Below are 122,749 nucleotides of genomic sequence, written 5' to 3'. Positions count from 1 at the left end.
AAGCCACTCACTTTTTGGAGTCATTTGTTTTGGCAGTTAACTTATCCTAAGACCGAAACAATAGTCATGCCACTTTAACAACAAGTATAGGGAGTTGGGATGGGTTTAGAGGAGAAACTAAAAAGTTCAGTGTTTCAGCTACAGTTGTTTTGTTTTGAAGTAATACAAAACTGGACCTAAACTAACTTAAGGGGGGAGAAAGGAGTTATGGACAATGCTTCTCGCTTTAGCATGGCTTTGCAGGAAGTCTTTTCCACAGAGTTATGAGATAGGCTCTGATTGGCCCAACTTAGGTCATGTGCCCATCTGGGAACCAATCAGAAAACCAGGGACTGTGACGCACCTCGTTGTCCTTGGGCCAAGTGACAGTGCATTACTTCAATACTGGGAGAAGAGCCAGCTCCACCCGGAGTGAGGGTGAGGGTGATTCTCCAGAGGGAAATCAGGGTACGGACACTATAGAAGGAGAAATGAATGCTGAATATTGAAAAGCAGTAAACGTGCTTTACTTTCTGCATTGGACATACCCTCGTTATTTGGAATGTCCAGATGGAGAACACTTCGTAAGTGGTTTGAAATATGAAATTGAAGCCTGTGTACAATAGAACTAGACATGCAGTTTAATCCAGGCTGTGCCAATAAGAGAGCTCCTTCCTTTTTCTGACTCCTCAAATTGGAGAAGATTGAAGGTAAAAAAGAGAATTACTTTTGTGAGCCCCATTTTATAATGTGGCTGCACTGTGTCCCTTCCCTGTCCTTCCTAGTGGGTCTTTGAGAAGTTTGGAAAGTAAGGAACGTATTTTAGGGACACAGCTGAGGAACATAAAAGAGACTATGTAATTTTGAAGACTGTACTGTAAACTTCACACTCCACAACCTTTTGTAAAATGCTCGTTCTCAGACTCAGTCAACGTGGGCTGCCGAGGTGGGCTGCACATCTCCGGGGACCAGCTTTCACTGGAATTCAGAGAAACTGAAAATCGTGCCCCTAGAGTTGTACTAGATACCAGCCCTGGATTCAGAAATAATTCTTCACATAAGAAAAGGTGTGGCCAGGCACAGTGGCTGAAGCCTGTAATCCCAGCACTTTGGGAGGCTGAGGCGAGCAGATCACTTGAGGTCAGGAGTTCACGACCAGCCTGGCCAACATGGTGAAACCCCGTCTCTACTGAAAATACAAAAATTAGCGGGGCATGGTGGCAAGCGCCTGTAATCCCAGCTACTCACATAGCTGAAGCAGGAGAAACATTTGAACCTGGGAGACGGAGGTTGCAGTGAACTGAGATCATGCTACTACACTTCAGCCTGGATGACAGAGCAAGACTCTGTCTCAAAAAAGAAAAGAAAAAAAGTCTTTACCTAGGCATAGAGAACCTGGCTATGGTCTGAACTCCACTTCCACAGCCTGGAACATTCAAAAGCCTTCCCATGCTTTTATAAACTGCCTCATCTTACTTCAGGCACTTACTTACTGTGGTATTTATACTTCTGGATCTTATTATGTCCTCTTGATACTCCCTGCCCCTCAATCGCCCTTCCTTCATCTGAGTCTACCATCTTGGTTCTGCCTTCCTTGGATTTCTATGGAAATTTTACTTAACCTAAGCATCCTCTGACCTTAAGAACTTTACTGAAGATTTAGGTTGCCACCAGAGGAAGAATTACATCACATACCAGAGACAGCAAGCAAATTAGTAAAAATCCCCATTATGCCTTTCTGTTCTCCCCACAAATCCCCAGCCCAAAGCTGCTATTTTGATTCTCTCCCATAGAACTTCTGAATCTTTTCCTCCTCCAGTTCTCCTCCAATACCTTCTGTCTAGACTCTCTCTGTACCAGAACCATACCATTTTTATTATCATAGCTTTCTGTCTTCAGATTCAGTCCTGTAAATCTCCCAACTTTGTTCTTTTCTATCTTGACTATTTTAGATCCTTTGGTTTTTCAGGTAAACTTTAGAATCAGTTTGTCAGTTTCACCACACACACACACACACCAAAAAAATCTGAGGAGAAATGACATCTTAAGAAGATCAAGGGGCCGGGCGCGGTGGCTCAAGCCTGTAATCCCAGCACTTTGGGAGGCCGAGGCGGGTGGATCATGAGGTCAGGAGATCGAGACCATCCTGGCTAACATGGTGAAACCCCGTCTCTACTAAAAATACAAAAAACTAGCCGGGCGTGGTGGCGGGCGCCTGTAGTCCCAGCTACTCGGAGGCTGAGGCAGGAGAATGGCGTGAACCTGGGAGGCGGAGCTTGCAGTGAGCCGAGATCGCGCCACTGCACTCCAGCCTGGGTGACACAGCGCGAGACTCCGTCTCAAAAAAAAAAAAAAGAAGATCAAGGCAAGGTGCAGTGGCTTATGCCTGTAATCTCAGCACTTTGGGAGGCTGAGGTGGGTGGATCATTTGAGCCCAGGAATTCAAGACCAGCCTGGGCAACATAGTGAAATTCCATCTTTACCAAAAATAAAAATAATTAACTGGGTATGGTGGCACATGCCCATGGTCCCAGCTACTCGGGAAGCTGAGGTGGGAGGAGTGCTTGATCCCGGGAGGTTGAGGCTGCAGTGAGCCATGATAGTGCCACTGTACTCCAGCCTAGGAGACAGAGTGAGACCCTGCCATGGAAAAAAGAAGATTTAGAGCCATGTGTGGTGGCTCACACCTGTAATCCTAACTACTCAGGAGCCTGAAGTGGGAAAAATTGCTGGAGTCCAGGAGTTTGAGACCAGCCTGGGCAACATAGCAAGAACCCTCTCTCAATGAGTAAAAAAACAAAAAGAAGATCAACTTTCCAATTTGTGAACACAGTATATTTCTCTCCATTTATTTAGGTCTTTTAAATTTTTTCTCAGTAGTATTTTGTCATTTTCAGTGTTCAGAGCATATACATATTTTGCTAAATTTCACCCTATTGCATATTTTTATGCTTCTGTAAGTGGTGCTTTTAAAAAGTCAATTTCTGAAATAGACAGTTCATAGCTATCATATAGAAATAGAATTGATTTTTGTATGTTGACCTTGTATCCTGCAGCCTTGCCAAACAGGATGCAAAATGTCAGTCATTTTGGAAACAGTTTGGCAGTTTCTTATGAAGTTAAACATATATTTACCATATGACCCAGCAATTCCACTTTTAGGAAATGGAAACGTATCCTCAGAAAGCTGGTATATAAATGTTCATAACAACTTTATTCATAATAACCAAAACTGGAAACAACCCCAATGTCTATCAACAGGTGAGTACATAAACAAACTGTGATATAGCCATACAAAAGAATATTACTCAGCAATAAAAAGGAACTCCTGATACATGCAACAACATGGATGAATCTCAAAAACACTATGCTGAGGGAAAGAAGCCAGATAAAAGAATAAATATTATATAATTTCATTTATTTAAAACTCTAGAAACTAAAATTTAATATATAATGACAGAAAATAGGGCAGTCTTGCCTGGAACAACAGTTAGGGAGAGGAATTGTCAGAGGTATTTGAACCAGAGCAACTCCATCTTGAATAGAGGCTGCGTAAAATGAGGCTGAGACCTGCTGGGCTGCATTCCCAGATGGTTAAGGCATTCTAGGTCACAGAATGAGATAGGATGTCAGCACAAGATACAGGTCATAAAGATCTTGCTAATAAAACAGATTGCAATAAAGCAGCTGGCTAAAACCCACCAAAACTGAGATGACTAGGAGAGTGACCTCTGGGAGTCCACACTGCTACACTCCTACCTGTGCCATAAGTTTACAAATGCCATGGCAATGTCAGGAAGTTACCCTATATGGTCTACAAAGGGGAGGCCTGAATAATCCACCCCTTGTTTAGAATATAATCAAGAAATAACCATAAAAATGGGCAACCAGCAGCCCTCAGGCTGCCCTGTCTATGGAGTAGCCATTCTTTTATTCTTTTACTTTCTTAATAAACTTGCTTTCACTTTACGGACCCACCCTGAATTCTTTCTGGTGCGAGATCCAAGAACCCTCTCTTGGGGTCTGGATCAGGACCCCTTTCCGGTAACAGAACGAGTGGGAAAGGACACAGGGAATATTTTGCTAAAATATAAATCCCTGTGTCTTGATGATGGTGGTGTTTACACAATTGTTCACATTAGTCAAAACTCATTGACTTGTGCATGAGAATGGATGCATTCATTGCATGTACATTTGCCCTCAATTAAGCTGGAAACTACTCAGGCTGTCTTTTAGAAAGTAAGAGGTACACATGCACCGAGGAACACAGGAACTGCAAGGACGTAGCAAACAGGACAGAAAAGAAGTGAGACTGTCTTTAATCTTCACTAGATTGTTAGCCTGTAGACACAGTGCTGTTTGGTAGAAGTTTCTGCCCTGCTCAATACAGTAGCCACTGGGCACATATGGCTTCTGAGCCCTTTAAATGTGGCTAGTCGTACTGAGAAACTTAATTTTAAATTTTACTGAATTTTCATTACATTTAAATTGCCATGTGTGGCTAGTGCTACTATGTTGAACAGCACAGCAAGGGTAGGGAATATATGTCTCATGTCTCTATGGGCCTATTACCTAATCTGGTAGTAGCTACTGAATAAAGGCCGAAAAAGAAAAAAAATAAAATCCAAATAACCTGATGTGCAGTTGTACCAAGTACTGTAGTGAATGGAACATCAGGCATGGGGTCAGTAGACCCCAGATTCAAGTTCCAACTTAGTCCCTTGGTTCCTTTTCTGTTAAAATAGGGCTTTTACTCACTACACATTTCACACTGTCTTTATAAAGCTCAAATGAGAGAAGTAAGCAAAACTACTTAACCTTAAATCACAAAGCTTTGCACAAATGGAAGGTACTGGACTTATCAGCAATGTGGTGGCCACATCTGGCACCAGCGTTTCATTTTAAACTGAAGGCTCAAGAGGGTCGTGCCAAGCTTTCCCGGGGCTCCAGAAAGAGCCTCTGTGCCTGTATACCTTGGTTCCATTTTGTCTTTGACATGCTAATACCACAATCTCCGCGGAGCACGACCACCTGCGCCTCATAAACCTTTCAATTTACAGATACACGTGCGACCTTTCCTATCTTGGAGCCACTTTGCCAGTATTGATCGCTGATTGCAAGGGAGCACGCTTTGCAACTGCATAGGAAATATTGTTTGCTGCCGCGAAGGTGGTGGCCTGCTAGGATAAAAGAGGTCGCGCTCCCTGCCAGCAAAGGAAGGAGACCCCTGCGGTGAGGGACCATCAAGGCAGATCCGGGATGCGACTTGGAGTCCTCGTTTGCACTCTCCCGCGTTGCAAAGTGGTCCTGTTATCTCCAGGCGCTGCTGACTCCTCCCTCCGCGGCTGCCTTTTGTCTTTGAAGCCGGGGACCGACAATGGATTATTATCTGCGCATGCAGGTGTTGTTAAAGAGAACAATTTGTGAACAATGGCCCTTCCCACGTTGTCCAAACATAACGATTGCTCCGCAGCTGTTATTTGCAGAACTCGGCACCGTTCTCGATGCTGCCGTTGAGCCGCCAGCTGTCCCCGAGCGCGGCTCCCCTGGCGCCGCCCACCGCTGAGAGCGCGACTGCCCCCACTGCCCCTAAATGTCCCCCACTGTCCCCCGATGCCCGCCGCTGCTTCCCCCAGCGTCCCTCGTGCCCACCGCTGCTCCAAGACACGTGCTTCTTTTGGCCGCCCTGGCGCTCTCCGCCGCCCCCAGGTGACAAGACCCCCGGGCAGCCAGGCTGTGCCAGGTCTTCCTCCCGTGCGTTGTCCCAGAGTCAAAGCACGCTCCCTGGGAACCTCCTGTCCCATTCAGTATTCTTCGGGGAAAACAGAATGGACCCACGGGGTTTCTTGTGGACCTTGTTTCAAACACGTGACACACATGTCAGGTGTGGATCTCTTTGCCCTGTAAGATCTGGGTGAAATTGTCTTGAATCCACCAATTCTGCAGTCTAGGAATGTCCGAAACTCCTCCTCGCTCCCCTACCCCTGAATCGTGCCAATTCCCAGGCCCTGCATCTGCCTGTGATTCTTTCTTTAGTTTCCCCACTGACCCTAATGCAAAATGCAGCCCTTTCACTGGTTCTCAAAATCTGCTGCCATGAAGCAGTTCCTGAGAGATGTCACTGAAAACAAGGAGAGGGTTTCCACCCAGAGAGGACACCTCTTGACCGACACTTTCAGCTACTCTCCCCACTCCTCTCTCCTCCCTACATCCCTTGTTTCACCCAGAAGAAATTCCTCTCCCCGTTACACATAGTGCTACTCACTAGTCTCCAGGCCCTTCCCCCAAGCTTCACTACCCAATTCCTACCAAGGGTTTTCCAAGTGCCAGGGCTCCCTCTTCATCAAGGAAGAAGCACTGTTTTATTCCCGCTACAAAGACCTTCAGTTCCCACTGGTGTCCTGCTGGCGCCAGAATGTCTGCTGGGCTGCCAGCTTCTCAAAAAGTTCACTGGCCTGCTGCACTCTGTTTTCTCACTTAGGGACAATTCACATACAGTGGATGGTGAGCTACCAAGGAGCAGAATTTCATGACAGCGTTCAGTCCTGGATGTCCAACAACAACCTAAAAACGTCAGCTGCAAAATCTTGCAGGATGCAGTAGCCATGCTTGTGGCAGCAACACATAGATTGACATACTTATAACACCGAATTAAAGCCGCCATAACCTTTTCCCAAATCCCTGAAAGGTGACTTCAGTCTTCCTTAAGCCTGTCCATGAATCTGTGTACCCAACTGAGGATTAGACATGAGCATATTGTATTTCTTAGGTTAAATACTATCAATACCTTATGGTAAAGAACATTTTGACTCTGAGATGAAAATATTTCTTAAATTTATTCAGATATCAATTTCTAAGACCTCTACTGTGCTCCAGTAGGGAGCCACAAAATAAATTGAACAGTCCCAGACCTCTTCCTCACCCCATTTTATGCTAATAACATACTCTAAAATAACCAGTCATATCTTTTATGGGATAACCTTGGGTCTACTTTCCTAATTTTTAGTTAAATAAAATGCATATAGTATAAATATGAAACACCCTGCAATTCCTTGTCCCCTCACTTTAAACCAAGAAAGGAGACAAAGACCAATCAAAAAAATTGTTTAAACTATGTCTTTGGTAACATTTCCTGGTTTGTTTTGGATTAAGGGTCTGAAAGGAAAACAAATGAAGAGAAAGTGTAAATCAGCTTCCCAAAGAGAACAATGAGAATTCCAGAGATTTGCATTTCTCAGGACACTTGAGAATTATTTCCACTGCCCCCGCATTCCATAACACCAGGGCAGCCATGCAGATTCACACAGGACTTGGCTTCATGAACGCAAGGTAAACCATCAGATTCAAGCTGGTCCACTCCACCAACTACCGCGTGTGGTTGCTTGGAACAGCAACAAGCCAACGCCTGCACTAGCCTTTAGGCTGGTCAAGTGGCTGCCCGCCCAGGCACTGTCTGAGGTAGGGTTAGAATGTCACAGTCCGCCCTGGGAAGACAGGGGTCCTGTGCATGTTGACAAGCTCAGTGAAAGGAGGCAAACCACTTGCCTCAGCACCACATTAGGCTGGGGGAAGTATAAACTGGAAACCATGCAAATATTTATCTTCAGGGACCTCCAAGAGACCTCTGGGAGAAGGAAAATAAATCTCTACATGTGTTTACTCATAATGATTCCAACAGGCCCATCTAAAAACGAGTCCAGCATTTCATTAAACAGACTTCTTCAATGGTCACCGAGCTGTGTAAATACAATATAAACAAAGGCACAGATCCTCTTTTCTGGCTGGCTGGAGGTGTCCAGTTTGGATACACAATCCCCTTCTCCCAAACCGATCCCTTCTCTGAGGGCCCAGAAAGCAAGGAGTATACTGAAGGATGTTGTTTTCCTTTCCAGTAGGGTTATTTGTGGAGACCCTTTCATTTTGAAGGCATCTATGCTCATTTTTACAGTTTTGGAGAAACAGAAATTTGAAAAAAGGGCAAAAGTCCTGTGTGAAGAATTTAGTACACTTCATGATCACCTTTGATCTGTCACGAAAGGTGCTCGGATTAGTAAGCCTAAGAACATGGTGAAAAATGACTTCCAAATGGTCTCCTTCCTCATCTGCTGGAACAACAAAGCTAATGTTGGACTCAAGCCTGACAACAAGAAGGAAAAGAGCATGACCTCAGAACATCCTCCTGTGGCAAGGGCCCCAGGTGATGCTGAGAAAGCACTTGCTTTTGGAAAAGGCCCCAGCACGTACACACACACACATACATATACACACACACACACACTCTCTCTCTCTCCTTCCACACAATGACTCGGTGTAAAGAAAGCAGGAAAATCGCTCTCCAGGCTAAAGATTCCCCCCCTGCTTGTTATTAGTCACCTTTCCCTCCTCCCAACTCTTACTGGCAGCTAGGCCAGGCAATGACTCAGGAGGGCAGGCAACAGGAGAAGCTGCTTCAGCACCACGGCTTAAAAAACACCAAGGCCCGGCCGGGCGCGGTGGCTCAAGCCTGTAATCCCAGCACTTTGGGAGGCCGAGACGGGCGGATCACGAGGTCAGGAGATCGAGACCATCCTGGCTAACTCGGTGAAACCCCGTCTCTACTAAAAAATACAAAAATAGCAGTGATGGTGAGCACCTGTGATCCAACTACTCCAGGAGAGGCTGAGACAGAGAATAAGCGTGAACCAAGGAGGCGGAGCTTACAGTGAGCTGAGATCCAGCCTGCACTCCAGCCTGGGCGGCAGGCGAGACTCCGTCTCAAAAAACACGCCAGGCCCTTTCAAGTGTATTTAACTCACAGATTTACTAATCTAGTCACCTAGGGAGAGAAGAAGGGAGCCAAGGAGAGGTGCAGGTGTGTGTTTGGGACAAGGTGGGAAAGGAGGGCATTTGGGCCATGGTTAGTGGGAAAACGATAGCCCCTGCTTTCCTAAAGATGGCTCATGGAAACCAGGAAGGAATCATTCAGATAACCTCTGCAGGTTTCGCCATGAGCCATTCTGCTATGGGCGACTCTTTTGCCTCCAATACAGCTCTGATATCACTGGTAAAATGAAGGCCCTCTAGCATCACACATTACCTACTGGAGGAGGATGTCAGCAGGTCATGGAGTATAACAGGTTCTCCAGGTGAAAGGGACAGATGGGAGCAACATGAAATTCAGACCTAGGCCAACCGTTAGAGCTGAGTGCCAGGACGCACCAAAGTCAGGCAGAGGGAAAAGGGAAGACAATGACAAACCTCTATGCCCCAGGACTCCGTGTTCAAGATTTCTCCCTGAACATGGTGGGCCATTTCTTTGAGTATGATGTCTAATTTGGCCATCTTGACAGATGGTGTAAGTCCAAGGGAAACCTCACCTAGCACCGTCTGATGGAGTTTGAGGGTGGCACTTGTAACTGTCCTGCTCTTCTTCGTCTTTGTGCATTCAGCAAACTGCCTCTCCCATCTGGGTTCACTACTCAGAGACCAGGCCAAAAACAGCTTGTTCCCTGCTAACCCTCCACTAATCACATCACAGACCTCCAAGTGCTCCCCACCCTGAACCTTGCCTGTCCTTTCCTGTCAGAGCAGGCTGCTCACACCCAGCCACAATGATGTGATTGCAGCACAGCAGCTCCTTAAGTGGAACACTGGGGAGGATAACACCCTGCCTGAGATTCTCAACACTCAATCACACACTCCCCAGCCCTGATGTTCTATACAGCACTTCCATTAGCATGATTTGCGACTGACTTATTAACCAAACCCCACTGCTTCTGGCTGGTATTCAGGCCCAAATACAAAGGAATGAGTAAAAGCTGTTTTCTCCCCAGCAGTATCTCGCCTCCTTGGCAGGTGGCAGAGGGTGATGTATGGAATAGCTGGCATCTCCTCCTCCTCCTTGGAAAGGAATTCAGCACACAACACTGCTGTCAGCCAACCCACCAGCCAGCTGACTCTCTGGGGGCAGCAGTAGGCTGAGCAGCAAGGCTGGATGCAGCTGCCAGGTAAAGGAATAGGCCGATGAGGCCGAGGGACCTGCACTGGCACTGCCTCTCCCAGGGTCTGAATTCCTGGGCAGCCTCAGCCTCTACGGCCCACAGCCTATGCACCAGCCCCCTAAACAAGCCTCCCCCATCCTCATGTGTAATCAATTATGTGAAAATCTCACTGGAACTTTCTTTTAACGTCCTTTCTAAAAGCCTATCCATTCCATTAAATCTGCCCTTTAATCTACCCATGCTTCCTTTATTGCAATACATACATCAACACATTCCATGAGGCACAGAGCTCTCTATTGAATATTAACAGTACCTTTTTGTAAATGCTGACACGTCCAGAATGGCTTCTGTATTTATGTGTGTTCTTACACAGTCTGTGCTTCAAAGACTTCGGGGGCTCCTGCCAGGAGAGGCTGCTCACGCTTGGTCTCTCAAGTACTTCTCATCTGGCCCAGTGGTGGCTCCCAAGATCTTTACTCAGGGACCTGGGGCTGCAGTCTGACTGGGGGCTTAGGGGCTTGTCTGAAGCTGGCTTTGCAGAGCAAGCACGCTGCGTGTACTGAGATTTAATGTTGATATGTAGAGGTTTAGAGTAGAAGCTCACAAAATAAAGAGGAGCCCAAAACCCTACCCCCATCTTGGAGCTGCAGCCAATAAGGTCCAGTGTAGCCAGGAAACCCCAGAGTCCTTCTAGAAGGAGCCTCAGAGGCCAGCCAGCTCTCCGTCAAAAAGGAGGCATGTAAGATATCCTATTTCAATGGGCAAGTGGCAAGATTTAAAAGACAAAATGAGCATGTAGGCGACATGGAGTGGCTAGAACTCATACGTTGATGAGGCAGTAAGCACTGTCATTAATTCAGCTTGTACCAAATAACACACACTATATAAAAGCCTTGACTATACTAGCTCATTTAGCCCTCAGCACAACCTTGTGAGGTAAGCATCACTAGCAACCCCATTTCAGAGACCAGAAAACTCAGCTCTTGTTCCAAGATCCAACAAGTGCTGGTCCCAGGCTTTGAAACCAGGTCTGTCTGGCTGTAAAGTTTCCCTTATCATTACATCCTTCAGATCTCCCCGTTACACTAAACTTCACACAGGATTTCTGATTTCACTCCCTGCTATCAGCCCTCAAAACAACATTTTGGTGCCCCCACCCCCTTAGCTGGAAGCATGACAGCAGACATTATAGGAAAGTGGCTAGCACAGATGACAGCATGCCAGGCCACCAGACAACTGGTCAAAGCGACTGGAGCTGGTCCTCCGAGAAGGAAAGGTTGATGGTAAAGGCTGGATCCTCCCAGGCAATTTCCCATTGCCTGATGAGGAAGAAATGCGAGGGTGCTCTTAATCAGGTTATTGGCTCCTTTCTGATTCCAAACAGCTTTCTGTAATTTAGCAGACTTCTCAGGAAGGCAGCTCCTTGGTGCCACTTTCTTATCACAAGCCATCGTCAGAAACTGCCAGGAAATGAACCCTACTATCATCCTGGCATTTGCTACCCCACCCCAGCTCAGGTCACCTGGCCCCACGAAACTAGTGTTGCCAGATTCAGCCAAAACAAAACAGAACAGGACCCAAGTTAAATTCAAATTTCAGATAAACAATGGATTTTTTTTTGTAGTACAAGTATGTCACATGCAATCTTGTGAATGCTTATTCTAAAATATTACCTGTTGATTACCTGAAATTCAGATTTAACCAGGGTCCTGTATTGTACCCGGTAACCCCTATAAGGACCCCCAATATAGCACTTCTCTCTTCAAAAAACAAGTGTTCTAGTGAAGGTCAGAAACTATTACACAGAAGGTATTTACGATTTAACAAGCCACCTAGGCCCCTAATTAAGACCCAGGGAAAGAAAGTATGCACTTCTAAAGCCCTTGCTTGGGGCTTGGTGAGAGCATCCTCCCACCAGGAGGAGCCGGGGCTAAACCCTAATTACCCCCAAGAAATTCAAATGTGTCCACATCACGTTGATCTCTGTGGTTGCAAATTCACAGTTCCTTTCTTCATTCCTGTTCACAGGTAAGTCTCCACGTAACACACTTCTCAGATGGAGACAGGGAAAACCCTTCCCTCTCCCACCAGCAGCATATTTTGAACCAAGCAACTAAAATCTCCTCCAGCTGGAACTCCTCTTTCACAAAGATTTGCTTGAGGGAGCAGATGGGAAGAATGGCAGTTACGTAGCCAAAAATATTACACTAAATGCCAGAGCAAGTTCACACTTGTAAACACCAACTCTGGCCAATGTTTTCATTTTTCAAGTGTGAGCATGTTGCTGAAATCTAGATGCCATTTAAAAACAAAGTTCTGAAAGCAGTAAGCGTGTTTCCCTGGCACCAAATTCTTTCCCTTCCTCCCTGCTCTACAGAGAAACAAACCTCACAATGTTCCCAGCTTGCCTTCTTTTTTTTCTGAGACAAGGTCTCACTCTGTCACCCAGGCTGGAGTGCAATGGCAAGATCCTGGGTCACTGCAGTCTTAACCTCCTAGTCTCAAGCAGTCTCCCTGCCTTGGCCTCCCGACTAGCCGGGACTACAGGTACATACCATCACACCCAGGTAACTTTTTAGTTTTTGTAGAGATGGGGGTCCCACTTTGTTGTTGCCCAGGCTGGTCTCAAAGTCCCATCCTCAAGCAATCCTCCCATCTCAGCTTCCCAAAGTGTCGGGATTACAGGTGTAAGCCATGACACTCAGCCTCCAGCTCACCCTCTGTGGGAAGACTGTCTCACTCTCCTGAGAAGAGCAGCCTCCCCTAGTTCTTACGGAGTTCTGAAACCGGATTTCTGCATGGCCTCTCCTACTTGGCTCTTATCTCTAAGAACATCCACACCACATACCCACAAAAGGCAACACTTGATTTTGCAAGAACTTAGGGCCAACAGCCTGAACCTGGTTTCCTCTGGACAAGCCAAAACTCCCCAGGCTACCTACATCTGTAAAAGACAGCCCCCTCTAGTTTCCTAACAGATTGGTTTCGTTAGTTTGAGTTCCAGTGTTGGGGGAAAGTTCTGGTGACCTGAAAACTTGGATGACTCTGGAGGCAGTTACAGTTACTCTTATCCGGGCCCAGGACCAGTGATTCTCAAGCAAGGGAACCTGCCTCTCCTGCCAAGAGGAGCTGGTATGAGATTATCCAAAATGATGTTTCATTTGAAAAAGTGTAATTAATATGCCATTTTATATTTGGAAAACCAAACACCTATTGCTTTTGTAGTACCAACTATGGAAGCAAAAGCTCAGTTCTTGGAATTTACAAGAATCAATTTTTCACATTTTATAAGAGCAATAATAGCTAATATTTGAGAGCTACCTTATGCCAGGCACTATGCTGAACTCTCTACATTGCATGACCTCGCTAACTCTCCTCAGCCATCCCCGGAGGTAATCTATTATTCCATTGCTCAAGTTAGGGAAGCAAAGGCATGTCCCAGTATGGGGTAGAGCAGCAACTGGAATCGAAGCACTCTAACTCCAGGATCAAACCCTAAATCACTAAATACCATGTCCAAGGATGAGGACCTCTGGTGTGGCCAAATTCACGGTCAGTCATCGCCTCAGATACCACTGGCTTTCTGTCCCACCGCAGGGCCCTGAGTCTATAGTGGGAATTAGAAAAAACAATGATAGAGTTATTGGGCCGGGCGCGGTGGCTCAAGCCTGTAATCCCAGCACTTTGGGATGCCAAGGCAGGCAGATTACCTGAGGTCAGGAATTCGAGACCAGCCTGACCAATATGGCAAAACCCCATCTCTACTAAAAATACAAAAATAGCCAGGTGTGGTGGCGGGTGCCTATAATCCCAGCCACTAGAGAGGCTGAGGCAGGAGAATTTCTTGAACCCAGGAGGTGGAGGTTGCAGTGAGCTGAGATCACACCATTGCACTCCAGCCTAGGAAACAGAGACTCTGTCTCAAAAAAAAAAAAAAAAACTATTACTTTGCCATTTCCAACAGTCTGGTAGACTGTACACATGCTGCAGGGTGTTGATAGGACAACACAAATAAAATTATATGCCGATATGGCTCTTGTTAAATCCTTGCCAAAGAAAGAAACTTTTCAGGGAAGTCCAGGAAAATTCAATTTTAATGAAAAACCTGCAGCCACTGAAAGAAATCAGGATGAGACACATTAAATTAGTGACTTGAATGAAGTAGATACTAAACAAATGTTGTTCAGCTGAACTGGGATAACTTTAAAGAATGTTTATTACTCCCCACCCCCTCCACCCAGGTGAACCTTAAAATGTCATTCATTCACTAGACAAGCATTAGCTGAGTTCTGCCACTAGCCATCACCCGGGGCATGGTGGTAGACACCATGATGAAGCAAGGGCCAATCTGACAACTGAGAACATTACAATGTATTGAAGAAATCTGTATACTTTTAAAAGACAAACACAGGGGTGTTGGTTTTCTATTGCTGTGCAACAAGTTACCACAAACTTCTCATCTCACAGTTCTGTAGGCCAGAAGTCCAGGCACAGAACAGGGTTCTCTGCTCACCTGGTATCTGGGGCTCGGAGTCCTTGCCTAAGCTCACTGGTTATTGGCAGAATTTACTTTCTTGTAAGACTGGGGTCCAGCTCTCAGCTCCCAGAGAGCCATCCACATTCATTGCCATGTGGCCTCTACCTTCAAATCAACAATTCCATGTCAAATCCTTCTTTTGTTTCAAATCTCTGACTTTGTTTTTTGGAATGAGCCAGAGAAAACTCTCTGCTTTTAGAGGGCTTGACTGATGAGGTCAAGTCCACCAGGATACTCTTCCTTCTACCATCTCATAGAATACAATCATGATATCATCATACTCACAGGTGCTTCCCACACTCAGGGAGAGGAGACTACATACTGGGGTGGGTCATTGGGGGTCATCTGAGAATTCTGCCTGCCACAGCATGTAAACATTTATGGGAAAATAGTGTCTTCTCAACCATTGTTGTCGGCAGCGCCTAAGGGGCTACTGAGACACGAGGAAAACAAGGATACCTGACATCCTATAGTGGTCAAGAAAGAACTGTCCTGGACAAATTATAGGCTCATAGGACTCTCACTGAGAAACAGCCACAAAATGAAACAGAAAGAATCTTAATATTTAATAGAATGCCCAGAGCCCTTCTTTGAGTAGCAAAAGATCCATTAAAGACCGGTATAGCTCCTCTTTTATACTGGGAGATCCTTCCCCTACCCACCACAGCCAGACCCAAGATAGAAACCAAATGCTAAGCCACATGACACAGGAAGCCCAGTAACTCCCTGAAACTGGACTAGACTCCTTGCTAAAGGTGGAACTGTTTCTTTTCTTAATGTAATTTCAGATTTAATTATTCACCAACCTCATCCCCAACTAGCATCTGTCCTTGGAAGATGCCTAAATTGAACAAGTCAACTAATGCAGGGATCAGACAGATTACTGTTCCCACTGGTGGCTCTGCTAAGGGAAAACTGGATCTTGGGTTTTTCCTCTTGGATTTAGCATACTGTCATAAGGACTGGGGGACAGGGGAGGCTGTCTTGAGGATGAGTTTTTCCTGTGGAGGAAGAGAGATTTTTGGTAGAGAGGGAGCAAAGAGCAGCAGCACAAGGTCCTTCCCACCTGGAGGCTTTTGAGCAATTGAGCAGGGTCTGGAAGGATGGGATGTTCCAGATAACACAGGGAGAAGATTGGCAATGAAGGGAAGGGGAGTAGCTTGAAAGGGCAGCAACAGCGGAGCAGGTGACTTCCTTAAAATGTGAAAGCTGGTCAGATGCAGTGGCTCACACCTGTAATAGCAGCACTTTGGGAGGCTGAGGCAGGAGGATCACTTGAGCCCAGGAGTCTGAGACCAGTCCGGGCAGAAAGTAAAAATAAATTACCCAGGCATGGTAGCACAGGCCTGTGGTCCTAGCTACTCTGGAGGCTGAGATGAGAGAATTGCTTGAGATGAGAGAATTGCTTGAGATGAGAGAATTGCTTGAGGTGAGAGAATTGCTTGAGCCTACGGTGACCTGTGATCATGCCACTGCACTCCAGCCTGGGTGACAAAGACAGACCTTGCCTCAAAAAAATATTTAAAAATATAAAACTTGGGAGCTGGAACTTGTTTGTAGGCTGAGGACTCAGTGGAGAAGGAAAGAATGAAAACACGAGACTAAAGAGACAGAGAAAAGGGACTCTGCAAGGTCCAAAAGAGGTGTGGTGGGAGGTGACAGAAGATACAGAGGAAAATACTAACTACGTAAAGAAGACGGACACTTCTGCTCCTCAGATATGAGGAGGGGAGAGGAAATGGGTAAAAACAGAGATTTTCAGGTGGGTAGAAAGAAAGCCATCAGGTCAGGTGGCCTCACTCTCGGTAACTGGAAGACAAGGTCCGCTGACAGGGAAGGTTTAAAGATGTGAAGTAGATCTTACTCATTTAGAAAGTTTTAGACAGACAGACAGACAGACAGACAGACAGATAGATAGATAGATGGAGGGAGAGAGGGAGAGAGGGAGAGAGGGAGAGAGGGAGAGAGGGAGAGAGAGGGAGAGAGAGGGAGAGAGGGAGACAGAGTCTTTCTCTGTCACCCAGGCTAGAGTGCAATGGCACGGTCTCAGCTCACTGCAACCTCCACCTCCCAGCTTCAAGCAATTCTCCTGCCACAGCCTCCCAAGTAGCTGGGACTACAGGCACCTGCCACCATGCCTGGCTAATTTTTTTGTATTTTTAGTAGAGACAGGATTTCACTATGCTGGCCAGGCTAGTCTCGAACTGCTGACCTCATGATCCGCCCGCCTGGGCCTTCCAAAGTGCTGGGATTACAGGCATGAGCCACCATGCCCAGCCCCAACATTTTTTCTAAATAAAGTTATTCCTGCTGTGGTGGGGGCTGAGATGGGGAAAAGCTTTAGGAAATAAGATTAGAAATTAAAAGGAGCAAAAGCATCCATAAGTAAGGAAAAGAACTAAACTTCGTTAAATCATTAGCATTAAAACCAAGGCATTTATCCAAAAGGAAATGGAAACGGAATAGAAACGTTTCTTAAGGGCGCAGGAAAGAGGTGCAAGGTAGCCAGTGGTTCCAAGGTCCAGGATAGTCAATCCTCTACCCCCCAGAACTTTCTGGGAGGAAACTGTGTCTTCTCGGTTGAAGTGGTGAGGGTGGCCCCCACCAGAACTTGACGGAAAGCGAGTTGTGTTTATTCCATTTTTCTTCCTGTGTGTCTGTCACCAGCCAGGTGTTTCTAGAAAGAGATCACAGTCTTCGGCCCGTATTACCAATACACTAGCTCAGCCAATTGCAGGGAGGGCTGGTTGTCTTGTATTCACCTTTTGAAGGAAATGTTACAAGTTTTAAAGAAAAAACAGCCATTTAGTCTCTGGTAAATGCAAACATTTCCTAACATACCAAGGCTATCTGCAGAAAGTACAGAGCCTGGGGAAATTCTGCCTAATGAAATCAGTTTTTCCCAAGTGAGTAGCTATAGCAAAAGGAGGGCAAATGTTTAGCCCCGTTCTGGTCAATTATGATGTCCAGTGTCTTTTTTTTTTTCTTTTCTTTTTTTTTTTTTTTTTTTCAGAGACAGGGTCTCGCTCTGTCACCCAGGCTGGAGTTCAGTGGCATGATCATAACTCACTGCAACCTCAAACTCCCAAGTAGCTAAGACTACATGTGCACACCACCATGTCTGGCTAATTATTAAATTTTTTACAGAGACAGGGTCTCGCTATGTTGCCTAAGCTAGTCTCAAACTCCTGGCCTCAAGTGATCCTCTCCCCTTGGCCTCCCAAAGTGCTGGGATTACAGGTGTGAGCCACGGTGCCCTGGCTAATTTCCGCTTTTGTCAAGAGAACATACAATCCTATCATCCCTCACACAATCCTTGGCCTTGAATCTTTAGTTCTGTCTGAAAAACTAGATCTTACTGTAACTTGGGAATAGACCTTTGGTTACGCTTTTTTTGTAACAGCTCAAAGACACTTCTGTTTAACTGATTTGGGTCAGCTGTGTATCATTATTTAGTGGGAATTGATGGGTAAAGATGGCATTTTTACAAATGAATGGATAAACTTTTTATGCACTAGGCCGGGCGCGGTGGCTCAAGCCTGTAATCCCAGCACTTTGGGAGGCCGAGACGGGCGGATCACGAGGTCAGGAGATCGAGACCATCCTGGCTAACACGGTGAAACCCCGTCTCTATTAAGAAATACAAAAAACTAGCCGGGCGAGGTGGCGGGCGCCTGTAGTCCCAGCTACTCGGGAGGCTGAGGCCGGAGAATGGCGTGAACCCGGGAGGCGGAGCTTGCAGTGAGCTGAGATCCGGCCACTGCAGTCCAGCCTGGGTGACAGAGCGAGACTCCGTCTCAAAAAAAAAAAAAAAAAAACTTTTTATGCACTAAATTTATTTTTTATTTTTCCACAGGTTATTGGGGGTACAGGGGGCATTTGGTTACTTGAGTAAGTTCTTTTTCTCTTTTTTTTTTTTTTTTGAGACAGAGTCTCGCTGTGTTGCCCAGGCTGGAGTACAGTGGCACGATCTTGGCTCACTGCAATCTCTGCCTCCCAGGTTCAAGCAATTCACCTGCCTCAGCCTCCCAAGTAGCTGGGACCACAGGCACGTGCCACCCAGCCAATTTTTGTATTTCTAGTAGAGACAGGGTTTTGCCATGTTGGCCAGGCTGGTCTCGAACTCCTGACTTCAAGTGATCCACCCGCCTTGGCCTCCCAAAGTCCTGGGATTACAGGCATGAGCCACTGCACATGGCCTGGTTACATGAGTAAGTTCTTTAGTGGTGATTTGTGAGATTTTGGTGCACCCATCACCCAAGCAGTATACACTATACCCTATTGGTAGTCTTCAATCCCTCGCCCCCCTCCCATGCTTCCCAAGTCCACAAAGTCCACTGTATCATTCTTATGCCTTTGCATCCTCATAGCTTAGCTCCCACATATCAGTGAGAATATATGATGTTTGGTTTTCCATTCCTGAGTTACTTCTCTTAGAGTAATAGTCTCCAATCTCATCCAGGTCACTGCAAATGCTGTTAATTCATTCCTTTTTATGTTGATGCACTAAATTTTAAAAATGAGTTACATATGTGCAATGGTGTTATGTATAACCAATAATGTTTGATATATTGTATGTATTATATAACCAATATTATGTATAACCAATAATGTTTGATATATTGTATGTATTTCAAATGAAAGTTGGTTATATCCATCAAACCATGTAAAAAGGGTGATGTGCAACTTGAAGCAAGTACCAAGATTTAGCAGACAATGACAAGATCAAACAGCAATTTAGAAAGAGAGAGATAGGAAGAAATATATTTTTGATGGATTCCATTTCTAAAGCCGTCTAAGCAAAATCTAGGTCAACTTTTCACAAAACCTCACGGAAGGTAAGTCACATTGAGAGGCTGGCTGGCAGGCCTCTAGCATATAGACATATATTATGGTTCAGGAATATTAAAGAAATGTACTACTCAGCAAGAATACCCATAACTCTCCTATAGAATAGAACACTGAACATATTTAAGGCCATTTGGACAGCTCAGGGCAAAATAAGAGAAATCCTGGTACCATTGGGCTTAGAGCTATCTTCCTTCTTCTAAACAAAAGGCATGGAAAAAAGAAAAATATTTCTCCTTTGTACTTTATCCCCAGAGAAGACACTGATGTGGTTTGCTTCCCCCTTCCCTCCCCACACTGGGTTAGGTGGTTATGAAAAGCAGAGCTCACCTGGAAAGATTGGCACTGCGTTGGCTCAGAGACAGCCTGAGTGGAGCGCATGAGATGAGAGTGCCCACCAGAGCAGGAACAGGTGACCAGCCATTCCATTTGCTCAGGACTGCGGAGTTTCCTGGGACATGGAACTCAGTACTAAAACCAAGAGATGAGTTTAACTTCTTTGAGCCTTGGGTTTCTCATGTGTTAAATGGGATAATAGTGGTGCCTACATTTTAAATGATACAATACATATAAAGCACTAACTAGGAGCTTATTAATTGCTTATTAATTCTATGGCTTAGGCTGGAGGGCAGTGGCGTGACATCTCAGCTCACTGCAACCTCCGCTTCTCAGGTTCGAGCAATGCCACAGCCTCCCAAGTAGCTGGGATTACAGCCGTGTGCCACCACACCCGGCTAATTTTTGTATTTTTAGTAGAGACAGGGTTTCACCATGTTGGCCAGGCTGGTCTCAAACTCCTGACCTCAAGTGATCCGCCCGCCTCAGCCTCCCAAAGTGCTGGGATTACAAGCGTGAGCCACCGTGCCTGGCCACTAGGAGGTTAAAAAGCATTAGCTACTATATTGCTATTAATCTTTAATCTTTGCCCACATTCCAAATTATTTAAGATAAATACCCAGTAGTTCAATTTTGAGTCTAACGGCATCCACATTTTTGAGACTTATAATTACCAAACTATCCCATATACACAAAAGTGTAAATTGAGAGTATCATACAAAGCGTCTACTCTAAAAGATGCCTCTATCCATTTTCTCAAACCCTTAGTCATGTCGTATTTTTGCATCTTAAATTATTGTATTTTTGATACACATAGCAGAACGAGCTGTAAAATTTGAAAATTAAGCATATTTCTCCAAGTAGTATATTTGTAAAATGTAATCAAATTTGTAATTTATTTATGATTTATACACTAACTGAAAATAAATGAGGTAGTGCAGAATAAAAGCATGACAGACACTTACATGTATAAGGAAAAAAAAATCTTAATATTTGAGAAGAGAGTGTTAGCTATACTGGGAAGACATAAGGTGGTCATTAATTTCAGCTCTGAGCTTCCTAGCAACAAAAGTAAAAATAGAAGCATATTTCCCATTCTAAAATAAAAGGGAAGCACATAAGTTTATCTAGAAATAAATATCTTCCTGTTGCTAACTTCTAAGAAGAATTGCCATGCATTTCCTTATGTAACAGGCACCAAGTAACATAACAAAGAGTATACTTTGGGCCAAACTTTCTGAAGATATAAAACTTTCCATATGACCATTTCTTCTAAAGGCCCTTGAGAAAAGGCAAAGACATTAGATCTAGTATTTCAGTGAAGACAAATCTTTTGATTCTAACATAAACCAGATATATTGTTTTTAGGTGATTCCAATTTTGATGTTTCCAAAACATGAGCTAAATCATGGCAGTCATTAGTGCTGTTTACCGAATACTTCTAGTTTCCTCATTTCCAGAAACATGTCAAGATTTGTGCTTCTCTGCCCTCTTAGGTGAAACCATGTGGCATTCTGTGGCCAACAAAAGGCGATCATCAGCAATATGTGGAGTTACCAGTTGGAAGCTTTAAAGCCAGGGTACATTTTGCCATAACATTTATCAAAGATGCTTAACAAGTTTCTTAGCTATGACACCTAAAACATAAGCAACCAAATTAAAAATAAATTGAACTTTGTAAAAATTAAAAACTTCTGTGCATCAGAGGACACTATCAACAAAGTGAAAAGACAGCCTACAGAAAGAATTTTCAAATCATGTCTGATAAGGATCTACCATCCAGAACATACGTATATTTTTTTAAATCTCACAACTTAACCCAATTAAAAAATAAACAAGAGGATCTGAATGGTGATTTCTCCCAAGAAAATATATAAATGGTCAATAAGCACATGAAAAGTTGTTTAACATCATTAGTCATTAGGAAAATGCAAATCAAAACCACACTTACTAAGATGGCTATAAACAAAAAGGACAACAACAGCTATGGGAGAGGATATAGGGAAATTAGAGCCTTTATGCATTGCTGATGTAAAACAGTGCAGCCAATGTAGAAAACAGTTTGGCAGTTCCTCAAAAGTTGAATTATCTTATGACTCAGCAGTTTCACCCCAGGTATGTACCCAAGAGAATTAAGAACATAAGTTTGCACAAAATGTACACATAAATGTTCATAGCAGCATTATTCACAATAGCCAAAAGGTAGAAACAAACCAAATGTCCATCAATTGATAAATAAGGATAAACAAAATGTGGTGCATCAATAAGATGAAATATTATTTAGCAATATAAAAGGAATGAAGTCCTCATCCAAGGTATAACATAGATGAGCCTCGGGCTGGGTGCAGTGGCTCACGCCTGTAATCCCAGCACTCTGGGAGGCCAAGGCAGGTGGATCACCTGAGGTCAGTTCGAGACCAGCCTGGCCAACGTGGTGAAACCTACTGAAAATACGAAAATTAGCTGGGCGTGGTGGTGCATGCCTGTAATCCCAGCTACTGGGGAGGCTGAGGCAGGAGAATTGCTTGAACCCGGGAGGCAAAGGTTGCTGTGAGTTGAGATCACTCCACTGCACTCCAGGTTGGGCAACAGAGCAAGACTCCGTCTCAAAAAACAAAACAACACATAGATGAGCCTTGAAACCATTGTTCTAGGTGGAAAAAGCCAGACATAAGAGGCCAGGTGTTGTATGCTTTCATTTATGTGAAATATCCAAAATAGGTAAATCCACAGAGACAGAAAGCAAATTAGTGGTTGCTAGGGGTTAGGGAGTAGGGAAAATAAAGAGTAACTGCTAGTAGCCACAGGGCTTCCTTTCAGGATGACAAAAATGTTCTCGAATTAGACGGTGGTGAGAGATTAGATTGTACACCTATGTGAATATACTAAGCAACACTGAATTATACACTTCATAGTGGTATATTGTGATTATGTGTGGATTATATTTCAATGCAATATTTTTTAAAAGAATATTCAAGTCAAAATGAAGCCTCAGTCAGCCTGGGTCGCTGAGTGACCTCAATTAGCAAAATTCCCTCAACTGCTATTGAGTAAAGTAACTGAAATTTGTTTGTATATTGCTATATAAGTTATCCTATCCTTACTAATACCAAAACAGATTCCTTTTTAAAAAAAAAAACAAAAACAAATTTTATAGACCCCAAAGTTAATTTAAATTATTTTCATTATATATTACTCAAATATATGCAAATAGAAATTTCAGTGTAAGGTCTTTAGGCTTAGATATACAAGTAGTAATAAAGTCAAAATAACCTTACAGGCCAGGCGCGGTGGCTCACACCTGTAATCTCAGCACTTTGGGAGGCCAAGGCAGGTGGATCATGAGGTCAGGAGATCGAGACCATCCTGGCTAACACGGTGAAACCCTGTCTCCACTAAAAATACAAAAACTTAGCCAGGAGTGGTGGCGGGCGCCTGTAGTGGTGGTGGACGCCTGTAGTCCCAGCTACTCGGGAGGCTGAGGCAGGAGAATGGCGTGAACCTGGGAGGTGGAGCTTGCAGTGAACCGAGATCACGCCACTGCAGTTCAGCCTGGGCGACAGAGCGAGACTCCATCTCAAATAAATAAATTAATTAATTAATTAAAAATAAAAATAAAAATAAAAAATAATCTTACAAATTAAACATATTCAAAACTGCAAAATCAATAAAATCAAGCTACAAACATTAAATTGGTATGGGAAATGATGCTATTTGCTGAAACCAAATCACACTTGCAAAAACATTGATATCTATGGCACAGGTCACTCATGTTTGACATGCATATAACATCAAACTAGGTGATGCCTCAGTTTTCCATCACTTTCCTAGGTTCAAACACCTGCAACAACATTATTCACCCAGTCTTCACTTAGCACAAATGAGGCTCATTAACCTATGGCAAAGTAATTCTACTCTATACCAGCACAAAAAGAAATACACACACAAACTATGGACGAAGAAATACTATGGCAGTCGTTGTTTATTCATTGATCATTTAGGTTACCTAGAATATATTTATATTCACTTTTGGAGATTTTTGCCAAAAATAAAACATTTCATTTTCAGCCAGGTGTGGTGGCACATGCCTGCAGTCCCAGCTACTTGGGAGGTTGAGGTGGGAGGATCACCTGAGTCCAGAAATTCAAGTCCAACCTGGGTACTATAGCAAGATACTATCTTGAAAAAACAAACAAAAAAAATTTAACATTTCATTTTTCATTGTTAGCAAAATTTTATTTCCCCAAAACTGCATTTGCTGACCCATGGATTCTGGTTTGAGAAACACTGCCATAGCCTGGACCACTGGGTTTTTAATTTGAACATGCATCAGAATCAATTGGGAGGGCTTGTTAAGACACAGAGTGGTGGGCCCCACTTACAGGATTTCTGATTCAGTAGGTCTGGGGTGGGTCCCAAGAATGTGCATTTCTAACAATTCTGAAACTGATGCTGCTGCTCTGGGGACTGCTCCTTGAGAACCACTGCCTTCTATCTTTCAAATATCAAGTGACTCTCTGATACCCATCAATTCAAGACAGAGCTCCAAGGAAGGAGCCAGGCAGCAATTAACTCAAGCATATGCTCTCCTCTGATGCCTGAAGACCAGAGTTCTGTAGGGTTGATTGCAGAGAGATTCATCAGCTTTTGTTACAAAACTACTTGGCTGAAAAGTTAGTCTTCTGTAATGAAAACTGTGATGATTAATGTATCAACTTGCCAGGGCCTTGGGGTGCCCACACATTTGGTCAAGTCTTATTCTGGTTCTATCTGTGAAGGTGTTTCCAGATGAGATTAACATTGAAATGGGTAGACTGAGTAAAGTGGGTTGCCTTTCCAAACATGGGTGGGCCTCATCCTACAATTGAAACAGAGCAAACAGGCTGACCCAACAGAGAATAAAAAGGAACTCCTCCTTCCTAAATGCCTTGAGCTGGGACATAAGTTCTTTCCTGCCTTTAGACGCAAACTGAAACATCAGCTCTTTCTGGGTCTCAAGCCTGCCGGCATTCTGTCTGGAACTACACCATCAGCTCTCCTGGGTCTCCAGCTTGCCAATTGCACATCTTATGACTTGTCAGCCTTGATAATCACATGAGCCAATTCCTTTAAATATACACACACGCACGTGCACGCGCACACACACACACAATTGGTTCTGCCTCTCTGGAGGACCCTAATACAAAAACTAATGAGCCTTTCTGGGAATCTCACACAGACTGAGCCCAGAGGTAAAGTGGGGAAATTCTCATTAACAAACCTTCGTGATCCCTCACCTCCAGTCAAAGGTTTCTATAGCAACCTGAGTTCCAAAGCAAGGTTCAGGCCACATTTTCACAAACTGCAACTAGATGAGTGGAAATAAGTAACCCCTTGTGATCCACTGAGAAAATGAGGAATAATAAAAGACTAGCACCAATGCCAGAGCTGAATTAATTCCTCAAGATTTAGGACCCTGGAACACCAGAGACAAACACGTACACCCAACTTAGCACAGAGATTACCTAATTTCTTGAGGTCAAAGCAACGTTTTCACACCACTGTTTTTATTACCACTGTTTTATACATAAAGATATTTCTTGTCTTCCTTTTTCTGAATTCCCTCAAACTCATTGTGAGAGGCCACAGAGTACTGTGTTGAGAGTATGAGCTCTGCAGTCTTATATTTTGATACTGAGTCCATCATTTGCTAGTTGGGATGACCTTGGACAGTTACTTAACCTATATAATCCTGTTTCCTGATAAATTCACTGAAAATAATAATTCTAACCTGTATCAGTCAGGATCTAACCAATAAAACAGTAACTATTTTAAGTATTTACAATAGAAAGAGCTTAATGCCGGGAATTATTTCTACAGATGAAGAGGGAACTGAGCTCAGGAAAAAGCTGCTACCGGCCGGGCACGGTGGCTCAAGCCTGTAATCCCAGCACTTTGGGAGGCCGAGACGGGCGGATCACGAGGTCACAAGATCAAGACCATCCTAGCTAACATGGTGAAACCCCGACTCTACTAAAAAAAATACAAAAAACTAGCCGGGCGAGATGGCGGGCGCCTGTAGTCCCAGCTACTCCGGAGGCTGAGGCAGGAGAATGGCGTGAACCCGGGAGGCGGAGCTTGCAGTAAGCTGAGATCCGGCCACTGCACTCCAGCCTGGGCGACAGAGCAAGACTCCGTCTCAACAAAAAAAAAAAAAAAAAGCTGCTACCAACCATGGGGTGGAAGACAAGGAGAGGAGCTGGAATTGTGGAAGTCCAGGGCCACCTGAGGAGGCTAAGTCTCTGAGGACTTGTCCAGCACCTGCTAGAGCAGCCACCTGGGGAAGGGAAGTGGGATTCCCTGGCCCCTCCTTTTCCCCAACCTTTCAATCCCACCACTGGATGGGCCATGCAGAAGCAGCCTGGAAAATGCACCCTGCGGGTTGACTCTCTGTGGCACAGAGCAGGAGCTACACCTGAGGGCCAGCAGGCCCAGAGCCAGTAAAGATTGTTAGGAGTTGGTCCACTGCCGGGGGCAGGGTCTTTTAAGTTGTGTATTTTAAGTTGGGGCTCACTTGCCTTTTCCTCACCCTCTTCAACACATTTTCCACTCCTCAGGCTTTCTCTGTCCTCCTACTCTCTCATCACCCAGTGCTTTCCTCCCACTTCCTCACCCACACTCAACAGCAGACAGCAAGTTGGCTGGCCTCCCGATGAGACTACACTCAGAGAAGCCCGAGGGATGGTGTTTCACATTTTAGCTGCCAGATGCAATGATGTTCTCTTCTCAAAACCTGAATGCCCTGCCTCCCCACACCAGGTTGCACAGGCATGACGACATGTCAAATGTGGTGCCAGCACGAGCAGGGCAGCAGGACGGGCTGGCCCTTTATACCACTGTTCTCCCTCTGCCCAGACCCATCACCAGTGGACCATGTTAGAACCGTGCAGTTTGCCACAAATACGCCTCCTTCAAACACTGCGGGCTAGGTCCACCTATCTGTAGAAGGAGCAGATTGAAAGAGCCTCTAGTCTTCTTCCACTCCCATCATGCTATGATACTACAGTGTGCGTTGTGGAAGGCCGAATCCTGGGCATATTCTCTGCCTGCCTTTGTTATAATTTAGCCAGCGATACAAATCTCCAAATTCCTGAGACCTGGTGCAGAGTGGTTTTCTGTTCACTGAAGAGGCATTTTAGGAACAAAAAACCCCGAGGCTTATCCTAGGAACAGCACAGAGTATAATACATTCTCAAATCTAACCCTCCTTATAAATAAATTATTTGTAGATTCAAATAATTCAAAGTTATAAAGGGAAAGTTAGAAGAAGGAAACGATTCTATAGCACAGGGCTTATATGAAATTATCGTGCCGATTTATAGCTTTATCATTCTCAAAGCCCCCATATATACATATATGTACATATTTATAAATATATATTTATGAATTTTATAAAAATATAGAAATACATACAAAAGATATTTTTCCTTACATCTCGTTCCCAGGGTGTGTAAAAGAATCTTTTCTCTGACATTGTTTTTAGCAATTGGAACTCAGATGTGAACTGAATCTATCAGCTTGACCAAGTCTTCTTAAGTCCAACTAGCAAACAGTCAGCCAAAAACTCCACTTTTTACTTTATAGCAGATTTCAGGGCACAAGTCAGGGCAGGGTTTCAGATGTTTTAACAAGCCCTGCCCTGCCAATGTTTCTCAGATGTTTCCCAAGTCAGTAACAGCAGCCTCACCTGAGAGCTTGTTAGAAAAGCAAATTCCCAGGCCCTACCTCAGCCCTACTGAAACAGTGGCAGGTGGGTCTCAGTAACCTGTGGGTTAGCAAGCCCTCCAGGTGTTTCTGATGCACATCAAAGTTTGAGAACTACTGATCTGTGAAGTAGACACTAACATTTTCCTTCCATTTGTGTTTTTTTAATAAGACCCCCAAGTGATTCTGGTGTACGTAAGGTTTGAGAACCACCGTGCTAAAAAAGAAAAAAACTGAGACTGATCCACGTGAAACATATTATTGGTCTTTTCTCTAATGACCTAAATTTTAATTTAAATCCCCGACCTCCCCGCAATCTGAAATCTACAGTCCTTCTAATGCCAATGATGTCATTACTCATGACATCGGGCAGGCTTTTCTTATTAAGGGAGGGTAATTTAAATCAAGAATACAATGGAAATTAGAACACTGCGGCTATTGTCCTGTTAAAATGAACAAATTCCCCCTACCAAACTGTCCATTTTATGTTTGGCGGGAAAGGAAGGCTGTATGCGTCTTCCAAGCATGCCACACTTCTGCTGGTAAATGCTCCTTTCCTATAATTGACTGAATGCACAGAAGTGCCCTTCCGCACCCACCAAGAAATAGCAGGTCCTGACATGGGAATGGAACCATATTTCCTTGCTCTTTTTTTCAACATTATAAAAGCTCTTCATCCTTTCCAAGTAGAGGGGAGTTTTGGCAAAGAGGAGAGTTTTTTCTCCAGGGTGACAAAAAGCACTTTCTCTCTACTCTTTTGTTGCGCCGTTAGATTCGAAACCCTTTTGCCCCGAGAACAATACACTGCAGTGTTACTTTATGTTGCCGCTTTCCGCTGTGCTTTCCCCGACCCTTGGAATAATAGGCCGCCATTTTAACGGCGGAGAACATGTAGCTACAGTGAATCTAAGTTGAATGCAAGTCAGGCCCGTAAGTACTGCTACTCCAACTCTTAGCTGGACTGCTCTAAGAGGTTTAATTTAAAGAAAGCAATGTGGAACTCCAGTTGGAAGGCCCAGCAAGCAGGAAATGGACTCCCCACATCAATAGAATGCTAACCACCCCGGTGGGCACACAACCCATAAGGTAATTTGGGAAATGTAAGAAGTCAGAGAAGATGAATAAATAAGAGAGGAAGCAACCAATTTCCTTTTTCTTTTTTATGAAGACTGTGATTGTAGGCTGTAATCTTCCTCCCGTCACTAATGAAATGAGGGGAAGGGAAAGTTTAGAATATATGGTGGTGTTAAATAATCCATAACTAAATGCACGAGCAACATCAAGAACATACATTCTGAGATGGAAATAAAATGAGGGCCTAGAAATTTGCTGTAGTATTCGCTCTAAATTGAACTTGCTAAGGAAAACTCCATTAAAAAAAAAAAAAAAAAAAAAAACTCTTTTAGCACTAAACCACAAATATACTATATGCTTCTAAACATTGATCTCAGTGATACAAAACCAACTTTAACTCTCTGTAGCCTCAAATGAAATGAAAAGTTGCTGCTTTGCTTGATAATTAGATCATTCTAGACAGCCAATCTGGGCAAATCAGGTCCCAAAGCTAATGTTCCCCCTTGTAATTATCTGGTGTCTGTCTGCAACCACCAAATTAACCAAATAATTTCCGAGTTGCCAACCTAATGTGCAGACAAGCTGCAGAGCAGCTACTGGGGGCTTCTCCTCCTTTCACTCCTCCTTTCTCCATACGTTATTTACTCCTTTGTCCTTTTCCCCTCAAAACTTACTCGGGCTAGTAAGAGGAGACAGGCCATCTGGGCCTATGATTTATAAAAAGGATTTACTTGCAATGATCCAAAGCTGGCTTTTGTTTTAATGGGTGTCCACTTTTAATGGTTTCAAGCATTCATCAAAAATGTTCCTCTTTGAAAAACTGAAGAGAACACAAAGTGGCTGAGATGCAGACCTAGTGCTTCCCAGTTTTCAAAATGCCTCATTTGTTTCATCCCACAGCCCTGGGGAGTTAGAGATTATTTAACACGTATGAAAACAATATCTTCAAGTGACTTTCCCAAGTTCAAGGGGCTAAAAAGTCGGATTCCCTAGAACTCAAGTCCCCTGCTCCTAAATGCTCTGAGATTGAACTAGAATGTATTTACAGGAGGGAAGCTTTCAAGGAGGTGCAGTTCCGATTCCCTTAACATGAAGGTGGAATACAGAAGAAGCCCTGTGGCAGGATGGAGATGGACAGATGTGTCAGGGCTTGGCATATGAATCTGTGAGGTTTCTGTCTCTAAACGAGAGCTTCCTAACCATGGCACTGACCCCCGCCCCTTCCTTCACAGTGCAGGGAGAATGAGAGAATGAGAGTTTCTACTGCTCCAGGTATGACTACAAAGGATGGCAATTGCAGAACGTCTCAGAGGCCCAAGACAATATTTTTTCTAGGCTAGTAACTGTTTTGGACATGAAATTTGTTATATTTCATAAGACCCACACATCTTTTGATTTACTATGTTGCAGAATTGAGAAAATTCCCAGATACCTCCTAATATAGTTTGGATATCTGTCCTCTCCAAATCTCATGTTGAAATGTGATCCCTTATGTTGGAGGTGGGCCTAGTGGAAAGTGTTTGGGGCATGAGGTTGGACCCATGATGAATGTCTTAGTGCTGTCTTTGTGGTAATGAGTGAGTTCTTGCTCTATTAGTTCACGTGAGAGCTGGTTGTTTAAAAGAGCGTGCCACCTTTCTTGCTCCCTCTCTCACCATGTGACAGCCTGCTGCTCCTTCACCTTCTGCCATGATTGTAAGTTTCCTGGGGCCTCACCAGAAGCAGATGCTCATGCCATGCTTGTTGTACAGCCTGTGGAATCTTGAGCCAAATAAACCTCTTTTCTTTATAAATTACCCAGTCTCAGGCATTCCTTTATAGCAATGCAAAACAAACTGATACACCTCCTCTAAAATCCCTGGAGATGGGGAGTCCAGTAAGCTCAGGAGAGAGCTCAGCATCTGTGTGTCACTGGATGCCTATCTTGGTAAGTTATCCCAGGGCTGCAAGTTCACAGCCTTAAAAGTCAGCTTAACCACAAGTAATTAGACCCAAGGGATCTTCATCCAAACTTATTATAACCAAATTCTGTCAACATTGATTTTTAAGATCTAATTTATTGGCTTAAATTGGGTAAAAACTTTCCTATGACTAGATACTTGTATTTTCAAACCAGGGCATCCTTCCTCTTTATGGAGGGTTTTGTTTGTTTGCTTGTTTTTTAGTGAGAGTGGCCTTATTGAGAAAAAAATAGACATTTGAGAATAAGTATTATATGTAAAATGAAGGGTGAGATGATTTTAGTGCATAAAGCAAATAAAAAGGAAGTGGTTCTAAAAGGTTGTGTTGATAGTTGACAGTTCAAGGAGAGAAACTTCTTGAACCTTGCACAGAACAAGGTTTCAGAGGGATAAGTACTTTTATCTGGAGCAAAATAAATGGAATATTTTAGGGCAACTGAAAATCAGCCACATAAAACATCCCTTAAAGATAGAGCAATAAGGAAACCAGCAGAGACATTTCCTCATCACACAGTTAAGAGGTGAGAACTGAAACTTGGGTTTATAACCAGTACTACTTTGTATCATTTCAAATGCATGTAGTTGCAAGAAACAGAAAAATAAACTCAAACTGGCTGGAAACAATAAAACTGATCCACTGGCTCCTATAACTGGAAGTCGGGGTCAAATTTTGTTTAGTGACTTGAGTATATCATCAAGGATCCAGTTTCTGTCCTTCACTCTGCTCTGGGATGGCAGAGGAGCTCAGATGAAGCTGTCAACGGGAGCATAAACACATGTCCTCTCCATATGTCTTGGGCTTCTCCCAGAGTGGCTGGGTTCCAAGAGGGGAGCATCCACAGATTGAGCGTTCAGAGGGACCTGGGAGGAAGCTGCAAGGCTTCTTATGACCTAGTCTTAGAAGTCCTAAAATATAGGCCAGGTGTGGTGGCTCATGCCTGTAATCCCAACACTTTGGGAGGCTGAGGTAGGCAGATCACTTGAGGCCAGGAGTTTGAGACCAGCCTGGTCAACATGGCAAAATGCCGTCCCTACTAAAATTACAAAAATTAGCCCGGCATGGTGGCACAAGCCTGTAATCCCAGCTACTTGGGAGGCTAAGCAACGAAAATCGCTTGAGCCCACGAGGCAGAGGTTGCAGTGAACCAAGATCATGCCGCTGCACTCTAGCCTGGGTGACAGAGCAAAACTCCATCTCAAAAAATAAAAAAATAAAAAAAAATCCTAGAATTTCATTTCTGCAACAGTAAAAAAAAGTCACAAAGGCCAACCCAGATTTAAGGAGAAGAGAAATAGACTCCACCTCTTGAGGAAAAGACAACCCGGGTATCTAGGGAAGGAAGGAACTTCAGAGACTATCTACCGCAACACAAATGTCTGAGCGTCGTGGAGGCAATCCCCTATTCAGAAACCTCTCATTAGCTTTCCCTACCTGTGTGCTAAAGAGCAAACTTTTGGCCTTTGCCTGGTCCCATTTACTATTCCAGCCTCATCCTCCACTGTTCTTGGCCATTCATTACTGCCTAAGTCAACCCTTTGCTTTCCTACCTCTGTGCTTTCACTTAAGACATCCCCGTTTCTTCAAAGGCCTCCCTTGTTCACTTCCTCTAGGCCAAAGGCACCCTATGAAGGCCCAGCTCAAATCCCCCCTACCCAGACCTGACTACCCCAGGCTCAGATGATTTCAAACCTCCCCAAGCTCTTTTCACGCCACTGACGAGGTGGCCTTTCCCACAGAGCAGTTCATCTCAATGTGTAATATACCATCTGACGGCATGGTGCAGACACAGAATGACCAGGAAGCACATGGGCTTCTGCTCATTGTTCTGGGTTTTTCACAACATTTCATTTTAGAATATAAAAACAAATTTAAAACTTTGAAGCAAGAACTAATAAAAATTCATCAGAGAGATTGATAAGGGCTAGAATAATCTCAAAGTTTCATAAAGAAAAATACTCAAGCAGTACAGAAAAATCCTCTCATTTGGCTCTGGCTCTATCCACTGCTCAGCAGTGCTTGCCTCCCTGTAGCCTACGATTTTCATATTCCTGTGCTTTCTCTGGGACTGTTAAGCAAGAGTGAGGAATGGAATTTAGTGGGTCAGGAACCTTTGAAAGCTGCACCAAGCATGTCCTGCAACCTGTACAAAATATTTGACAATTGCATCATCAAGGGAAAGGGCATCCTTTGCCCTGACCCTGGGCTCATCATCCTTTATGAGCATGGAAAGACGGTTTAGATATGAATCAAACTGAGGCCACTTCCTTCTTCAGGTTATTGCACAATTTACAGCCTTGAAAACTGCCATTCCAGAGGAGAAAATCTGCTCTTGCCCTGATTCTGTTTTTCACAACATAAGTGCCATAAATACATTCTTCTGCTACCTCAGCCTTTGCTGAATGTTGGCTCCCTTAAGTCAAAAACAAAAACAAAAAGAGCCACGGGGGAACGGTGTCCCCAAAGAGGTCCTTCAAGCCCCTTCCAGCTCTCAGATGGGAGTACACATTCCTATCTAATAATAAGCTATTTTATTTGTGAAGGTCTAGAGAAAAAGAAGCCCACAGCCTCCTCAGGACTAACAACTCTGACTGATAATGCAACCCTCCTTTTAACCAAAATCCCTCCTGGTGGATCTAGAATTCATCTGCCAGCCCCGCCATGAGCTCCACTGAAGGACAGCACTGGGATCACCCACATTGCTTCTCCCGTGTACCTGGTGAAGAAAACAGATGGCAGAGGGGCTCATCCTCACTGCTGTGACGTGGAGTGGGAAATAACTAACTGGAGATGCCATTGACAGTGTCAATGAGGGAGGTGGGTATTGCCCCTGGAAAGAAAAATTACATAAAGATGTGTAGCTCTGTCTTAAGGAGGCCATTGCTACAGTGAATATACTGTGAAAGATATATGCTTCTCCCTCGTGTACTAATTTGTCTTCATACAAGATGTCACCTGTGACACTAACCTACCAAAATAAACCCCCAGGAAACTCCCAGTTAGGGAACAGGAGAGGGACAGGAGTGGAGAAGGATATCTGGCCCTAAGTCAGAGTTCCCACCTGTCTTCAGCAATCAGAGTCCTTCCTGCTACTGTGGAACTGGAGAGCTACAGAACTTTCAAGGGTAGCAATACATTGCTGTAAAAATGGATCAAAGCTCACTTTCAGGGCACAAGGCCACACACCCCTCAGCCATTAACCCCCATGCTCCAACTTACTCACACACTGTCTACCAAGGCAGGAAGCTCACGGAGGGGGCTGTAACGATGACCCAAGCAGCTGCCAGCTGAGTACACAACTGTTACATGTTTGTCTCAACTTTCACCCCTTGAGTTATGATGAAATGGATGGAACTCACAGAATTCCCCCACCACCAAATCCCTCTCAGAGAACTCTATTTGTAAAAATACTCTATATACCAAAAAAGGTGTATTAATGGGGACTAGCAGAGCCAAGTGATTTACAAGCTACTGCATAACCAAGTCACTATAGCTCCGGACTTTCTAATAACGCCATTTAACCCAGGCCTCATTGAAAACATGACTTTTGAGCCAAAGCTTGAAAGAAGTTGGGGAATGACGCCGGGCAGGGTGGCTCACGCCTGTAATCCCAGCACTTTGGGAGGCCAAGGCAGGTGGATCACTTGAGGCTAGGAGTTCGAGACCAGCCTGGCCAATTGTTTCTACTAAAAATACAAAAATTAGCCAGGTGTGGTGGCACACACCTGTAATCCCAGCTACTCGGGAGGCTGAGACAGAAGAATTGCTTGAACCTGGGAGGCGAAGGTTGCAGTGAGCCGAGATCATGTCACTGCATTCCATCCTGGGCGACAGAGCAAGACTCTGTCTCAAAAAATATATAAATAAATAATAATAAGAAGAAGCTGGGGAATGAGCTACAGAGATATTTGAGTGAGGAGCTTTCCAGACAGAGGGGCTAGGCAAGCTAAGAGATCACCAGTGGATTTCACTCTCCCACATTCTAGAACCTCACTTTCCCCCATTCCCCCAAGCACGATCTTAGTTAGGCAGTGTCAGGAGCCAGGATGATGCAGAGTCAGGGAGGCCAGAGCAAGCCAACATTTGTGAAGGAAGCCAGGTTACCCTGTTATGCCTTAGGAATGATGGACAGGAAGAGACTCGATAGTCCCAGAGGCTTTCTCCATCAGTGAGCCCACCTACTCCTCCACTCCAGACTCCCCCTTTGAGGAAGGACCCTACTCCCCCAAGGAAGTGGGGTCCCCCTCAAAGACCCCACTTCCTGCTGGATATCTCAAGATGGATGTTGCTATGGTCTGAATGTTTGTATCCCCCCAAAAAATTCATATGTTAAAATTCTAACCCCTAACATGATGTTATTAAAAGATGGGGTCTTTGGGAAGTGAATAGGATTCATGCTATTATAAAAGGGACCCCAGGCTGGGCACAGTGGCACACGCCTATAATCCCAGCATTTTGGGAGGCCAAAGCCAGTGGATCACCTGAGGTCAGGAGTTCTCAGCCAGCCTCACTAACCTGGTGAAACCCCGTCTCTACTACATACAAAAAAAAATTAGCCAGGCATGGTGGCGCATGCCTGTAATCTGAGCTACTTGGGAGGCTGAGACAAAAGAATCACTTGTACCTGGGAGGCGGAGGTTGCAGTGAGCCGAGATCGTGCCATTGCACTCCAGCCTGGGCAACAAAAGCAAAACTCTGTCTCAAAAAAAAAAAAAAAGGAACCCCAGAGAGCTAACTCACCCTCTTACCAGGTACAGACACAGCTAGAAGGTGCCATCTGTGAACTAGAATGTGGGCCCTCAGCAGACCCCAAATCTGCCTTGATTTTGAACTTCCCAGCCTTCAAAACTGTGAGAAATCAATTTCTGTTGGTGACGAGAAATCAATTTCTGTTGGTGACAAGAAATCCTGCTTGTGGCCTTTTGTTAGAGCAGCCCAAACAGACTAAGACAGATGCCCCATTACTTCTTGTTGTTGGTTTTGTTTGTTTTGTTTTTGACATAGTCTCCCTCTGTCACCCAGGCTAGAGTGCAGTGGAGTGATCTAGGCTCACTCCAACTTCCGCCTCCTGGGTTCAAGTGATTCTCCTGCCTCAGGCTCCCGAGTAGCTGGGATTACAGGCACATGCCACCATGCCCCAGCTAATTTTTGTATTTTTAGTAGGGATGGGGTTTCACCATGTTGGACAGGCTGGTCTTGAACTCCTGACCTCAGGTAATCCACCTGCCTCAGCCTCCCAAAGTGTTGAGATTACAGGCGTGAGCCAATGTTCCTGGCACCCATTGCATTTTGAAGTCCACATGTCACAAACTGACCTCAGCATCTTTCCGTGAAGCCCTTTCCTTCTCCTCCTAATTCAGAAATCTATTCTGTTACCCAAGCCAGAAACCTGGGGGTCATACCTGACTCTTCTTTCCCCCATGGCCTATATTGGACAGACAGGGTACACTGTCCTATCAATTCTACCTGCATAATATCTCTGGAATCCCTCCACTTCTCTGTTTCCCCTGCTATTATCTTAATTCAGACATTGATCACATCCTAACCAAACCTAGCTTGTCCAAAATGATCTTTCTAAAATCAAATCTGGCCGTGTCCCTCCCTTGCCTACAATTCTGCAGTGGCTTTCCACAGTACCAGGTCCTGGCTCCTTAGAAAGACACACAAGGCCCCCCAGGACATGGCCTGCCCCCCTCTCAGCCTCAGGTCTGACCACCCTCTCCTTCCACCCTGCACCAGCCATCTGCCTGGGCTGCTCGTGGTTCCATCCCCTTGCTGGCATCTCCTGCCTTTGTGTATGACGCTCGCTTTATCTGAAATGCCTTTCCCATCCTTCTTTGTCTGGCTTGTTCTCATTTGTGCTCCAAGACCCTGCTGAGACATCACATCCCTGGGAGACCCTGCTGGCCCCCCCAGGGTCTGTTAGTGCCAGCCCTTGCTGTGTCCCATCACACACTGCAATCAATCTTCCTCGTGCTACAGGGCACTCATGTCCCTGAATTATAATGGTTGCTTTCTCCCTCACTAATTGGAACTTATTTAAGGCAATTAGCTGTTTATCTCTGCTTGTCAAACAAGTGGGAACCATCCCAAAGCCTCATAAAAAAAAGAATAGTGTCCTAGGACTCCCCAATTCAAGCCCTGCCCAAGCACAGCGCAAGCTCCAGGTGACAGATGAGGGCAGATCACATGAGCTGGAGGGACAGTTCTGTGGAGTCTCCTAAACCGGGGCACAGGCCATGAATATCAAGCCACTTCAAGCCATGGTTTCTCTAGGGTGAGCATCACTCGGGAGGCACATGAGATAATTTGAAGAACTTCTTTTGTCTGTGCACCCACCAAAGCTGCAAAACTGCCAAGTAAGCAGTTTCCCCTTCATGTCCTTGGATTTCCATGTCTTCATATTTCCCCTTCAGTGGCATGCCCTTCATTCATTCATTCACTTTGCTGGTCAGTACTGACTGAGTGCTTACTAGGTGGCAGGCACCATTCCTGGAGCTTGGACTGCATCAGTGACTGCAAGAGACAAGGGCTCATGTCCTTGGGGGGCTTACTGTGTATGAGAGAGAGCAGGCAGTAAACAATGAGCACAGAAATTCAGCAATTATATCATGGTTTAGGGGGGCACAAGTGCTGTGGAAGGCAGAGCAGGGTGAGGGAGACTGGAAGTGCTTGAGGGAAAGTGGCTGCAATTTAAAATAGGCCTCACGGAAAGCCTGACCCCTGAGCAGAAGCTTGAAGGAAGTGAGGGAGTTAGCTACAGGGATATTGGGGCATCCAGATAGAAACATTGGATAAGGGGCCGAGCATGGTGGCTCACGCCTGTAATCCCAGCACTTCGGGAGGCCGAGGTGGGTGGATCACTTGAGGTTAGACCAGCCTGGCCAACATGGTGAAACCCCAACTCTATTAAAAATACAAAAAAATTAGCTGGGCATAGTGGTGCCGTCTTTAATCCCAGCTACTCGGGAGGCTGAGACAGAAGAATTGCTTGAATCCAGGAGGCAGAGGTTGCAGTGAACCGAGATTGCACCACTGTACTCCAGCTTGGCTGACAGAGTGAGACTATTCTCAGAAAAAAAAAAAAATGAAAAAAGAAATGTTGAATAGGGCAGTTGGGTAGAGGAGCTTGGAGCTGGTGAGAGAGTCCTGTGTTCGAAATATGAATTTGATATGAATTTGAAAGTCATCAGGAGATAGTATTTAATGCCAAGAGACTTTAAATACAATGAAGGAGGGAATACTCTCTTGCTTTTAAAACAGCTCTCTTCACTCGAAACAAATAAATACAGGAAATAATCTGATATCATTACATGTAATTGGAAATAATCACAAGAATGTATTCTATCTCTCCAGGTAATGGTATTTTTCCAATGCTGATAGCTATTATTATTCTATCATTATGAAACACTTGAGCATAACTCTGTGCTGAGTACACCAGAGACAAATGCAGATAGCTGTCACATGTAGCCCTGCGAGATAGGTACAATTACTATCCCCCTGCCTAATTTTTTTTGGAGACAGAGTCTCATTCTGTCACCCAGGCTAGAGTGCAGTGGCACGACATAACTCACTGCAGCCTCAAACTCCTGGGCTCAAGCAATCCTCCTACCTCAGCCTGCTGAATAGGTAGGACTACAGATGTGCGCCATCATGCCCAGCTAACTTTTAAATTTTTTGTAGAGACAGAGTCTCACTATGTTGCCCAGGCTGGTCTCAAACTCCTGACATCAAGCAATCCGCCTGCCTCAGCCTCCCAAAGCACTGGGATTACAGGCATGAGCCACTGCACCTGGTGACTATCTCCATTTTTACAGAGAAGAAAACTGAGGAAGGAGAAGTTGAAAACCTTGCCCAGGGTTACAGAGCTGCGGTACAAACCCAGACAACCTGGCATTCTCTCAACCATCACACCATACTGCCTCTCAAGGACAAATGAAAAGAATGAACACCTTTCTTAAAGGAAGGATTGTTGACCCACAGGAGAAACCAGGATTTTGCTTGGTATGGGGGCCAGAAACCACTGCTCAACTCCTCAAGTTTGAAAAGTTATACTAGAAATGCAGGGGGAAATCACAAGGAATACCAATTCCGGGAGTGGGAATTGGGCTGGAGAGCAGAGAGCTTCAGCTTAGAGTGTGACACTTGGGGCTTCTGCATGAAGGTATGTGAGAATGAGTGTGAAACACTTTTCATTAAAAAGTATAGAGCGTCGGCTGGGCGTGGTGGCTTATGCCTGTAATCCCAGCACTTTGGGAGGCCAGGGAGCGGGGTGGATCACCTGAGGTCAGGAGTTCGAGACCAGCCTGGCCAACATGGTGAAACCCCGTCTCTATTAAAAATACAAAAAATTAGCCGGGCATGGTGGCGAGCACTGTAATCCCAGCTACTTGGGAGGATGAAGCACGAGAATTGCTTGAACCTGGAAGGCGGAGGCTGCAGTGAGCCGAGACTGCGCTATTTGCACTCCAGCCTGGGCGACAGAGTGAGACTCTGTCTCAAAAAAAAAAAAAAAAAAAAATGTATAGAGCGTCAGAGAAAAGATGAGCAGTAGGGATATTACAAATCCTGGATGGAGTGGGAAAACAGCATCTAAACTGTTGGTTTAGCTATTAAAAATGTCTTCATTTACAAGAAGTGCCCACATTTATAAACTGTCTCCAGTGGAGCACAAAATCATTTCTATTATTGACCATGTACCAGATTCATTGGGTTGTAAATTTTATTAATTACAACAGCATGGCCATGTGTGGTGGCTCATGCTTGTAATCCCAGCACTTTGGGAGGCCAAGGCCAGTGGATCATTTGAGCTCAGGAGTTTGAGACCAGACTGGGCAAGACAGTGAAACCCTGTCTCTACAGAAAATACAAAAATTAGCCGGGCATGGTGTTATGTGCCTGTAATCCCGGCTATTTGGGGAGCGGGAAGATGGCTTGAGCCTGGGAGGTTGAGGCTGCAGTGAGCTGTGTTCATGCAAAGCAAGACTCTACGTCAAAAAATAATAATAATAACAGTAACAAACTATATATGCAGGGTGGATCATTGTTTATTAGGCATGCTGCAAAGTGTTTTACTCGAAACTTTCAGAGTCAGAGGTAAGATTTAACACTCAAGAAGAACAGAGAGCTGACCCCTTGATTACACAGGGGCAGGGCCATGAAAATCTTCACAAAATGCAGGCGGCATTTTGTTTTAAATCAACCACAGCTGAAAAGTCTCCCTTTCCCTCTGTGACCCAGGCCACTTCCAATCCCATCTCTCAGGTACTGCTTCTAAGTCAAACCAAACCAAACTGTGACCTGAATCTATAAGCAAAGCAGTGAAACAGATAGAAATATTATAAAACTTACAGTTGCATTTCTATTGCAAAAGAGAGAAAATTTCTTTAATTTGTATGAGCTTATGGGATACAAGGGGAATTTTATTGCACTGATATATTGCCTAGTGGTGAAGTCTGGGCTTTTAGTGTATCTATCACCTAAATAATGTACATTATACCCATTAAGTGATTTCTTATCACCCTCCTCCTTCCCAACTTCCCACCCTTCTAAGTCTCCACTGTCTATTATTCCAGTCTATATCCCTGTGTACACATTCTTTAACTCTCACTTATAAATGAGAGCAGGCAGTGCTTGACTTTCTGTTTCTGAGTTGTTTCACTTAAGATAATGGCCTCCAGGTCCATCTATGTTGCCACAAAAACATGATTTCATTCTTTTTTATGGCTGAATAGTATTCCATTATGTATATATACCACACTTTCTTTATATCCAATCATCTGTTGATGGACACTGAAGTTGATTTTTTTTGTTTAAGAAAAAGTCTCACTCTGTTGCCCAGGCTGGAGTGCAGTGCCCTGAATATAGCTCACTGTAACCTTGAACTCCCAAGCTCAAGCAATCCTCCTGCTTCAGCTTCCCAAGTAGCTAGGACTATAGGTATGGGCCACCACACTCAGCTAATCTTTTATTTTTTATAGAGATGAAGTCTTGCTCAGTTGCCCAGACTGGACTTGAACTCCTGGCTTCAAAGGATCCTTCCACTTCGGTCTCCCAAAGTGCTGAGATCACAGGCATGAGCCACTATACCCAGCCTGATTCCATAGTTTTGCTATTGTGAATAGTGCTGCAATGAACACACAAGTGCACGTATCTTTTTTACATAATGGTTTATTTTCCTTTGGTAGATACTCATTAGCAGGATTGCTGGATCCAATGGTAGTTCTATTTTCAGTTCTTTGAGAAATCGCCATACTGTTTTCAATAAAGGTTGGACCTTTATATTCCTACCAACAGAGTATAAGCATTCCCTTTTGTTCGCATCCTCACCAACATTTGTTGCTTTTTGACCTTTTAGTAATAGCCATAATGACTGGTGTGAGATGATATCTCATTATGGTTTTAATTTGCATTTCTCTAATGATTAGTAATGTTGAGCATTTTTTCATATATCAAAAGAAAAAACTTTAAGACAACACTTTCCTTTTGCAGCAAGGCAAATCTACTTCCATATGCTAATAGATTTTAATCAAGATTTCTTAGGGGGCTCTTTTATTACAGGAATAGATGTAAGCATTCATTGTAGGGAATAAAAATGTAATCTTAATCTAATTAATAAATATTCTAGTTAGCCCTTCCAGCTTAGCTATTGGTTAGCTATTGTTTGATCTTCTGTCTTCAAAATAAACAGTATCTTCCACACTGATGCCCACATAGATGGGAACCTGATGAAAATGGGGACACCACATGTTCTTTGACAGTGATCTGTGGGATGCAGCTTTCCTCACTTTTTCTAGTACTGAGGATGGATTTGTCATAAGCCATTGCACTCTACTGCTGCTGTTCTTGGGATCAGATGGGCTTTGAGGTTCAATTTTGTGACCTTGAAACAGAAGCTTTTTCTGTGTGTATAACTAACCAGATGATGTGGGAATTAAATCCATAAGTTTCAATTCATGTGTACTAGAAAATCAATCCTATATTTAAGAGCATGCTGTGGATTACACCAGCCTAGATAGTACAAGTATTGTTTAATTAATTAACCCACAACTGTTCATTACTGAGCAGTTACCATGTTCCAGACACTGCACTAGGTTCTTCACTTAATAGTGATGTCTACAATATCAAACCTATAAGACCAATTAAAATGTATGTTGATTTTTATGTACATGTCAGATATTTTGAAGAATCCCTTCAAAATTCAGTTTAGGTTTCTATCCTCCCAAAGATCATCTCTGACCCTCCCAGGCTGGGGGAGGCATCCTTCTTCTGAATTGTCCTAATACCATGTGCATATTTCTATCCTTGAGTTGACTCCACTATTTTGTAGTTCTCTTTGTGTGTCTGTCCCTAAACTCAAACATGAAATCCACAAAGGCAAGAGACTCTGCTGACAAATCCTCACAGCTGTACTCAGCATAGTGCTGCTGTCTGGTAAGTAATCAGTGTATTTTGGTTGAAGATATGAAAAAAATAGCAAATGAATAAATGAATGGAAAGAAATCACACCCATAAACTGGGACCTGAGTCAAAGCTCAAGGTTAAGGACTTTTCAGATTGGCAATGATTCTCACATGGGACCAGGTGGTACTGCACCTACAACCTGCGATGCTCATTCCTTCCTTCCCCCATTTATTTAAGAGCTATCTGTGTACCTACTATGTATTGAGAACTACGCAGAGTATGCACTGATAAATAGAAGATGGAATACCTGCCTTTGGAGAACTTACGTTTTAACAGTGCTCTTCAAATAACACCAACCCATGCCTGGCCTTTGGAAATGCCATGTTTCATTGATCTAATTCCATCATGTTCCAAGAAAATACTTCTAGCAGAAAATAATATTTTATATAGAAGCAATATAATGTTATAATTCTGAAAGCACATCATGAAGAAAATGAGCTGTACTGTGTTTTTCCATTGTTTAATTTACTAGATGCTCTTCTTTATTGTCAGATAAATAGCAATAGGTACCAAAGAATTAATATAAATTTATGGACAGCAAGCTTTCACTTAAGAGAACTGAATCCACTTTCTATAACCTAAGAATTGACCATCTGAATCCATTTTCTGTAACCTAAGAATTGACCATCACAGTTTGATTTCAGTGGAAAAAAATAGCCAATTACTTTTGAGGAGTTAAGAGGTTAAGGTACATGCTCATGTCAAAGAGTGGCACCTACTGGCAGAATCTCATACTGCAGCATAGTTCTATTAGGCATTAACTATTAATAATACACTAACAGAATCACTACAGAAACAATAGGATTAGTCTGGGGGATTTCTGTTCCCCAACAACCACACCATCTTCCTATTTGGGTAGAATCCCTCACTGTAAGACACCCCAACCTCTACTACAGAATTTAACATGGATAGAACTGCCTCTCTCTAACCTTGGACTCAGCAAGTTGGGATTACCGGTGATTTTTGAATCTTAAGTAAGGGACCCCATGAAGAAGGGATGGGTAAATTAGGGTTGCAGCAATGGCAGAATCCAGCAGTGGTATGTGGGTCCAGCAGCAGCAGCTGAATGCCCTTATCAGTTTATTTCTGCTGTCTGGCCTCTCTCAGTACTTGCCTATTTTCAGCACCCGCTTTTCCAAACTTCCTGTCACTTCTGTGAACTAACATCCATCCAATAATCTCCTTTTCCACTTAAGGAAACCAGAGTAAGTTTCTGTTGCTTACAACCAAGAATCCTGGCTGATACACTACCTAACATTTATTGTCTTCTATCTGTCCAGCATTGTTCTTCGCCCCACATACACATTATCTCATTTAGTCCTCCCCCAACAAAACCCTATGAGGTAAGATCAGAGCCTGAAATAGCGGTAAAAAGACTAAATAATTTTCCCAACTCACACAAGTAGTTTGGCAGAGCCAGGAGACAAAATCAGCCAGTTTGACGCTATAATTAATTATCTTAAGTATTTCACTATCTCACAAAAGAAAAAATACTAGGGCTTTTGGAATTATGAAATTGAAAGACAAGACTCAAGACATAGTCCTAAGATCTCTGGGCAGATGGAGCTGTGAATTGCAGAAAGAAATCCTGCAATGCTATAAGGAAAATAAAATATTAAGGTGAGATTGAAGACAATTTTACCATAAGGGTAATGTAATTTAAGTGCCCTTCGTTTGCAAGGGGCCCCTTCCAAAGCCCTAAATTTAATTTTGTATTTATGAATTTGTATTCTTTTTCTTAAGGAAAGCTTCCAAAATGATATAGGCTTCACATCCCAGAAAACCTGAATCCATCCCCAGATGAGATCATAAATTTATGAACTAGAGACTTACTTTCTAGCTCCGGATTTGGATACCAAGAAGGGATTCTTTATACAGAGACAGAGGCCTACAGAACACAGGTAGAAGCACAGACAACCTTGGAGACCACGCCCACTTTCCTGTGCCCTGGGGAGAGTAAGGAATTGTTTCTTCCTACCCAGACTGGGCTCAGTGCACATTTGTGGTATTTCAGGAACCCACGGATCCCCAGAAAGCTGGCTTCTTTATCTTTCAACAAGAAGAAAGCCAGGACATCTGTGCACCCACAGGCACAACAGCAGCAGCAAGGACTGGGGGTGAGTGTTCCTGTCTCAGGCCCAGACAGACATCAGGCCCTTCTTACAGAACAAGCTAAATGTGGCCCAGACTCTGAGGAGAAGGGGATGGATACCACACCTTCTTGGGGAGACTAGGAGGATCCTGCCTTTATTTAATATGTTGATATTTTGTTAATCATCAATATTTATTTTACCAATTTTGATTGTACACCCTTGTAAGTGTAATGATTTTTTATTAAGATATATAGTTGTATAACCAGCAGTACAATCTAGAATGTATAGAACCTTCTCTTCTCTCCAACAAGTCTCCTAGTGCCAATGTGTAGTCAGGCCCCATCCTCACCCCAGCCCCAGGCAGCACTGGTCTGCTCACAGTCTTTAAAGATTGCAAGCACCAGTATTTTTCAAAAAGCTTTCCAAGTGATTCTAGTGTGCAGACATGGTTAAGAACTACCATTCTAGGCCTGGTCCCGTAGCTCACACCTATAATCCTAGCACTTTGGGAGGCCGAGGTTGGCAGATCACTTGAGGTCAGGAGTTCAAGACCAGCCTGACCAACATGGTGAAACCCCGTCTCTATTAAAAATACAAAATTGGGCATGGTGGTGGGTGCCAGTAATCCCAGCTACTTGGGAGACTGAGGCAGGAGAATCACTTGAATCTGGGAGGCAAAAGTTGCAGTGAGCCAAGATCGTGCTACTGCACTCCAGCCTGGGCAACAAGAGCGATACTCCATCTCAAAAAAATAAATAAATAAATAAAAAATGACCCTTCTAGACACCATAGAGCTAAACTCTCTCTTTAGTCCTGCCTCACAAAATCTGGACATTTTCTGTTAGAAGTTTTTCTTCTGGAAAAATATATCTTTAATTTCATATAAAAAAGTCTTGCAGGAAATAGAAGTTTGTATGACAAATAGCCTGTAGTCAACTTTGCCAAAATATCATTAAGTGAAAAATGCCTATACACATATCCACACGCCTATAAGTATGATATGCCTCATTTCTACATAGGCTTAGGATACAGAGTTCTTCTGTAAAATTAAAAGCTCAGGGTGCTAACATCAAAGTCATAGCCATTTCCTTAAAAATTAACAAAGAAACATTTATCTCAGACTGGAAAATTACAAGGATTACAAAACTATGGTCTTTAGATGTTCAAAAGTTCCTCAGGGGAAAGTTACAGAGAAGTACAACGTATCTTTATGATTTTTATGATTACGTTGCACAAACATGGAGATGATAATGCAGTAGTGCCGGAAAAGCCTAGAACAAACAATCGCTGACAAGTTATCAGGTGGAGCTGAGGTCCTTCTGCCATTTTAGGCATGTGGGGCAAGCAAGCACTTGCACAGAGATGAGCCCGAGGAACAGGAATGAACTTGAAATAATTCACAAAAATGCCAGCCCCAGAGGTCTAGAAACACATGTGAGCCAACCACAGCCACAGGCTGCAGGGTGAGTCAGGGCTTTCTCAACACAAGCAATGCTTCTTCTTCATGGGCCCAAACGGAGAACTGCAGACACCAACAGCCATCAACGTAGCCAGTGCGTGGGAAATGTTTCGGGATGCAGTTACAACATGACTCCACCCAGGCCTCTCCCTAAAATTGCAAAGCTTTAAAACAGTGGCCCTTAGCCAAGGAGGTGCCGCCTTAGATTAGGCCACTGAAGTTCTCCAGCAACAAGGTAGTCGGCAGTCAAGAGAGAAGCTTCTGAGGGAAAGTAGCCCTTAATGATGGATAAGGAAAGTTTGCATTTTAGTGAAGTGGATGGCCCAAAGCCATGCTTTCTCTGCCTTCAGGTTTGAAATTCTCAACATTTACAAAGATATTGGCGGCAAAAGTTATCTCCTCCTCTGATTATCAGTGAGTAGTTTATCTGAATTCATAGTCCACAGGCAAACCTCAAATGACTTTGACAAAATCACCTGAGAAGGGTGAATAAAGAAGGGTGACTGAAGATACGCCACAGCCTACACTCCCCCACATCAAGTCACTAGAAATGACAGAAAATAATTTTAAATAAGTGAATTGGAAACGGTGAAGGTAAATAAAGAAAGGCAGCATCTAGCCAGAAATAACGAGCCATTCCTGAAAGACACAAGACAGATCAAATCAGAGTAATGAATATAAAACACATCCAGGAGAGGCATTTGCATGGAGTGGGGATGACTCCTTAAATTAGATGAAGAGGATATTGGGAGCTTCTGCAGACCAGGGTGATTCTGGGTCACCATCAGAGCTGGTGGGACATCACAGTAGGACCGTCAGGCAGGTGCTCCCATGTACATGCACACAAACACACATGCACACAAACGCACACACATGCACATGCATGCCAAACAGTAGGCACAGCAAGCCCCAGAGGCATCCACACCCAGTGTTTGCACAGAGAAGGAGGGCAGTGCTTCTGGGGGTTGGCCTCACCCAGAAGGAGGGGAAGCATCTTGGCCAGAAGACTCCACTGACTCACCTGCCCGGCCCCACGTCCTGCCCTACCGCCAGAGGCAGCACATTCTCAGACACACCTTCTGGGCCTCTCAAATCAGAAAGGAATACACAATCATAAACCACCAAAGATTTGAAGAAAACTCTTACTGTGACAGAGAGGACAAATTACAACTAAGAAAAGAACTAACCTTCAAAAATGAAAGTCATCAAAGCCCAGCAGGTGGGCTGAACAGCAGATTGACACAGCATAGGATAGACTTAGCAAAGAGGTAGAGGAGAGAAACTCCTCCAGAAAAAAATAACAGGAAAAAGAGATTAAATGTATGACAAAGACATGGAGGGTACATCCAGAAGAAAGAGAATCTAAGAAAGGAACTCATTAAAGAAATGGTAGAAGAAAATTTCCTATAGCTGAGGAAATGCACATGTGCTTGAATGAAAGGACCAACCTGGACATATTATGGTAAAAGTTCATAATGCCTAAAAACAAAGTACCTAAAATTAACAAGAGTCAAATTACCATCTGACTTCCTGTCAACAAACAAATTTCAAGAAGCAATGGAGGCGGTAACATCAGCAGAAATGACAGAGCAAGGACCTCTGGAAATCTTCCCCTCTATATAAAAACCATAAGAACACTGCAAAAATTGTCAAAACCAACTTTTTCAGACCTGGTAATTAACCAAAGGCTTGCAATAATATAGGGAGTGTTTATTTAAGAAAATGGTTAAGGCCAGGTGTGGTGGCTCATGCCTGTAATCCCAGCATTTTGGGAAGCTGAGGCAGGGGAATCATGAGATCAGGAGTTCAAGACCAGCCTGGCCAATATGGTGAAACCCCATCTCTACTAAAAATACAAAAATTAGCCAGGCATGGTGGCATGCACCTGTAGTCCCAGCTACTTGGGAGGCTGAGGGAGAAGAATCACATGAACCCAGGAGGCAGAGGTTGCAGCGAGCCGAGATCACACCACTGCACTCCAGCCTGAGCAACAGAGCAAGACCCTATCTCAAAAAAAGAAAAAAAATAAAGGAAAAGAAAAGGAAGAAACTGGTTAAACCTCAGTAACAACAGCAAGCTTTGTGGCATTTTGACTTGCCTTAGTCTCATTCCTCTATCCCTAGATCCATGGTTGCTCTGAAAGCCAATAGCCACACAATTATTGTGAAAAACAGTAGCCTAGCAGCCTCTAAAGGGCACAGAAAAAGGTTGGAGCTTCTCCAAATCTTAATTCACATAGAACTGTCATCATTTCATCTACCTAGAAGTTATCTGGAAAAACCCACTCACAGTTTTTATCTTTGACCAGTCTCAGATCTCAGTGCAAACAGCCTTTTCCCTGAAACACATTCATCAAAAATAGTGGCAGTTGTTTAAGATCACAGCTGTCTGAGGCTGTGATAACCGTTGGGGCAAACAAACAAACAATAAGTGTACCAAAAAAATTAAAAGGAAAAGCTGGCAAATGAGGTATCCATTGGTGGTTTGAAAAGCTCCACATATTCTTGGGAATCTAGAAGATCACACAAATGCATAGGATGTGCACATACCCAGTACTGCGTAAATGCCCAGGAAAGACCCCAAAAGACCTTAAATTCTTACCTCTGGCTGACCTTAGAAGGAAGCTGATACATTAGACTTACTATTAATAGATAAAGACATTACATCAAGTATTTTAAATATATGCAAAGAACTACAGGAAACCATGTCTAAAGAAAAGTATAAGAATGATCAATAAAGAGCTAGAAATCGGGCAGGAAAATTGCTTGAACCCGAAAGGTGGAGGTTGCAGTGAGCCAAGATCGCACCACTGTACTCCAGCCTGGGTGACAGAGTGACATTCCGTCAAAAAAAAAAAAAAAAAAAAAAAAACGAAAAACAAATAGAAATTCTAGCGTTGAAAAGTACAATAACTGAAATAAAAATTTCATTAGAGGGACTTAACATCAGATTTGGTCAGGCAGAAGAAAGAACAGTAAACTTGAAGGTAAGTCAAATAAGATTATACAATTTGAGGAACAGAAAGAATAACAAAAATGAACAGAACTTCAGGGATATGTGGAGCACCATCAGGTATATCAAGATGCACCCACTGGAAGTCTCAGAAGAAGAGGGAAGAAAGAGATAGAAAGAATATTTGATGAAATAATAGCTAAAATGTCTAAATTTGATGAAAAACATTAAGCTACACATTCAAGAAGCTTCACAAAATTCAAGAAGAATAAATTCAAAGATACCTGCACCTAGACACATTATCACCAAAATTTCAAAAGACAAAGAGAATTCTGAAAGCAGGAAAAGTCAGACATCATCTACAATGGATCTGCAATAAGATTAACAGCTGATTTCTCATCAGAAATCATGGAGGCCAGAAGGTAGTGGGATGACATATATAAAGTGACAAAAGAAAAAGACCATCAACCAAGAATTCTACATCTACAAAACTATCCTTCAAAAATGAAGGAGGAAGAAAACTCCTAAAATTCATATGAAATATCAACAAATCCTAAATAGCCAAAACAATGTTGAAAAAGAAGAACAAAGTTAAAGGACCCATACTTCCTGATTTCAAAACATACTACAAAGCTACAGTAATGAAAACAGTATGATTTTGACATAAGGACAGACATAAATATCAATGGAAAATAATTGATATCCCAGAAATAATCCCTTTAATAAACAATCAATTAATTTTTGACAAGGGTGTCAAGACTATTTAATGGGGAAACAACAGTCTTTTCAACAAATGGTGCTGGGGAAACTAAATATCCACATGCAAAAGAATGAAGTTGGATCCTTACCTTATACCATATACAAAAATTAACCCAAAAATGGATCAAACACCTAACCATAAGAATTTAAACTATAAAACTCTGAGGTGAAAAATCTTCATGACATTAGATTTGGCAATGACTTCTTGGGTATGACACGAAACGCACAGACAACACAAGAAAAAACAGATAAATTGGACTTCATCAAAATTAAATCTTTTGTTTATAATAAACAAAAGGACACTATCAACAGAGTGAAAAAGTGACCTGCAATGTGGAGAAAATATTTGCAAATCATATACCTGATAAGAAGATAATATCCAGAATATATAAGGAATTACAATTTAACACTAGCAACAACGACAACAACAAACTCAATTCAAAAATGGGCAAATAAGTAAAAAGAATAAAGTCAGAGGTATCAAATTACACAATTTCAAACTATACTACAAGGCTACAGTAACCAAAACAGCATGGTACTGGCACAAAACCAGACACATATACCAATGGAACAGGACAGACAACCTAGAAATAAAGCCACACACCTGTAACCATCTGATCTTCACAAAATCAACAAAAATAAGCAATACAGAAAGAACTTCTTATTCAATAAATGGTGCTGGGCTAACTGGCTGGCCATATACAAAAGAATGAAACTGGACACCTACCTTTTGCCATACACAAAAATCAACTTAAGATGGATTAAAGACTTAACTGTAAGACCTAAAAATATAAAAATCTTAGAAGAAAACCTAGGAAGTACCATTCTGGACATAGGCCTTGGCAAAGATTTTATGATAAAGTTTTGAAAAGCAATTGCAACAAAACCAAGAATAGACAAGTGGGACCTAATTAAACTCAAGAGCTTCTTCATGGTAAAACAAAACAAAACAAAACAAACAAAAAACTATTAACAGAGTAAACAGACAACCTACAGAATGAGAGAAAATATTCACAAACTATGCACCAGACAAAGGTCTGATATCTAGAATCTATAAAAAACTTAATTCAAAAAGCAAAAAACAAATAACCTCATTGAAAAGTGGGCAAAGGACATGAACAGACACTTCTCAAAAGAAGACATACAAGCAGCCAAAAAACAGGGAAAAATGCTCCACATCATTAATCATTAGAGAAATGCAAATCAAACCACAATGAGACACCATCTCACACCAATCAGAATGACTATTACTAAAAAGTCAAAAAATAACAGATGCTGGTGAGGTTGCAGAGAAAAGAAAATGCTGGTATGCTGTTGGTGGGAATGTAAATTAGTACAACCTCTATGGAAAGCAGTTTGGAGATTTCTCAAAGAACTGAAAACAGAACTACCATTTGACCCAGCAATCCCATTACTGGGTGTATACCCAAAAGAAAATAAATCATTCAACCAAAAGACACATGTACTTGTATGTTCCTCAGAGCCCTATTCATAATAGCAAAGATGTGGAATCAATCTAGATGCCCAACAAAGGTGGACTGGATAAAGAAAACATGGCATATATACACCATGGAATATTATGCAGCCATAAAAAAGAATGAAATCATGTCCTTTGTAGCAACATGGAAGCAGATGGAGGCCATTATCCTAAGTGAATTAAGACAGGAACAGAAAACCAAATACTGCATGTTCTCACTTATAAGTGGGAACTAAACATTGAGTACACATATGGGAACAATGGACACTGGCAACTACTACAGAGGGAGGGAGGGGAGAGAGACTTGAAAAACTACCTATTGGGTACTATGCTCACTATCTGGGTAGCAGGATCATTTCTACCCCAAACCTCAGCATTATACAACATATCCATGTAACGAACCTGCATGTGTACCCCCAAACCTAAAATAAAATGGAAATTTAAAAAAAAGAAGTAATTAGATGAATTAAAGTCTTTTCACTCCAATAACAAGACTTCCTCTTAAGTACTTCCATGACTTTGTAAAATATTCTTAGCTTTAATTTTCATATTAATCCAATAGTTATTTAAGTTGATCTTAAATAAAATTTGCATGTGGCTAGATATTACTTGTTGATTTCACTTTCACTGACATTTCTACTGTCATTTCACAGAGTTTAGAAAATATGGTCTGTCAGATTTCTACTTTCATAAAGTTAGTGACATTTTTAGGCCTAAAACGTTTCTTTTTTTTTTTTTTTTTTAGACAGACTCTCACTCTGTCACCCAGGCTGGAGTGTAGTGGCGTGATCACGGCTCACTGTAAACTCTGCCTCCTGGGTTCATGCCATTCTCCTGCCTCAGCCTCCCAAGTAGCAGGGACTACAGGCGCCCGCCACCAAGCCCAGCTAATTTTTTGTATTTTCAGTAGAGACAGGGTTTCACCGTGTTAGCCAGGATGGTCTCAATCTGCTGACCTCGTGATCCACCTGCCTCGGCCTCCCAAAGTGCTGGGATTATAGGCATGAGCCACCACGCCCGGCCAACTTTTTCTTTTAAATGCTTTTGTCTGGTATTTAAAAATAACATGTACACTATGTTTACCTGTCATAAATTCTGTTTGTTTGCCTGATTAACTCATCAAACTTTCTAATAAAGATATTTAACACTCTATATTCATTATTTGTTGTATACCAAAAGTTTGATGTTATGATAGTTTAATGCTATCTAATATGCTTTTTAATATGTCCATTTCTCATTTGCATGAATGTGTTATATGTTTTAATCTCTTAAATATTAAATTTATACATGTAAATGTCTTGGTGAAAAAATGGGCAAAAAACAGGCCAGGCTCAGCGGCTCCCACCTATAATCTCAGCACTTTGGGAGGCCAAGGCAAGGGAATCACTCAAGCCCGGGAGTTCAAGACCAGCCTGGGCAATACAGCAAGACACAGTCTCTACACAAAATAAAAAACTTAGCCAGGTGTGGTGGTGCATGCCTGTATCCCAGCTACTTGGGAGGCTGAGATGGAAAGATCACTTGGACCCAGGAGGTCAAGGCTGCAGTGAAACATGATGGCGCTACTGTACTTTAGCCTGGGTGGCAGAGCAAGACCAGGTCTCAAAAAATATATATATTGAATAAACATTTCTCCAAAGAAGATACACAGATGTCAATAAGCACATGAAAAGATGCTCAATATCATTAATTATTAGGGAAATGCTAATCAAAACCACAATGAGATATCACTTCACATCTATTAGAATGGCTATTATAACCAAAAAAATATAAAACACACACAAAATAACAAGTATTGGCAAGCATGTGGAGCAACTGGAACCCTCATACATTGCTAGGGAGAATGGGAAATGGTGCAGCCACTGTGGAAAACCGTGTGGCGGTTCATGGATAAATTAAATATAGAATTACCATCTGATCCAACAACTCTATTTCTGGGTATATACTTCTTACTTAAGAGGAAGTATTGTGACTTTTGGGTGTATGAATTGAAAGTAAGGGCCTGGATATTCGTACACTAATGTTCATAGCAGCATTATTCACAATAGCCAACAGGTGAAAACAATCCAAATGTCCATTCATGGTATATACATGCAATGGAATATTATTCATCCTAAAAAGGAGTGAAATTCTGATACATTCTACAACATGGATGAATCTTGAAGACATTATGCGAAGTGAAATAAGCCAGTTACGAAAGCACAAATATTGTGTGATTCCACTTATGTGAAGTAGTCAAATTCATGGAGACAAAAAGTAGAATGGTGCTTGTCAGGGGCTGGGGAAAGAAGGAAATGGGGAGTTACTGTTTAATTGGTATAGTGTTTCAGTTTGAGAAGATGAAAAAGTTATGGGGATAGATGATGGTAATGACTGTTGAATAATGTGAATATACTTAATGCCACTGACCAGTACATTTAAAAATGGCTAAAATAGTAAGTTTTATGTTATGTATATTTTATCGCAATATAAAAAGACTGCTATTCTCTCTTACCTAGTAATTCCAATTTTGAGACTGTATCCTAAGGACATAGAAAAAGCAAAGATTTAGTTGCAAGCATGAAAACTATCTAAATGTCTAGCAAAAGGGGAAAGTTTAAAGTAAACCATGCAACTTCTCATGTGAACACTCTACAACATCTAAAGTGTTAATAAAGTATCTTACTGAAGTGGAAAACACTCAACCAGGCATAGTGGCTCACACCTACCACTTTGAGGCCGAGGCTAGTGGATTGCTTGAGCCCAGGAGTTGAAGACCAGCCTGGGCAACATGGTGAGACCCCCGTCTCTACAAAAAATACAAAAATTAGCCAGGTGTGATGGCACACGCCTGTAGTCTCAGCTACTTGGGAGGCTGAGGTGAGAGGATCGTGTGAGCCCAGGACGTCAAGGCTGCAGTGACCTCCACCGCCTGACTGCACCACTGCACTCCAGCCTAGGCAACAGAGTGAGACCCGGGTCTCAAAAAAAAACAAAAAGAAGAATAAAAGAAAATGCTCTCAAATGTCAAATTGAGTAGAGAAGAAAGCAAGATACAAACCAGTGTGAAAATAATAATTAAGTAATAATATTTAAAAAAAATACCCCAAAATATTTTTAAAGTGTTTTAAAATTATGACTAGTTTTATTTTCATTAAACTTCTTTGTTTTCCCTAATTTTCTTTAATGAGCATGTACATTTTTCTAGAGGGGAAAAAAGTTTAGTTACATATAAGGTCTTAAAAGAATAAATAAAGGGAAAAAGCCCTAAACCACATGATGGGTTTCATAAAGAAAGTGAAGATGTGAAGGTCAATGAGAACTTCCCTAAGGGGAGAGCTATCATAAACAGAAATTGGTCACCAAATAGAAGTCATAGAAATTTTGCAAGAGGTCGGTGGAAATAAGAGAAATCATGATCCTTTCCACTTATAAGAATAGAAAACAGATTTTCCTGTCGCTTTCTAGATTTACCATTCTAACCATATATCAGAGCCAGAGTTGGGTTGGTTGGGGAGGTCTCAAAAACCCACAAAAAGGAGCTGGAGTGTTTTCAGAAGACAATCAAAAGCCAAAGACAGCTTTTGTGGCATGTTTCAGGCATCATCCAGGGAGCAGAAGGAGGCAATGTCACAGACAGAGAACCCCGGGAGTAAATGTCTGCTTTAACAAAGGCCTCAAGGGCTGCCATTTTCATCTGTGTCAAGAAAGAAAACAAACAGAACCTTTTTTATGGCGCACATTCTAGCAAACAACCCCCACCCACGTGCATTGCTCTGCCTGGCCCTCAGCCTCCCTGAAACCTCTGTGCTCAGCCTAGGGAGATAAAGTAGTGCCATTGTAGTCATAACTGCAGCTTCTTCCTTATGCTGGAGAGACACTCAGGAGGGCTTCCAGGACCCAAAAATATATCACAGTAAGATGGGGATTGGCCCAACCCCTCACAGGGCAAGATGCTATTTCCTGGGGTCTTTTCAGTTTTTTTTTTTTTCTTTTTCCTCTGACTTTAGAATTTACAAAGCATTTTAGACTTACATACAACCTGTTCCTGCAGTTACATCCCCTAAGATCTGATGGTTTTAAGATCTACTAGGGGATTAGGGGCAAGGTGTTGTGTTGTGTTATGTTATGTTATGTTATGTTATGTTATGTTATGTTATGTTATGTTTTTTAGAGAAGGGGGTCTCACTATTTTGGACTCAAATTCCTGGGCTCAAGCAATCCTCCAGCCTCAGCCTCCCCAGTAGCTGGGACTACAGGCACAACTGCCATGCCTGGCTCTATTTGAAAAGACAATTTTTTTTTAATGTGAAAGCATCCCCAGAAGTCAAACAGCAACACAGGAAATACATGAATGGCTTTTTAAAAAAGTTAGCAATTTAATTGTGAAACTAAGTCCAAGTCTCCACAGCAGATCTTGAACCAGACAGGTTCACTGTTTCAACAAACATATTGAGTATCTGCTATGGGACAAGAAAACAGCGCCTGCTGAGCCTCGCTTGGGGGAGGTAGAATGGTCCGGTATAGAAGAGACAACGCTTATCTATCCAAGCACCTCCAAGAACGTCCAGGGCTCCAGTGAGGGAACAATGGGCAGTGATACATGCAGCAAAGATGAAGGACCTCCTTTTCACTTAGATGACCAGAGACACCATCATGGGGGCATCAGAGCTGTGTTTAGAAGGACAAGAATTTTGGCCAGACATTGTGGCTCACACCTGTAATTACAGCACTTTGGGAGGGCAAGGCGGGCGGATCACCTGACATCAGGAGTTCAAGACCAGCCTGGCCAACATTGTGAAACCCCATCTCTACAAAAATACCAAAAAAAAAAAAAAAAATTAGCTGAGCATGATAGTGGGTGCCTATAATCCCAGCTACTGGGGAGGCTGGAGCAGGAGAATCACTTGAACCTGGGAGGTGGAGGTTGCAGTGAGCTGAGATCACACCACTGCACTCCAGCCTGGGCAACAGAGTGAGACTCTGTCTCAAAAAAAAAAAAAAAAAAAGGACAAGAATTTCAATAAGCAAAGCCATGAGGAGAAAGTAATGCAGAGAGAGGAATCTGAGGAAAACCAAGAGAAATGAGACAGTTTCTGGTCTTTTTACCTAGGTCATCTCAACTCCAGCTGGCATCTGGCCAGGAGACTCCAGGAGCAGGGGCATCTTTCCTTTGGCCTGAAAGCTGAAGGGAGTGAAGCAAGGACAGGCATGGGAAGGACTATTCGGAGGCAGAGGTCAGAGAGAAGGAAGAATTGCAGATGCCTTCTTGACTCATTGGCCTTAGGGCTGCCCTGTCAGCCCATCCCACTGTCTCTCTATACTGCTGGCTTTTTCAGACAGTCTTGGGGATTAGGTGACAAGAAACAGACACTTGGGAGAATTACATCGGATGTGAGCATTTTCAAACAAAATGTCAATTAGTTCCCCTGTCATCACCATAGTCCAGAAATCTGTGCTGATATTTGCAAACAGATAAAGGACACCAGGGGCCAGGCACAGTGGCCCACACCTGTAATCCCAGCACTTTGGAAGGCCAAGGCATGAGGATAACTTGAGGCCAGGAGTTCAAGACCAGCCTGGCCAACATGGTGAAACTATTTCTCTAAATAGTCCTTCCTACTCCCTTCCCTGCTTCACTCCCTTCAGCTTTCAGGCCAAAGGAAAGATGCCCCTGCTCCTGGAGTCTCCTGGCCGGACGTCAGCTGGAGTTGAGATGACCTAGGTAAAAAACCAGAAGCTGTCTCATTTCTCTTGGTTTCCCTCAGATTCTTCTCTCTGCATTGCTCTCACCTTATGGCTTTGCTTATTGAAATAAAGACTCGAAATAAGACTGTCTGGAAAGATAGTCTCTAAAAAATGACAAAAAGCTGGGCATGGTGGTGCATGCCTGTAATCCCAGCTACTCAAGAGGCTGAGGCACAGGAATCACTTGAACCCAGGAGGCAGAAGTTGCACATTCAGCGGAGATCATACCACTGCACCACTGCGCTCCAGCCTGGGCAACAGAGTAAGACTCTGTCTCAAATAAATAAATAAAATAAAATAAATAAAACGTAACACCAGGGAGCCAACTCACAGAACTGGAGAATAGAAACTGCCGCTGTCATCTTGTGAAATTAGTATAGGTACCCTAGCATGTGGCCACAAGCTAGAGAGGAGGTCATTACACCTTGCAATTTTCTCAGACACTTGCCAAACCACCCAACAATGAGCCACCTTCCTGGTTAACCACAGGGAGGGCTGTGGGTGGGGCGGTCACAGGATCAGACTCTGGCTCTAACTCAACCTGGGGGAAATGTTGCTCCTTCTGGGAAATCCCTCATGGCTGCATCTGCTGCATCTACCATCAATTAGCAATGCCTGGCCCAACTCAGAGCCGCCGGTTCTCTGGTCATGCCAGGTTTGCTGCAGAGAGTAGAGAAGAAAAAAGGAGGAATGCATTGTAAAGTGCCTTGAAGTTCTCTGATGAGAAATGATGTACATAAATCTGGTCACATCCACACTATAGAACATTGTGTGTTAAATAGAAAGTGCTCTACTGTGCTGACAAGGGAGGTCACCTCCATAATATGGTACTAGGTGAGAAAAGCAAAGTGCAGAGCAGACATAAGAGAATGAGCCCATAGGTTCACGTACAGTATATATATATTCTTGTAAATACATAGGACATTTCTGGAATGCTATATTAAACGGAAGTAACTGTCTTGTTTCTGGGGATGGGAGGGCTAGGGGGAGTTTCACTTTTACTTTTTGCCCTTCTGTACTACTTGCATAATTTTTAAAAATAGTCAAGACCTTTTCTAAATTATATGATGAATGAGGCCAAGAAAAACTATTATAAATATGTCTCTATGCTAACAGAAGCTAAAAATAAAAATCATCTTCTTACTTTTATCTCTCTAGCCTAATACACGTTTCTATATTAATACCACATCTTGGCAGGCATATCAGGTGCTGCTTCTACACAATGGGGATTAAGCTTTATAGTGAAAAAAAAATTAAAGGTGAGCAGATGTACAAGTTTGATTTATGGAGGCAGACAAAAACGTGTATAAACATTGAATAAATAGAAGGCTGATACACTCATATTTCACCCAAAAGCCTTTATAGTGGACCTGTATTGGTCTGGCCTGGCCAAAATCCCTTCCCTCTTTGTCTAGAAACAACAGAAGTACCCTCATCTGACTCCATAGGATCCTGGAGGGGTGGTCTATCATGCTGCCCCAAATCTCCCTCTGTCAAAGAGATGGGCCCACACACTGGCTAGCCCACTGGAGCACCCCGTTCTCCAAGCCCCGGTTATTAGTTGAGGAATAGGCAAGTGTCCTAAGCTAGACCAATCTGAATCTTCCCTAAGATCTGACACATGGGCACTAAAAGGGAAATGTTGTCTCTCTTCCTCTAGGATCTTGAGCTATATAGATCATGAAGGCTTGAATAAAGCCAGGCAGAGGTAAACAGAGTTGAAAATGGAGGGTGAGGGATAGAGCTGATAACATCACCTGAATTCCTGACTCAGCCACGTTTGAAGCCATAATCACCCACTTGGATTTCTCATTTGTATGAGTCAATAAATTCCCCTTTGTAGCTTAAGCTGGATTTTGCTGGTTTTCTTTCCCTTGCAACCTAAAGGGTCCTAGCTAATTAATATCACAATTTTCTCACTGGATAATTAATATCACAATTTTCTCACTTTAAAAACCCATTCCATGATTGTGAATACCAGCCACATTTAAGACCCAAAATTAAAGTTTATATTTTAATATTCCAAATATTAGTTTCAAGTAGGATATCCTATTTGTTCTTCAGGAAAAGGAGGCATAAGGAATTTGTTATATAGAATTTCCCCCAAGGTCATACAATTCATCTGAAGCCAAGTCCAGAATAAAAATAATTTCCTAGACCTTTTCTTCTAAAAAATAAATGCTTTATTCTATGTCAAAGTAAAGTCAAAAGTTATCTGCAAAATCTGCTAGGGGAAGGAAAAGAGAGATGAACCTGTGCTGATGATGTCTTAGTCCAAGAGAGAGCAAGGATCAAAACAAATCAACTTCAAATTCCTCAAATTTCCAACCAGCTGAGCTTTATCAAACTAACTTTGATGAGTTCTTGTCCAGAAAGAACAGAAAAATTAGCCAGCCCCAGCTACTTGGGAGGCTGAGGGAAGAGGATCATTAGAGCCCAGGAGGTCGAGGCTGCAGTGAGCCATGACTATGCCACTGCACTCCAACCTGGCTGACAGAATGAGACCCTATAGAAAAAAGAAAGATTCTCAGCAACTGTGTGCCTACTCTACATAACATGTCTAGAATCCAAGTGTTTTTAACTATACTTATCTTCTAGACAATTAGATAAATGACTCTAAAGCTCTCATAATGTTTGTCTAAAGCATTATTTTATACTGTAAGTGAAAGCCCTCATAAAGAGAATTCACAGACTTACAACTCAATAGTAGAAAAACAAATAACCTAATTTAAAAATGGGCAAAGGACCTGAACAGGCATTTCTCCAAAGAAGACATAAAAATGGCCAACAGATACACGGGAGGATGCTCAACATCACCAGTCATCAGGGAAATGCAAGTTAAAATCACTATGAGATATTGTCTCACTCCTGTTAGAATGGCTATTATGAAAAATTCAAGGCCGAGTGAGGTGGCTAACAACTATAATCCCAGCACTTTGGGAGGCTGAGGCAGGCGGATCACTTGAGGCCAGGAGTTCAAGGCCAGCCTGTCCTATATGGCGAAACCTCATCTTTACCAAAAATAGAAAAATTAGCCAGGCGTGGTGGCACATGCCTGTAATCCCAGCTACTCAGAAGGCCGAGGCAGAAGAATTGCTTGAACCTGTGAGGCGGAGGTTGGAGTGAGCCGAGATTGTGCCACTGCACTCCAGCCTGGGTGACAGAGTAAGGTCCTGTCTCAAAAAAAAAAAAAAAAAGTCAAGAGATAAAAAATTCTGGCAAAGGTGTGGAGAAAAGGGAACCTTAGTACACTGATGGTAGAGATGTAGATCAGTACAGCCATTATGGAAAACAGTATGGAAGTTCCCAAAAAATCAGAAATAGAACTATCATCAGACCCTGCAATCCCTCTTTTGGATATATACCCAAAGGAGATGAAATCACCACCACATAAAGATATCTGCACTCCTACATTCATTGCAGCATCATTCACAATAGCCAAAATGTGGAAACAACCTTAGCATCCACTGACTGATGAATGGATAAAGAAAATGTGGTATGTATATATAATATTATTCAGCCTTAAAAAAGGAGGTCCTGCCATTTGTCACAACATGGACAGACCTGGAGGACCTTATGCTAAGTAAAATAAGCCAGACACAGAAAGAAAAATATTGCATGCTCTCACTTACATGTAGAATCTGGGGGGGGGAAAAAAAAAAAAGGTCAACTATACAGAGATAGAGAATAAAACAGTGGCTACCATGCATGTTGGGTGGGATGGGGGCAAATGGGGAGATATAGGTCAAATGATACAAGTAGCAGATATACTCACAGCCTATAATCTCAGCATTTTGGGAGGCCAAGGTGGGAGGACCACTTAAGCCCAGTAGTTCTCTACAAAAAATACAAAAATTAGCCATGTTTGGCAGCGCACATCTGTAGTCTCAGCTACTCAGGAGGCTAAGGTGGGAAGATCACTTGAGCACAGAAGTCAAGGCTACAGTGAGCTGTATTCACACTACTGCACTCCACCCTGAGCTACAGAGCAAGACCCTTTCTCAAAAAAAAAAAAAAAAAGAGTAGCAGATTTAGTGAATGAACAAGTCTAGAAATCTAAAGTACAACATGAGGATTATAGGTATTAAAATCGTATTGTATTAGAAATTTTTGTCAAATAAGTAAATTTTAGCTATTGTCACCAAAAAAGTAACTATGTGAAATAATAGATATATTAATCTGCTTCATTATAGTAACTGTTTTACTGTCTACAGGTATCCCATAACATCATGTTGTAAACCTCAAATATATACAATCATGTTTACTGAAAAAATAAAAATAAAATTTTAAAGAGTTAAAAAGAAAAACATTGAGTTAACAAAAAGTTCTGGTTTTTCAATGACAAATAGAATAAAAGTCTGATGAGTACCTAAGGCAAAAACTCAGTGTAAAATTAAACTCCTTGTAACAGAATGGTAGACAAGAAAGGAAATTCTTAAAGGAATCTTTTCAGTGCAAATGGTAGAACTAGAAAGGGAAGATAAGAGCTCTATATGTGGAGTTGAGATTTCCTCTGCAGCTGGGCATTTGGCACAGCCAGTTTTCTAAGAAGCGTGTCACTATTCAGAAATTCTATAATCACAGCTAGCAATGGCCAATTCACCTTAAAAGTTGGCAATAAAGAAAAAATGTGCAATCAGATAATGGGTAACAAAAAAAGTCCAGTATGGTCCAAGTGTGGTGGCTCACACCTGTAATCCCAGCACTTTGGGAGGCAAAGGCAGGAGGATTGCTGGAGCCCAGGAGTTTGAGACCAGCTTGGGCAACATGGTGAGAGCCCGTCTCTACAAAAAAATTTAAAAATTAGCCAGGCATGGTGGCACATGCCTGTGGTCCCAGCTACTCTGAAGCAGGAAGATTGCTTGAGCCCAGAAGGTCGAGGCTGCAGTGGGTTGTGTTCAGGCCACTGCACTCCAGCCTGGGCATCAGAGCAAAACTGTCTCACACAAACAAAAAAATAAAATGTGAATCCTGTGCCACCTCATGTAGCTGAGCCATGACCCTGGGTGGGGCACCTAAGATCTCTGAGCCTCAGTTTCCTCACTTGTAAATGAAGAGATTGGTAGATGGTCTCTGAGGTCCTTTATAAATGCACAAGCAATGCAGCTTGTAGTTTCTCACCTGGAGCCTGAAGAGAGTTTTTGAGACAGAGTTCAGCCTGTCGCCTCAGGTAGTGGGGTGGAGCCACTGCAACTCACCAGGTTCGGTGATTCTCCTGCTCAGACTCTTGAGTAGCTGGGAGCACCTGTCACATGTTCGCTACTTTTGTATTTTAGCTGGTGACAGGGTTTCACATAAAGTTAGCTGTTGGAGCCCAAACTCCTGATCTGAGGTGATCCACTGCCTCGGCTTCAAAGTAAGCGGGATTATAGTGTGAACCACCGCCTGTCGAGATTTACATTACTGTGTGTTGTGAAGCAGAGAAGCGGAGCACAATGGCTCACGCTTGTAATCCCAACACTTTGGGAAGCTGAGATGGGTAAGATCACTTGAGGTCAGGAGTTGAAGACCAGCATGGCAACCATGGCAAAACCCCGTCTCTACTAAAAATACAAAAATTAGCTGGGCTCGGTGGCACATACCTGTAGTCCCAGCAACTCAGGAGGTTGAGACAGGAGAACCGCTTGAACCTGGGAGGCAGAGGTTGCAGTGAGCCGAGATCACGCCACTGCACTCCAGCCTGGGCAACAGAGTGAGACTCCATCTAAAAAAAAAAAAAAAAAAAAAAAGTAGGGCAGAGGCCAGCATTAGAAGATGAAAACTGTAAGGAACTAAGGAACTAGATTTTTGACTTGCTTCTTTTAAGTGCAAAAAGTACGAATTCTTTCAGAAAGATATTAAAGGAAGGCACAGAATCTATGGGGTCCTGGCATATTACAACCAGAGATTAATTGGTCATGTGCAAGAAGGATAAAAATCATTTGCAATCCATAAGAAAAAGACCACTAAGCCAATAGAAATAGGAAAAGGATGTGAACCATCTGCTCATAGAATTCAAGTAGCTCTTTTTTCATGTGGAAAAGAATAAATTGTACTCAAATTTTAAAAGATGAAAATTACAATGAAATTCTACATTTAAAGCCTATTTGCTCACCTTGGCAAATATTTTAAAAGTGCAGTAAACCTAGTGTGAACAAGGGGGGAAATGGGGAGCGGTCATTGATGAGAGTATCAATAGGTACCACCTTTGGTGGTCAATTGGCAAAATCTGTAAAATTTTAAATGCAAGTATTTTTCAAGGAGACAATTCCACTTCTAGGAATTTATTCTATAGACATGGTTGCACACGTACTCAAAGACATAGACACAGATGTTCACTGCAGAATTGTCTGGAACAGCAAAAGGCTGGAAACAACTGCCATATCCTTCCATCGTGGCCGATAGAATAATTACGGGGTGCTGGTATAACATACAGAACACCAGGCAGCCATCTAAAAGAATGCCGTGCATCCACACACGCTGATGTGAAGTCATCTCCAAGATACATGATAAAGGGGGAGCTGAGGCGGGAGGGCAGATGACTCAATCTGGGGATGGGGACGCATTTGAAAGGAGATAGATATATACTTGTGTTCTAGAAGGAATCAAAAGAAAATATTAGCAGTGGCTGCCTGATCTGAAAGCGGAAGAGGCTTCCGTACTGTTTGAATTTTCTTCCATGTGCACTTACTAATTTTTCCATTTTTAAAACTACTTAATTAAAACACACACACACACACACACACACACACACGAAAAATAGCCATTCAAGCAAGGTGGAGGGGAGAGGGATTCATGGTACTCTGAGCTCTGCTGTCACAAGGAAAGAGAGTCCACATCCCACCCAAGCACTGAGCAACAATGGAAAGTCAAACGCTGGAGGAGGAAGCAAGGCAAAAAAATATTTTTTAAATAAAATAAAAAACTTTATGCAGATTTAAAGAAAATGAAAGCAGCGCAACGAAGAAGGCATTGGAGTAGCACTTTCCACCAGCATATTGCTAGTCAGAATGAGTGCAGCCTGGCGCGAGCACCACCCGCTTCCGTGACCACGACTGGACCCCTCCCCAGCCCACTCCCCCCGGGGTGCGCTCGTTCGTGCCTTCCGAGCCGTCCGTGGGGGCGACCCAGGCCCGGGCGCCTAACTCCCGGCAGCTGGGCGGCGGTCCGCGCTTCCCTAAGGATGGTGCTGGTCAGCCCCGTAGGCGGGCAAGGTCCTAGCCCCGGGACGTGCTGTCGTGTATGCAAACTTCGCTGCGGTCTGGAAGAGTTCTCGGTGGGTCGCAGCCCCAGAGGCCCCAGGCACGGCTGCAGTTGTGCCCGGGGCTGAACGCGGCGGTGGCTGTCGCGCACTCCCAAGCCGCCCCGCCCCGCCCCGGCCCGCATTCCTAAGGCCACAGTGCGACCCAGCGGGCCGCGGGGAAACTGCGCCGGACCGCGGCCCGCCACCGCCCGAGCCCTCCTCACCGGCAGTCTTCCAGGAAATGTGGCCGCGGGAGCAGCCTCCTTCCTCCTTCCTAAATGGAGAGGGCTAATCTGTTTGCCAAGACAATGTTGCTAAACCTGACCCTTCCCTCACGCTGTAGAAGAAAATGGACGTGCTAGGAAGTTCTGGTGGAGGGACTTGGAGGGATAAAATTCAGAATTCCAGACATCTGATAATTTATGAAGTCAAGGAAGGTTCGTTTCTACCTGAAGAATGACTCTAATGATTTAATAAAATCTATAGACACTAGGATTATAAGCAGGCTCGACCAAAATGCCACCTCCTTTGTGACGTTGGCCTCTGGCTAACTGGAAATGTCTCCTGGCTCACTGGCATGTCATTCCCTTTAACAGACCCTACAAGCTCCCTGAAGCAGAGATCTCCCTGAAGCAGGAAGCGCTTCTGTGTTAGGAATAGGCACCAAGACAGAAACCCTGCAGAAGTTAAGAAAAGGAAAGAAAAAAAGAAGCAAAGTCACAACCGCAACACTTATTTGCCAATTTTATTTATCATTTAAGAAGTTTATTGGGCTGGGCGCGGTGGCTCACGCCTGTAATCCCAGCACTTTGGGAGGCCGAGGTTGGTGGATCATCTGAGACCAGCCTGGCCAACATGGCGAAACCCCATCTCTACTAAAAATACAAAAATTAGCCGGGTGTGGTGGTAGGTGCCTGTAACTCTAGCTACTCAGGAGGCTGAGGCACAAGAATAATTTGAACCCAGGAGGCAGAGGGAGGTTGCAGTGAGCCGAGATGGCACCACTGCACTCCAGCCTGGGTGACGGAGTAAGACTGTCTCAAAAAAAAAAAAAAAAAAAAAAGGTTTATTGAACACCAAATAGCCATATATTATGGTGAACTTTGATCCAGTAGACCAGCATTTTTCAATGGATGCCCTCTGCACGTCAGTTTCAGGCCATATTAATACCATATAACTTGAACATCAGAGCACCCTGAATATACGGTGATCCCACGTGTTGCCAGAGAAAAGTTCCTCAAAAACAAAAGTTGGGGTTTGGGGAATTTTTTTAGCCAACTTGAAAACATAAATGTTTAGGATATAGATAAGAGTTAAATGTCAGTGTATAGGATTGGATTTATTCATTTAGTTACACATAAAAACTTAAATCACATATGTGAAATAATACATTGATTTTGAAATAATGCTTTTTTTCCACTCTGACATGTTATGAAGCAATTTTATTTAAACTCTTACCTGAGTTTTTCAATATCTTAGTCAGAAGAAGAGACACATCTTAGGGCATATAACACAGTCATTTATATTTACAGACAGTATTTTTTGAACCCATGTGTGAGCTGTCACTGGACATTTAATAATAAGCCATAATTTGATAAATTCAGAGTTTTAAAAAATGTATCCTATAGGTATAGATTTGTGATCTCTTCAACATATTCACTAACTATATTGCTTTTTTGTCATTGCTGATTTACACCAGCACCCAGTCAGTAGTCACATGGGGAGGTCAGGCCCTGCATCAATCAGTAAGGGTATAGCTACAGAGAATAAGGGTCTAGCTCCTGGCTAGTTTAAGCAAGAGATTTGTAATAGGGTGTCATATAACTTCCAGAATCACTGAACTGGAGATAGTAGGGGAGGGTTTGGCAAGAAACGGACTGTAGACTGAGCTTCTAGTAATAATTCCAAAGTCGCTTCAGAGAATTGGCCAGAGAACAAAAAGGCCCAAGCCAAATCTGGCTCTGCCGCTATGGCGGCCCCATGTGAAATGATGCCACCTCTGCTACAATCAAGAAGCCGCGGGCCAAGCTTGCTGCTGCTGCATATCACCTCTGCTACCAATCACAAACAAAAACGAATGCCTCCTTCCAAAGGCAAGATTTATATAAGCAAGTGCTTCTGAGTGTCAGAACCTAAAGTACATCCAAAATTCTCACTGCAAGAGGGTCTAGAAAAGATTGTTTTTAGCTTTCTAGATTCTTCAATATAAGAAGACAGATTATTTTTTATATATATAAAAAGTAGAGACTGGGTCTCACTGTGTTGTCCAGGATGGTCTCAAACTCCTGGCCTCAAGCAATTCCTCCCAAAGTGCTGGGATAACAGGCATGAGCCACAGCGCCTGGCCTAAGATAATTGAAGAAAAGTTAGACTACATGGTGAGTAAGGTAGTCCACAGCAACTGCCTCATACTCCCAAGAATAGTTACTAATTTTGAGCTAAATGTATTTTCCCCCTCTTTTTTTTTTTTAAACCAATTCCATCAGATAACCTTTATCATCAACTAAAACTAGTATTGATTGAAGTGGTTTCAGTATTGTGCTTTTCCCATACAATACCTTAGTCGTTTAAAAGTAAGTAATCCAGAAAATGCCCTGAAATATGAGACCTTGGAAGCCCTTGAATATTAGGATACTCCATCTTTTCTGAGAGATAATTTGGAAGGAAAAAACCGTTGCCTCATATTTGAGTATACACAGTAATTAATTCATGAAAATTTTTTTTTTTTTAATATCTTTATGGGCAAGTGTATCCGTTTTATAGGACTGCCTAACAAATTGTCGTAAAATGGATGGTTTAAAACAATATAAATTTATTCCCTCAAAGTTCTGGAGGCCAGAATTCTGAAATCAAGGTATCAGTAGGGCTCATTTCCTTCTAGGGGCCTGGCCTTCCAGCTTCTGGTGGCTAATATTTTATGGCTTCCTTGGCTTGTGGCCACACCACTCCAACCTCAGCCTCTGCCTTACTATCTCTCTCTTCTGTGTCTGTCTTCTCTTCTGTCTCAAATTTCCCCTGCCTTTCTCTTGTACGAACACTTTTCATTGGACTTAAAGCCCACTTGAATAATACAGGATGATCTCAAGATCCTTAACTTAATTACATATGCAAAGATTCTTTTACCAAATAAGGTAACAGTCACAGGTTCCAGGGATTTGACATGGGTGTTCTGAAGGGAGCACCATTCAACCCACTACAGCAAGGACGTTTAGGAAATGCTGGGCTAAACAAATTAAATTGGTTTCTTTGCTGCAGGATTTTGCAAAACCTTTAACGTACTAAATGTGCATTGTGAATCTCCAAGAGTGAGATACAGTATACAGTGATTTTCAAATTTATTCAACCATGAAATCCTATTTGCAGAAGCAATATTCCACAGAACACACTCTGGCATAGACATAATTTACCTGCTGGGCAAGTCCTCAGAAAGAATGTCAATAAGTATCAGAGAAGCCAAAAATAAGTGACTAAACAGTCAAAGGTTCTCAAGGATTTGGCAAGAGTAACTATTCTAAGCCATAACCATGCAACTCTGCTAAAGGTCATCACAGCCGTAAGGTCATAACATGAAATAAAATATTTATGTCCAGTTACTAAACTGCTTCCTGTATTTGTCCATTTTCAAGCTGCTGATAAAGACATACCCAAGACTGGAAAGAAAAAGAGGTTTGATAGGACTTAGAGTTCCACATGGCTGGGGAGGCCTCAGAATCATGGCGGGAGGTGAAAGGCACTTCTTACATGGCAGTGGCAAGAGAAAAATGAGGAAGAAGCAAAAGCGGAAACCCCTGATATACCCATCAGATTTCATGAGACTTATTCACTATCATGAGAATAGCATGGGGAAGACTGGCCCCCATGATTAAATTACCTCCCCCTGGGTCCCTCTCACAACACACGGGAATTCTGGGAGATACAATTCAAGTTGAGATTTGGGTGGGGACACAGCCAAACCATATCATTCCACCACTGCCCCCTCCAAATCTCATATTCTCACATTTTAAAACCAATCATGCCTTCCCAACAGTCCCCCAAAGTCTTAATTCATTTCAGCATTAACCCAAAAGTCCACAGTCCAAAGTCTCATCTGAGACAAGGCAAGTCCCTTCCACCTATGAGCCTGTAAAATCAAAAGCAAGCTAGTTACTTCCTAGATACAATGGGGGTACAGGTATTGGGTAAATACAGCTGTTCCAAATAGGAGAAATTGGCCAAAACAAAGGGGTTACAGGGCCTATGCAAGTCTGAAATCCACTGGGGTAGTCAAATTTTAAAGCTCCAAAATGATCTCCTTTAACTCCAGGTCTCACATCCAGGTCACGCTGATGCAAGAGGTGGGTTCCCATGGTCTTGGGAAGCTCCACCCCTGTCGGCTTTGCAGGATACAGCCTCCCTCCCAACTGCTTTCATGGGCTGGCATTGAGTGTCTGCAGCTTTTTCAGGTGCACGGTGCAAGTTGTCTGCGGATCTACTATTCTGGGTTCTAGAGGATGGTGGCCCTCTTCTCACAGCTCCACTAGGCAGTGCCCCAGTAGGGACCCTGTGTGGGGGCTCCAACCCGCATATTTCCCTCCCACACTGCCCTAGCAGAGTTTCTCCATGAGGGCCTAACCCCTGCAGCAAACTTTTGCCTGGACATCCAGGCATTTCCATACATCTTCTGAAATCTAGGTGGAGGTTCCCAAAACTCAATTCTTGACTTCCGTGCACCCATAAACTCAACACCACATGGAAGCTACCAAGGCTTGGGGCTTCCACTCTCTGAAGTCACAGCCCGAGCTCTGCATTGGCCCCTTTCAGCCACAGCTAGAGCAGCTGGGAAACAGGGCACCAAGTCCCTAGGCTGCACACAGCACTAGGACCCTGGGCCCGGCCTATGAAACCATTTTTTTTTCCTCCTGGGCCTCCAGACCTGTGATGAGAGGGGCTGCCATGAAGGTCTAGGACATGGCCTGGAGATATTTTCCCCATGGTCTTGGGGATTAACATTAGGCTCCTTGCTACTTGTGCAAATTTCTGCAGCTGGCTTGAATTTCTCCCCAGAAAATGAGTATTTCTTTTCTATCATATAGTCAGGCTGCAAATTTTCCAAACTTTTATGCTCTGCTTCCCTTATAAAACTGAATGTCTTTAATAGTACCCAACTCACCTCTTGAATGCTTTGCTGCTTAGAAATTTCTTCAGATACCCTAAATCATCTTTCTCAAGTTCAAAGTTCCACAAATCTCCAGGGCAGGGGCAAAATGCTGCCAGCCTCTTTGCTAAAACGTAACAAAAGTCACCTTTACTCCAGTTCCCAACAAGTTCCTCATCTCCATCTGAGAACACCTCAGCCTGGACCTTATTGTCCATATTGCTATCAGCATTTTGGGCAAAGACATTCAACAAGTCTCTAGGAAGTTCCAAACTTTCCAACATTTTCCTTTTTCTGAGCCCTCCAAACACTTCCAACCTTTGCCTGTTACCCAGTTCCAAAGTCACTTCCACATTTTCAGGTATCTTTTCAGCAATGCCCCACTCTACTGGTACTAATTTACTGTATTATTCTACTTTCACATTCCTGATAAAGATATCTGGGACTGGGAAGAAAAAGAGGTTTAATTGGACTTATAGTTCCGCGTGACTGGGGAAGCCTCAGAATCATGGCGGGAGGTGAAAGGCACTTGTTACATGGTGGTGGCAAGAGAAGCAAAAACAGAAACCCCTGATATGCCCATCAGATCTCGTGAGACTTATTCACTATCATGAGAATAGCATGGGAAAGATCTAGCTTCATGATTAAATTACCTCCCCTTGGGTCCCTCCCACAACACATGGGAATTCTGGGAGACACAATTCAAGTGGAGATTGGGGTGGGGACACAACCAAACCATATTACCTCACATCAGGTTCTATTCTGGTTCAGGATAAAGTACAAATTCCCACTCCTTTACAATCCTTTACCTCAATCTTCTCACCCATTCCTATCCTACATTTATCCTTGCTCCAGCCAAACTCACATACACATTGAATTTCCTACTGCCATTCCATGAAATATGCCTTCTCCCTACAACTCCCCTATTAATAGCAGAGGTTCATTTCAGTGGATACCTCCTAAATAAAACCTGCTTTGTCACCCCAGCCAGAATTTGCATTTGGCAGAGGATGCTTGTGAAGTATCTTGTTTTAGAGTTCTTTGCATGTAGATATTATTTTTATCACTGGTCAGCAAGCACCAGCAAATAAGGATCATGACTTAGATCTCTTTATATCCTCCAAGTGATCTAGGACACTGATTTTCATAGAATAAATGCTCAAAAGAAATGTGTTAATTGACTAAAAATGAAAATTAATCTTGGAGACCAAGTGCAGTGGCTCATGGCTGTAATCCCAGCACTTTGGGAGACTGAGGTGGGCAGATCACCTGAGGCCAGGAGTTTCAGACAAGCCTGGACAACATGGCAAAACCCTGTCTCTACTAAAAATACAAAAATTAGCCTGGCATGGTGATGTGCACCTGTAATCCCAGCTACCCAGGAGGTTGAGGAAGGAGAATCACTTGAACCCAGGGGGAGGAGGCTGCAGTGAGCCAAGATTGCACCATTGCACTCCAGCCTGGGCAACAAGGGCAAAACTCTGTCTCAAAAAAGAAAAGAAAATCTTGGGAACTATGTATGCAGATGTAAAAGTGCCATCTAAGACTCCTCCCCTCCCCATTTCCCAGATGAGAGTAGACTGGGCTATTCAAGGTTGGAGATGTATCCAATTAGTAGTGATGAATGGCAAACTCAGAATGGTGATGGCATTGAGGACCTGGGGTAGGCAGAGTCAGTCATGTGTTCTCTATCTTAATGATTTAAAACATCCCCAAAAGAATTGAAAACAGGTTGAATCAGCTTTCTATATCTATGTATACAGAACCCTTGGATACAGAGGGCCAACCACACTACGCCATTTTATTTAAAAGACTTGAACATATGTAGATTTTGGTATCTGCAGGGAGTGTGGAATTTGGTATCTGTGGGGGTTCTAGAACCATCTCCCACAGATATGATATCAAGTGTTCAAATACACATATACACATGTACATGCATGTTCATAGCAGCGCAGCACTATTCACCATAGCCAAAAAATGAAAACAACCCAAATGCCCATCAACAGATGAATGGATAAACAAATTGTGGTATATACATAAAATAGAATATTATGCAGCCATAAAAATGAATGAGGTACCAATCATGCTACGAAGTGGATGAACTTCAAAAATACTACACCAAATGAAAGAAGCCAGACACAAAAAGTCACATATTTTATGATTTCATTTATATGAAATATCTAGAATAAATAAATCCAGAACACAGATTGGTGGTTGCTGCTGATGGCAGTGGCGGGCCATCTGGAGTGGCCCCTGCCATCATGCTGGCTGTGGCAGAGGGGTTGGGCTCAGGTGGTAGTAGCGGGAGCAGCAGTGGCAGTGGTGGGACCTCTGTGCCCTGCGTCCCCTGTGTCCCACGTCCCTGAAGCAGCCAACTGCACCACCTCCACTCTCACATGGCCAGGCCAGACATGCTCCCAGGCCAGACCCTCAGCTGCTCCAGAACCCGGCCCCGCATCACTGCTGCAGGGAGGATGTGGGGAGGAGGCAGACAGTACCCAGAACCCACCCCTGGGGCCCCCCAGGAGCCCGCCACCCTGGGAGCCACTGCGATGGGGCCAGGCTGAGTTGCCCACCAGCAGGGGAGCAGCACAGTCTGGCACACAGGGGTGGGCAGAGAGGGGCCCCAAGGCAGAACTGGACCCAGGGCGGTGCTGCACCCCATGGAGCGGGCAAGAGCAGGCAGAAGTCCCACCCTCCCACACACGGCTGTGGCCACCCAGGTTGCGGCTGTGGACCCAGACATCTGTGCACTTTTAGGGGGCCCAGAAAGGTCTCCCTTTCCCCCACAGTCTCAGAGGTGTCCAGTCCCACTGCCTGGCCTCTCCCCACTGTGGGCACCCACCCGGATCACAGAGTGGAGTAGAGGCCAAGCTAGGCACTATTGCAGCCTGGCCAGGTGTTCATATGTGCAGGGCAGTGCTGACACACCAGCCCCCTGCCACCTCAGCCCCCTCCGGACTTTGGGCACTGACAAGCGCAGGAGGGAGGCCAAGGGGGAGCTGAGGACAGCCCAGCACCAGACTGCAGGTGCCTCTTGGCATAAACAGCCTGTGCTCCATGAATAGTGACAGGAGGCAAGCAGGCTCCTGGGAGGAAAGGGGCTGGTCCCCAGTAAAGCCCCACCTTCAAATCAGGGAGGACCTGAAGCCTGGGGGCTGTCAGCCAGTCCCATGGACCTGAGGGGGAACTTGTGACGTTTTTCCCTGAGCCTGCCCATGGCTGCTCATGGACCAATCAGCATGCACTTCCTCCCCTCTGAGGCCCATAAAAACCCCCAGACTCAGACAGACTCAAGCAGAAGATGGAGAGAGGAGGGAGAGAGGATGGAGAGATGACAGGGAGACAACAGAAAGTAATGGAACAACCAGCTGTAGAGAGCAACTACCCTTTCTGCTGAGACTGAAGAGAGGATGGGACACCCTGGCTATGGAGAGGAGCTGCCCAGGAGAGGAGCTTCCTACTACGAGTCTCCTCTGAGCTGTTCTATTGCTCAATAAAGCTTCTCTTCGCCTTGCTCACCCTCCACTTGTCTGCGTACCTCATTCTTCCTGGACACAGGACAAAAACCCAGGATCCACTGAATGGTGAGGCTAAAAGAGCTGTAATACAAATAGGGCTGAAACACCTGCATTGCTCACCACATTGTGGGGAATAAAGAGGAGAGAGGAGAGAAGGAGAGAAGCGCTGCAGCCCTCAGCTGGGGGGCCAGACCTGGGAGCTCCCCAAGCCAGGGCTGTGACTCCCCTTTTTGGGCCCTGCAGTTCTGGAGTCTCCAAGCCTCAGGGCACCACTGTGTTCCCCATTGCCAGCTATGAAAGTTGCTTGTGGTGCACTTGGTCCAGCTGCAGCCTCACAATGAGCTGGCACCTGTGCCGGCACCTGTCCCACTGCAGCAGCCAGCCTGCCTGACTGTGCACAGTGGCCAAACCCCATGCTTGCTCACTCACACACCTCTCACTACTCTGCTCCAGTCTCTTTGGAGGAATGGGATCCAGGCCAGTAATGCAAGCTGAGCACAGCCTGCTGAGCACAGCCTGCCAGGACGAGTGAGCTTATTAGGCCCAAGCAAAACTCGGGCAAAGGTGCCACTGGCCACAGAGGCTTCCAGCCAGAAAAGCAACACCTCCCATCCCACACACACCAAGGATCCCACAACTCTGGGAGGAGGGGGACATGTGAAGCAACTGCTTAATGAGTATGAGGTTTCCTTTTGGAGTGATGAAAATATTTTGGAATTAGATAGAGTTGGTGGTTGCATGTTTTGCTAAATGTCACTGAATTGTTCACTTTAAAGTTGTTAATTTTGTTGTGTGAAGTTCACTTCATTCGTTAAAAAACAGTACAGCAATATGAGCAAGCCTGGTATTAAAGTGTAATAAGCGATGCCCGGAAAACTTGTTACAGAATAATTTTTAAAATATATCACTCATTGTATAGCCTGAGAAAGAAGGCTATACAATCCTGAGAAAGAAGAACAAAGCTGAAGGCACCATGCTTCCTGATTTCAAAATATATTATGAAGCTACAGTAATCAAAACAGTATGGTAATGGCATAAAGACAGACATATACTCAATGGCACAAAAAAGAGAGCCCAGAAATAAATCTACATACATCAGTCACTTGATCTTCAATAAGGGTGCCAAGAATACACAATGGGGAAAGGATAGTCTCTTCAACAAATGGTGTGGGGAAAATTGGATATCCACAGACAAAAAAATGAAATTGGACCCTTATATCATACACAAAAATCAACTCAAAATGGCTTAAAGACTTAAATTTCAGACCTGAAACTATAAAACTATAAAACTCCCAGAAGAAAACATGGGGAAAACTTCATGACATTGGTGTTAGCAAAGATTTTATGAATATATATATAAAAATATAAATATATATATTCATAAAATCATAAAATATTTATATTCATCATATTATAATATAATATGAATATAAATATTTTATGAATATACCCCAAAAGCAGAGGTAACAAAACCAAAAATAAACAAGTGGGATTACATTGCCTAAAAAGCTCCTGCACTGCAAAGAAAAAAAAAAATCAGTGGAGTGAAAAGACAACCTATGCAATGGTAAATAACATTTGCAAGCAATATTACTGATAAGGGGTTAATCTTTAAAATATATAAGGAACCCCTACGACTCAATAACACAAAAATTAATAACCCAATTTAAAAATAGGCTAAGAACTTGAATAGACATTTCTCCAAAGAAGATCTACAAATGACCAACAGGCATATGAAAAAATGCTCATTTTCACTGAGGACTGGGGTGCATGAGTAAGACCATGAGTAGAGTAATGGGGACCAGATTTGAGCTGGGGTGAGGCCAGTGTCTAGGTCACCAAATAATCAAGGAAATGCAAATCAAAACCACAATGAGATATCACATCACACCTATCAGAATGGCCATTATAACAAAACAAAACAAAACATAACAAAACACCAAAAAAACAAAAAGACAACTGTTGGCAAGGGTGTGGAGAAATTGGAATCCTTGAACACTGCTTGTGAAAATGAAAAATGATGTAGCCACTGCTGAGGTGGGAGGATCACTTGAGCCCAGGAGCTCAAGGCTAGCCTGGACAATATAGCAAGAATCCATCTCTAAATAAATAAATAAAATGGTGCAGCCACTATGGAAAACAGTATGGAGGTTTCTCAAAAATCTAGAAATAGAACTACCAGATGATCCAGCAATCCATTTCTGGGTATACATCTGAAAAAAATAAGATCAGAATCTCAAAGACATATTAGCACTCTTATGTTCATTACAGAGCTAGTCACAATAACCAACAACCAAACCACCTTAATGTTCATCAACAGATGAATGGATAAAGAAAATGTGGTATATATGAGCAATATGATACTACTCAGCTTCAAAAAAGAGAAGAATTCTGCAATGTGTGACAACTGGATGAACTTTGTCATTATGCTAAGTGAAATAAGCCAGACACAGAAAGAAAGATATTGCATGATTCCAGTTAGATGAGATAACCTAAAATAGTCAAATTCATAAGATAAAAAACTAGAATGGTGGTTACCAGGGGCTGTAGGGAAGGGAAAATGGGGACGTGTCAATCAATAGGCAAAAAGTTCAGTTAAGTAAGATGAACAAGCTCTGGAGATCTACTGTACTACATTGTACCTATAACCAACAATAATGTGTTGCACATTTCTTAAACATGTGTTAAGAGGAGAGACCTCATGTTAAAAGTTCTTACAACAAGAAAATTTTATATATATATATATGTTATTATAATAACTATTATTTTATCTATGATAAAGATCATAAAAGCTAAGAACGATATCTGAGACTAGTCTGCAGCTATTATTTTAAGCATTATCTATTAAAAACTTTCACCTGAAAAACTTTTACAAAAGCAACACAAAACTAAATGCGCTCTTGTAAACTGACCTCAATATGACAGTGTGGGCCTCCACTTCAGGCTTCAAAAGCAAAGTGCACTAGGATGTCAGCTCCATGACAGCACAACCCTTGTCTGTCTTGTTCCCCGTATATCTTCAGTGCCCTCAGACAGTGCCTGGTGCACAGCAATAACTGTTTATTGAGCTTCCCTGAGAGATCTGGATGCTGTAACCCAGGAGACAAACAGTTACCACAGTCAGAGTAAGGCCCTTGGGTTCAGGCACACAGGCTGAGGTGAAAGAGACAGGGGAGGCAGTGGCCTGCATGAGCTGAGACTTTCACACTACCACCTCTGAAAGGCACCACTCCATCAGCTTCCATCAAATAGATGCTGCAGGGCTTGGCAGAAGAGAGGTCCCAAAGGAAGACACACGGTTGAGCCTTCCCTGTGTCTGTCTGTCCTGGGCATACCCCTTTCCTGACCACAGGGAGCTACACACCTGTCCATCCTCTTGCCATACTCTTATTTATGGGCTATTTAGCCATCTCTAGCTACAAGCTCTGCTTCCCTCCACAATCACCAAATTTGGCAACGGCCTTTGGACTGGTTCCTCAAGCCACACCCAGCTCTGGTTTCAGGAGAACCCCTTTGACTTAGTGACCTAGACAGTGGCCTCACCCAGCTCAAATCTGGCCCCATTACTCCATTCCTGTCTTTCTCATGGCCCCTCAGCCCTCAGATACCCCTTACCTGGAGTAACCACACCAAAAGGTATGCACATCACTCAGTCCCTATCCACTTGTGCCACAGAGCAAAACAAAATAATATTCAGCCTCATTATCAAACAGGCACAAGTCAAAAATGTAATATTAGGTAAAGAGCCAGAATGGAGCATGAGGTCACACAGTTTGAATCTAGCTGAATGGGTGACAGATAATGATCTTTCTGTTCTGCAGACAGGCATCCTGCTCCCTGTTTTCTTCTTCTAAATTCCCCTCTAGTCCTTCTCTCAGTCATCCCTAAATCTCTTATCTCCTGCTCTCCTTTCAATATGTCTCCCAGTGTCTTCCACACCTCTTTCTTCTATTTCTCTTTTATCCTTATCTAATGAGTATAGAAAACTGATTATAATAAGTAGTGTAAATATTTCTTATGTATGACACTTTTTTCATCCAATTTGAAATTATAAGGAGAGCATTTGTCAGAATTGAAAGGACGGAGTTTCTACAAAATTCATATTTCCATACTCCAGTTAAACACTCCTCGAATGTTTAACTCCTGAATCATGGTGTCTGTTATGGGTTGGATTTTATCCCCTCAAGAAATATGTTGAAATCCTGACCCCAGTACCTGTGAAAGTGACATTACTTGGAAATAGGGTCTGTGCAGGTGTAATCATGCTTGTCAATGAGTTCATAATGGAATAGGCTGAGTCCTTAATATAATATGACCAGTAAGAGAGGAGAAACACAGGGACACAGACACACAGGAAGAAGATAGCCATGTGACAATGGCAGCAGAGATTGGAGTGATGCATTTCCAAGCCAGAGAATGCCAAGCATTGCCAGCCAACACCAGAAACTAGAAGAGGCAAGGAAGGATTCTCCACTGCAGGTTTTAGAGGGTGCCAACACCTTGATTTTGGACTCTAGCCTCCAGAACTGTGAGATAATAAAATTCTATTATTTTAAGCCACCCAATTTGTGGCATTTTGTCACAGCAGCCCTAAGAAAGTGTCCCTCAGACACTTCTTTTATTTTTTTTTTCTTTTCTTTTCTTTTTTTTTTTTCTTTTTTTGAGATGGAGTCTTGCTCTTGTCACCCAGGCTGGAGTGCAATGGCATAATCTTGGCTCACTGCAACCTCTGCCTCCTGGGTTCAAGCGATTCTCCTGCCTCAGCCTGAGTAGCTGGGATTACAGGCACCCACCACCATGCCCAGCTAATTTTTGTATTTTTAGTAGAGATGGGGTTTCACCATGTTGGCCAGGCTGGTCTCGAACTCCTGACTTTGTGATCTGCCCACCTCAGCATCCCAGAGTGCTGGGATTACAGGTGTAAGCCACCACGCCTAGCCCCTCAGACACTTAAAAAAAAAAAAAAATTCTTGGGGCTTCTTTGAGAATTCTTATTACTGACTTTGGTTATTCATTCCTGATTTACCTAATTCTGAGATCAGAGAAGTTGACTATTTATATATCTCAGAAAAAAAAAAATGTAACTAAAATTTGTCGTTAAGTTGATTTTATTTTAACGTGAATGTGCCCCAGTAGCAATGTACTAGCCCCTGAGCCATGGTTTATAAATGTCAGTCCCCCTAAGAATCCTTTGATGAAATCCTCATTCCAGGTCTGAAATGGAAAAAAAGTGAGCCTGGGACATTTTGTTGGACCAAAAAGCAACGAAGTGCTCAAAGACCAACCAAGACATGTCAAAAGATTACAGGAAACAGCTTGAAAGAGCTCCTGCTACCCAAACTTGGAGGAACTGGAGCAGCAAATAGAATAAAAGAATAATGATAGTAATGGATGATAACACAATGAATTGCCTAAAAAAAATCCACAGTCCATGGTGATACTCAAAAGAAAGAGGAAGAAAGAGAGATCTTACAGAAATGTCAACTAATAAATGTGAAAGGAATGATAGTATTAGAAAATGATCATTTTGAGATCACATTTCACATCACATCAAAGCTGTAGAATTTCCTCTCTTCTAGGGGGAGCCTTGTGAAGATAAAGATAATTTAAGCTGGTGGAAGCCATGGATGTGGAACCCATGGATATGGAGTGCCAACTGTATAAATAACTATTTTACCAAGTTTCCTATGAAGATGAACAAGGGAACTGACTTGTCAAAGCACACACCAATGAGTAGAGGCAGAACCGGAATCAGAATCCAAGACCTCTCTTGCACCACCCAGCACATGAGGGCTCTCTCCATGGGCATACTCCTCCCTACCTCCTACTGACCTGCCCTGTGCTGTGGATCATAGATGAATTGCAGTGGTCCTCAACTTTTTTGGCACCAGGGACCAGTTTCATGGAAGACAATTTTTTCACAGATCAAGGGAGAACAGAGAGTGGCGGGGATGGTTTCAGGATGACTTAAGTACATTACATTTATCATTAGGTTCTCATAAGGACTGTGCCACCTGAGCATGATGATTGGGTGATCACGTGCATGTGTGAGATCTGCCACCCTTGAACCTTGTTATGACGTTAGCACATTACCCATCTGACTTGAAAAAAAAGAGGAGTGCGCAACCTAGATCCCTCGCATGCGCAGTTCACAATAGGGTTTGTGCTCTATGAGAATCTAATGCCGCGCTGATCTAACAGGAGGCAGAGCTCAGGCGGTAATGCTTGCTTGCCCACCACTCAAGCAGCCTGCTTGAGTGCAGCCCAGTTCCTAACAGGCTACAGACCAGTACCATGGGGACCTCAGGTCTAGTGGACTCCAAGAAGGACATTGGAAGAAGGAAATGGAGAAACGAGCAGACTTCAGAATAGTATCAACAAGCCATGGAGTTAGATAATGTGAAAGTCTACTGGTGAGTCTAAGGGATCTCCCTAGATGTATTTAGGAGTAACCAAATGATTATAAGGAAAGCTGTAAACTGGCAAATTGGACTGAGAAAAATCTGCCAAAATGCAGAAAGAGGATAGTATAAATCCAAGTGCAAACAGAAGGGCACAGATCATTCTGGAATGTAGGTTCCTGGTTTCAAGTATTCCATCAAGCTTTGTTTCCTGATTTGGAGTTTGGAAACAGAGTCCCTCTAAACTTAGATGGAGTTGAACGCAGCATGAGGACTGGACGGTGAGTTTCCAAAAGGGAGAGAGCACAAAAAAAGAGGCACAAACAAGCTGATCCCATGAGGGAGCCAAACACCAGATTTTGCCTCGACCTCCAGGAAACTTGTGAAATCACTGCCTTCTCTTTCCTCTAATTCCATTGATTTCACAACATCCTCTGAGCTTTTGTGTGAAACACTGTGCTTGGTGTTACAGGGATTGAGGGTAACAGGGCGTTGGGGGTGGTAATGAGGTGTTGGGGTGATATACAGAATAAATAAACTGAACGAGGGCCTGCCCTCAAATTTTAGTCTTACAGTAAGAAGCGATTCACACATTGGACTGTGATTTCATCCCCACTGCTCAGTCTCCTGATTGCTCATTCTGCTTCTCAGCTTAGTCCTGGACAGATAGGGTGTGTAATGTGGGGCAGTCTGTGTCCATAGTCACTCAAAGATAACTCCTGACCGTGGATTCAAAAATGTGCATTATAAACTTTTTTTTTTATGACCATTTTGGAACCTATGATATTATCAATTCAGGCAGTGGATGCTAAAACTGTAAAGGAACCATATATTCACATGGACTCAAAGTATCGCTGCACAAAGGACTTGATAATTGTAAAGGGAGGAGTGGCAAGATATGGCAAACACCTCAACTGAGCGATCACACTCAGTAACATGCTGTGTGCCTTCTGGTGTAACGGAAAAAGAGATACACACAATCTCATAAGTAGTGTTGGCACCAAAAATGTTTCCCCAAAGGTAATCATGAGAAAACAATCAGACAAATACAGAATATGGTACATTCCACAAGACAACTAGTTCGATCTCCTCAAACAAGCCAATGTCATAAAAGAAAAAAAAAGGTAGGGCAACTATTCTATATTAAATGAGACCAAAGCCATAACAACCAAATATAATGCATGAATTTGATCGGATCTCAGATTGAGGGGAAAAAAGTTATAAAAAAGGCATTTGAAAGGAAATTTAATACATATTATACATCAGAATCATTGCTAATTTTCTTAGGTGTGATCATGCTGTCATGGTTAGGGGAATGACGTTACTCTCAAGGGATGCATGCTAAAGTGAAACGTCACAATGTTTGCAATTTTCAAATGTCAACAATTGGTAAATAGAGATGAAGGATGTACAGGTGCTAATTGTATTATCCTTTCAATTTCCCTGCAGGTTTGAAATTTTTCAGATAAAACAGAGAGTGGAGACTTGAATGTGGCCTCAACGTTGCTTTCTTTTTCCCTTCATGATGCTGGGTGTTAAAGCATTTTCCATGTCTTCTTAGACTATCTTTTCTTTCAAATAAAAGAAACAACACACACCTGGTCTAAGCCAAAGTACTGTTTCCACTGCCTGCAAGTGTGCAGGGATTTCCTCGTAGCAGCTGTCTCGCTGGGAGCATTTTCTGTTTCGGCACCTCACATGTTTGACATTATCTCATGGATGTAGGGAGCTTTAGGAATATGTCACTGTCTCTTTGAAACTTAAAGATGAATCATTCTCTCAATCTCTAGGGAAAAAGATAATGCCACGGATTCCCTCACTGCTGTATAAGAAGGGGCCATGCCCAGCAGATTCCAGTAATGGCTTCTGAAGTTTATAACAGATGCCAAAGTGTGTTGGGAATACCACTGGGCTAAAAATTGGGAATCTCCTGGGGAAAGTTATTTCACCTTTCAAGGCTTCAGTTACTTCATCTGTGAAAGGGAATGATTGCAATGAATGCTTTTAAAGTTCCCTTCCAGCACTAACGGTTTATCACTGGAGTTTCTGCTTCCCCAGACATAGCATCATGGCCCAAAAGAGAAAGTGAAGAGTCAGTTCTTCTCCTTGAGCACAGTCCTCAAATTCCTGGATGCTCCAACAGGGAAGCAGCACCCTCAGCCCTTCCTCTCGGGGCAAAATAAAAACATTTTTTAAGCCTAATCCACCACTGCACCTGGCCTACACCTACCTTTTTTCTAGAAACAAATGTGTCAGTTGGCAATTAGTGAAGCCTCAGAGGCAAAATTAATTCCACATGTACTTAGCACACTATATAAAGAGAGGATCAAAGGAGGACCATCTGTGCAGAATGTGGTTATCTGCTTCCTGTATTCTCTCCAGCTGAGCATTGTCTGTTGGCTATGGGACCCCTTGGAAAACTCTGATAGGGCAAAAGGAAAGGAGTTGACAGAAGATTTGGGCAGACATTGCAGAGGAAATGGGCAAACTTTCATTCGGGGTGTAGCCAGAATGGAAAAAGATGAAAAGTTTAAGATGCCGGTAACAAATGGAGAAGAAAAAACAGATTTTTCTTTCTGGAGGCAGATTTGTTTCCACTTTAAGTTCAACGCCCTTATGCTATAATGGTATTTTCTATCTCTAGAAAAGTCATTTCTATGACTTTTATAATAAATAATGATGCAAAAATATTTAAACTACATTCTTCCCTGGCTAACCATTCAAGTCAAGCAGAGGTCCACAAACTGTGATAGTCTCCAGCATCAAGAAGAACTAACTGCATTCTTTTTTTTATATATTTTACTTTAAGTTCTGGGATACATGTGCAGAACATGCAGATTTGTTACATAGGTATACATGTGCCATGGTGGTTTGCTGCACCCATCAACCCATCATCTAGGTTTTAAGCCCCAGATGCATTAGGTATTCGTTCTAATGCTCTCCCTCCCCTTGCCCCCCACCACCCCCCTACAGGCCCTGGTGTGTGACGTTCCGCTCCCGGTGCCCATGTGTTCTCATTGAAGAAATAATTACATTCGTGTGTGTGTGTGTGTGTGTGTGTGTGACGGAGTCTTGCTTTGTCACCCAGGCTGTGCAGTGGTGCGATCTCGGCTCACTGCAATCTCTGCCTCCCAGGTTCAAGTGATTCTCCTACCTCAGCCTCCCAAGTAGCTGGGACTACAGGCGCGTGCCACCACATCCAGCTAATTTTTTGTATTTTTAGTAGAGACAGGGTTTCACTGTGTTAGCCAGGATGGTTTCAATCTCCTGACCTCATGATCCACCTGCCTTGGCTTCCCAAAGTGCTGAGATTATAGGCATGAGTCACCGTGCCCGGCCTAACTAACTGCATTCTTATGATTTGCTAGTCAAGTTTAGATTTGGCCAGCATGATGACATTCAGAAGTAGACCTGGTCTACTTCTGAGGACACAGGCCAAATCAAACCCTCCTGTCTTTCCCATGACTTATGCAAGAACACATTTAAACAAAAGAAAAAGAAGAAACATTTCCACTTAAAGAACCCATTAGAATCAATATTGTGAAAATGAACATACTGCCAAAGCAATCTACAAACTCAATGCAATTCCCATCAAAATACCACCATTCTTCACAGAACTAGAAAAAACAACCCTAAAATTCATATGGAACCAGAAAAGAGCTCACTTAGCCAAAGCAAGACTAAGCAAAAAAAAAACAAATCTGTGGACATCACATTACCTGACTTTAGACTATATTAAAAGGCCATAGTCACCAAAACAGCATGGTACTGGCCTAAAAATAGGCACACAGACCAATGAAACAGAATAGAGAACCCAGAAATAAAGCCAAATACTTACAGCCAACTGATCTTCAACAAAGCAAACAAAAACATAAAGTGGGGAAAGTATACCCTATTCAACAAATGGTGCTGGGATAATTGGCAAGCCACATGCAGAAAAATGAAACTGGATCCTCATGTCTCACCTTATACAAAAACCAACTGAAGATGGATCAAGGACTTAAATCTAAGACCTGAAACCATAAAAACTCTAGAAGATTACATTGGAAAAACCCTTCTAGACATTGGCTTAGGCAAAGACTTCATGACCAAGAACCCAAAAGCAAATGCAACAAAAATAAAGATAAATAGATATGACTTAATTAAACTAAAAAGCTTCTGCACAGCAAAAGAAACAATCATCGGAGTAAACAGACAACCCACAGAGTGGGAGAAAACCTTCACAATCTAAACATCCAACAAAGGACTAATATCCAGAATCTACAAGGAACTCAACAAATCAGCAAGAAAAGAACAAACAATCCCATCAAAAAGTGGGCTAAGAACATGAATAGACAATTCTCAAAAGAAGATATAGAAATGGCCAACAAGCATATGAAAAAATGCTCAACATCACTAATGATCAGGGAAATGCAAATCAAAACGACAATGCAATACCACATTACTCCTACAAGAATAGTCATAATGAAAAAATCAAAAAATAATAGACGTTGGCGTGGATGTGATGAAAAGAGAATACTTTTACACTGCTGGTGGGAATGTAAACTAGTACAACCACTATGGAAAACAGTGTGGAGATTCCTTAAAGAACTAAAAGTAGAACTACCTTTTGATCCAGCAATCCCACTACTGCGTATCTACCCAGAGGAAAAAAAGTCATTACAAAAAAGACACTTGTACATGCATGTTTAGAGCAACACAATTCTCAATTGCAAAAACATGGAACCGCCCAAATGCCCATCACAACAAGTGGATAAAGAAATTGTGGTGTATACATATACCATGGAATACTATTCAGCCATAAAAAGGAACAAAATAATGGCATTCACAGCAATCTGGATGGAATTGGAGACCATTATTCTAAGTGAAGTAACTCAGGAATGGAAAACCAAACATTGTATGTTCTCACTCATAAGTGGGAGCTAAGCAATGAGGACACAAAGGCATGAGAATGATACAATGGACTTTGGGGACTCAAGGGAAAGGGTGGGAGGGGGCTGAGGGATACAAGACTACACACTGGATACAGTATACACTACACTGCTCAGGTAACTGGTACACCACAATCTCAGAAATCACCACTAAATAACTTATTCATGGAACCAGATACTACCTGTTCCTCAAAAACCTATTGAAATAAAAATAAATACATGAATAATAAAGAAAAGAACCTAGTACTCAGGGAGTTCTGACCTTTGCAAGTGAGAGCTGAGGTGATTTGCGGTGCCCCTGTTTGCATATTTTCTTACCAGTTAAATTAGATTGATCATGCACTACTCACCCCACAAATTTACTATTGTCAGTGTATTTGTGGTTTAAAAAAAAAAAAAAAACTTTGGGCACTTTATATAGCTAAATAATAGGGGCAATCAGAGATCTATCACAAGAGAAGTCAAAGGGAAAGGCTATTTCCCTTGGATACTTATTGTTAGCCATATTGATTTAAATAATTTGTTTTGTTTATTCTTTGATTGCCCATCTCTTCCATTCAAATGTAAATTCCATAAAGATGGGAACTGTATCTGTGTTTTTCACCATTGAATCCCCACCCCCTAGCACATAGCACAAATGCAATAAGTAGTAATGAAGGAGGACATGAAATTTTTAGACATACACAATCAGAAAAAATAAAAGTATGGTATGGTTCTTCATTCTTATGTTTCTTTATTCACATCTTTCTTTATAATGCTGAGCAACTTTTTTTTTGTTTGTTTTCTTTACATAGATTATTCCTGAGTATTTTATGAGTTTAAAGAATGTAATCTCTCTATCCCTCTTTCTCCTCTCTCTCTCTCTCTCATATTTTAAAGTTTATCAATGCTGGCATATGGAAAACATTTTGATTTGACTATATCCTGCTTACAGCCAACACACTCAATTCTCATTAAATGCAATCGTTGGGGCCAGGCACGGTGGCTCACACCTGTAATCCCAGAAATTTGAGAGGCAGAGGAGGAAGGATCTCTTGAGCCCGGGAGGCTGAAGTAAGCTATGGTCATGCCACTGCACTCAAGCCTAGGCAACAGAGTAAGATCCTGTTTCTTTTTAAAAATCCAATAGTTGGAATTTCATTTTGCTTTATTTATTTATTTATTTATTTATTTATTTATTTATTTATTTTTTGAGATGGAGTCTCGCTCTGTCACCCAGGCTGGAGTGCAGTGGCACGATCTTGGCTCACTGCAACCTTCACTTCCCAGGTTCAAGCGATTCTCCTGCCTCAGCCTCCTGAGTAGCTGGGACTACAGGCTCCCGCTACCACACCCAGCTAATTTTTTGTATTTTTAGTAGAGACGGGGTTTCACCGTATTGGCCGGGCTGGTCTCGAACTCCTGATCTTGTGATCTGCCTGCCTCAGCCTCCCAAAGTGCTGGGATTACAGGTGTGAGCCACCGCGCCCGGCCCTGAATTTTTTTAGTAGGCTAGATATAAAATCATATCATCTGCAAATAATAAAATTTTGTCTTCTCCTTTCCAAAGTTCTAAATCTTATTTCTGTTTCGTCTTTAATTGCACTCACTGGCCGCAAACTGGGACAGACATCAAATGATGGAAATGGTGGGTGTTCCATAATCCATTCACGCTTCTAAGAAAAAGGACTCTGGTGTTTCTCATTCTCATTTTCACAACTAGAGCCCAGAAAGCTTCTCATCTTCTCATTTCCTTTCACTTTACCTTATTACAGACCACTTAAAATAATCCTAATGTAATAATGTAAGTTTTAACAACACCAGGATGGTTAGCCCTCAAAGAAGTTTCCTTTCCGTCCCTAAACCACAATGCAAGAGCATTCCTTTGCCTCTATTAAATGCACACACACACAGCCGATGCAGCCTGTCCAACCCCTGCTTTCTTCTGATTCGTGGGCTCTGGGGGGCGTGAAGCAATGCTGATGCCTTAAGGGCTCCGGCACATCCGCAGTACTCTGGCTAGGGCAGTGCCCGCAGCTCTGAGAACATCAAGAGCACCCCTGGCATAAATATGTGCATTCCCATGGCAGTGCTGGCAGTCCTGGCAGTGCTACACAAATAGATAGATAGCAACTGTGGGCTTGCCCTAATCAGCATAAGAAGTGAACAGGATATTGAAATGAAATAAAAATAATTACTTCTACTCCTGCCCCTGAGACCAAGTCTGGTGAATTCTGGCTCTTTCATTTGGTCCACCCACCCATCCATGCTACAGGAAATTACTTTGTCTGTTCCCGCTATTTGATTCAAAGCAGGCTGAGACGGCCTTTCTAGAGTCTCAAACCTTCTCGACCTGCTACACACTTCTCCTGCTCTACAGAACCAAGCTCTCCACTAGCTGCCTGCAGGTTATGAAAACCATGATCACAAACACTGGGGACCACTCACCAGGCACAATGGTACCAGGACCTGATGCACCACCTGGGCAGGGGTCCTCCCTAGACAGCCATGTCCTCCCCAGCCCACTGTCCAAGCTTTGGAGCTGTCGGAGCCGTCAGAGCTGCCTGGAGGAAGATTGGTATTGAAGGAAATAAAAATCTTGGACCCCAAAATAGACTTCTTTGGCATACTTTGAGGTGGCTGTTCAGAGGGCCACCTCATAAGTAGCCCTGCAAAGCTGTCTTTTGACGGGGTGAGATTTGCATCTGCAGAGAACCTGCACTGATGCAGCCAGGCTTTCTCGGAGGCCTTCCTTTGTCCAGATCTAGGAGAGATGAACTGAGAGTCTGACACCTTTAAAGATCTGAAAGAACATTCACCATCTCTCCACTCTGAAGGCTGCTACCTGTGAGGTTTCATCTGCATAACATGACCACCTTTGCTAGCCAGGCCTTCTCTTCTCCCCCTCACATAACCTGTTTTGCCAGGATACAAGCCCCCATTCTTTCTATACTTTTAAGAGGGTATATAAGCTTCTGAACCCCATTGGGGTTTGGGGTAATCACTCTGTGGTTCTTCCCCATGTGAATGTTAATAAATTTGTGTCATTTCTCCTATTAATCTCCTTCTGTGAGTTGATTTTTCAGCAAAACTTCAGAGGGTAAAGGTGAAGTTTTCCCTTGGCCTCTACAGTGTCATCTTCACTGTCCTGAGGATCCAAGACTACTCTCAAGATTTTTCTTGGGTTTTCCCAACTATGGGGATGAGAGAGCCGTTAGGGGTAGGAGACCTGGGAGGCAGATGACAACAGCAGTGATTCTTACCTGTCAGCCAGCCTCTGGCACTGTCTCTACAGCCACCACCAATCCCAACCCATGTGAGAAGAGCTCAGAGCCCTCCCTCCCGCTTCTTAGCCCTCTCCATGACTACAGACACCCTGGTCTGGCTGGCAAGAGCAGGGAGTGGAGGGGAGGGACAAGAGTCTGCACATGTGTCCATATTGGTACTCAAGGTTTCGGGGCAAACCAGAAGCTGCCTTTGCTTCCACCGGGTTCCCTCCCCGCTCCTCTAACCCCTCAATGAAAGTTTGGGCCAAGCTGTACTCCAGCACCAACCCTAACCTCAACCATCCTAATGCTTGTCCCCAAATCTGTTTAATTCCCTGGTTAACTTCATTCTGGGCCCCAGACCTGCCTGAACAGTGCCTGCCCCTAATACCCAACTCAGCAATGCATGCCCTGGCCATATGCTAATCATTGCTAACTGTAGCTAACATTTATAAATGTACTTTTTCACTTATTTATTTAATCTTTATAGCAATCCTCTGAGGTAGATACTATTATTATTCCCATTTTACAGATGAGAAAACTGAGACTCCAGGAGATTAAGTGACTTGCCCAAGGTCACATAGCTTGTAAACAACAGAATAGATTCGAGCCCAGGGTCTGCACTCCTAACCTCTAGCCTGTACCAACACTAAAAGTTTTAGTCCCTGCCCTCAAGCCAGTGTCAACCCAACCCCCAGCTCTGATGGGAGCCTGAGCTCCTTAATAATCCAACTGAGCCCCACCGCTCTGCCACCCAAAGTCAGAAGGCAGAGTCTGCCCACCTTGCCCCATCAGGGCTCTCTCAATATGCTTTTTTGCCTCCACCAATGACAGAACCTGAGTCGATGAGAGGTCAATACTATGCAGGCTGAGGTGGTCAGCTCGTGGAAGCCTGAGGGAGCCCAGGCAGAAAGCATCCCAGCCACGGACAAAAATGAGCTCCAGACACCCAGGCCTGGGCCATGGCACCCAGGCCCACCTTCCAGGGCTGCAGAGAAGGCCACCCATCAAAAGCATTTCCATGTCTGGAAACACCTGTGAAATCCAAGGCGTGGGTAGTAGAAGAGGGCAGTTGTGAGCAGCAAAGAAGACCTGAGGGTGAGACTCCGTGGGAAAGAGGCCTGGCAGAGGCTTTCCTTCCCTCTGCAGGAAGCAGCGCTAAACCATTCATTGCCATTCTGGCGGAACTCCTGACATTGACTTCTCTGAGCTGTGGGCCAGCAATTTCAGGCTACTGTTCCTCAGTTTTCTGGGCCAAATTATTTCTTCCACTTTATGTGGCTTTCCCAGGAGACAGGCCTAATTTTATTTTCAAATGGACTCAATATCCCTCAAGTCTATCCTGTCTCCCTCCCACCCTCCACCCCCATGCTTGCAGATCCCTCTCGAAGCACTTCCGAAGGCATTCATCAATGTAAATTATTATCAATAATCAAATGTACAATTTGTTAAGAACTTATAGGAACCAAGCTAACTCATTTAGTTCTTACATTCATAAATTAATTTAGTTCTTTGAGGTAGGTAGTGTGCCCCCTTTATGGATGAGCAAGTGAAATCCTAAACTCTATTGCCTTGGGGCAAGCGATTGGCATAAATGTTTTTAGAGGATCAGCATAAGACAATAGTTGACCTCTTTTATTGAGATTATGGTAACTTTGCTTTTGGATAGGCTGGGCAGGCAAAACAAAACTTACCCTCTGGCTTCTCCAGCCTTTGAGCCACCAATTTAAGATCACTAAGTTTAGAAACTCAGCTCAGCCTGGCTATGGGGTCCATTCGGTTAACTCCTAGGCTATCCCACTTCACTATCAGTCCCTTTGTTCCTAGTCAGTCCACCAGATGTAAATTGAGTTGTGTGGGAAAGAGGTAAAAAGCCAATACTGAAGAACTCTCGGTGTAAACTCAAAGGAGAATTCCCACCAAATAACTCAAAAGACAGAACCTTGTAATTTTAAGGTTATGGGATTGGTAGAGGATAGGGGAGCTGGAAGGTAGGAGAAAAAACACTACCTAATTCTTTAAATCCCAAGGACAAGCAAAGCTTGCTTTAAAAATTAAAAAAAAAAAAAAAAAAAAAAGCCAAGACATCAGAGTCATTCATGTCTATTTGATTGTCTCATTAAGACAATGCTTTCCAACCAGTCAGTGGACAAGTAGGTAGAAGAAAAAACACAAAGAACAGGCCAGGCGCGGTGGCTCACGCCTGTAATCCCAACACTTTGGGAGGCCAAGGAGGGCGGATCACGAGGTCAGGAGATGGAGACCATCCTGGTTAACACGGTGAAACCCCATCTCTACTAAAAAAATATACAAAAAAACTAGCAGGGCATGGTGGTGGGAGCCTGTAGTCCCAGCTGCTTGGAGGCTGAGGCAACAGAACGGCGTGAACCCAGGAGGCGGAGCTTGCAGTGAGCCCAGATCAAGCCACTGCACTCCAGCCTGAGTGACAGAGCAAGACTCTGTCTCAAAAAAAAAAACAACCCACAAAGAACAAACATGAAATATGCTCTAGGGAAATGAGTTCTAACCTGGGGCCATGGAATCTTCAGTGGGTTTCAGGAGGTCCATGCATATCTTGGAAACATTCTAATTTTATATGCACATGCATTTTTCTGGAAAGACTTTTCCATAGCTGTCATCAAAAGGCCCACCACCTGAGAAAATAAAAAATAAAACACTAAAACCACTATATAAATAAATAAATATCTCCTAATAAATATTATTAGAAGAAATAAATATCTCCTAAATCCAACAGGATTTTCTTAAACCTAACTGCTCCTCCTTCCTGAAAATAGTGGCCTGTCCCCCACTGGCTCGTGGAGGAGCTGAGGGAGCAATACCAGGCTTGGCAGATCACCTGGAAGTTCCTACCCTACCTGTGCCTGCTGGGTGATGCTGGGCCTCTCTGAAGGTATGAAGGCCAAGTTGGATCCTGCAGCGCCCTAATTAAGTCAAACGGAATATTCAAAAAGCTGAAAGGACTAGCACATAAAATTTCAGTATTTGATCCCCAAGAGAACGCAGCTGAAATAGCCTGAGAAATAGCTCAGGGAAGGCTGGAATCGCTCAGGGAAGCAGATGGAGTTTCTAAAGTTTAGGGAGGAAGAGCATATTACATGGATTGGGCTTGCAGGTGTGACCAGCACAGATCAGAGGCACAACTGATTAAAGCTACAGAGATCCTGGAAAGGAACAGAGGGACTGGTCCAAAGCCAGGGAGGAAATGAAAGGCAAGACGAAGTCCTATCATCAACCAACATTGAGAGATGAGGCTTGGACATTTGTACAGAAGATGCCAGAGGGCTGGACAGATGCCAGTGGAGAAAGAGACCACATGACTAGACTCTTAAAGAGAAGACTGAGAAGTGGGGTTTACATGAATAGAAAATAGAAGAAAGATGTGATTACTGAGAAGAGACATTGGCTGGCACATGAAGTGTCAGGTATTAATACTGAAGGCACATGGTAGATAAATGAGCCAGTCAGAGCATGATTTGTGATCTCCCTTGCCATTGGCTTAAGTGTACTGGGGACGACATTCAGAGAGCCATTTGGAGTTGATAAGAGCGGATAGTTTTTAGTCTGACCTCTTTTACGGGGTGGGGACTGAAATCTCATAGTAAGAGATTAGTCAGATGTTTCATTTTATTTGCCTGTTCATGCAACTAAGTGTAGAATGTGAATTAGATGCTCAATCAACGTTTTAATTGTCTAAAGTGAAAATGCAGTAAACCCCATTATCTAGCAATCTGTTAATCAGGACTTCATTAATGGGCACACTTGTGCACATACAGTACATGATAATCCTAAAAAATTATACAACTCGGCCGGGTGCGGTGGCTCAAGCCTGTAATCCCAGCACTTTGGGAGGCCGAGACGGGCGGATCACGAGGTCAGGAGATCGAGACCATCCTGGCTAAAGCGGTGAAACCCCGTCTCTACTAAAAAAATACAAAAAAAACTAGCCGGGCGAGGTGGCGGGCGCCTGTAGTCCCAGCTACTCGGGAAGCTGAGGCAGGAGAATGGCATAAACCCGGGAGGCGGATCTTGCAGTGAGCCAAGATCCCACCACTGCACTCCAGCCTGGGCGACAGAGCGAGACTCCGTCTCAAAAAAAAAAAAAAAAAAAAATTATACAACTCTAAAGTACCTTCTGAATAAAAAAGATTGAATTCTGTTTATTGTCTATTCATTTATTCATAATATACAGAGTATCTCCCATGTGTTAGGTATGTGTATATGTATGTATGTGGGTGTACTCAGATGTTTGTATGTTTATACATACATACAAATCTGTGTGCTTCTGTTCCACTCAGAGGAGACAGAAAATAAAAATCATAGAATCTCAGAGCATAATATATCATTAAATATCATTAAATAACTTTAGGTGCATGACTGGAATATCGGTGATCTATACGTGGCATATATAGTACTAATCTGCTTGCAAAATATTTGATAACCAGAATGCCTATTCCTTGATATGTCAGATAATATTTACTACGTACAAACTGCTAAGAATGAAAATAAATCAGGGAAGGGGACAGGAAATGTGTGGTACGTAGCCACCACCCTGTCTGGGAGACCTCTCTGAGGTGTATTTGAGTAAAGAACTGAGGAGTGAAGGAGTGGGGAGGCCGCTCTCTGGAGGAAGAGCATGGCAATAATGCAATCTAAGGCTCTGAGGCAGCAGCGCACTGGGAGAGTTCCGGCTCGTGGAGAGGGGTGTGCAAAACTGCACATTTGAAGCTGCTCTAGGTAAGAGACTTTGCCCTAGTTTAAAAAAAAAAAAAAAAAACAGGCACACAGCACATCCTCCTCCCTCTGCTCTCAACAATTGTTGCAAGTAGAAAGGCCTTGGAAATGGAAAGCAAAGAGTGCAGCTAGTTTTGAATTTGAGAAAGTCTGTAAGGGAAGCCAGGATGGGGGTGTGTCACAGAAGAGCACCTCTACAGCCTTCACATTTTTATACAACAGGCATCCAGGTGCCTAATTAAACTTGTCAGAGGCCAGGTGCAGTGGTTCACACCTGTAATCCTAGCACTTTAGGAGGCTGAGGCCAGCAGATCACTTGAAGTCAGGAGTTCAAGATCAGGCTGACCAACATGGTGAAACCCCATCTCTACTAAAAATACAAAAGTTAGCCGGGCGTGGTGGCGGGCACACGTAATCTCAGCTATTTGGAAGGCTGAGGCAGGAGAATCGCTTGAACCCGGGAGGCAGAGGTTGCAGTGAGCTGAGATCACGCCACTGCACTCCAGCCTGGGCGACAGAGTGAGACTGTCTTTTAAAAATAAAATATTTTTTAAAAGTCATCAGGGCCAGGCACACTGGCTTATACCTGTAATCCCAGCACTTTGGGAGGCCAAGGCAGGAGACTCAGTTGAGACCGGGAGTTCCAGACCAGCCTGGGCAATGTAGAGAGAACCTGTCTGTATTTAAAAATTAAAGTTGTCAGCCGGGCACGGTGGCTTACACCTGTAATCCCAACACTTTGGGAGACCTGAGGTCGGGAGTTCGAGACTAGCCTGACCAACATGGTGAAACCCTGCCTCTACTAAAAATACAAAATTAGCCGAGCGTGGTGGCGCATGCCTGTAATCCCGGCTACTTGGGAGGCTGAGGGAGGAGAATCACTTGAACCCGGGAGGCGGAGGTTGCGGTGAGCCAAGATCACTCCATTGCACTCCAGCCTGGGCAACAAGAGCGAAACTCCATCTCAAAAAAAAAAAAAAAAAGTAGAGACCAAGTTTATATACAAAGGAAAAGTTTGATGCAGAAGTCACAGGAGACAAGGTAACCTAATAATTGAACCAAATGTAAGTCACAGGTGGTATACAAATGGATGATTAGAGAAGTATAGGCACACCTCAGAGACAGTGCAAGCTCAGTTCCAGACCACCACAATTACATGAATATCACAATAAAGCAAGTCACACAAATGTTCTGATTTCCCAGTGCATACAAAAGTTATGTTTGTACTATACTGTAGTCTATTAAATGTGCAGTGGCATTATATCTTTAAAAATGTACATATCTTCATTTAAAAATATTTTTGCTAAAAAATGCTACCGATCACCTGAGCCTTCAGTGAGTCATAATCTTTTTGCTGGTAGAGGGTCTTGCCTTGATGTTGATGGCTGCTGACTGATCAGGGTGGTGGTTACTCAAGGGTGGCATGGTTGTGGCAATTTCTTAAAATGAGACAATACAGTTTTCTGTGTCGATTGACTCTTCCTTTGATGAAAGATTTCTCTGTACCATCAGGTGCTGTTTGAGAATTTTACTCACAATAGAACTTTCAAAACTGGAGTCAATCCTCTCACTGCTTTATCAACTGAGTTTATGAAATATTTTCAATCCCATGTTGTCATTTCAACAATGCTGAAATGACAGCATCTTTACCACAAGTAGATTCCATCTCAAGAAACCACTTTCTTTGCTCACCGTAAGAAGCAACTCCAGCTGGGCACAGTGGCTCACGCCTGTAATGCCAGCACTTTGGGAGGCCGAGGTGGGTGGATCACCTGAGGTCAGGAGTTCAAGACCAGCCTGGCTAATATGGTGAAACCCCGTGTCTACTAAAAATATAAAAATTAGCCAAGCATGGTGGCGGGCACCTGTAATCTAAGCTGCTCGGGAGGCTGAGGCAGGATAATCACTTGAACCCAGGAGATTGCAGTGAGCCGAGATTGTGCCATTGCACCCCAGCCTGAGTGACAAGAGTGAAACTCCGTCTCAAAAAAAAAAAAAAGGGAGCAACTCCTCATCCAGTCAAGTTTGATCATGAAATTGCAGGAATTGAGTCACATCTACAGGCTCTCCTTCTAATTCTAGTTCTCTTGCTATTTCCACCACAGCTGCAGTGAAGCCTTGAACCTCTCAAAAGTCATCCATGAGCATTGGAATCAACTTCTCCCAAACCTCTGTTAATGTTGATGTGTTGACCTCCTCCCATGAATCACAAATGTTCTTAATGGCATGTAGTATGGTAAATCCTTTCCAGAAAGTTTCAATTTACTTTGCCCAGGTACATCAAAGGAATCACTATCTATGGCAGCTATAGTCTTATGATATGTATTTCTTTTTTGTTAATTTTTGTTTTTAGGGACTGGGTCTTGCTATGTTACCCAGGCTGGTCTTAAACTCCTGGCCTCAAGCAATCCTCCCACCTCCACCTCCTGAGTCTCTGGGAATATAGGCACAAGCCACCAAGCCTGACTCCAAATATATTTTTTAAATAAGAGTTGCCAAGGGTGGTGCCTTATATCTGTAATCCCAGCGCTTTGGGAGGCTAAGGCAGGGAGATTGTTTAAGGCCAAGAGTTCTAGACCAGACCAGCCAAGATAGAGAAATTTGTCTCTACAAAAAATAGAAAAACTTACCCAGGAGTGGTGGCACATGCCTGTAGTCCTGACTACTCAGGAGGCTGAGGCAGGGGGATCACTTGAGCCCAGAGTTTGAGGCCACAGTGAGCCCTAATTGTGCTACTGCACTCCAGCCTGGGCAGCAGAGACCTCAAGTCAAAAAAAAAAAAAAAATTAGCTAGGTATGATAGCATATGCCTATAGTCTCAGCTACTTGGGAGGCTGGGGCAGGAGGATCACTAGAGCCCAGAGTTCAAGGCCACAGTAAGCTCTGATTGTGCCAGTGCACTCCAGCCTGGGTGACAGAATGAGACTCCCTCTCTAAACAAATGAATAAATAGATAGTAAGACTTGAAAGTCCAAATTACTCCTTGATCCATGGGCTGCAGAATGGATGTTGTGTTAGCAGACAAGAAAACATTAATTTCCTTGTACCTCTCCATCAGAGAGCTCTTTGGTGACCAGGTACATTGTCAATGAGCAATAGTATTTTGAAAGGAATCTTTTTTTCTAAGCAGTAGGTCTCAACAGTGAGCTTAAAGTATTCAGTAAACCATGCTGTAGACAGATGTGCTGTCATCCAGGCTTTGTTCTTCCATTTATACAGCATGGGTAGAGCAGATTTAGCATAATTCCTAAGGGCCCTAGGATTTTCAGAATAGTCAGTGAACATTAGCTTCAACTTAGAGTCACCAGCTGCTTTAGCCCCTAACAAGACAATCTGTCCTTTGAAGCTTTGGAGCCAGTCATTCTCTTCTCTTCTTTAGTTGTGAAAGTCCTAGATGGCATCTCCTTCCAAGGCTGTTTCATCTACATGGAAAATCTTTTGTTTCATGCAGTCACCTCCATCGATGGTCTTAGCTAGATCTTCTGAATAACTTGCTGTAGCTTCTATATCAGCACTTGCCACTTCACCTTGCACTTTTATGTTATGGAGACAGCTTCTTTCCTTAAAGCTCATGAACCAACCTCTGTTAGCTTTCAAGGTTTCTTCTGCAGCTTCCTCACCTCTCTCAGCCTTCATAGAATTGAAGAGAGTTCAGGATTAGGCTTTGGCTTAAGGGAAGGTTGTGGCTGGTTTGATCTTCTATCCAGACCATTCAAACCTCTTCTATGTCAACAAAAAGTGAAGTGTGTTCACTAGAGTAGCACATTTAATTTCCTTCAAGAACTTTTCCTTTGCATTCACAACCTGGCTAAGAACTTGGTGCAAGAGGCCTAGCTTTTGGCCTGTCTTGACTTTCAACACTCCTTCTTCACTAAGCTTAATCATTTCTAGTGTTTGATTTAAGATGAGAGATATGACCAGGCGTGGTGGCTCATACCGGTTATCCCCAACACTTTGGGACACTGAGGTAGGAGGATCACTTGAGCCCAGCAGTTCCAGACCAGCCTGGGAAATGTGGCCAAACCCCATCTCTACAAAAAAAAATTTTTTTTAATTAGCCAGGCATGGTGGTGCATGCCTGTAGTTCCAGCTACTCAGAAGGCGGAGGCAGGAGGATTGTTTGAGCCAGGGAGGTCGAGGTTGCAGTGAGGTGTGACCGTGCCACTGCACTCCAGCCTGGGCAACAGAGCAAGACCCTGTCTCAAATAAATAAAATGAGAGATGTGATTCTTCCTTCACTGGAACACTTAGAGGCCATTGTAGGGGCATTAATTGGCCTAATGTTTTTTAACTTCCATTTTAGATTTGGGGGTACATATGAAGGTTTGCTACATGGTTAAACATGTGTCTTGGGGGTTTGTTGTACATATTATTACATCATCCAGGTATTAAGCCCAACATCAAATAGTTATCTTTTCTTCTCTTCTCCCTCCTCCCACCCTCCCGCATCAGGTAGATTCCAGTGTCTATTTTTTCTTTTCTTGTGTTCATAAATTCTTATCATTTAGCTCCCACTTATAAGTGAGAACATGTAGTATTTGGTTTTCTGTCCTGAGTTGGTTTGCTAAGGATAATGGCCTCCAGCTCCATCCATGTTCCTACAAAGGACATGATCTCATTTTTTTATGGCTGCATAGTATTTCATGGTGTATACGTACCACATTTTCTTTAGTCTACCATTGATGGGCATTTAGGTTGATTTCATGTCTTTGCTATTATGAATAGTGCTGCAGTGAACATTCACGTGCATGTGTCTTTATGGTAGAATGATTTATATTCCCCTGGGTATATACCTAGTAATGACATTGCTGGGTCGAATGGTAGTTCTTTTAGCTCTTTGAGGAATCACCATACTGCTTTCCACAATGGTTGAACAGATTTACACTCCCACCAACGTGTATAAGTGTTCCCATTTCTCCGCAACCTTGTCAGCATCTGTTATTTCTTGAATTTTTAATCACAGAATTGACCTAATTTTAATATTCTTGTGTCTTAGGGAATAGAGGCCTGAGGAGAGGAATAGTGATGGGGAATGGTCAGTGGAGCAGTCAGAATACACACATTTACCAATTAAGTTCAATGTTTATATGGGCATGGTTCTTGGTGCCCCAACCCAATTACAATAGTCACATCAAAGATCACTGATAATAGATTATCATAACAGACACAATAATAATGAAAAAGTTTGGAATGTTATAAGAATTATCAAAATGTGACACGAAGACATGAAGTGAGCACGTGCTGTTGGAGAAATGGTACCAATAGACTTGCTTGATGCCGGCTTGCCACAAACCTTCAATTTCTAAAAACCACAATATTTGCAAAGCACAATAAAGTGAAGCACAATAAAACAAGGTGTGCCTGTATTTGTTGGCTGTAGTTAGCCCTTAAGAGAGCACCCATAAAATGAAAGTTATAAGTTTGCATTGGGGCTGAGGTTTGCAAACTTGTTCTGTAAAGGGCAAGATAACATATATTAGAAAGCCATACTACTCAACTCTGCCATGGCAGCCCAAAAGCAGATGCTGCATAAATGAATGAGTGATGTCTGTGTTCCAATAAAACTTTACTAATAGACACTGAAGTTTTATTTTTATATAATTTTTATGTGTCACAAAATGTTATTCTTCTTTTGGTTTTTTTTCAACCATTTGAAAATGTAAACATTATTCTTAGTTCCCAGGCCATAGTTTGCTGACCACAGCTTTAGGGAATGGAATTTAGAAGGTTATAAAGATCTTAGGAGAGGCCAGGAGCTGTGGCTCATGCCTGTAATCCCAGCACATTTGGGAGGCCAAGGCGGGCAGATCACTTGAGGCCAGGAATTGGAGACTAGCCTGGCCAACATAGTGAAACACCATCTCTATAAATGCAAAAATTAGCTGGGCATGGTGGCCCATGTCTGTAATCCCAGTTACTCAGGAGACTGAAGCAGGAGAATTGCTTGAGCCCGGGATGTGGAGGTTGCAGTGAGAAAAGATTGTGCCACTGTACTCCAGCCTGAGCAACAGAGTGAGACTCCATCTCAAAAACAAAAAATCTTAGGAGAAAAAAAAATGTCGGGCTTCTTGTTCTTAGGCTGCCTGTTGATGTGAGTAGGACATCTTGCAAAACTCCTTGAGGAAGTGTGTGTACATCTCATCACCTTGGTCCTGGTCAGCCAAAGCATATTCAACCCTTGCTTTCTCTCTGACTCATGAAAAAGAGTCCTAACTCCCTTTCCTCAGGTTACTGTGGACTCCTACTGTGTCATGGGGTTTGTTGTACATATTATTACATCATACAGGTATTAAGCCCAGTACCAAACAGTTATCTTCTCTTCTCCCTCCTCCCACCCTCCACTAGATGTTAGGCTAATGTTATATCCCTGAGCTAGAGGAAATATCAGAATAGGCTTATTAATGAGCAGTAAGAAGATGTCTTCGATTTGAGATCAGGAAAAAGCCTTAAAATCACCTGACCCATTTTCTATATTTTACAGCTAAAGAAATAGAAGGACAGAGAGAGTAAATGACTTGCCCAAGGCCACTCAGTTTGTTAGAAGCAGACCCGGGACTACAGTCCACATTTCGGACTTCTAGTTGGAGGCTGCTTCCACTCTATTACCTACATTTGCACTCGTAGGAGAAAGTTAAGGAGCCTGCTACAGAATTTGGGGGGATGGGGAGTTATTATAAATTGAAGACTTTTTTTAAAAACATAGAACATGATTAAATCCCTTTTTTGGCTGGATGCAGTGGCTCATGCCTATAATTCCAACACTTGGGAACCTGAGGCAGGAGAATTGCTTGAGCTCAGGAGTTTGAGATTAGCCTGGGCAACCCAGTGAAGTTCTGTCTCTACAGAATAAAATTTTTTAAAATGCCATTTTTGCATCCACAGAACGTTTTTGTATTGCCAGTCCCGAACTTGGAGTAAAAACAAAAGAATATTGGGATGCAGAGAGAGAGGGTGAGCTGAGAAGTATTTGCAAAGGACTCTCAAATACACCTGTTCACTAAGCATTATTTATATACTACTACTACTAATAATGTGTTCCACAGAGAAATGTTCTATAGCAGTAGTTCTCAAACTGTGGCCCAGGAACCCACAGGGGTGCTAAGACCCTTTCAGAGGCACCATGAGGTCAAAACTATTCTCGTACTACTGCTATGTTTGCTTTTCTCACTCCCAATCTCTCAAAAACATAGCAGAGTTTTCCAGAGATGACATGGTGTGTGCCATGATAACAGAGTACACGCAGAAGTAGATCTAAGAATCCAGCTGTCTCCTATCCAGCAAAACACTGAAGAGATTTGCAAAGATGTAAAACAATGTCATGCTTCTCACTAATTTTTTTTGCTTTGGAAAATATTAGTTTTCTAACACATATTATTTAAGTTAATATCTAATGGATTAATTGTTCTATTTTTTAAATGAATTAACAATATTTTTCAGTTTTAATTTCTAATACAGTAAATATCACTAAATAAACAAGTGGCTTTTATGTTTTGTGGCTCCTCACTAATTTTAAGAGTGTAAAGTGGTCCTGACCAAAAAGTGTGAAAACCCACTAATCTACCATTTTTCAGCAGTTCTGCTCACATGAAATACAAATTAAATTGAAACTGTTACTGAATTTATAGCAGTTTGTTGTCATTCTGTATTTTCTTAAAGTATACCAAAAGAATCACATAGCTTAAAATGACCTTTATCACCAATGGAAATAAAATTCACATCGCCACAGGGATAAAATAAAATAAAATATCTAAAATAGAAAAACTCTACTGGACAAATGGCAAGAAAAGAAAGGAGACTAGTAAAATACAGAAGAGACTTAAAAGATAAATAAGCCAAATGCAATGTAACTACTCCATTTAGACCCTGATTCTAACAAACCAACAATGACAAAGCTCTTAGGAGACATGTATACTGAGAAGATATTTCATCATATTAAAGAGTTATTGTTGGCCAGGTGCGGTGGCTCATGCCTATAATCCCAGCACTTCAGGAGGCCGAGGCAGGAAGATCTCTTGAGCCCAGGAGTTCAAGACCAGACTGGATAATATAACGAGACTTCATCTCCATTTTTAATAAAATAATAAGTTTGTAACGAGTTGCTTACTGTTAACTTTATTTAGGTGTGATAATGGTATGATGACTGTGTTTTTTAAACACATACCATTTTAAAAAGATGATTGTTCTTTTTAAAAGAACACTTGCTGAAGTATTATGGATGAAATCATTTAACATTTGTTTTTTTCTGCAAAACAATCCAGTGGAAAGGAGAATGAGAGAGGTGTAAACAAGATTGGCCATGAAGTGGCTGGGTGCTATGGCTCATGCCTGTAATCCTACCACTTTGGGAGGCTGAGGGGAGAGGACTGCTTGAGCCCAGGAGTTTGAGACCAGCCTAGGCAACATAGAGCGACCCCGTCTCTACAAAAAAATTCAAAAATTAGTTGAGCGTGGTGGCACGCACCTGTAGTCCCAGCTACTTGAGAGGCTGAGGTGAAAGGATCACTTGAGCCTGGAAGGTCAAGGCTGTAGTGAGCCGTGATAGCACCACTGCACTCCAGCCTGAATGATAAGAAACAGACTGTCTCAAAAAAAAAAAAAAAGATTGCCCATGAATGGATAGCTGTCAGATCCCAAAAATGGCTCCATGGGGATTCATTATACCATTCTTTTGTGTATGTTTAAATAAGTCCTTCATTTAAAAAAATTTAATAGGTCATCATGCCAAAAAAGAAAAAAAGTAGGAAACCACTTCCCTAACTTATTGTTGATTTAGTCATTTACAAATCAATAGACTATATAATTTGGGGGCAGGAAATTTAAATGAGGCCCTCCCTTGTAACTAAAGCATCACATTGGAAGAGAAGAACACACACTGAGCAAGAATCATACCCCAGAAGATTACAGCTCCATAAGAGGCAGGAACAAAAAGAGCCATCCTCCAAGGGGCCTCTTTGGGTGGAACACCAGATCTGTGAAAAGAGCCTTGAGACCTTGCCCTACCTGCCCCAAGACACCCACCTGGGTATCTACTGGTATCTTACCAAGTACACTAGTACTTACCAAGTGTGCTGTACTTATAATTACACTAGTTTCCCCTGGGGAGCCACCAGGTTATCATAGTTAACTAGAATTGTGTGGCACAGGAACAATAAAGAAGATGGACCACTTTACTTGAGCCCGACATCCATCTCTTAGGGCACAGTTCTCAATGACTAAAAGTAACAGCTGCAAACCGAAGAATGATTTATATTACCTTTACTTTTCTATAGTGACCATTTTTTTTTTAATCTGTTGAGCAAATACACATTACAATCACTTTGGAAAAGTTTAGAATTAGTTGCCAAAATGTAAGATACACAAACTCTATAATCCAGTAATTCCATTCCTAGGTGAATGATGATCCAATGTCCATCAATAATATAATGGATAAATAAGTTGTGACATATTACAATCATATATTGTGAACATGAGCAAACTACAACTATTCATCAAAATGGATGAATCTTATAAACACCAACTTGAGGCCAGGCGCAGTGGCTCACACCTGTAATCCCAGCACTTTGGGAGGCCGAGGCAGGTGGATCACCTGGGGTCAGGAGTTCAAGATCAGCCTGACCAACACAGTGAAACTCCACCTCTACTAATAATACAAAAATTAGCCGGGCATAGTGATGCGCGCCTTTAGTCCCAGCTACTCAAGAGGCTGAAGCAGGAAAATTGCTTGAACCTGGGAGACGGAGTTTACAGTGAGCCGAGATTGTGCCACTGCATTTCAGCCTGGGGGACAGAGGGAGACTCCATCTCAAAAAAAGGAAAGAAAGAAAAACAAGGAAATGGTTACCATAAAAATCAGGATAATAGTTACCTGGGACAAGGGGGAGGTTGAGAAGGAGGTAATCAGGATGGGACACATGGAAAAAGATTTTGGGAAAGACAGCAATGTTCTGTTTCTTAACCTGTGCAGTGTTTTCATGGTTTTTTGTAATTACATTTCTTCTATAATTATTCATCATGCTTTAAAAGTGTGTCATACACATTTCTCTGTGTGCTATCTTTTATTATTAAAAAGAGTTTAAAATAAGTCCTTTATGGAGGACTATAGAAGTCCTGAAATTGTTGGACTTATGATTGTGTTAATACAGCTTGATTTTTGCATGAATGTATCAGTAGAAAGCCATCTATTCCTGATTTGACAAATTCTCATATGTTATTTTAAGGTTCTTCTGCCAGTTGATTTAAATACAGACTAGCTGTTGAATAAATATATTTACTATTCCAAAATGGTGACATTTGGGTTCCAAAGTTTCACAAGACCATTCTAAGAATGACTTGAAGAGCATCGTATTATAATGAATGTTTGATTTAGGTCATCCCCATTCTGGTAAGCCTTATTATACCAAATAAGCTCATTTCCAGGCCATGAAAAGCAATTCAAAAGAATTTCCACATCCTCAGGATACTAGAAACCAGTACTCTGAAGATCATACTCTAAAAGTTGGCTCAGGCAAATTTCAATATGCAAATGTCTGCTTTTAAATTACACTTCATTAAAATATACTTACCAGTTTAAGTGGAGGCTGATTTTGTAACTGCATTTGGAATTTAGATTCTTACTACTTTCAAACAAATGCTATGTAAACATGAAAATTAAGTAATCAAATGATTCTTTGCCCTCCTTCTACAACACTTTTCACTTGAAAATACAAATCCTGAAAACATTCCACTAAGGAAAGAAGTCCCTCGGCTTTGGAAATATACTTTAACCAAGTGGAAAGCAGACTGCCCTGACCTCATGAAGATCACAGGTACAGGGAAACCTCACAAAGGCCCTGGGCAACTCAACCCAGAAACTCTGCCCAGGCCTAAACAAGCCCTTTGCATTCTCCTGCCTTTACCAGCCAACCCCAGGAGCTTGGCCTCTATTCTCAAGGTTGGCCTCCACTCCTCCTAGCCCTTAAGGTCCTCCCCTCAAGTCCGGCTGTAACAGGGCCTATGGTGTCCCCCAACACTCCTTTCATTACTGCTCTAGTTTGAGAAAAGGGCAGAATGTGATAAAAGCACAGAATGCAAGGACCAATAGCACCCACCCACCATGTGCAACAGCCCAAACTCCTCACAAGCCTGAGAGGGTAGAGTCATTAGACCTTCATTTTACAGAGAAGAGAATCAAAGTCCATAGAACTTGTGAAATCTGCCTGAAGTGACACAGCTGACAGAGTGGAGCCCAGCCAAGCCATTGCTGGTGCAAGTGATCTCCCTGTCTCCCTGCAGACTTGGCATCTTAGACTCAGCTCCATTCAGTGGTTCAGAATTAGGGCTTTGGAGTTAGATAATCCTAGTTGGAGTCTCAGACCAATTACCTCCAAGCTGTGTGACCTCAAGTAGATTATTTAACCTCTCTGGCTTCAGTTACCCAAGTCAAAGCTCAATGAATGGTAGCCATTATTATCACTTCTTTCTCAGATGCTAATCTGTAGTGTAAGCCTCTGTTCTCAAACTTTCCTTTGGACCACCATTTAAATGCAAATTACTCCTGCTCTGCTCTTCAGACCTCTGAGCCTGGTCCAGGAGGCACTATTTAAATGTTTCTTTTGTTTTGTTTTGTTTTGTTTTGTTTTATTTTGTTTTGTTTTGTTTTGTTTGAGATAGTCTCACTCTGTCGCCTGGGCTGGAGTGTGATCTCAGCTCACTGCAGCCTTGACCTCCTGGACTCAAGGTCTCTTCCCACCTCTCAGCCTCCTGAGTAGCTGGGACTACAGGCACCTGCCACCACACCCAGCTAATTTCTGTATTTTTTGTAGAGACAGGCTTTCGCCATATTACTCAGGCTGATCTCAAACACCCGTGCTCAAGCCATCTGCCTGCCTTGGCCTCCCAAAGTGCTGAGATTACAGGCATGTGCCACCGTGACCAGCCTTGAATGTTTTAATAAAAGTCCTGGAGGTTCTTATGCAGAGAGCCAAGCATTGACAAACAGCAAGCAAGTGCTTCTATCCTGTGCTTTTACTCCTTTGGAATGAAAGTGTCCACTAGACCATAAATACATTTGTTTCTCTTAGGAAAACTCTAGTTCTAAGAATTTGAAGTATTTCTTCTAAAACAGATTCCACTCCACATTTGTCTTCTACTGGTGACTTTCAAATTTTTTTTACCATAACCACAATAAGAAATACACTTTACACAGTGACTAAGAATATGCATGTTTATATATACATACATAAATAAATTTTCCATAAAATAACATCTTCACTATTCACACTTCTATTTTTCATCCCTTTTCTCTTTTAGTGCTGACCACAATGCTTTAATTTCGTTTCACAACCCAGCAGTGAGTTGCAATCAAGAAAGACTCACAGTAAGATGACCCAGATGTTGGAATTAGCAGACAAAGATTTTAAAGAAATCATTATAACTATATTCAAAGATATAAAGGAAAATATGTGCATAATAAACAGATTAAAAATTTAAGGTTGGGAGTGGTGGCTCACACCTGTAATCCCAGCACTTTAGGAGGCCAAGGAAGGAGGATCACCTGAGGCCAGGAGTTCAAGATCAGCCTGGCAACATAGTGAGATCCTGTCTCTACAAAAAAAATTTTTAATTAGCCAGGCATGGTGGCATATGCCTGTAGTATCAGCTACTTGGAAGGCTGAAGCAGGAGAATTGCTTAAGCCCAGGAGTCTGAGGCTACAGTGAGCTGTGAACACAGCACTGCATTCCAGCCTGGGTGAAAGAGCAAGATACCTTCTCAAAAAAAAAAAAAAAAAAAAAAAAAAAAGAAGAAGAAGAAAGAAAATCTAAGCAAAGAAATAGAAGGAATCACATGGAAATCTTAGAACTTAACACTACAGGCCAAGCATGGTGCCTCATGCCTATAATTCCAGCACTTTGGGAAGCCAAGGTAGGAGGATTGCTGGAGCCCAGGTGTTCAAAACCAGCCTGGTCAACATAGTGAGACCTCATTTCTACGAACATTAGCTGGGCATGGTAGCACATGCCTGTAGTTCCAGCTACTAGGGAGGCTGAGGTGGGTGGATCAGTTGAACCCCAGAGATCGAGGCCACAATGAGCTGTGATCATGCCATTGCCTTCCAGCATGGGTGACAGAGCGAGATCCTGTCAAAAAAAAAAAAAGGCCTGGCACAGTGGCTCACACCAGTAATCCCAGCACTTTGGGAGGCCGAGGCAAGTGGATCACCTGAGGTCGGGAGTTCGAGATCAGCCTGACCAACATGGAGAAACTCTGTCTCTACTAAAAATACAAAATTAGCCAGGCTTGGTGGCGCATGCCTGTAATCCCAGCTACTCAGGAGGCTGAGGCAGGACAATTGCTTGAACCCGAGAGGCAGAGGTTGCAGTGAGCTGAGATCACGCCATTGCACTCCAGCTTGGACAACAAGAGTGAAACTCTGTCTCCAAAAACTAAATAAATTAATTAAAATATAAATAATAAAAAGTACATATATGAAATAAAAACCCCACTGAATGGGCAGACTGACATGGCAGAAGAAAGAGTCAGTAAACTAGAAATTACCTAGTTTGAAAAACAGGGAGAAAAAAGGTTAAAAGAAGAGGCTCAGAGACCTATAGGACAATATCAAGCAATCTGCCATACATATAATTGGAACCCCAGAATGATCAAAGGAAAGGGAGCTAAAAAAAAAAAACTGTCCAGAAATGATGACCAAAAAGTTCCCTAATCTAGTGAACAACATAAATTTACAGTTTTAAGAAGCTCAGCAAATTCAAGCAGGAGAAATAAAAACCACAGCTAGGTATATCACTGCTGAAAACCAAAGATAAAGAGAAAAATCTTTAAAGCAACCAAGGAAAAATGACTCATTACTACAAGAGAACAATGATAGTTTTAATAGACAACTTCTCATCTAAAACAATGGAAGCCAGAGGCAGTGGTGTTATATTTAAATCTTTTTTTAAAAAAAAACGTCAACCCAAAATTCTATATTGAGTAAAAATATATTTTAAGAATGAAAGTAAAATAAAGCCATTTTCAGATAAATGACAACTAAAAGAATGCATTGCAGCAGACCTGTAGTACAAGAAATGCTAAAGGAAAAAGTTTAGGCTGGAAGAAAATGAAACCAGATGGAAACTCAGCTCTTCAGGGAGAAATAAAGACTACCAGATGGCCAGGTATGGTTGCTAACACCTGTAATCCCAGCACTTTGGGAAGCCAGGGCAGGAGGAACGCTTAAACCTAGGAGTTCAAGACCAGACTGGGCAACAAAGCAACATCCTATCCTACAAAAAAGTATTTAATTAGCTGGACACGGTGGTGCGTGCCTGTGGTGCCCCCTACTTGGGAGGCTAAGTTTGGAGGATCACTTGAGCCCAGGAGTTCGAGGCTGCAGTGAGCTATGATCACACCACCACACTTCAGCCTGGGTGGCAGAATGAGAGTCCATCCCTAAAACAAGAAAAGATCACCAGAAATAATAAATATGTAGGCAAATATAAAAGATTATCTTTTCTTTCTCTTAATTTATTTAAATACATACGACTATTTAAGGCAAAATTGTAACAAAGTATTGTGGTAGCTACAGCATTCTCATACATAATACATATGACAACTACAGCATAAAGCAGGAGTCAACAAACTTTTTCTGTAAATAGTAAGACAGGAAATATTTTAGGTTCTATAAACCATGTGGTCTCTGTTACAACTCCTCAACTATGCCATCACAGCATGAAATCAGCCATAGACAATACATAAGTGAATGTGTGTTGTTATGTTGCAATAAAACAAAAGCAGGTACAGGCAAGATTTGACTCACAAGTAAAGAGTTTGCCAACCCCTGGCATAAAGGATTGGGGGTAAATAAAACTGTATGGTTCCAAATTTTTATATTTAATATGAAGTGGTACCATAATTCCAGGTAGACTGTAAAAAGTTAAGGACATAATATTACAATCCCTAGAGCAACTATTCAAAATAAAAATGCAAAGAATAACAGAAAAGCCAATATAGAAAAGTCAAATGGGACCAGGCACAGTTGCTCACACCTATACTTCTAACACATTGAAAAGCCAAGGTGAGAGGATTTCTTGAGTCCAGGAGTTCAGACCAGCTTGGGCAACATAGCAAGACCTCCATCTATACAAAAAAGAAAAAAAATAGCCAGGCATGGTGGCATGCACCTATAGTCCTAGCTACTCAGGAGGCTGAGACAAGAGGATCCCTTGAGCCCAGGAGCGTGAAGATGCAGTGAGCTATCATCACACCAAGGCACTCCAGCCTGGGTGACAGAGTGAGACCATGTCTTCAAAAATAAATAAATAAATAAATAAATAAATAAAATGTAATTTTAAGAAAACACCCAATTGACTCTAGAAAAAATAGCAAAGGAAAAACAGAGGAACAAAAACAAACCAATGAAACAAACAGAAAACAAATAGACATAAATCCACATCTATTGATATTTATATTAAATCTAAATGGACCAAATTTGGCAGAGGTTATCAGACTAAATGAAAAAAACAAGACCCAACTATATGCTTTCTACAAGAGACATACTTGTACCAGTTACCAATTTATTGCCTCTCAGCCCCAAATTCACCTTTCATTGCAGGTCCTGTAAAAATGGAGCTAGGTTCTTCAGATATTTTCCCTTTGCCATCTAGCAAAATACCAAGTTTTGTCAGTAGAGGGCACTGGAGAAACACTGCAGGAAGAAAGATTTTCCTGGTTTTGCAGTGCTCTCTCAGCAGATAACCTGCAGCACTTTCAGCTTCTCTAGTGCCCAACTCCTGAAGTTCACAGTGGTCAGAAGTAAACAGAAGCCAGCAACTTCTCCCATACCCTCTCAGGCAGTTTCATAGCAGAAAATCCCTCTAGCAAAACTCACTCCGCATTAACAACTTTCACCAGTACCCTAAAAAATAAGTGGCAAGTTTTGGAGGGTGGATTTCCAGCAAGTTCTGGGTTTTTGTTTTGTTTTGTTTGTTTGTTTGTTTAGAAACAGAGTCTCACTCTATCACCTGGGATAGAGTGCAGTGGCGTCATCTGGGCTCACTGCAACCTCTGCCTCCCAGGTTCAAACGATTCTGCTGCCTTAGCCTCCCAAGTAGCTGGATTACAGGTGCCCGCCATCATGCCCAGTTGATTATTCTATTTTTAGTAGAGATGGGTTTTCACCATGTTGACCAGGCTGGTCTCGAACTCCTGACCTCAGGTGATCCACCCACCTTGGCTTTCCAAAGTGTTGGGATTACAGGCATGAGCTGCTGTGCCTGGCCACAGCAAGTTCTGTTAATGTGGCATCACACTGGCTTCTCTGCCATTCAATGAGCCACCCTCTTCAACAAGGTCTAGCTCTCAGCTTGGCAAGAAGGGCATGAGAGGTAGTAGGGAGGAAGGGCATTCTTCTCTGGGCAACCTATCTCAGCCTTAAGGATAGTGGCTGCTCCTTATATCTGCTATTTCTATATTCTTTAGAGTTTTCTTTACTACTAGCCAATATCTCATTATTTCAATCCCGTTTTATTTAATAATTCTTTATATTAAGTGTTCCCACTTCAAATTGCTGTATCATTTCTGTTTCTTGATTAGACCCTCACTGATTTGACCTTTGAATATAAAGACAGATAGATCAAAAGAAAAAGATGTAAAAAGATATACCCTGCAAACAATAAGCATGAAAAAACTGGACTGGCTATCTTATGATCATAACAGTCTTCAAGACAGAGTATGCCAGATATACAGTGGGACATTACACAATGATTAAAGATTTAATTCATCAGGAAGACATGGATGTACTTAAAAACAGAACTCCTTGGCCGGGCGCGGTGGCTCAAGCCTGTAATCCCAGCACTTTGGGAGGCCGAGACGGGCGGATCACGAGGTCAGGAGATCGAGACCATCCTGGCTGACACGGTGAAACCCCGTCTCTACTAAAAAAAAAAAATACAAAAAAAAAACTAGCCAGGCGAGGTGGCGGGCGCCTGTAGTCCCAGCTACTCGGGAGGCTGAGGCAGGAGAATGGCGTGAACCTGGGAGGCGGAGCTTGCAGTGAGCTGAGATCCGGCCACTGCACTCCAGCCTGGGCGACAGAGCGAGACTCCGTCTCAAAAAAAAAAAAAAAAAAAAAAAAAAAAAAACAGAACTCCAAGATACATAAAGAAAAACTGATAGAATTAAATGAAAAAACTAACAAATCTATAATCATCATTGAAGATTTTAATATCTTTTTCTCAGTAATTGATAGAACAATCCAAAGAAATAACAAAGACATAGAAATTTTCTTTTTTTTTTTTGAGATGGAGTTTCACTCTTATCACGCAGGTTGGAGTACAATGGTGCCATCTTGGCTCACTGCAACCTCCACCTCCTGGGTTCAAGTGATTCTCCTGCCTCAGCTTCCCAAGTAGCTGGGATTATAGGTGTCTGCCACCACACCCAGCTAATTTTTATATTTTTAGTAGAGATGGAGTTTCATTATGTTGGCCAGGATGGTCTTGAACTCACCTCAGATGATCCACCTGCCTCAGCCTCCCGAAGTGCTGGGATTACAGGCATGAGCCACCACGCCTGGCCAACAACATACTTCTAAATAACAATAGGTCAAAGAGTAAATTGCAAGGAAAATTTTAAACATTTCAAAGTGAATGATAATGAAAATACAACATATCGAATATATGGAATACAGATAATCAGTGATTAGGCCAGAGGTTCCCCAAATTTCTTGGTTTACAATGCCTTCCTTCATTGTCTCAGTAAGTTTTTACAGTTCCCCTGGCCCAAAAAAAAAAACCACACAAGAGTTACATTTATTAAGTACAGTCATACGTTGCTTAATGGAGGGAATACATTCTGAGAAAGGCATCGTTGGGCGATTTCATAATTGTGCAAACATCACAGAGTGTACTTACACAAACCTAGATGGTATGGTCTACTACACACCTAGGCTATATAATAGGGCCTATTACTCCTAGGCTACAAACCTGTATAGCATGTTACTATACTGAATACTGTAGGCAATGAGAACACAATGGTAAGTATTTGTGTATGTGAATATATCTAAACATAGAGGCCGGGAGCAGTGACTCATGCCTGTAATCCCAGCACTTTGGCAGGCCGAGTCGGACAGATCACCTGAGGTCAGGAATTTGAGACCAGCGTGGCCAACATGGTGAAACCCTGTCTCTACTAAAAATACAAAAAATTAGCCAGATGTGGTGGCAGGTGCCTGTAGTCCCAGCTACTTGGGAGGCTGAGGCAGGAGAATGGCATGAACCCAGGAGGCGGAGCTTGCAGTGAGTTGAGATCACACCATTGCACTCCAGCCTGGGCGACAGAGCGAGATTCCATCTCAAAAAAAAAAGAAAAAAAGAAAAGATGGTAAAAATATGGCATAAAAAATTTTAAATGGTATACCTGTATAGATCACTTACCATGAATGAAGCTTGCAGGACTTGAAAGTTGCTCAGGGTGTCAGTCAGTGAATGTGAAGGCCTAGGACATTACTGTACACTACAGTAGACTTTATAAACACTGGATACTTCGGCTACATTAAATATATTTAAAATTTTTTTCTTCAATAATAAATTAACCTTCACTTACTGTTACGTTTTTCTTTTTCTTTTCTTTTCTTTTTTTTTTTTTGAGACAGAGTCTCACTCTGTCACCCAGGCTGGAGTGCAGTGGCACAATCTCAGCTTACTGCAACCTCCACCTCCCAGGTTCAAGCAATTCTAATTCCTCAGCCCCCAGAATCGGTGAGACTACAAGCACCTGCCACCATACCCTGCTAATTTTTGTATTTTTAGTAGAGATGGGGTTTTGCCATGTTGGCCAGGCTGGTCTTCAACTCCTGGCCTCAAGTGATCTACCCGCCTCGGCTTCCAAAAGTGCTGGGATTACAGGCATGAGCCAACACACCCACCCTACTATAACTTTTTTACTTTATAAACTTTTAAAGTTTTCTCTAACTTTTTTACTCTTTTGTAATAACACTTATCTTAAAACATACATTGTATAGCTGTACAAAAATATTTTTTTCTTTATATCCTTATTCTATAAGGTTTTTTTTTTTTTTCTTTGAGATGGAGTCTCGCTCTCCACCCAGGCTGGAGTGCAATGGCGTGATCTCGGCTCACTGTAGCCTTTGCCTCCTGGGTTCAAGCTATTTCCGCTGCTAATTTTTGTATCTTTAGTAGAGATGGGGTTTCACCATGTTGGCAGGGCTGGTCTTGAACTCCTGACTTCAAGTCATCTGCCCACCTCGGCCACCCAAATTACTGGGATTACAGGCATGAGCCATGGCATCCGGCCTGTTTTTTTCTATTTTAAAAAATTTTCACTATTTCTTTTTACTGTTTAAACTTTTGTTACAAACTAAGATACAAACACACATATCAGCCTAGCCTTATAGAGGGTCAGGATCACCAATATCACTGTCTTCCACCTCTACATCTTGTCCCACTGGAAGGTCTTCAGGGTCAATTACATGCACAGATCTGTCATTTCCTATCATAACAATGCCCTCTTCTGAAATGCTTCCTGAAGGACCTGCCTGAGGCTCTTACTGGGGTGGTGTCACTCTTTTTAGAAGTACGTTCATGGTGGTTTGCTTGATTTCTTTCTTTCTCTCTCTCTGTCTTTTTTTTTTTTTTTTTTTTTTTTTTTTTATTGTAGATTTGCTTGTAAGCAGGTAACGTACCATGGACATTCCTCTCTCTCAATGAAAACCTTTCCATGTTAGGGTCTATGTTTTCAAACTTTTTTTTTTTTTTAAGATAGAGTCTCATTCTTGCTCCCCAGGCTGGAGTGCAGTGGTGTGATCTGGGCTCATTGCAATCTCCTCCTCCTGGGTTCAAGCGATTCTCCTGCCTTAGCCTCCCGAGTAACTGAAATCTTTTACACGCACCTGCCACCACTTCCAACTAATTTTTATATTTTTAGTAGAGATGGAGTTTCACCATGCTGGCCAGGCTAGTCTCAAACGCCTGACCTCAAGTGATCCGCCCACCTTGGCCTCCCAAAGTGTTGGGATTATAGGCGTGAGCCACTGCACCCAGCCTGTTTTCAAACTTTTTAAGGAGCTTTTTGAGGTCTGCAAAAGCTTCTGCTAAACCCTTCACTGTGAATTTTCTTGGCAGTTCTTGTTTTATATTTCTACGGTTTCCTATCTCTTGCCTCTTATTCAGCTACACGTTCTTCTTCCATTTCCAACAACTCTTCATTAGTCAATTCTTCAGGAACCACCTCTAGGAGCTCCTCAATGTTGTCATCCTCATTCATGCCTAGGTTAAAGTTGTTTGCCATCTTAACCACAGCCTTGCTGATTTTGCAGCCTCCCCATCCTTGGCAAATCCTTAAAAGTCATGGACAAATCTCTTGAGTCTCTTCTTCCAGATGCCATCCATACACTCCTTGGTGACATCACCCCAAGCCCAAGCAAGATTCTTCTTAATGCAGTCATAGATGTTGTAATCCTTCCAGAATTGCATAATTGTTTTCTCAAGGTCTTCTTCAGTTGCAGCAATAGCCTGAAAGAAGGTCCTCCTCAGGTAGTGGGCTTTAAAAGCTGCTATAGCCGGGCGCGGTGGCTCAAGCCTGTAATCCCAGCACTTTGGGAGGCCGAGGCGGGTGGATCACGAGGTCAGGAGATCGAGACCATCCTGGCTAACATGGTGAAACCCCGTCTCTACTAAAAATACAAAAAACTAGCCGGGCGTGGTGGCGGGCGCCTGTAGTCCCAGCTACTCGGAGGCTGAGGCAGGAGAATGGCGTGAACCTGAGAGGTGGAGCTTGCAGTGAACCGAGATCGCGCCACTGCACTCCAGCCTGGGTGACACAGCGCGAGACTCTGTCTCAAAAAAAAAAAAAAAAAAAAAAAGCTGCTATAACTGGCTGGGCATGGCGACTCACCTCTGTAAGCCCAGCACTGTGGGAGGCCAAGGCAGGCAGATCACGAGGTCAGGAGTACAAGACCAGCCTGGCCAACATGGCGAAACCCTGTCTCTACTGAAAATACAAAAATTAGCCAGATGTGCTGGCGCACGCCTGTAATCCCAGCTACTCAGGTGGCTGAAGAAGGAAAATTGCTTGAACCAAGGAGGCGGAGGTTGCAGTGAGCCAAGATGGCACCACTGCACTCCAGCCTGGGTGACAGAGTGAGACTCCATCTCAAAAAAAAAAAAAAGAAAGCTGCTGTAATTCCTTGATCCATTGGATCAAAGAGGTGGTATTTGGAGAGAGAAACACCATTTCGATGTTGGGATGAAGAGCGCAAATAAAAGGAGGATGTGCAGGAGCATTATCAGCAGTAAACAATAGCTCACGCCTATAATCCCAGCACTTTGGGAGGCTGGGGCAGGAGTTCAAGATCAACCTGGCCAACATGGTGAGAGACTCCGTCTCTACAAAAAAAACACAAAAATTAGCCAGGTGTGGTTGCTTGCACTTGTCGTTCCAGCTACCCACGAGGCTGGGGTGGGAAAATTACTTGAGCCCAAGAGGTGGAGGTTGCAGCGAGCCGAGATCATACCACTGCACTCCAGCCTGGGTGACAGAGCAAGACCTTGTCTCAAAAACAAAATAAACTAAAAAACAATAAGCAGAAGCTTGGAAAGTTCATAATCCTCCAAACAGAACTTCTCCATTCTACTGGCATAGTAATTCAGGAGAGAATCCTGGAAGAGGATTCATGACTATTGAGTAATGCAGTACACTGGCCTGTGGGAGCTTTATTGATATGCTCGAGGCCGGGCGCGGTGGCTCAAGCCTGTAATCCCAGCACTTTGGGAGGCCGAGACGGGCAGATCACGAGGTCAGGAGATGGAGACCAGCCTGGCTAACACGGTGAAACCCCGTCTCTACTAAAAAAATACAAAAAACTAGCCAGGCGAGGTGGCGGGCACCTGTAGTCCCAGCTACTCGGGAGGCTGAGGCAGGAGAATGGCATAGACCCGGGAGGCAGAGCTTGCAGTGAGCTGAGATCTGGCCACTGCACTCCAGCCTGGGCAACAGAGCGAGACTCCGTCTCAAAAATAAAATAAAATAAAATAAAAGATATGCTCTAAGTTCCTGGGGCTCTCACTGTGCCAGATCACACACACAGAGTTTCAATTTGTAGCCTGCAACATTGTCCCCATGCAAGACTGTTATCCTGTGCTCAAAAGCCTTGAAACCTGGTATTACCTTGACCTTCGTCCTTGCAGATGAAAGTCCTGTTAGGTATCCGTTCCAGAAGAGTTCTCTCTATATTGAAAGTCTGCCCTGACAAGTATTTTCCTCCGCAATCAGTTTATCTGAAGTCTCCAAAAATTCTTCAGCTGTCTTCACATCAGCACTCACAGACTTGCCACTCACTTTCACATTATGTAATGGATAACAATTCTGAAATTGTTTAAACCACCCAGAGCAAACAGTAAATTCAACATCGTAGTCAGGTCCAGGCTTTTCTTTGATCACTGCAAACAAACTTTTTGCTTTGGCTGTGTTGGTCATGGTGCTGAGAGGGATGTGCTTCTGTGCTTCTGTGTATGGCCTTCAATCCAGGTCATTAGAAGTATCTCCATATCTGATACAGGACCCTTCTCAAATCTGTGTTAATCCCATTGCCTTTAGTGAAGCAAATACTTTAACAGCTTCCATCATTTAGTTATTCTTATTCTTCAAAATCATAGCTATGGTGGAATGGGACATGCCTGCCTGATAAACAAACATTATTCTTGACTTTGCACTTTTGTAGTTCTTAATCACTTTTTTTTTTTTTTTTTTGAGATGCAATTTCATTCTTGTTGCCCAGGCTGGAGTACAATGGCACAATCCTGGCTCACCGCAACCTCTGCTTCCCAGGTTCAGGTGATTCGCCTGCCTCAGCCTTCCCGAGTAGCTGGAATGAAACAGGCATGTGCCTCCATGCCTAGCTAATTTTGTGTTTTTAGTAGAGACGGGGTTTCTCCATGTTGGTCAGGCTGGTCAGGCTGGTCCCGAACTCCCGACCTCAGGTGATCCGCCCGCCTTGGCCTCCCAAAGTGCTGGGATTACAGGCAAGAGCCACCGCACCGGGCCGGTTCTTAATCATCACTTTTAATCTTTTTTTTTTTTTTTGAGACAGAGTCTCACTCTGTCACCCACGCTGGAGTGCAGTGGCGAGATCTCACTGCATCTCACCGCAAGCTCCGCCTCTCAGCTCCAGGGTTCATGCCATTCTCCTGGCTCAGCTTCCCACCTCCCCAACCCCAGTAGCTGGGTCTACAGGCATCCACCACCATGCCCAGCTAATTTTGTTTTTGTATTTTTAGTAGAGACAGGATTTCACCCTGTTAGCCAGATGGTCTCGATCTCCTGACCTCGTGATCTGCCTGCCTCAGCCTACCAAAGCGCTGGGATTACAGGCGTGAGCCACCGCGCCCGGCCCAATCACTTTCAATCTTTTTTCTGGGTCGATCACTCAATGTGGCTCTTACAACATTAGCCATGATTTTTGAATCCTAAGGGCTGTAATGAACAAAACACAAGATTAATTGTGTATGTTGCCTATTGTTGACCAAAACATTGTTATGTGGCACATGACTGTAGTTATAGCCAAACAATTTAATAAGTATTTAAATCCTAACAACTTACTAGCCATTTGAAAAAAAGAATACAGAGTTGAAAGAATAGATAATATTCATATTTCATCACAGTTAAATAACAGAATTGCATCATTATGGAATGTGTGTACCTGTTGAGCCCTGTACTACTTCTCAAACCTTGGAACCAGATTGGATACCACCACCCTTATTCCCTGCTCCACATTGATTTTCACATGCTGCTTGCCTTTAACATAGTTGTGCTGAATATGATGACATACCACAAAGATATGTCATCAAAAAGACTGTTTTGTAATCTCCTATTGAAACTATGAATTACCTCAAGCTATATAGTTTTAGTTTGTATGGTATCATTGTATTTTCCTTGAATTTTGAAAATATCCCATGTCACCCCTGTGAGTTTGCCGCAGTGCCCCAGATATTTTGGCTCAGATTGAGAGGGAAATGTATAGAATAGAATGTATATATTGGAAGAACAATGTGAGAAGATAATTACAGTCAAATGTAGCAAGTAGGTACACGCTACCAGGATTTGGAGAAGGATTATAGAGAAAGTCTAAATTGCTTTGAGTAGACTATAAGTAGAATTCTGGACACTGAAGACACAACGAATGAAAATTCTAAAGAAATTAAGGAAGCGGCTACTGAAAACTGGAGGAAGGGTGGATTCTTTTATGTAGTGGTAGAAAGCCAAAGAGAAAGTGTCTGTATCCTGATGACATTATCTCAGTCACTGGACCCAGCTTTGCTTGAATCCAGATGAACCCCTAGACAATAAATTCTATATTCTGCTTAAACAGATTTAAATTATGTTTTTAATACTTATAACTGATCATTAATGAAATCTGTATTAAATAAATAACCTGCTACTTGGGAGGCTGAGGCAGGAGGATTGCCTGAGCCCTGGAGGTGGAGGTTGCAGTGAGCCAAGATTGTGCCATTGCACTCCAGCCTGGGTGACAGAGTAAGACCCCATCTCAAAAATAAATAAATAAATAAATGACCTATTGTGGGTTTTTTTGTTTTGTGTTTTGGGGTTTTTTGTTTCTGTTTTTGTTTTTTTGAGACGGAGTCTCACTCTGCCGCCCAGGCTGGAGTGCAGAAGCACAATCCCAGCTCACTACAACCACTGCCTCCCGGGTTCAAGCGATTCTCCTGCCTCAGCCTCCTGAGTAGCTGGGATTACAGGCACACACCACCACACCTGGCTAATTTTTGTATTTTTAGTAGAGACAGGGTTTCACTCACCATGTTGGTCAGGCTGGTCTCAAACTCCTGACCTTGTGATCCGCCCACCTCGGCCTCCCAAAGTGCTGGGATTACAGGCATGAGCCACCGCACCCGGCATAAATAACCTATTGTTGAAAATGGGAAACAAGTTCTTTGTTGAGCATTTGCTGCTGCCTTTAATAATAATAAACTGCTGTAAATTATACAAAGACAGAATCCACTGAATGTATCAATGTTCAAAGAGAATATGAGACTACCTCCTATATATAAAGGAGCTATATATAATAAAGATAATTATAGATAAATGTGGCAAGTAGGTATAAGCTATATAAAGGATAAGGAGGTATATATATACACACACACACGAAGGTAGTCTCATATATCATATATATATATATTATAGACATAGAATCTTGCTATGTTGCCCAGGCTGGAATGCAGTGGCACAAAGCACAATCATAGCTTACTGTAGCCTCAAACTCTTGGACTCAAAGTATCCTCCTGTCTCAGTCTCCCAAGTAGCTGAAACTATAGACATGCTGCTTTAACCAACTAGAAGATCCTTTTGAGTTCACCCTGCCTGTTGTATCTTGTGCTATGCAAAGTTCTCCTCTGAGCAATTTGCCACATCTTTATTTTTTACTGCACACCATAACATCCTGTGGAATTTACTGGCTCAAATTTTATTATTAACACAAATATGAATGCTAAAATCATATGACAGAACTGTTACAAAGTAGTCATCCAAATGATCCAGGGCATACTTATATTAATTTTTTGTTATTGAAGCAAAAACCTGGAATATAATTCTTGCAAAAACAGTGTGGCCCCAGGTATCTCCAGGCCCCAATTTGAGAAACACTGCCATTGGTGATAGAAAGCCATTTAACCATTTAAACTGTGGTGACATCATTATCATGTCAGGCAGAGCAATGCTGAACATACTCCAATCTTTCCTGAATTAGTCAAGACTCACTATTCTAAATATTAACAATTTTCAGGCTCTATCAGAACCTCATCAAGGTGTGTCAGGATAGTCTCCCTATGCTAATTAGCCCCAAATGGCTGCATTAGGGGGCCATATATCAGCATTCGATAGTTTCTTTTATGTTTATTTCTAACCATCAATTTCCTTTTCTCTTGCTTTCTTTTTATCTTCAGAAATAATATCTTAAACTTCTATAATACGTATTTCCTAATAATTTGTGAGAATTAAAACTTAGTGATTTATTGCATTAGCATCTGTCATTTAATTGCTCAATAAATATTAGATAATCACTTACATATAAGCCAAATTTATCTCCAGATGGACCTGTCTACTAAGAGCTAAATGATACTTGATACTTCTGCTTGGAAACCTCATAAGCATTGCAGCAGATTGATTGTAAAAATGTCCCAATTCTTTATCTCCCCCTATAACCACGCCCTTTGCCATGTGACTTTGCTGCTCTTTCCACCAAGAGGTGGCATCTGCTTAGGGTGACTAACTATCCCAGTTTGCCCAGGACTGAGGGGTTTCCTGGCACATAGGACTAGAGTGCTGAAACCAGCAAAATCGTGAGCAAACCAGGATGAGTTTGTCCTCCCGAGTCCACTTCCCCTTTTGAATCCGGGCTGACCTCATGGCTTGCTTTGGTCAGTAGAATACAGTGGAAGTGACAATGTGCAAGTTCCAAGCGTGGATCTCGAAAGGTATCTTACATTTCTCCTCTTGCTCAGATCCCTGCCACTGCAGGCCACCTGCAGATTAGCCTGCTACTTGATGAGATGGCCCAGTGACCCTTGTCACCTCAGCCAACAGCCAACCAACTGCCAGCCATGTGAGTGAGGCCATTCCAAACAAGCCAGCGTCCAATTCAGTCAGCCCTCCACAAACATATAAGCAAGCTTAGACATACAAACAATAAGAAATACTTATTGTTTGAAGTAACTGAGTTTCGGGGTAACTTGTGACACAGAAGTAGCTAACTGATAGAGATACCTCAAACTCAGCATTAAAGCTAAACACATATCCCAGAGAAATGAAGACTTGTGTTAACACAAACACATATACACAAGTGTTTATAGTGGCTTTATTCATAATAATCAAAATCTGGAAACAATCCAGATGTCCTTCAATGGGTAAATGGTTAAACAAACAGTGGGATATAATATCACAGAATACTACTCAACAATAAAAAAGGATAAATTATTGTTACATACAACAATCTGGACAAATCTCCAGAAAATTATGTTCTCTGAGTAAAAAGAAAAAAAAAGCCAATCTTAAAAGCTTTCATTCTATAAGATTCCACTGATATAACATTATTGAAATGATAAATTATAGGAATAGAGAATAGATTAGTCAATATCCTTGTTGTAGGCCAAGTATGGTGGCGCATGTCTATAGTCCCTGTTACTGGGGAGGCTGGGTCAAGGGGATCACTTGACCCAGGAATTGTGGTCCAACCTGGGCAACATAGCAAGACTCCCATCTCCTGGAAAAAAAAACAAAACAAAACTTTGTTGATTTGCACTATAACTTAACACAACCACTGTGGGAATTGCGGAAAGGATACAAAGGATCACTCTTTATCATGTCTTACAACTACATGTGAATCTATGATTATCTCAAAATTAAAAGTTTAATTTATTTTTTTTTGAGATGGAGTCTCACTCTGTTGCCCAGGCTAGGGGGCAGTGGCACAATCTCAGCTTACCACAACCTCTGCCTCCCAGGTTCAAGGGATTCTCCTGCCTCAGCCTCCTGAGTAGCTGGGACTACAGGCGCACACCACCATGCCCAGCTAATTTTTCTATTTTTAGTAGAGACGGGGTTTCACTATGTTGGCCAGGCTGGTCTCGAACTCCTGACCTCATGATCCACCCACCTCTGCCTCCCAAAGTGCCGGGATTACAGGTGTGAGCCACCGCGCCTGGCCAAATTTTTTTAACCTTTAGAATTTTCTATTGTTCTTGGGCCAAAAATTTATTAGGTCTTACGTGATGTATTCCCTGCCTACCTTGCCAGCCCCATTGTACATGCTCTCCTCATTCACTGTGGTCCAGCCCAGCTCACCTTCTTCCAGGTTTTCAAATGTCCCTTTCAGACTCAGAACTTTACACATGCTATTTCCTTCTTTCTACAATGCCTTTCTCTCAACTATTTACCTAGCTAACTCTCATTTACCCTTTAAGTCTTTTATATGTCATTTTTTTCCCTTTAGTCACCCACTATGTGACAGGGATATTTCATACAATAAATACATGGTTCATACCAACAGAGTTTACAGTATTTGGCCATCTGGGTACAGGTTACTTTTGATGTTTATTTCCCTTTTGTTATCCCAAGACTTAAGTAAAACCTTGTTTAAACATCTCAGGATTCCAGCAGCTATTATTTGGATTATGACAGAGTATCAAAAGTATAATAGAGATAAGAGTGAAACCCTTTACTGAGTTCAACCAGGGAAGGTAATTGCATAGTAAGAAATGCCCGGCTGGGCACAGTGGCTCATGCCTGTAATCCCAGCACTTTGGGAGCCTGAAGTGGCGGATCGCCTGAGGCTAGTAGTTCCAGACCAGCCTGGCCAACATGGAGAAACCCTGTCTCTACTAAAAATACAAAAACTAGCCATGTATGGTGGTGCGCGCCTGTAATCCCAGCTACTCGGGGGGCTGAGGCAGGAGAACCACTTGAACCAGGGAGGCAGAGGTTGCAGTCAGTCATCCAAAATCACACCACTGCACTCCAGCCTGGGTGACAGAGCAAGACTCCATCTCAAAAAAAAAAAAAAGAAAAAAGAAAAAAGAAATGCCCAAGGCCAGGTGCAGTGGCTCACACCTGTAATCTGAGCACTTTGGGAAGCCAAGGCAGGCAGATCACTTGAGATCAGGAGTTCAAGGCCAGCCTGGCCAACATGGTGAAACCCCAACTCTACTAAAAATACAAAATTTAGCCAGGCATGGTGGTGCATGCCTGTAGTCCCAGCTACTCTACTGGGGAGGCTGAGGCAGGAGAATCACTTGAATCTGGGAAGCAGAGGTTGCAGTGAGCCAAGATAGCACCACTGCACTCCAGCCTGGGCGACAGAGCAAGACTCTGCCTCAAAAAAAAAAAAAAGAAATGCCCAAGATGAAACTACAAGGATACAACAGTCAGGGCTGTAAAGTCTAGCTGCCCCTTCCCTCACAGCTGTCACACATACATAGCACTTTTTGTATACTAGTATGTGCAATTTGTTAGCTTTACTATGAATTGGGTCAATGTAAATGAAGACCCTAAATGACCACTGGGTGTCATCACTGTCTTACACAAGACTTGGTGTGGCTCCTTAGTATTCAGTCTTTTCTGGAATGCGGTGATCAATTGTGCTCAGTTCTAAATGAAACCAAAGCACATCAATTCCGAACTTAGCTATGTAGTAACACCGGCAAGGAGTACACAACTGAGGACTGGGAAATAGGCAAAAACAATGTCTTGAAATGGCCCAAAATGACATTCCAAAGTTCATTCACTGAAGTTTGCATACTTTCCTCAAATGAAAGCCATTTGGGCCTTTTTAGTGTGAAGTTTCGTTTGTTTTTTTTTTTTCTTTTTCCTATTTGAAGTTATTTCATTATTAGTACCTCTTGTCTTTGTGCTGCCTTTGCCCTTGTTCATTCCATTATCCTAGGCACTGTCGTCCAAACAAGACTAAAGTAGAAAGTTGGCTTATCACCCCATGACAACTCCTAAGCATAATAAGCATGTGCCCAAGGCAAGAGTGACACTGACATGGAGGGGAGGGTCCCATGTGGCAGGGTGACAAAATTTCTGCAATCCATCACCTTTAAAAGGAAATGCATATGACTGGGGCTTAGATCTGCCAGAACCCCAGTAATGATCATTTAAAGACTTATGTTCCTAAGGATAACAACCAGCTGTGCTAGCCTCTTTCTATTCATGGACTGAATGCACCTAGGAATCAAATGGTTTCAGGTCTGTGCTTGGCTTCCCATTCATCTGATTTTCACAGATAAAGGATGTTCTGGACTTTTTCCTGTAATTTTTTCCTAATGAAGTCATGGCATCCTGACTTCAAGGTCATTGTATTAGTTATAGTAGCTAAGCTGCCATATACATATATACACACACACACACACACACACGTGGCACATATATATACATACATATGTATACTTAAAAGTCAGTATCTTAAAATATAAGAAAAGTCAGTATCTTAAAATTAAGAAGTTTATTTCTTGGTCAGATAACCTTCCAAACAAGTGATGAAGATTCCCCTAGGCGGTGAGTCCCCTAGGGCTTCTAGGAGCCTCTGGGGTCATGTCATCTGCATAGTTGAAGCTGGTTCCAGACAGCAGAAGGAAAAAGAGAGGAGAGAGGAGTCTCAACTCTGTCTAAAAGGTCCTGTCCCGGGAGAGGCACACATGGCTTCCACTCATGTTCCATTGTCTTGGATTGAATGACATGGTTACACATAAGTGCAAGGGGGGCTAGGGAGTGGTTTAGCCACATTCTCAAAAAATCTGATTTGGAGAGACAACACTTGATCCATTCCACAACTATCCGTCAGTAGTCCAAATGAAGTTTTGTTTGATTAAACATTAAACTGAGGCACAGAGAAGTTAAATAACCTTCCTTAATTTATACAGTTAGCAAGTAGCCAAGTTAGGATTTGAGCCTAGAGCCCATACTTTTAACCACTGTATATATTAACTCTAAAAGTATTAACATCTAAAAGTATTGGCACCTATAGGCCGGGTGCGGTGGCTCACGCCTGTAATCCCAGCACTTTGGGAGGCCAAGGCGGGCAGATCACGAGGTCAGGAGATTGAGACCATCCTGGCTAACATGGTGAAACCCTGTCTCCACTAAAAATACAAAAAAATTAGCCGGGCGTGGTGGCAGGCGCCTGTAGTCCCAGCTACTAGGGAGGCTGAGGCAGAAGAATGGTGTGAACCCGGGAGGTGGAGCTTGCAGTGAGTCGAGATCGAACCACTGCACTCCAGCCTGGGTGACAGAGAGAGACTCCGTCTCAAAAAAAATAAAGTATTGGCATCTATAATCATGACCTGAAGGCCCAGAAGGCATAAAAAAAAAAAGAGTCACATATTTGACCATACAAAACTTAGTATCTCTGAACTGGAAAAGAGGATAAACAAAAGTAAAAGAGAAGCAGTTAACTTGGAATTAATATTGACTATAAACACAATAATGAGTTAATCTCCAAAATATGTAATGATTTCCCGTAAATCAATTTTTTAAAAACAGAAAAATAGGCAGAGAACAGAAATAGGTAATTCACAGAAGAAAATCAAGAAAATCAAATGCCTATATAAAAACACAAGCCAAGCATGCAATGGCACATGCCCGTAGTCCCAGC

At 42.8% G+C, this 122,749-nt stretch overlaps 1 long non-coding RNA gene and 1 pseudogene across 2 annotated transcripts; one reads left to right on the top strand and one right to left on the bottom strand.

Moving 5' to 3' along the window:
• Nucleotides 1-16,713: 16,713 nt before the first annotated feature.
• Nucleotides 16,714-90,751, bottom strand: LOC103876315. Of its 2 annotated transcripts, none has more exons than XR_002516148.2 (3): nt 89,369-90,751; nt 19,675-19,815; nt 16,714-17,258 (listed from the first exon to the last, which is right to left on the bottom strand). It is a non-coding gene; the product is annotated as an uncharacterized LOC103876315 (long non-coding RNA). The 2 variants fall into 2 exon arrangements; XR_001893374.3 differs by lacking the exon at nt 89,369-90,751 and adding an exon at nt 27,152-28,787.
• On the top strand, nt 78,248-78,366 carry LOC116269329 (annotated as a pseudogene).
• Nucleotides 90,752-122,749: the final 31,998 nt, after the last annotated feature.

This window comes from Papio anubis, chromosome 10 (assembly GCF_008728515.1).
Source record: "Papio anubis isolate 15944 chromosome 10, Panubis1.0, whole genome shotgun sequence".
Taxonomy (NCBI): Eukaryota; Metazoa; Chordata; class Mammalia; order Primates; family Cercopithecidae; genus Papio; species Papio anubis.
This window is presented reverse-complemented; position numbering and strand designations above follow the sequence as displayed.